The sequence below is a fragment of the Papio anubis genome, chromosome 5 (genome assembly GCF_008728515.1).
Source record: "Papio anubis isolate 15944 chromosome 5, Panubis1.0, whole genome shotgun sequence".
NCBI classification, from domain to species: Eukaryota; Metazoa; Chordata; class Mammalia; order Primates; family Cercopithecidae; genus Papio; species Papio anubis.
In genome coordinates, this window is record NC_044980.1 from 116,163,100 (window position 1) to 116,307,278 (window position 144,179).

The following is a 144,179-nucleotide window of genomic DNA, read 5'->3' on the forward strand; positions in this document are numbered from 1 at the left end:
ATGCTTGATCATCCCAGGTTGACTTCAGGCTGCTGTGCTGTCATTTAGAATTTCAAGCCAGTGGTTCTTAGCCTGCTGGGCTCCACAGGAGTGGGACCTGCTGAGTGAGACCACTTGGCTCCCTGGCTTCAGCCCCCTTTCCAGGGAAGTGAATGGTTCTGTCTCCCTAGGGTTCCAGGCACCGCTAGGATATGAAACAAAACAAAACAAAACAAAACTGCAGCTAGCTCGGGTTCTGCCCAAACAGCCGCCCACTTTTGTGTTTGAAACCCAGGGCCCTGGTGATGTAAACACCCAAGGGAATCTCCTGGTCTGAGGACTGCAAAAATTGTGGGAAATGCGTAGTATCCAGGTCAGGTAGCAGTCCTTCATGGTTTCTCTTGGCTGGGGCAGGGAGGTCCCCCAGTTACTTGCACTTCCCAGGTGAGGTGACACCCCACCCTGCTTCTGCTCATCCTCTATGGGCTGCACCCACTGCCTAACAAGTCTCAATGAGATGAACTGGGTACCTCAGTTGCAAATGCAGAAATCACCTGCCTTCTGCATTGATCTCACTGGGAGCTGCAGACTGGAGCTGTTCTTATTCAGCCATCTACCCAGATCCCCTTGTTGTTTTTAACTACACACCAACCAAGCAATTGTGCAGCAAATATCAGTTAGGTGTCCCCTTATTTAATTCTACCTGTAGTATAACATCCCCCACTTTAGACATCAATCATATGTAGTAGGCTGTCACCTATCCTTCTGACCAACCATATAAATCAGAGTTCTCACAACCCCTCTTTGGGTTGCATTAATCAGATAGGGTGTCTCACAGAATTCAGAGCAACACTTTACTTACATTTACTTATTATTATAAAGTATATTATAAGGAATATAGATGAATACTCAGATGGAAGAGATGCATAGTGTGATGTATGGGAGAAGGGGCATGGAGATTCCATGCCCTCTCCAGGTGCCTCACTCTCCAGGAGCTGGCACATGTTCAGCTGTCTTGAAATTCTCCAAATCTAATCCTTTTGGGTTTTTACAGAAGTTTCATTATGTAGGCATGATTGATTAAATTGTTGACCATTGATTATCAGCCTAACCTTTAGCCCATTTCCCCTCAAAAGAGGATGGGAGGGTGAGGCTGAAAGTCTCAGTTTTCTAATCATGTGTGTTGGCCTATTAGCCATTTGCATATCTTGGCAGAGATGCCTATTCAAGTTCTTTGCCATTATTAAGTCAAGTTGTTTTATTGTCATTTTTTAGTTGTAGGAGTTCTTTATATATTCTAGATATTTACTCCTTATTAGATATATGATTTGCAATTGTTTTCTCCCATTCCATGGGTTAGCTTTTCACTCTTTTGATTATGTCCTTTGCAGAGAAATTTTACATTTTGATATAGTCCAATTTATTTTTTTTCTTTTGTGGTCTGCGGTTTTGGTGTCATATCCAAGAAATTATTGCCAAATCCAATGTCATAAGGATCTCCTCATATGTTGTCTTCTAAGAGTTTTATAATTTTAGGTTTTAATTTAGGTTTTTGATGCAGTTTTAGTTAATTTTTATATGTGATTTAAGGTAAAGGTCAAACTTTTTTCTTATGCATGTGTATATCCAGTTTTCCCAACACCATTTGTCAAAAAGACTGTACTTTCCCCATTGAATGGTCTTGGCACCTTTATAAAAATCATCTAACCATATGTGTGTGGGTTTATTTCTGGGCTCTCAATTCTAGAACATTGGTCCATATATCTGACTTTATGCCAGTACCACACTATTTTGATTATATAGCTTTGTAGTAAGTTTTGAAATCAGGAAATATGCAAACTCCAACTTCACTTTTTTTCTTCAGGATTGTATTTGTTATTCAGAGTCTGCTGATGTTTGAATGGTGGTGTCCTCTCCAAAGTTCATGTTGAAACTGAATCCCCAATGCAACAGTATTAAGAGATGTAGCCTTTGGAAGGTGACAAAGTCATGGGGGCTCTGCCCTCATGAATGGGATCAGTACCCTTATAGAAACGCTTAAGGTTCGAGGAAGTACTCTGTTGTCCATCCTTCCCTTCCACCATATGAAGACACAGTGTTCATCCCCCCTGCTGAAGGATGCAGCAGCAAGGTGCCATCTTGGAGGCAAACAGCAACCCTCACTCGACACCAAACCTGCCAGTGCCTTGACCTTGGACTTCCCAGCCTCCATTACTCTAAGAAATAAGTTTCTATTCTTTATAAATTATTCCAACTTAAACATTCTGATATAACAGCACAAAGGGACTAAGACAGAGTTCCTTAAAATTCCCTATGAATTTTAGGATAGGATTTTCTATTTCTGGAAAAAGATGTTATTGGGATTTTGATAGGGATTGCACTGAATTTGTAGAATGCTCTTGGTAGTATTGACCTCTTAACAATATTAAATCTTTCAATCCATTAACATGAGATGTCTTTCCATTTATTGGTTTCTTCTTTAATTTCTTTCAACATCATTTCGTAGTTTTCAGTGTACTCGTCCTTAGGAATAAACTTAACCAAGGAGGTTAAGGTTAAGTTTATTCCTAAGTACTTTCTTGATGTTATTGTAAATAGAATTGTTTTCTTAATTTCCTTTTGGATCATTCATTGTTATTTTATAGAAACACAACTGACTTTTTTCTTGTCAATTTTGCTTTCCAGAAGTTTGCTGAATTCATTTATTAGTTGAAGTTTTCCCTCCTCTTCAATATTTTGGAGGAGCTTGAGGAGGATTTTTAAAAATTCTTTTTAAAATATTTGGTAGAATTCAGTGAAGCCATCTGGTCCTGCTAAATTAATTTATTGCTTTTCCTGGAAACTTTAGGGTTTTCTGTTTATAAGATTATGTTATCTGTGAACAGAGACAATTTAACTTCTTCTTTTCTAATATAAATGCCTTTTATTTATTTTTCTTGCCCAATTGCACTGACTAGGACTTCCAGAACTATGTTGAATAGAAGTGGTAAGATTGGGCATTTTATGATTAAAACATTCAAACTAGGAATAGAAAAGAAATTAGAAAAACTGAAGTTTTTCTAATTTAAATGTTGTAATCATGAAAGGGTCTTCAATTTTGTCAAATGTTTTTCCTAATCAATTGAGATAATATGAAGATTTTCTTCATTAATGTGATGTATTAAACTAATATTTTTATTTGTTCTGTATGTTGAACCATCTTTGCTTTCCAAGAATTAATCTCCCTTGGTCAGAGTGTATAATTCTTTCAATGTACTATTACGTTCTGTTTGTTAGTATTTTGTTGAAGATTCTCATATCAGTATTCATCGAGGATATTGGTTTGTAGTTTTCTTTTCTTGTACTGTTTTTTCCTGACTTTGTGATTAGGCTAATGTTGCCTCAAAGAATGGAAGTTTTCCAATAGAATGAAAACTGCCTCAAATGAAAGTTTTCCCTCTTCTTTAATATTTTGGAAGAGCTTGAGGAGGATTGGTTTTAATTCTTTAAATACGTCATAGAGTTCACCAGTGAAGCCATCTGGTCCTGGGCTTTTCTTTGTTGCGATATTTTTCACTACTAATTTAATCTTTTTACTAGTTATAGATTTTCTAAAAGATTTTCTATTCTTTTATGATTGTCTTGGTAGGTTGTGCATTTCTAGGAATTTGTCCATTTCATCTAGGTCATCCAATTCGTTAGTTTACAATTGTCTGTGATATTCTTTTATAGTGCTTTATATTTCTGTAAAAATCCGTAGTAATGTCTTCTCTTTAATTTCTGATTTTAGTTATTTAAGTCTCGTTTCTTTTGCTTAGTCAACTAGCTAAATATTTGACAATTTTGTTAATCTTTTCAAAAAATCAACACTTAATTTCACTTATTTTTTCTGTTGTTTTTCTGTTCTTTATTTTGTCTAAGTTCTAATTTCTATTTCTCTTCTTATGCTAGATTTGGGTTTAGAGTGTTCTTTTTTCTAGTTAAGGGGTAAAGTTAGGTTGTCAATTAGAGATTATTCTTTTTCTATTTGAGCACTTTTAACTATATATTTTTCTTTCAGCACAGCTTTCACTGTATCCAATAATTCTGGTATACTGTGTTTTCATTTTCATTTGTGTCAAGGCATTTTGGAATTTCTCTTTTGATTTCTTCTTTGACATATTCATTGTTTCATTTTTACATGCTTGTGGATTTTTCATTTTTCAGTCTGCTATTGATTTCTGATTTCATTTCATTGTTATTGGAAAAAGTACTTCATATGATTTCAACTTTGTAAAAATTATGAACATTTAGTTTGTGGCCTAATGTGTGATCTATCTAAGGCTTAAGTCTAAGACCTGAAACCATAAAAACTCTAGAAGATAACATTGGAAAAACCCTTCTAGAAATTGGCTTAATTTTACCAGTGGTCTATCAGTTTTATTTCCCTTTTTGAAGAACCAGCTTTTTGTATCATTTATCCTTTCCATTTTTTTTTTTTTTGTTGTTGTTGTTGTTGTTTCAATTTCATTTAGTTCTGCTATGGTCTTTGTTATTTTTTTTTTATTCTGCTGGGTTTGGGTTTGGTTCATTCCTGTTTCTCTGGTTCATTGTGGTGTGACCTTAGATTGTAAATTTGTACTCTTTTTTAAAAACTTTATTTATTTGTTATTATACTTTAAGTTCTAAGGTACATGTGCACAATGTGCAGTCTTGTTACATATGTATACATGTGCCACGTTGGTGTGCTACACTCATTAACTCATCATTTACATTAGGTATATCTCCTAATGCTATCCCTCCCCTCTCCCTCCACCCCGCAACAGGCCATGGTGGGTGATGTTCCCCTTCCTGTGTCCAAGTGATCTTATTGTTCAGTCCCCACCTATGAGTGAGAACATGCGGTGTTTGGTTTTCTGTTCTTGCGATAGTTTGCTGAGAATGATGGTTTCCAGCTGCATCCATGTCACTACAAAGGACATGAACTCATACTTTTTTATGGCTGCATAGTAGTCCATGGTGTATATGTGCCACATTTTCTTAATCCAGTCTATCATTGATGGACATTTGGGTTGGTCCCAAGTCTTTGCTATTGTGAATAGTGCTGCAATAAACATACATGTGCATGTGTCTTCATAGCAGCATGATTTATAATCTCCTTTGGGTATATACCCAGTAATAGGATGGCTGGGTCAGATGGTATTTCTAGTTCTAGATCCTTGAGGAATCGCCACACTGTTTTCCACGATGGTTGAACTAGTTTACAGTCCCACCAACAGTGTAAAATTTTTCCTATTTCTCCACATCCTCTCCAAAAACCTGTTTCCTGACTTTTTAATCATCGCCATTCTAACTGGTGTGAGATGGTATCTCATCGTGGTTTTGATTTGCATTTCTCTGATGGCTAGTGATGATGAGTATTTTTTCATGTGTCTGTTGGCTACATAAATGTACTCTTTCAGACTTTTTGATGTAGGCATTTAATGCTATGAAGCTTCGTCTTAGCAATGCTTTTGCTGTATCCCAGAGGCTTTGATAAGTTGTGTCACTGTTATTCAGTTCAAAGAAGTTTTAAATTTTCATCTCGATTTCATTGTTTACCTAAAGATCATTTAAGGGCAGATTATTTAATTTTCATGTATTTGCATAGTTTTGAGGGATCCTTTTGGAGTTAATTTCCAGTTTTATTTCACTGTGGTCTAAGAGGATATTTGATATAATTTTGATTTTTCTCAAATTTATCAAGACTTGTTTTGTGGCCTATCATGTGATCTATCTTGGAGAATGTTCCATGTGCTAATGATTGGAATGTATATTCTGCAGTGGTTAGTAGAATGTTCTGTAAATATCTGTTAAGTCCATTTGTTCTAGCATATAGTTTAAGTCCATTGTTGACTTCCTTCCTTGATGACTTGTCTAGTGCTGTCAGTGGAAAATTGAAATCCTCCACTGTTACTGTGTTGCTGTCTATCTCATTTCTTAGGTCTAGTAGTAGTAGTTTTATGAATTTGGGTGTTAGGTGCATATATATTTAGGATTGTAATATTGTCCTGTTGGACTAATCCTTTTCTAATTATATAATGTTCCTCTTTGTCTTTCTTTTTTTTTCTATTGTTGCTTTAGAGTCTGGGTTGTTGTTGTTGTTGTTGTTGTTTCTTTCTGATATAAGAATAGCTACCCCTGCTTACTTTTAGTTTCCATTTGCATGGAATATTTTTTTCCACTCCTTTACCTTAAATTTATGTGAGTCCTTACGTGTTAGGTGAGTCTCTTGGAGACAGAAGATACTTGGTTGATGGATTTTTATCCATTCTGTCATTCTGTATCTTTTTAAGTGAAGCCTTTAGGCCATTTATATTCAATGTTAGCATCGAGATATGAGGTACTGTTCTATTCATCATGCTAGTTGGTGCCTAAGTACCTTGTTTTTTATTCATTGTGTTATTGTTTCTCAGGCCCTGTGAGATTTATGGTTTAATGATTTTTTGTTTTGGTGTATTTCAAGATTTTGCTTCAAGATTTAGAACTCTTTTTAGTGTTTCTTGTAGTGCAGGCTTGGTGGTGACAAATTGTTTGAACATTTCTTTTTGTCATAAAAAGACTCTCTCTTCTTCATTTATAAAACTTAGTTTTGCTGGATACAAAATTCTTGATTAACAATTATTTTGTTTAAGAAGGCTACAGATAGGACCCCAATCCTTCTTGCTGATAAGGTTTCTGCTGACAAATCTTCTGTAAATCTGATAGGTTGTCCTTTATAGATACCTGATGCTTTTGTCTCACAGCGTTTAAGATTCTTTCCTTCACCTTGATTTTCGATAACATGATGACTATGTGCCTAGGTGATGATCTTATTGAAATGAATTTCACAGGAGTTCTTGGAGCTTCTTGTATTTGGATATCTAGATTTCTAGCAATGCCAGGGAAGTTTTCCTCAATTATTTTGGCAAATAAGTTTTCCTAACTTTTAGATTTCCCTTATTCCTCAGGAACACCAGTTATTCTTAGGTTTGACTATTTAACGTAATCCCAAATTTCTTAGAGACTTTGTTCAATTATTATTTTTTCTTTTTTGTTTTTAATATACTTTAAATTCTGGGGTATATGTGCAGGATGTGCAGATTTGTTACATAGGTATACACGTGCCATGGTGGATTGCTATATCTGTCAACTTGTTGTCTACATTAGTTATTTCTCCTAATGCTATCCCTCCCACCAGTATGTGATGTTCCTTTCCCTGTGTCCATGTGTTCTCATTGTTCAATTCCCACTTGCAAGTGAGAACATGCAGTGTTTGGTTTTCAGTTCTTGTATTAGTTTACTGAGAATGATGGCTTCCAGCTTCATCCATGTCCCTGCAAAAGACATGAACTCATCCTTCTTTATGGCTGCATAGAATTCCATGGTGTATATGTGCCATGTTTTCTTAATCCAGTCTATCATTGATGGGCATTTGGGTTGGCTCCAAGTATTTGCTATTGTGAACAGTGCTGCAATAAACATATTTGTGCTTGTGTATTTATAGTAGAATGATTTATAATCTCCTTTGGGTATATACCCAGTAATGGGATTGCTAGGTGAAATAGTATTTCTAGTTCTAGATCCTTGAGGAATCGCCACACTGTCTTCCACAATGATTAAACTAATTTACACTCCCACCAATGGTGTAAAAGCATTTCTATTTCTCCACATCCTCTCCAGCATCTTTTGTTTCCTGACATTTTAATAATTGCCATTCTAACTGGCATGAGATGATATCTTATTGTGGTTTTGATTTGCATTTCTCTAATGACCAGTGATGATGAGCTTTTTTTCGTGTTTGTGGGCAGCATAAATGTCTTCTTTTCAGAAGTGTCTGTTCATGTTTTTTGCCCACTTTTTGGTGGGGTTGTTTTTTTCTTGTAAATTTGTTTAAGTTCCTTGTAGATTCTGGATATTAGCCCTTTGTCAGATGGATAGATTGCAAAAATATTCTCCCATTCTGTAGGTTGCCTGTTCACTCTGATGATAGTTTTTTTTGCTGTGCAGAAGCTCTTTATTTTAGTAGATCCCATTTGCCAATTTTGGCTTTTGTTGCCATTGCTTTTGGTGTTTTAGTTCTGAAGTCTTTGCCTATGCCTATGTCCTGAATGGTATTGCCTAGGTTTTCTTCTAAGGTTTTTATGGTTTTACGTGTTACGTTTAAGTCTTTAATCCATCTTGAGTTAATTTTTGTATAAGGTGTAAGGAACGAATCCAGTTTCAGCTTTCTGCATATGGCTAGCCAGGTTTCCCAACACCATTTATTAAATAAGGAATCCTTTTCCCATTGCTTGTTTTTGTCAGGTTTGTCAAAGATCAGATGGTTGTAGATGTGTGGTGCTATGTCTGAGGCCTCTGTTCTGTTCCTTTGGTCTATATATCTGTTTTGGTACCAGTACCATGCTGTTTTGGTTAATGCAGCCTTATGGTATAGTTTGAAGTCAAGTAGCGTGATGCCTCCAGCGCTTTCTGTTAAAAAAATTTATTTATTTATTTATTTATTTATTTATTTATTTATTTATTTGCTTAGGAGTGTCTAGGCTATACAGGCTCTTTTTTGGTTTAATATGAAATTTAAAATAGTTTTTTCCAATTCTGTGAAGAAAGTCAATGGTAGCTTGATGGGGACAGCATTGAATCTATAAATTACTTTATAGTAATTTATATTTTTCATGAGATTTATTCTTTCTATCCATGAGCATGGAGTGTTTTCCATTCGTTAGTATCCTCTCTTATTTCCTTGAGCAGTGGTTTGTAGTTCTCCTTGAAGAGGTCCTTCACACCCCTTGTAAGTTGGATTCCTAGGTATTTTATTCATTTTCTAGCAATTGTGAATGGATGTTCACTCATGATTTGGCTCTCTGTTTGTCTGTTATTGGTGTATAGGAATGCTTGTGAATTTTCTACATTGATTTTGTATCCTGAGACTTTGCTGAAGTTGCTTATCAGCTGAAGGAGATTTAGGGCTGAGACAATAGGGTTTTCTAAATATACAATCGTGTCTTCTGCAAACAGAGACAATTTGACTTCTTCTTTTTCTAATCAAATGCCCTTTATTTCTTTCTCTTGCCTGATTGCCCTGGCCACAGCCTCCAATACTATGTTGAATAGGAGTGATGAGAGAGGGCATCCTTGTCTTGTGCTGGTTTTCAAAGGGAATGCTTCCAGTTTTTGCCCATTCAGTATGATATTGGCTGTTGGTTTGTCACAAATAGCTCTTATTATTTTGAGATACATTCCATCAATATCTAGTTTATTGAGAGGTTCTTAGCATGAATGGGGTGTTGAATTTTGTTGAAAGCTTTTTCTGCATATATTGAGATAGTTGTGTGGTTTTTGTCATTGGTTCTGTTTATGTGATTGATTACGTTTATTGATTTGTGTATGTGGAACCAGCCTTCCATCCCAGGGATGAAGCCAACTTGATCGTGGTGGATAAGCTTTTTGATATGCTGCTGGATTCAGTTTGCCAGTATTTTATTGAGGATTTTTGTACTTATATTCACCAGGATTATTGGCCTGAAATTTCTTTTTTTGTTGTATCTCTGCCAGGTTTTAGTATCAGGATGATGTTGGCCTCATAAAATGAGTTAGGGAGGATTCCCTCTTTTTATATTGTTTGGAATAGTTTCAGAAGAAATGGTACCAGCTCTTCTTTGTACCTCCGGTAGAATTTGGCTGTGAATCTGTCTGGTCCTGGACTTTTTTGGTTGGTAAGCTATTAATTACTGCCTCAATTTCAGAACTTATTGGTCCATTCAGGGATCTGACTTCTTCCTGGTTTATTCTTGGCAGGGTGTATGTGTCCAAGAACTTATCCATTTCTTCTGGATTTTCTAGTTTATTTGTGTAGAGGTATTTATAGTATTCTCTGATGGTAGTTTGTATTTCTGTGGAAAGAGTGGTGATATCCCCTTTATCATTTTTTTTGCATGTATTTGATTCATCTCTCTTTTCTTTATTAGTCTGGCTAGTGGTCTATTTTGTTAATCTTTAAAAAAAAAAAAACCCAGCTCCTGGATTTATTGATTTTTTGAATAGTTTGTCATGTGTCTATCTCCTTCAGTTCTGCTCTGATCTTAGTTATTTCTTGTCTTCTGCTAGCTTTTGAATTTGTTTGCTCTTGCTTGTCTAGTTCTTTTAACTGTGATGTTAGGGTGTCAATTTTAGATCTTTCCTGCTTTCTCTTGTGGGCATTTAGTGCTATAAATTTCCCTCTCCACACTGCTTTAAATGTGTCCCAGAGATTCTGGTATATTGTGTTTTTGTTCTCATTGGTTTCAAAGAACATCTTTATTTCTGTCTTCATTTTGTTATTTACCCAGTAGTCATTCAGGAGCAGGTTGTTCAGTTTCCATTTAGTTGTGCAATTTTGAGTGAGTTTCTTAATCCTGAGTTCTAATTTGATTACACTGTGGTCTGAGACACTGTTTGTTATGATTTCTCTTCTTTTGCATTTGCTGAGGAGTGTTTTACTTCCCGTTATGTGGCAATTTTAGAATAAGTGTAATGTGGTGTTGAGAAGAATGTATATTCTGTTGATTTGGTGTGGTGTGGAGAGTTCTGTAGATGCCTATTAGGTCTACTTGGTCCAGAGCTGAGTTCAAGTCCTGGATATCCTTGTTAATTTTCTAATATTGACAGAAATATTGGGGTGTTAAAGTCTCCCACTATTGTGTGGGAGTCTAAGTCTCTTTGTAGGTCTCTAAGAACTTGCTTTATGAATCTGGGTTCTCCTGTAATGGGTGCATATATATTTAGGATAGTTAGCTACTCTTGTTGCATTGATCCCTTTACCATTATGTAATGCTTTTCTTTGTCTCTTTTGATCTTTGTTTGTTTAAAGTCTGTTTTATCAGAGACTAGGATTTCAACCCCTGCTTTGCTTGGTAAATTTTCCTCTACCCCTTTATTTTGAGCCTATGTATGTCTTTGCATGTGAGATGGGTCTCCTGAATACAGCACACCCATGGGTCTTGACTCTTTATCCAATTTGCCAGTCTATGTCTTTTAATTGGAGGCGTTTAGCCCATGTACATTTAAGATTAATATTGTTATGTGTGAATTTGATCCTGTCATTATGATGCTAGCTGGTTATTTTGCTCTTTAGTTGATTCAGTTTTTTCATAGTGTCGATGGTCTTCACAATTTGGTATGTTTTTGCAGTTGTTGGTACCAGTTGTTCCTTTCCATGTTTAGTGCTTCCTTCAGGAGCTCTTGTAAGGCAGGCCAGGTGGTGACAAAATCTCTCAGCATTTGCCTGTCTGTAAAGGATTTTATTTCTCCTTCACTTATGAAGCTTAGTTTGGCTAGATATGAAATTCTGGGTAAATTCTTCCTTTAAGAACGTTGAATATTGGCCCCCACTCTCTTCTGGCTTGCAGGGTTTCTGCAGAGAGATCCATGTTAGTCTAATGGGCTTCCCTTTATGGGTAACCTGACCTTTCTCTCTGGCTGCCCTTAACATTTTTTCCTTCATTTCAGCCTTGGTGCTTCTGAAAATTATGTGTCTTGGGGTTGCTCTTCTCGAGGAGTATTTTTGTGTTGTTCTCTGTGTTTCCTGAATTTGAATGTTGGCCTGTCTTGCTAGGTTGGGGAAGTTCTCCTGGATAACATCCTGAAGAGTGTTTTTCAACTTGGTTCCATTCTCCTCATCACTTTCAGGTATATCAATCAAGCATAGATTTGGTCTTTTCACATAGTCCCATATTTCTTGGAGGCTTTGTTCATTTCTTTTCACTCTTTTTTCTTTACTCTTGACTTCATGCTTTATTTCACTGAGTTGATCTTCAATCTCTGATATCCTTTCTTCCTCTTGATCGATTTGGCTATTGAAACTTGTGTATGCTTCTCGAAGTTCTTGTGCTGTGTTTTTCAGCTCTATCAGGTCATTTATATTCTCCTCTAAACTGGTTTTCTAGTTGGCAATTCATGTAACCTTTTTTCAAGTTTCTTAGCTTCCTTGCTTTGGGGTAGAACATGCTCCTTTAGCTTGGAGGAGTTTGTTATTACCCACCTTCTGAAGCATACTCTGCCACTTCATCAAACTCATTCTCCATCCAGTTTTGTTCCCTTCCTGGCAAGGAGTTGTGATCCTTTGGAGGAGAAGAGACATTCTGGTTTTTGGAATTTTTAGCATTTTTGCACTGGTTTCTCCCCATCTTCACGGATTTATCTCCAAAGATTTATCAAAGACCAAAGTCTTTGATGTTGGCAACCTTCAGATTAGGTTTTGTTGTGAATGTCCTTTTTGTTGATGTTGATGCTATTCCTTTCTGTTTGTTAGGTTTCCTTCTACCAGTCAGGCCCCTCTGATGCATGTCTGTTGGAGTTTGCTAGAGGTCCACTCCAGACCGTTTGCCTGGGTATCACCAGCATAGGCTGCAGAACAGCAAAGATTGCTGCTTGTTCCTTCCTCTTAGAGCTTCAACCCAGAGGGGCACCTGCCAGATGCCAGCCAGAACTCTCCTGTATGAGGTGTTTGTTGATCCCTGCTAGGAGGTGTCTCCCAGTGAAGAGGCATGGGCATCAGGGACCAACTTGAGGAGGCAGTCTGTCCCTTAGGAGAGCCCAAGCACTGTGCTGGAGGCTCTGCTGCTCTCTTCAGAGCTGTCAGGCAGGAACATTTAAGTCTGCTGAAGCTGCGCCCACAGCCACCCCTTCCCCCAGGTGCTCTGTTCCAGGGAGATGGGAGTTTGATCTATAAGCCCCTGACTGGGGCTGCTACCTTTCTTTCAGAGATGCCTTGCCAGAGAGGAGGAATGTAGAGAGGCAGTCTGGCTACAGTGGCTTTGCCAAGCTGCGACGGGCTCCACCCAGTTTGAACTTCCTGGTGGCTTTATTTATGATGTGAGGGGAAAACCACCTATTCAAGCCTCAGCAATGGTGGACGCCCCTTCCCACACCAAGCTGGAGCATGGTCAGGTCATGCTCAACTGCAGACTGCTGTGCTGGCAGCGAGAATTTCAAACCAGTGGATCTTAGCTTGCTGGGTTCTGTGGGGGTGGGATCCACTGAGCTAGACCACTTCGCTTCCTGGCTTCAGCCCGCTTTGCAGGGGTGTGAACTGTTCTGTCTTGCTGGCATTCCAGGCACTACTGGGGTATGAAAAGGAACTCCTGCAGCTAGCTTGGTGTCTGCCCAAATGGCCGCCCAGTTTTGTGCTTGAAACCCTGGGCCCTAGTGGCATAGGCACCAGAGAGAATCTCCTGGTCTGAGGGTTGCAAAGACCATGGAAAAAGCATAGTATCTGGGCTGGAATGCACTGTTCCTCACAGCACGGTCCCTCATGGCTTCCTTTGGCTAGGGGAGGGAGTTCCCCAACCCCTTGCACTTCCTAGGTGAGGCAACGTCCCACCCTGCTTCTGCTCACCCTCTGCGGGCTGCAGTCACTGTCTAACCAGTCCCAATGAGATGAGCCAGGTACCTCAGTTGGAAATGCAGAAATCACCCGCCTTCTGCATTGATCTTGCAGGGAGCTGCAGACTGGAGCTGTCTCTATTTGGCCATCTAGCCAGCCACCCCCTACTCAATATTTTTATAATTTAATATTTTCTGTGGACTAATATATGCTCATTGTTTCTGAATATTTCAAGTAAACTTGTAAAGGTTGATTTTCTGTTCTGTGAATATAGAATGCATATCTACAAATTATACCTTTTAATTATATTTAGTGCCAGGTGTGGTGGCTCACACCTGTAATCCCAGCACTTTGGGAGGCCGAGGTGGGTGGATCACCTGAGGTCAGGAGTTCAAGACCAGCCTGACGAACATGGTGAAACCCCATCTCAACTAAAGAATACAAAAATTAGCCGGGCATGATGGTGGGTGTCCGTAATCCCAGCTACTTGGGAAGCTGAGGCAGGAGAATCATTTGAACCCGGGAGGCGGAGGTTGCAGTGAGCTAAGATCGTGCCATTGCACTCCAGCCTGGGTGATAGAGCAAGACTCCATCTCAAAATAATAATATTAATATTAATATTTAGGTCTTCTATGTTCTTATTTTTTTTCTCCCTTAATGCTGTGAAGAAAAGTCTGCAAACACAGAATCAGAAGCAAGAACATACAGAGAGGGTCCTTTTGGTGTTAATCTCAATGCCATCTCCACCATTCTTCATTACCACCATCGTTTTTACAGGGTAATTATTTTCTATCTGGTGCTTAGCGATTTCAAAATGGATTTCTGTCACTTACAATAAGATCATTGATTATGACAATATTGCAGTTCACTAATATTTTCCCTAGCTTTAGTATTTGCTAGTCTGTATGTTCTCTTTCCTTCAACAATTTATTCTTTTCGTTTTGAATTAAACATAATTTTGCAAAGTGCCTCAAATTCCCTGTGAAAGGAAGCAAGCTATAAACCTGAACATAATATCAAATAACTCCAAATATAGTACTTTTTCCCCTCTGCTGCAGCAGCCCGTCATGGTAGTCTGTGATATACAGAAAAGGTAACTCAGTTTCTGTAGTCTGTGATTTAACATTCAAAGGAGGCTGTGATACATTTTTTGAAGGTTTACTTTTAAAATGGTTAAAATAAGCAGTTTCCAATGGAGCAAATGCTACGCCTCAGTTATCTGGAAAGTCTACTTATGTGGAAAAGTACATGCTGGGCGTGGTGGTGGGAGCCTGTAGTCCCAGCTACTCAGGAGGCTGAGGCAGGAAAGTGGCGTGAACCCGGGAGGCGGAGCTTGCAGTCAGCCTAGATCCCGCCACTGCACTCCAGCCTGGGTGACAGACTGAGACTCCATCTCAATCAATCAATCAGTCAATCAATCAATACAAAAGGACAACCAAGGGTGGATTGGCAGCTGTTATTTTACTACTGGTATTTTAAAAAAATTCAACATCTTTATTTAGGTTTAATTGCCATAAGATAAATATGTGCCAAAAAATAAGTGGCACATATTGAAAGTATACATTTTGAAAATGTTGACATGTATAAATCTGTAAAACTATCGCCTGAATCAAAATAATAAAACTATCCGTTACCCCTAAAGTTTCCTCATACCGCTTTATAATTTCTCCATCCTGTTCATTTCCTTACCCAGCATCCCCACAGGAAACAACCACTGATCTGCTTTCTGTCACTATAGATTAATTTTCACTTTCTAGAACGTTCTATAAATGGAAGTATACATAATGTACTTTTCATTGGGCTTCTTTCATTCTGTGTAATTATCCTGAAATTCCTCTATATTGTTGCATGTTATCCGTAACTCATTTTTATTGAAGAGTAATATTTAATTGTATGGATACGTCATAGTTTACCCATTCATCTGTTGAAGAACATTTCTTTTTTAGCTACAGAGCTTTTATTAACATTCATGTACAATTCTTTGTATGGATGTATGCTTTATTTCCTGAGTAAATACCTGGGAGTCCATGGTCAGTCTATGTAGTCCATTTAATTTTAGCCATTTTAATAGTTGTGTAGCAGTATCTCGTTATGGTTTTAAGTTGCATTTTCCTAATCAGTAAGGATGTTGAGCTTCTTTTCCTGTACTGACTGGCTATCCATATATGTTTTGTAGTGAAGCATTTATTTAAATGATTTATCTTTTTAAAGATTGAGCTATTTTCTTACTGATGCTCAAAAATTCTTTATGTATTCTGGATATAAATCCTGTAATCAGATACATGACTTGCAAATATTTTCTTCTAAGCATGGCTTGTTTTTCATTCTCTAATCAGTGTCTTTGAAGTGCAGAGTTCTTAATTTTGATGAAGTTCTATTTATCAGTTTGTTCCTTTATGGATTGTGCGTTTGGTGTCACATGAAAGAAATCTTTGTCTAACCTAAAGCCACAAAGGCTTTCTCCTGTGCTTTCTTTTGGAAGTTTTATAACTTTAGCTTTTACATTTATACCTATGAACTATTTTGAATTAACTTGTGTCTAGTAGTTGGGATCAAAGTTTAGTTTTTTACTTATGGACATCCAATTTTTCCAGAAGTATTTGTCAAAAAGACCATCTTTTCTCCACTGAATTGCCTTTGCACTTTTGTTGAAAATCAGCTGTCTATGTATGTGTGGTCTTGATTACTGTAGCTTTAAAAATCTTGAAATCAGGTAATATTAGTCTTCCCACTTTCTTTCTGAAAGAAAAAAAAAAATGGGAAGAGTAACACTACCTGACTTCAAGATTTATGAAGATATTCTAGGTGCTTTGTGTTTCAAATGAAATTTTAGAATCAGTTTCTCAATTTTTACGAAAAAGTATGCTGGGATTTTGATAGGGATTACAAAATGACACCTTAACAACACTGACTGTTCTGATCTATAAACACGTCATGTCTCTCTAGTTACTTCAGTTTTCTTTAATTTCTCTCAATAATATTTTATAGTTTTCAGTGCATATGTCTTTCACATTTTTGTTATATTTATTCCTAAATATTGCATATTTTTATAGTATTGGTACTGTGTGTGACTAATATATAGAAATGTGACTGATTTTTGGTTATTATTCATATTGACCTTGTATTCTGCAACCTTGCTAAATGTACTTATTAGTTCTAGAAACTTTGTAGATTCCATTGGATTTTTTTGAGGTAGTCAATCATGTCATCTGTGAACAAGGATAGTTTTGCTCCTACCTTTGCGATCTAGATGACTTTAGTTTCTTTTTTCTTCCTTATTTCAATGGTTATGAACTTCCAACACACTATTGAATAGAGCAGATGTTGTTTCTGTTCCTGATCTTTGAAGGAAAGCATCTCCCTTTCACCATTAAGCGGGACATTAGCTGTAGGTTTTTCATAGATGTCCTTTATCAGGTCAAGACAGTTCCTCTAAGTTTGCTGGGGAGTTTTTTCTTTTCTTTTCTTTGACCATTAATATCACTTGTCTTAGTCTGTTTGGCCTGATATAACAAAATACAAAAGGCCGAGTAGCTTATAAATAACAGAAATTTATTTCTTATAGTTCTAGAGGCTAAGAAATCCAGTATCGGTGTCTGGTGAAGGTCCACTGTCTGATGCATAGATGTCCCTAATAGCTGTGTCCTCATGTGGTAGAAGAATGAAGGCAGCTTTCTGGGTCCTCTTTTATAAGGTCACAAATCCCATTCATGAGGACCTCGCCTTTATTATCTAATCACCTCCCAAAGACCCCACCTTCTAATATCATCACATTGGTAATTAGGTTTCAACAGATGAACTTCGAGGGACACAAGCATTCAGACAACAGCATCACTTGTACCCCAAATGTCAAAAATGTTATGTTCTATAGAGTGCATTGGACCCTATGGATTTTAAGGGTACCTTAGAGTCCATCTGAGTTTGCATATACTCACTCCCTCATCCTTTGCTAGCCAACTTTCTTGGAGCACAGGCCTAGAAATAGATTGGGGTGTTCTAGTCTCCTCAATAGGCTTACCTCTGAAGTTCCCTTATGACTAGCAGCTAATCTAATGTAATTTATAACAAATTGCTTCTCTGGTTCAAATGGGTTTGATAATACTTGTAGTTTCAAATTTAGTATCTCCTCTTACTGAATCTGAAAAAAAAGTTCTTGACATAAAACAATTAACACGTATAATTAGAGCTTTTAGTAATAATGCTGTGATTAGAAACTTTTGTGTACTGTGCATCATAGCAACTGAAGCCATCATTGGGAGAGCAGTGAGTGTAGATAAACGAGAAGAAATCTGTCTGTCTATATATGTTTTATTCTGTCTTTGCTATTGATTACATGAAGGCATTGGAGGCCCCCTGACACTTTCATAATTTCTTAATAACAAAGAAATGTGTAAATCTCCTTCCAAGATACCATAATGGGAAGAACAATAGTAATACTTTATACACAACTATGTAAAGTTTTAGACTAAAAAGCTTCCATATAGTTGCTAAATATATACATTTTAGTTGAATGAATTCCTCAATTTATTTGATCACAGTAAATAGGAGATTATTCTCTTTTATCTAGTAGAAGGGCACACCATTGGGAATTATACTAAATGTGTATATGCACTGAGGGTAGCATTAAAATGCCTACTGCACATATAGAGGAAATTTTAAATTCTGGAGTCATGCCAAAACATACTAGGTTGACAATTGCATCCCTTCATATTTGCACTGCTGGGATCATAGAGATGCTCAGATAGATGTGATAATGACACTGCGGTTCAAGTGACAATATGAGGCAAAAAATAATTGTGGAAGCAGTGGAACCATATGACGATTTTATAGACCTTAGAAAGAAAAAGAAAACATAGACCAAATGAAAATTGGGCCCCAAGCTCTGTCTCTCTTCTCCGTCTCTTTCTCTTTCTGTCTGTCTGTTCCTCTCTCTCTCAGCATATCTCTCTCGCTCTGAGTTTTCTAAATAATCTTTTTAAGACAAATTTGGAGTGTCATTGTTCCTGGCAAATACTTATACATTGATAAGGAGATAGAAGAGAAAAAAAATGAAGATTGGTAATAGAGGAGAAGACAGTAGGCTAAATGTGAACTTGCAAATGCAATTTTTACTGCAAAAGGAAAAAAGTCTGTGGGCTAAATTACTTCTGAAAACTATTCACACGCCTTTTTCCTATTTGATACTTTTATTCTGCTTGTGCAAACTTTACAAATTTCAGTTAGTTACCTAAATAAACTTCTGCCAGAAACCAAGAGAAGACCATTAATCTCATCTGCCAACAATGAAGCTAAATTAGGAACTGAAATCTCCTTCCTCAAGGCAACAATTAAGTGAATACACCAAGCAGACTGCTACACTATCTTCTCTGATCTAAACAGAATAACTAAAGATGTATGCTAATAGTAACATCTCAGATTCTTGATTTGACTTACCATCTGCAGGGCATCACATTTTGCTCACAATATGAACTGAGTTCAAGTAATGCGATAAGTCTTGAGATTCCAAATTTCAAGAAAACAGATTGAAATTTTAGTAACTAAATCCTTCTTTGCAAATTAGTCATAGAAATGAAACTAGTGCTTTAATAATGTTTTTAATCCTGCTCAATCTATTCACTAATATGAGAACTTGCTGAAGAATTGAGCAGTATACTGTAACCTACTAGACATAGACTCTCACTATTGGGTTGACATTCACTAAAATTTACAATTATGTCAAAGTAGGATTTTATAGTAAAGTTTTATTTGCTCTAGCCAAATTTTAATCTAAACTATTGGGGAAAATTCTGCACTCATCCAGTGCATCTGCATGCTTTTGACTAGTTAACATGTTAATCAAGAAAAGAGCTATGCTGTCCAACTATTAAATAAGTTATTTGGAAGAGAAAAGAAATTTGTCGACGAATGTGTGAGTGAAATGTTTCCAAGAAGAAATTATAAATGGACTCTATTTTAGTTCTCTCCTATTACGAATGACAGGTTTAACATTCTTAGAAACCTTAAGAATATAATAACATCTTTAAAAGCCTCTAGGGATCATTGTACATTAATGTATCGGTCAGTAAATTATTTATCTAAAAATTAATCTTCCTAAACAGATTTCCATCCCTCTTCAATTTGAAAGCTAAACTTCTGAGTCTCCACTTCAGCAACTTCATATCTGAAGAGCCTACATCTGTAAAAACATTTCAAATGAAAACACTAAGACAACCCCCAGAAAAGCAAATAAAATGGGAATTAAGTATATAGCAGCCTTTCTACAGTTACATTCCCAACAATAGCAGATTCTAATTTGATGCCAAACAGAGGTTATATAACAAAATCAGTGAGCAATCTAGTTCTTTTAGTTTCAGTAGAACATTTAGGTACTTCGGCAGTTCTGTCTCTATTTCCCCATTTATGCCAATATGGATGGATTACGTGTCTGCAAGACCTGGAAGCAGAGGGCACATTAGCTAGGAAGAAGCATGATCGTACACTAGAGCAAGTGGCAGAAAAAGGGTATGATGAAACGTCTAGGCTCCAAGGGATATGCTGTTAATACAATTGCCAAAACACAAACGTCTAAGACGGATTTAAATTTTCAAGTCATAATTTGAAATTACTCAGCCAGACTTTAACAGGCTTACACAAACCACTTTATTGGTTAATAAGACCACTAACCGACAGTAAGACAACCTACCATCAAAAAAAGACACTAAGCTAGTAGTGTCTTTACTATACTAGTAATATGTTTTGGGTGGTTTTTTTTTTTTTTAATTCTCACTCCAATTTACATCCATGGTCTGGACTATCTCTTAAATTTTAAAAACCAATTTTTTTTTCTAAATTGTCATTAAAGATAACGACATAATTTTATAAAACATGAAGGCATTACAATTCTAAGTTTCGAGGAGTCTCCAACTTATCTTTAGAACTCAGGATTTAAATGTAGCCATTAGTTTTCACTCATTTCAGGTTTTGGTAAAGGTGCTATAAACATTTAAGGAAGTACCTTTGATCCATTTCTACAATCAAAGAATGACAAGATGTTATCTTCAGAAATTACTTGACAAGTGACTCTTGTGCAGAAAACTTTCAGCATGAGAACACTGGGTAAGCAGATTTGAGGCACAGTTTGAAGCAAACTTTTAAATTGTGGTAAAATATATAGAACATAAAATGTACCATCTTAATTATTTTTAAGTGTACTATTCAGTGGAATTATTTGCAATGTGTGCAACTATTTCCATTATCCATAATCCAGAGCTTTTTTACCATCCCAAACAGAAACTCTGATCCTATTGAACAGTAATTCCCACTTCCTCTTTTCCCCTAGTTCCTTTCAGCCCCTGGTAACCACTAGTCTACTTTCTACATCTATGAATTTAAAGCAAACTTTTTTTTTTTTTTTTTTTTTTAAAGCAAAAAAACAATCCAACAAACAGAACTCCTCCACTTCTACAGGGCCTGGGTAGTCAGACCACAAGTTCATAAACCTGTCAGTGAGGCCATGGGGTCCTATTTTCCCCTGCATTTCAGCCGTCAAATTTTTTTACATCTATTTTGACAGGTAGACCATACACAATCTTTTCATTTCTTTATGAATTTAGCGAATATTATCTGAGTGCCTACATATGGCCGGCACTCTTTTAGTTCTGGAAGAAACTAAGACAGACCTAGAATGTGAGGTCGCTGCCCTCGCAGACCTCACATTCTAGTTGACACTGCTTCACTTTATCCCCAAACTCTGAAAAGCACGGAAGAGTGTGCAATTTTGATGAGATACTGATATGTGTCAATAACCCCATTTTCAGCATTAAATTGCTAGAACATTATCCACTTTTCACTATTATATTTGGTCAGTGCTTTAGAGGTGATAGATAGAAGAAAAGTTGAACTCTTTTCCCAATGGATGAATATTATGATGAATATTATGCCCTTATGTTGGTCTTCTGAATCTCTATATCATTTAATTCAACATCTGATAAAACATATAGAAACTAGTGATAGTTTAGGTTTTCTAATATTTTCTATTTTCAATATCCAATTTGGGATTCCATTATATGAAATGCCCAGAATAAGGCAAATCCAAAGGGACCGAAAGATTAGTGGTTGTTAGGGGCTGGGATAGAAGGGAATGAGGAGTGACTGCTAATGGGTACAGGGGTTTCTTTTTGGGGTGATAAAAATGTGTAAGATAGTGGTGACAGTTGTACAACCTTGTGACTGTATCAAACACTGAACTGTATACTTTAAAATGGTGATTTTATGGTGTGTGAATTATATCAATTTTAAAAATGAAAAATTTAGGTATTCAATCAAGTTAGACAAAAAGGTAGTGAGAACACATCTTTTAAGTCCATAAATAGCTACCAGAGGGCCCTTTCTACAAACTGTAAAAAACAGGTCGGTCCATTCTGAAGTGGCTGCAAACAAGCAATATATGCTGGGGCAATCTGTGAACTCAGATTCAGGTTGGGCAGCATCTGGACAGGAAGTAGAGGAGAAAATCATCTGGTCAGACGAAAGACTGTCTCCCCATCAGCAGAGGCCCTAATACGTCCTTAAACCACACTCAAACTCCCACATATGCTTGAAGCAACAGGAATTCAGGTACAGATAGAAATTACTAGGATTTATCTGCAAGGGAACTCCTATGTTTATACAAACATGGTATTAGATATACCTGGTAGACATTACACACCCTCCTATGCAGTACATGCCTGCATTAAACATGGAAACTAGACTTTTTCCATGAAAAAAACACAAAAATTTTAAAGGTAAATCTGATTTCACCTTCAAATATTTGATATTTTCCTGTTATTGGAAACTTATTCACCCACCCATGCCTGCACCCACTCACTGATACATCTACTGTGGTCATACTCATTAACTCCTAGGCAAAATCAGTGTAAAACCATTTGATGCCACTTATAAATGGAATGGTTATTGCTAAAAGGACTACAAAAGAGAGTTAAGATTTTAGACTCCTCTAGTTGTAAGACAAAAAAAATAGTATGTAAACACTTGAGAAAAAAAGACAGTCATTTGAAATAGGAAAACCCGAACACTTTGCCAACTCTGTTTAGAAAAAAAAGAACTCAGGCTGCTCAAGAACTCAGAGATGCACACAATTATGATTTTATTTGTTAAATTACAGTAGCCAAAAGAGCTTTACAGAAGGGAAAATAAAATACACATCCATTTTAGAAAAGCCCTTTTTGTTTCTCTAAATCAGAGGCCCCCTCTAGTGTTTGAAAGCAGTCTCAGGCAACACACAATGCAATTGCAGTAAACAGTCACAGCATTTTACCCCAGACCTTTCAAAACAAAAGGCATGCTTCTGTTCCATTCAAGTGGCACAAAAATCAATGAGAGAAAAATAGCTAATCATAATTAATATTGCAAATTCCTGCTATGATTCACAGATTCATTATCCTCTCATTCAGTAATTTCTTTATTATTTACTGCTGGGTTATTTTTTAGAAGATTAATACTCTGTTAATAAGGAAAAAAATAAAAGCATAGGGACTTTAATTTCCCTAATAAGAAATATATCTCATTTAAAATGACAGAAAATTAATGTTACCATATATCCTACTCTGCTTTGATGGAAGTTATTGGTAACTTCCTAAAGTATATACTTAATTATATTTGGAAATCAGAACTTTTTAAAGTACATATATTTTGAAATTCAACCTAATCTGTGACTTTGCTAAAACTTTTTCGGTACTCTGTAAAAGGAGGTGGGAAGCGTTGCTTTGAGGATAAATGTTGGCTCTGAAGAATATGATATAAAGGAACTCTCAGAGTTTATACAGACATGGCACTGAATAAATTCAATGACTGAATCTCGTGCACTTTGAAAAAGATTGACTGAAATTAGGGGGAGTAAAAAATAGTTGATTTTCACTCTATTTTTTCAGCTAATGTCTTTATGTGTCTGTTTCCATGTTCTATTACAGAGGGTTTAAGCTGACAGCTAGTATTACTGTAACTGGAAAATAAAAACAAATCTCTAATTTTAACAAAATAAAACAATGCAAACTTGAGGAAGAAACCAACAGAGAAAACTATATTAAGCTAATGCTTCATGTTCTTAAAAGTTATAAGTACACTGAGAATTTGAAAATTCAATGGCTCTTGAAACAAATTTAATCTGTATTAACTTTATTTAAACAAATGACCAATTTGTCACCCAACATGTCATATGGCTTCTCTGCACTGATCTTGCTTTGTTTTCAAACTTGTCACTTGCAAATATTATAAGAAAAAAAGGTCATCTAAAATGAGTTAAACTGGTTACAATTGGTCTCAACTTTTAAAAATTTACATTCAAATGGAATAGGACGCAGCATTTTTAAAGTGCAAGATATACTCTTTTGGCTCAACATGAAATATTATAGAACTGGAAATTACCGCAGTCATTTCTCCTACAACTAACTTAGTGAAAAGCTGTTTTGAAAGTTAGCCATCAGATTATAAACTATGAAAAACACTGAAAAGTTATTTAAAATGAGTATATAAAATGCAAATTACAAATAAAACCAGTGTGGGAGAGGTAGCATAAAGTAAATAAGATCAAATAAATACTATACAATAACATACAAAATTTTGCTTATAAAAAATTGAAAATACCATTTTAAAACATCCATTTTCCTCACTTTTGAAGGTTTTACAAAGAAATTAAAATTTAGAGTATAAAGCTCTTCCAAATGTTATTAATTACTGGCATTGCTTTTTGCCAAAATCTCTCTGATCTGTCGGTCGAGTTCACTTATTATTCGATCCTCGTGATTATACACACCCGTTCTCATCAAAGTATCCCTTTCTTCTATTAGGCGAGTCAAATAATCATCCAAGCCTTCTTCCAATACACTGCCATGGGGACCATCCTTTTTTCCACTTGCAATCTCTCTGGAATCCTGGTATTGTTTTTGCTCTTGTTGCCTTAACCTGAGAAGTCAAGAACAAATGCCACTCTAGCAACTGTGTTGGTTTTCTTAACGTCACTATTTAAAAACAAAATGATTCAATGGTAAAATAAGGTTTCAGTAATATTTTCAGGACGAAAACAAAAACAATGTTCCACTTGGCTAGTCAACAGTCTGCACATTTATAAAAGGCAACTTTAAAAACAATACTTGTTTTTCTAATTACAAAATACATGAAAACTAGATATTATGGAGCTATGTAAAGAAGAAAATAAAAATCATCTGTAATGTGATCCCAATTTGAGTAACATTTTTCTGTATTTCTTTTCAAGTTTAAAAAATGCATATATGTACTTAAAATATGTATGTGTTGAAAAACTTAATGATACTACATATGCAATTCTGTATACTACTTTTCTCATTTATATAGTGATTTTTTTATATCATTAAATGTTCTTCTAAATTGTTTTATAATATTCCATCATTTGGGGTATCATCATTTCGTCATCCTTTATTATTGATCTTTAGGTTGCTCGTTTTAAAACCTTTGTTGTTGCTGTTTTGAACATATTTTTAAAAATTCATTCAACAAACATTTATTTGTGCCAAACTAGTTTTGGGGATACAGAAGTGAACCAAGAAAATTCCCTGCTATTATGGAGTTGTATCTCTAATTATTTGTAGAAAGTGAAATTCTATATGTATGTGTGGTTCAAAGGGCATATGCATGTTAAGGTTTTGCATGGATATCTTCAAGTTATGTTTGTTATAATCTCATTTGGGGATGAGAAAAGGAGAGTAGATGCTGACCTGCAATTTGGGTATTTCCAATAGAACACTGTTGATCAAACGGTCTTGAAAATGGAGCAGTAATAATAATACTTAGTATATTTTGTTTGTTTGAGACAAGGTCTTACTCTGTCGCCCAGGCTGGAGTGTAGTGGTGTGATCACAGCTCACTGCAGCCTCGACCTCCTGGGCTCAATGGATCTGCCCACCTCAGCCTCCCGAGTAGCTGGGACTATAGGCCATGCCACCTCGCCCAGCTAATTTGTGTGTGTGTGTGTGTGTGAGATATATATATATAGTTTTGTAGAGATGGCATTTCACTATGTTTTCCAGGCTAGTCTCAAACTCCTGGGCTCAAGTAATCCACCTGCCTCGGCCGCCCAAAGTGCTGGGATTACAGGTGTGAGCCACTGTACCTGGCCTACTTACTAAGTGACAATAACACTAAGTTTGGATATGGAATATGTTTAATGTAGAACGTACAATTAAGATATAATTTTGGCTGGGCACAGTGGCTCATGCCTGTAATCCCAGCACTTTGGGAGGCCGAGGCAAGCGGCTCACCTGAGGTCGGGAGTTCAAGACCAGCCTGACCAACATGGAGAAACTCCATCTCTACTAAAAATACAAAATTAGCCGGGCGTGGTGGTACATGCCTGTAATCCCAGCTACTTGGGAGGCTGAGGCAGGAGAATCACTTGAACCCGGAAGGCCGAGGCTACAGTGAGCCAAGATCGGCCATTGCACTCCAGCCAAGGGCAACAAGAGTAAAACTCTGTCTCAAAAAAAAAAAAAAAAAAAAGATATAATTTTATATTTTTCTATATTAGTGGCTACAAAAGTATTTTAATTTGCAATGATTCTGATATTTTGTCTTGATTGTAAGACAAAGCAGTTGCATCTAAGTTCCTCCCTTTGAGACTGGCTTTTCTGTGGCTTATTTCCGCTGAAGACTAAGTCCATTTCTAAATTTACACACAGGATGAGGGAGAGGGAGAAAGCAGTGAGGAACAAGTCCTGCTCTCACAGACCAGGATGGCCCCAGAGGGTACATGACTGTTGGCAGAACACACTTTCGTTTGTTCAGATGACCCTCTGAAACATGAAACTCCTATAATTCCTTACACAAAAAAGGAAACTACAGTCCAAGAAGGATACCAAATGTCTTTATTCTAAAACCAAAAGCCTAAACAGTGCAGGGCACTGTACTCTGGGACCTGGGTGGGAAATGGAGTGGTTAGTGAGACACTGGTACCAAAGTCTTTCCATGGAATTTGAGTGATTCATGTGGATAAGTAAGGGCAGATTTCTGAATCGTTGTTTCTCCTACGCTAATTCTTATAGCTGTCTTGGAGGATAGGGTCCTCTAGGTAAATTAATGCACACAATGCCAAACTATGTACCAGAAAGTTTAACCATTTCCTTTCTGTGCATCATCTGTCTATGCATATGGGACAAATGCAATTTTTGTACAACTGATAGATCATCTCTACCAAATCTTTGCTAAAATGCAATTATCAGTCATGATCACAATAGAATTTTAGAACCTGATGGCTGAAGAAGCCCATAAAGTTGTTAAAGAAAACTTTTAGAACATTCCTGACAACTGCTATTCTGGACTCTACAAGCACACTCCCTGCCACTAGGAACATATTACTGTGTAGAACTGCTCTAACTTAGAAAGTTCCTTCTTGTATTGAACTCGGTATGCCTCTTTATATTTTCAGTAATTGGCTATGATATTGCCTAAGAGGAGAAGCCCGCTTACTTCTTCTTAATATGGTAGCTCTCCAGATATGTGAAGACAGTTACCTACCACTTTGCCCAAGAGTTCTTCAAGTTCAATATCCCTCACTCTCTTAACCACTTCTTGGATGGCATGATATATTGCCCCTTACTGTCCTGGTCACATTCCACTGGAAGCTCTCTAGGTAGCTGATTTCCCTTAAAGTGTGCTGCACAGTGGTAAGAACACCCCAGAGGTGATTTACCAGTACTGAATAATGAACACTACTTCTATGAATGACCCTAACTGCACTGACTCTTCGGTAGCCAAATCACACCATTATTAGTGGCCACAGAAGTTCTCCTAGGCTTCTACACATCACCTGTTTTATGTCTTATCTATCACTTAAGTGATTTTTCTTATAGCTTATACAGAGGACTCTGCTTTTGTCTCTAATATATTTAAACTTATTGGTTTCAGTTTTCTCAGAATCCTAATTTATTAAGGCATTAGTAAGACTGTGTATGATCTACAGATTTGATAGGCAACATGGATATCTTTAACCCACCAAATCAGTGCTTAGCAAACAGCAGGAGCTAAACATATATTTGCTAAACTGGAACCAAGAAAGTGCTATATATGACAGCAAAATTTTGGAAGGCAAGGATATTATAACTCATTAAGTTGTAATGTCTTGCAAGTCTACAACATGGTAGATACCAAATAAATATTTCCTGAATAAATGAGAATAAAAGTACCACAGATTGAACCCTGTTAAGCATGGTACTTGGAGCTGACCTTTTACAACTGGTATTTCTTCAATTATCTTTTAAATACAGTTATTTAATTCAGCTAGGAACCCACTTAATATAGTGACCACATTTTTCTCCACTTCATACATGGAGATATAAGATACTGTGTTAAATGTAATGTGTATGCTCTGAACTGTGTCCCTGCCAAATTCAGATGTTGAACCCCTAACCTCCAATGTGATGGTATTTGGAGATGGACCTTTGGGAGATAATCAGGTTTAGATGAGGCCATGAGGGTGAACTCTCATCATGGGATTAGTGCTCTCCTAAGAAGAGACACCAGAGAGAGGACACAGCAAGAAGGTGGCCCTCTAAAACCAACCACACTGGCACCATGATCTTTGACTTCTAGCCTCTAGTACTGTGAGAAAATAAACTTCTGTTTACCCAGTCTATGGTATATTTTTTAACCAGTCCAAGTTAACTAAAACTGCACTTTGCTCAAACAAAAATATACTAGACCCTTGATAAACTAAGCCAAAAAGTCTTCCCCCAAAATTACCCTCCAAAAAAAGTAGAATTCATTTTTACGCTGCTTCCTAGTGATTACTTTTCTAACATGAAACACCGTTGAAGTTGTGATTAAGATGAACACAGCACTACAGAGAAGCCCAGTGTAGCATAGTAGTTAAAAATGCAATCTCTGGAATCAGATTTGAACTCTGGCTCCATGATTTACTAGCTACATGACCTTGAATAATGTGTTTAAGCTCTGTCTTTAATCTTCAATCTCTTCATCTTGAAATTGGTGAAAATATCTTCCTCACAAAGTAGCTTTGAAGATTAAAAAAAAAAAAAAGAGCTGGGCAATACAAGACATTTAAAACAGTTCCTGGCACAAAGTAAGGGCTCATTAAGAGCTATTGTTACAGATATTAATAATATGACTAAATTTGAAATTTCTTATAGTTTATGTAAGTCAATACTCAGTTCAATAGTAGCAATAATCCTGAAATCACCACATAAAAATAAATTTTAAAGTAGTAATGCTATAAATGGAAACACAAGAGCTGAATGGACTTGCCACAGCTGTATTCATAGCAAAAAAAAAAAAAAAAGTTTAATAGTCTTTGGCATAGATTTTCTTTTCTTTCTTTTTAAATTTGACACAAGGCCTCACTCTGTCACTCAAGCTGGAGTGCAGTGTGGCGTGACCACAGCTCACTGCAGCCCAGAACTCCTGGGCTCAAACGATCCTCCCACCATCCACTCAAAGTGTTAGGATTACAGGAATGAGCCACAGTACCCAGCTGGCATAGATTTTCTATTGTATATGTCTGCTACATTTTCTATATTTTTATATATGATCTACTTCATCCTTGAAAGACCTGAAGTTGTACCTTCCCTGAACCAAACTTTGGTTTTTGAAAGAAACACTCTTTTAGTTATTATACCTGTTCAATTCATTTCTTATATCCAACAATTCTTGTCGCTCGGTTTTTACTGTATCTTTTTCCTCAGCAGCCAGGTAACGTAGTCTCATCTGTTCCAATTCTTCCTGCTGTTTTTTAAGACGAGCCATTTGACTTTCTTGTTCCCTCTTGAAAGAAACAAAGAAACAAGCCATATCCTTAATATTAGGAACAAATATTTCATATGACTTTGACTTGTGATTATAATCCTATTTGACAACACCCATGATATAGCCACACACTGCCAATTCTTTTTTTTTTTAAGACCAGAATCTCACTGTGTTGCCCAGGCTGGAGTGCACTGGCTAGTCACAGGAGCAATGAAGCACACTAAAGCCACAGACTACTAGGTTCAAGCAATCCTCCTGCTTCGGCCTCTGGGCCCAAGTAGGAGTACCTGGGCCCAAGGTGTGTGCCCACCCTTGCACTGCTAATTTTATGAGTTATATATTATCCAGAAAATACCCAGGTAAGTTTTCTCTAAACACTCTATTACTTCTCTTTTACTAGAAGTCATAATCCTTCAATCAGTGATTGATATTAGCTGACTATCACAGGACAATAGATGTTGAAGGCAAGAAAGAGGCTGCTGTCAATACAATGAACTGCTAAAAGACTAGTGGTAAGAGCAGCATCTGAGAAAATCGTTATACAAAGATGTACCTAGAAAAATTCATTAACTGTCCCTGTACAAATCCCTAATTCCACTCCTCCTTCAGTAAATATGCCTTTCCACTCTGTTCTCCAGACTCATACAAAACCTATGCACATATGTTTTTAAACAAAAATGAAAACAAACAATACATTCTAGTTTGCATTTTGAAAAAAGTTTAACAATTCTTCAAGTCAATAAAGTCTTAAAATAAATGAGTAACATTCCACATAATGCATATTCCATGACTTATTCAACCACTTTCTCAATAACAGACACTTTCGTTACTACAAACACTGCTGTAATAGGACACTCTGTCATCTATCACACAGGTTAGCTCAGGAATCCTTAAGTCATTTTCTTTTGTTTAGGACAAAATCCCAGAGTGGGAAAGCTGGGTCAATAGGTTTCTGTTAACTATTTTTTGAAGTATTTATTGAATTGTAACAAAACAGAAAACTGCCAAATGACAAGATACATTTTGATATATTTTCACAAAGTAGACCACTCACATACTCACCATCCGGAGATCAGACTGCCAGAATCCCAGAAATCTGTGTCTCCTCCCAGTCACTAACCATTCACCCTTTCCCAACGATAAGTACTACCCTAATTTTAACACCACAAATAAGTTTTGAACTTAATACAGAATCTGTACAGTATGTATTTGTGTCAGGGTTCTTTCATTTAACATTGTTTTTGAGACTCATTGTTCTATGTAGTTAATCATTTACATTATTATACAGCATTCCACTGAATGAATATACAATTTATTCATTCACTGCTGAAAGACACTGGGCAGTTTCCAGTTTTGAATTATAAATAATGCTGATGTGAAGATTTTATACATGTCTTTTGGAACACACTTGTATGCATTCCTACTGGATATATACATAGGCTTCAAATTGCGTGGTCAGAGGATGTAAGAATTAGAACAGCCTTAGTAAATACAGGTTTTAGTATCCCTTATCTGAAATGCTTGGGGCCATAAGTGTTTTGATTTTGAAATATTTGCATATACATAACAAGATATCTTGGGGATGGGACTGTCTAAACATGAAATTCATTTATGTTTCACATACACCTTGTATACACAGCCTGAAAGTAATTTTACACAATGTTTTACACAATGTTTTAAATAATTCTGTGTGAACTGTCACATAAGGTCAGGTGTAGAATTTTGCACTTGTGGCATCCTGTCAGGGCTCAAAAAGTTCAGATTTTGAAGCATTTCGGATCAGGGATGTTCAACCTGTATTTCCAAACAGTTTGCAAGGTAGTGGTATCAATTCACGCTTCCACTTGAGCATTCCAGTGCTTTATATTCTTGCCAACGCTTGGTGATGTCATTTTCTTTTTCATTTTAGCCATTTGACAGGTGACGTAGTAGAATCTCATTGTAATTTTATCTTGCACTATTTAAAGACCAGTGAGGTTGAACATATTTTAATAGTTTTATGACATTTAGGTATCTTTGTTTATAAAGTTCCTATTTAAGCTTTTGGTACTTTACCTGGTTGTCCATCTTCTGTTATTGATGCTTATAAATATTGGATAAGTCCTTTGTCAATTTTATAAATTACAACTATTTCCCAGTAGTCTTTGGCCTGTCTTTTCACTCCTTTAATGTTGTTTTTAATAAAGAGAAGTCCTTGATTTTAACATAGTTCAGATTTTTCTGTTTATTCCTTTTTGATTAGTGCTCTTTCCTATTTAAGACATTTTTTGCCTGTCTCAGTCTGTTAGATATTCTTTTATGTTACCCTCCTGAAGTTTCACTTTTTCCCCATACAGAGCTCAAACTGACCTAGCAATATTTGCTGAAAAACACCTCTTCTCTTGTTGCTTGGCAGTTATTATTACCTGTCACATATCACCTCCATCCATGTATGTATGTTTTTGTTTCTGGATGCTCTGATCTATTTATTCTTACATTAACACTACACTGTTTTAATTACTTCAACTCTTGTAACAATGTCTTAATATATGATAGTGTAAGTTCCTCTACCTTTGGCTATTCTTCAAAATGATTTTAGCTATTCTTGGCTCTTACATTTTCATATAAATTTCAATTTCTAAGGCTAAAAAAAAACCTGCTGAGATTTTATTATGATTATATTGAATCCACAGATCAATTTGGCCAAAACCAGTGTCTTTAAAATATTGATTTTTAATCAATGAAATGGTTTACCTAATGATGTAGGTCTTAACTTTTAATAATAGTTTACAGTCCTCTATATGCTAAGACTAACATATATGATTGTACTGCTAGATATTTGATTTTAGATGCTACTGTAAATGATAGAACTTTACAATTTTCATTTCCTAATTACTTTAGTAGACAAATAATATTGATTTTTACATATTGACTTTGTTTCCAGCAAACTTGCTAAACTCACTTATTCCTAATTTTAGATACTACTTAGCTTTCTAAATACATCCGTGTTATCTGCAAATAAGGGTAGTTTTACTTTCTCCCTTCCAAATGACACACTATCTTTTTCTTGCCCTATTACACTGGCTAGAACACCTCTAATACAATGTTGAAAAGAAATGGTGATAGAGGGAATGTTTCTCTCATTTCTGATCTGAGGAAAGTTTCATTATTTTAAGAATGTTTTTTGTAGGCTTTATGTAAAAACTCTACTAGATTAACAAATTTACTGTCTAGTCTTACTTTGTTAAGGAATATGACTTTTTCTGCAGCTGTTGATATTTTTTTCTCCTTTACTCTCTGAATGTGGTAAATAACCAACCTTGCATTTGCTTAATAAATAAGCTTCGCTGTAATGCTTACAAGTTTAATATCTTAAACTTGTTATCTTTAATGTTTTAAAAGACTGGCCAATTAATTTTGTCCTTGTAGGCTTTTAGGATCAAGGTTATGCTAGTCTCGTTTTAAAAAGGTGAGAAGCGTTTTTCACTTCCCATTTTCTAAAATCTTTGTGTAAGATTAGTGTTATTTCTTCCTAAAATGTTCACTAAAATTCAAGTGTGAAGACATATGGGTCTGGAGCCTTCTTTGTGGGCAGGTTTTTTTATTACATATTCAATTTCTCTAATAGCTATAAGACTATTTCTATTTTCTGTGTCTTGGTGTATCCGTTTTGGAAGTTCTTTTTTCAAATTCACATGAAATTGTTCATACTATCCTCTTATCTCTGTAAATGTCTGAGATCTGTAGTCTTGTCTCTTTTTTCGATTCCTGATATGGATAGTTACTGTCTATTCTTTTTGTCCTTGAATACTTGCTAAGGGGGAGTAGAGGGGTCCTTTCAAAGACATGACTTTTGGCTTTATTGATTTTTATTGTACTTTTCCTCTCAGAAATAATTTCTATTCATCTTATTTCCTTGCTTCCACTTTACTTTCTTGTTCTTCTACTGAGTTTTTGAAAGGAATATTTAGAGAGCAGATTTATTCGTCTTATTTGCTAAACATAACTGCGGTTATACATTTCCCTCTAAGCACAGCTTTCACTAAATTCCACACTTTGATGTGTTTTATGTGCACTATTTTTCAGTTCAAAATATTTTCTAATTTTACTGTGGTCTCCAGTTTACCATGGGTTACGAGAAGTACACTACTTAATATTCACTCATTTGGGGACATTTCGTATTATCTTTTTACTTCTAGCTTAATATCACTGTGGTCAGAGAACATATTCTATATTACAATCTTCTGGAATGTGTTGAGAATTGTAATTTAATCCAGCATATAAGCAACTTGGTTAAATGTTCCATGTGCACTAGAAAATAGTGTATATTCTGGACTTTTTGGATGAAGTGTTCAGAATATACCAATGGTTAGTTGTGTTGCCCAAATCTTCTACATTGTTACTTATTTTCGGTCTGTTTGCACCATCAGTTCTCTGGAGAGTTATGGTAAAATCTTCTATCATTATAGATTTACCTATTTCTCTTTTAAGCTCTATTAATTTATCTAATTTGTTGCTGTGTTACCAGGTACAAATGTACAATTGTCATCATCTTCCAAGTGGATTAACCCCCTTTTATAACTATGAAAACTCCCTTTACCTACAGTAAAATGTCTCTCACCCTAAAGTCTGGTTTGCCTAATATGAAGTATTACTATACCAGCTTTCTCTTAGTATTATTGTAGTATATATTTTCCTTCCGTTAGAATTCAACCATCTTATGTTCCTATATTTAAGGTATCTCTTACAAAGCATATTGTTAACTTTTTAAAATTCAGCTTTTAAATATCTGTCTTTAATGGGAGCATCTGGTCCACTTATATTTAAAGCAATTGGTGATATAGATTTAAATCTTTCCATCTTATGATTTTCTATTCATTCCATCTATTTTATGCTCCTTCTCTCTCCCTTTAATGAAATAATTTGTCATTCAATTTTCACCCTCTATCTTGTTACTAAATAATTTTTAACTCTTCTTTTAGAAATATGTATCCCTCACTTAACAGAATCTAATTAGGACTTTTACATCTTCAGATAATTTAACATACTTTAAACATTTCACTCTCTTCATATTTTTGCACTATTTTTGTTATAACTTTTAATTCTATGTATATTTTAAAGTCAACAAATACTCTTATTGTTTTCCTACAACCAATATCCATTTACAGTTAGCCTGATATTTATTTCCATTGTTCTTTACTCTTCTGTATTTCAAAACTTTCATTTGGGATCATTCTTCTTCTTCTGCCTGAAGAACCCAAGTATTTCTTTTGCTTCAGATTTGCCATGACAAATTCTGCCAATTTTTGTTGGTCTACAGTCTTTCCTTTATAAATAATGCTTTTACTGGGTAACAAAATTTTAGTTCAGCAATTGTTTTCTTTGGTACTTTAGGGATGCTATTTTACTGTCTTACAAATTCCTTTACTTTTGTTAAAAAGTCATCTGTCAGTCTTATCATTGCTCCTTTGAAGGCAATGTATCTGTCCACCCCTGCTCCCAACAGCTTTTAAGGTTTTTCTTTGCTTTTTGTCAATTTTGCTGTGATGCATCTAGGTAGGTTTACTTTGTATTTATCCTGCTTGCAGTTCATAGATATTTTTGAATCTATGAACTGATAGCTGTTTTACTTTGGAAAATTCTTAGCCAGTATCTCTTTCTCCAATTACACATAAGACAGTCTCAAAATATACTACTTCTCTAATACATTTCTTCATCATATCACCTATTTTCTACAGTATAATGATGGTAGTATTTCAAACTTCTTGTCTGATATTCCAGAATCTGAATTACACTTGTTGATTAATTTCTACTGAGCACAAGACATAAACAGGCACTCCACAGATGAAGAAATGTAAGCAGCGTGGCAAAACCCTGTCTCCACAAAAATTAAAAAAAAAATAAAAAAAAAAATTACAAAAATTAACCAGGCATGGTGACGTGCACCTGGAGTCCCAGATACTTCGGAGGCTGAGGTGGATGACCTGAGCCTAGGAGGTTGAGGCTGCAGTGAACTGTGAATGCACCACTGCACTCCAATCTGGGTGACAGAGTGAGACCTTGTTTCAAAAACAAACATAGGAAAAGATGCTCAAAGTTAGTTATTAGTAACAACAGGAATGAAAATTTAAGCCCCAATGTGACACTACTTGGGGCCAACCAAACTGAAAAATTTAAGACATCTGACAATAGCCAACTGTTTGCAAAAATGTGAAGGACAGGAACAATTATATGCTACTCTTGGGAATTGCAAATTAGTATAACCACTTTAAAGATAATTACGTAATATTTAATGAAACTGAAGAAATTAATGTCCCCTAGTACCAGAAATGCCACTTTTAGATATAAATACTAGAGAAACTCTTACAGGCACTAACACATTCAGGGTTCTCTTATCCTGGATAAAATTGTGCAATATTTAGAGAGAATGATTATATGTATATAAAGGTTCAAAACACACAAAACTAAGCAATGTTGTTTGCAAATAGTAGACTTTTAATATATCATGTCACAAAATTATGACAAAAAGCAAAGGAATAATATCAAATTCAGGATAGTAATTACCTCTGGAAACAGAACACACAGTTGAGAAAGGGACACAGAGGGCTTCCAAAGCATTCATAATGCTCTGTTTCTTAAACCAGGAGGCAGGTGGAAAGAGAAGAAGAACCTTCTTTGAAATGTGTATTTCATTTTAAAGTTATTTAAAAAGAAAAACGTATCTGGACAAAAATGCACCAAACTCTCTTCTTTGGCTAAGGAGAGGATTACTGGTGATCTGTAGTGTCTAAAGTTACATGGTGCTGCAAATTGAGTAAGTATGACTGCAAGCAGGAAGTAATAAAAGTTGATTATTAGCTTTACTCTGTAAAACTAAGTTTTTGATAAAATTTAACATTTTCTAAAACATAAGAAAATCCTTTAAATGTCTGGAATTTTGAATCAAGAATAGGGCATTAATAATAATCACACACACACACACAAATTAGAGGTTAGTGAAAGAAGTCCTCTCCAGTGCCAGGTGCTCTGGGTTAAAGGCTCCTCAATCAAGTGAGTATAATCTTTATTTTGCCTTGGCTGCCTATAAATCCAGAGAGGAGATGTAAACATACATACACTAGACTAAACAGCGGCTAAAAAGTGGCCACTACTTACTCTCCCACTCACACATACCATGTAAGTCTGTGGGAAAAAACTTACAACTAAACTAAGGAACTCAAGTAAAGTTTTCTGAAAATAACCCAGAGCTGACAAGTCAGTAGGAGGGCCTGGATGGTTTCAAGACACAGTTTTTAACCAAGACTTGGACCTCCAACTGTTTTCTTAAACAAAGATTTACATCCCATCCTTGGCTAAATTACTTATAAATTAATCAAATTAATTACTCAGAGTGGATAAGCAGGAGGCTGGACAAGATAGTGCTGATGTCAGCCAATGAAGTCTGTGTTGTTTTAACTAAATATATCAGCTCAGTTTTAAACAGATCTACTGTGCACAAATATGGTAACAGACCCACAATCCTTCCCAAAATATTACTTCTCTTTCCTGTCCTGGGAACATACATACCTACTTTGAATATATCTGACATAAAAATGTTAAATTGTCTACAACAAACTCATACTTCATAACAATGCTTCATTTATTTTTTTAAAAAGTAGGCTTTATTCTACTTAATGATATTCTAAGGTGTCAAGAAATGTTTTTAAGTAAATATGCAAATAGGTTATTTAGAGCACAAGTAGGAAAGCACACAACTTCACTTGAGTATTTGTAGACCAATGCAATTCAAGTATTTCTTTTGGTTTTAAAATATTTCTATAGTATATCTTGAAGAAGAAAAAAGGAAACTAAATTACCTCTTACAAGTCTAACAAGTAGAACTTTTAACTTTGTCCCATGATATCAAACTTAAGGGTATCACTTCCTTGTTTTCTAAATCAGGACTCATTTTATGTTATGCTTATTTACATTTTACAGCTGTTGCCTTCCCAGTTACCAAAGAACAAAAAAGCCTTCCACTGGGAAACAGGCTTTTACAGTTGCGAATCAAAAGAAAAGATTTTTTTCTAAATAATTAGAAGGTTACAAAATAGTTAGGTTATATTTTTTAATTCACAAATTTACTATTCTGGGTCACCTTCGAGTAATGGAAATCTCTGTTTAAACATTCTTCTGGCAATGGGCACCAAGCATTAGGTCTTATTTCCAAGCTTTACCAGCTGGTTTTTGTCATTAACATTTATTAACAATCTAAGATATGGCTTTCACCATCTAATCCGTACTACACAAATGTTTTGTATGGCTCTCCAGAGGGTTTTGATGTGACAAATTACTGGCAGAGATTACAGCCCCGTGGCTATTCACCAGAGGCAATGTAAAATTAACATGGTACTAATCCAATTTAAACAAGAAGTTGCACCAACAATCTTCTGAACAAAACCAGATAGATGATTCCAAAATTATATTCAAGCACAATAAATGTGTTTTTAATAAAAAATTTAAGGAAAAAAAAAACTGAGTAATTTTCACACACATGAAATGTGCCTATTTGATGAAGTTATTAATTTTAATCTTACTAAAACAGTTAGGGGCAGAGCACAACTCACTATGGTAACCCCAAGGTCTATTACTTTTCTTCTTAAAGTGTTGCATCTCAGTGTGGTCTGCAGAACATCAGTGATTCCTAGTGACCTCAAAATGTGTTTACAGAGGTGCCTCTAAAGCAGAAAGTTTGTGGGATAAGGATTAAATTGGTTTGCAGTGAAAAAGCAATGAGCATCTCTGCACTCAAAGAACTTTTCTTTCATGAAGTATAAGTTTCAGAATTGAACCACTAATTTAAAACTTTTTTTTTTCCTTTTCTTTACAAAAGGTATCTGAATGTGATATCCTCCTTATTTGAATAAAATAGCTAAAATTACTTTGCAATGCTTTTTGGGCAAGAGGGTAGGAAATACACAGGAAGAAGGTTAAATAAAAAATGGATTAAATGGAAAAAAGATCCAGAAGATAACAAAAGTATATGAGGATGCGTGTGTTAGGAAGGAGGAATTCTTACATTGGAGCCTTTCACACTGAATCTTCTTTTAAAGGAGTCTCCTTCAATACCCCAGTGTAAAACTAATCAAAAGCCAGGAATTTGGGGGATTCTATTCAGAACACTGTTTGTTTACTTATATTTTTTGAAACTACCTCAAATGGTGAAAAACTTAAAGAATGTAATCTATAATATACACACATGAACATGACAAAGTAAAAAGTTCTTGCATAGATACTTCTCAATAAAAAAACACGTCAATTATAATGAGATGAAGTTTCAATAATTAATGATTATTCAGTTCTCCACAGAAAATGCCCTAACCAATAGTTAACAGTTTTCTCCCTTTTCAGCTGATTTGGGTAATGTGTAATGACTGTTCACTACTCAGCTTCTTCAATGGAAGCACTATCTTCCACTTCTTCCCCCTCTACTCTCCTTTTAAAAACTTGAAATGATTTCCTATCTAGTAGTGTTATTTGAAGCATTTTCTCTTTGAAATATTTCTCCCTTAGCTTTGAGTGACATATGTGGTGATAGCCCCCAGTGGTCCCCTTGTTTTTCTAATACTTGCTGACTTCATTTACATTTCTTAACACCCCCCTATATTCTAAGTATCAGTCCTCCTAGGTGAACTTTAAGTTCCACATGGGAGCAACTGCTATATCCATAGCATCCCACTGTGCAAGGTGCATAGCAGGCTCTCAATAAGCACTTGCTGAATGAATGAAAGAATGAACTAACTACAGATGTTTCTTCATCTCAATGTACTCACATTCCTTTATACTCAAACTTGGGAAGTTTACCTGCTGACACTCTTGCACATCTGCACATTTAGCCCTTCATACTTTTTCCTTCTGTAGTTTTCTACAGAATGTCTAACTATCACTGCATAACAACATCCCTCAATTATGCACACTTAAGAATTTTGACTCTCAGTCACAGAGCCCTCTAGTATTTGTTCTGTTCATCAATATCCAAAGCTACTGTCCAATTAGGTCCCCACTGACTGAACGCACCACCACCACAGAATGGCTTTATGGCTCATCTCTTTTTAACAAATTACTTAACATTTACTGAGCACATACTATGTATCAAACACTGTATTAAATACACACTTTAAAACCACTCGTTTAATTCTCAGAATAACCTGTGGAAGAAAATTTCTCATTGTTCAAATGAAGAGACTAATCAGAGAAGTTAGAGAGGTAGAACCAAAACTCAACCTAGCTCTCTTGACTCCAGGGTCATGTTCTTAATTACTATTTATGCTGCTTTTGATGGAGTTTGTATCTCATTACCTTTAACAGCCATTCTCATCATATTTCCTTGGCCCCAATTCCACAGGGACTCCTCTCTATTATACTATATGCAACTTAAATATCTTGGCAGCAGGACCATATATTAGCTGCTTCTCTCTCAAAATCACTTTAATTCTCATTACCAGACCGGGTTTCTCTTGTGGTCAATGATGCCATTTTCCTTCTTAGGATATACCAACTCACCTAACTCAGTACTCTCGTCAGAGTGGCTAATTTTCTTCTAGAAATTCTTTCATTCCTTGACTTCAATGGACTAAGACCATAATATCATAAAAGGGAAAGAAGCCTCAGGCTGGATTCCTCAAAAGCTTTCAATGCTAGGTCTATCACTTAGTACCTATGTGATCACATGAAACTTAACTTCTTTAAGTCTCAGTTTCTTCATCTATTAGGCTGGTGCAAAAGTAATTGCAGTTTTTGCCACTTTCACTTTTGCACCTTTACCGTTTTACTTTTGCACCAACCTAATAAAACGGGAATATTACCTGCTATATAGGGATCTTTGTCACGATTAAATGATAAATTCTGAAGGGCTTGGTGCTACACTTGGCACAAAGTAAGCCTTCAATACACGCTAACTGCTCTACCAGTATCATCATAATGATCTTCACATTTTCTCTACTTATTTCCTTCATTAGCTTTCTTTTTTCTTTCTTAAACATAAGAATTCCAAGTTCTAGCTGGCACAACTTTAAACACTACCTCTGCAAAGGATTCCTTTATGTCTATTTTTAAGCCCAATCATTCTTTCTAACTGGTAGCCAAATTTCATTCTGTAAAAATTAAAACATCCAAATTTGCAAATCCTATCTCCTTCCCACCCTCCAAACAGCTTTTTCGTAACCATATTTCCCAAACTGGACCAGACACTGAAGCTTGGGCCCTTGGCATCATCTTTGACAAGAATCTTCTTGTTGCATTGCTACTGCTACTACTTAAGTTCCAGCCCTTATCACCAGAAATGACTTAGAAAACGGGTCCTCCTCTGTTTTATAAGAAGAGCCTATGCTTTCCCACTTTATGCCTCTTTGCTATGATCATTCTATTCAGTATATTCACATTTCCCTCACTACTTTCCTAAATCACAACCAATTCCTCTATTAAAATCTTAAGTATCTATCTCCAGAGGCCTATCACAAATACCTCCTCTCCTATGACACCTTTCCAACTCCTGAGTACTCTATATGGTCTGCGTCAAGGCTCTTACTATTAGGCAGTAAATTTTATATTTATGGTTGTTTCTTCCTTGTTACTAAATTGCAAGCTCCGTGATGGAAAGGCCAATGTCTTGCATAGATTTACACCTGGTATAATATTACTTTATACTTATTATACATGTAAGACACTGCTTTCAATACAGGAGACTCTTAGTACCACACATAATGTCTATCCTTAGTCCTGTCAGTATTAACATAGTCACATGGCACATTATTTTATATCTATATCTACCTGTCTTCATTTGTAATGCTTACAATCCCAACTCCTCTGTCATCTATGTTAGGGTAAACTATCTACCCTAGTTTTTAATTCTCATGTAGACTGGTAGTACTTTATGAAAGGGGTAAGCATTTAGTATAATAGCATAATGATATTTAATAGTATTTGACGCTTATGGAGACACATTAAGAAAACTACAAACTTGAAAGACCCTATGTGTGAAATTTCATTCAGAATAAAACTGACACATTAAGTAAAAGTGAACTTGGAATAAATGAACCATTATTACTCTCTAAAAGATTTAGGTCAGTTAGGGTTAGATTCAAAATAAAAATCTTATTCATAATTTCTTCAAATGATTAAGATCAAATATGTCCAAAATTAAGATTAATTTCTTCTGAAGCACACAGCATTTGTTGATTGGTAGCAGGAAAGAAAAAAAATATAACAATTCAGAAAACTTCTATCAAGGTTTTTAAACTCTTTAAAAATCATGCAAAAATTCCTTGTAATTCCTTTTCTTGACTGAATTACTGTGTCTTAAGAATAACATTTGAAATATATTCTTAAACTTGACAAAATGTTCAAGTTATCCTTAAATTTCGTCCTAAAAGGCACTCCCTGTGGAAAGTTTAATCCTAAGAAAGAAAAGAGTGGTTGTTTTATAAGTGAAAGTAAAATAAATTATTCCCAGTTTCTTCTGGGGAAAGGGATAGCTGGCATTTTTTTTTTAAAGACACAATTGTTTCTAACTATAAAAAAGAAAGATCTTGCCTTTATAACATATTTTTATAAAAACCTCTAATCTCAAAAAATAGCAATATTCAAATGCAGACATCTGAATGTAACAGATATTGCCAAACATGCGAATTTGCAAAGAAACAAGGGAAAAAGATATAAAAAGAATAAGCTATAAACTACATACCTGTTTAAGTCTGGCAAGTTCTTTCAAAGCTCGTCCCCACTGCTGCTTGTAATGCAGTTTAGACTTAGTTGCAGATTCCAACTTTCTTTCAAGTTCAACCTAACAGTGATTAAAATCATATCAAGTGAAACACTATACCACTGTGTACAACCACTGAAAGATAATATATACAAAGAGTCTGGCTTAAGAAAAGAGTTTATACAGTGTAACATACGACATCATCTAAAACTGTTATATAATTTACTATAAATATTATGGCACATGAACATTTTCTTGTTTAAAATATAGTCTTATTTTTATTGCCTAACAGTCTATCCTAAAAAGAACTGAATTAGTCTTAACCTCCAGACAGTTACTATAAATGTATTTAAACATATATATTATATAAAGATCATGGAGTGAGAAATACATTCATTTTTTACAAAAAACAGTTCTAACTGTTAACATTCCAATTTAGCTGGCACTCTAAATCTTAGAAGCCAAATTTTCTTTTTGGAGGCCTATCTTCATATGGAATTTTGTCTTATGAAGACAGCCAGTAGAGATGCTTTTATAACTGTATTTTGGCAAAATTGTGAAACTCTGAAACCAGTGAGATGTTTTATCAGAAAGCAGTCTACTAAGAAAGAGTACAAAGTCAAAAATATTTTAAGAATGTTAACATAAAGCCAAGAGTAAGAAAAATAATGTTCCTTAATAACACACATTCTATTTTCTATTTTTCCTCAAATATATAAAGAAAAACATTAAAGTGATTCAATTAAAAATATGATTATTTATACTTGCAGCAGGCAATCTGTTGTACATGAACTGAAGCCAACTTGGCTATGTTTTGGAATGTACTCAGTGTTTCAAACCAAGTACCAAACAAATTCATGTAGCCAACAGATAGTTTTACTATTAAGTGATAATGTAATAATCTGCTTGAATTAGAGTAAAACACTGTTACTCTGAACCGGTCTAATTTTTATATCAAGTCTAGTTTTTCCCATACATATAGCTTGTAGTATTTTACAGGAAAACAAAAATGAAGATACTATCCAAAAATTCCAACTTCAGAAAACTCATATGAAAATAAAATGAAAGGAAAAGCAGATGGCCAAATTCCCTTCACAAAAGTGCAGAACATTTTCTGCAGTAATATATGACTACATGGAGTCAAGGTCTTTTCTGCTTTACAAATCCCTAGTGCTTGGATTTAAATGTGTTGACATTTCACAACTAGACTCAAGCATCTTAAGTTGAATAATACTGCTGAGATTATTGAAGATGATCTCTTCTACTTACGCCCCAAAGATATATACCTATACTACTTGTTAATTTAACAAGAGACCATACCTCAGAAGAAAAGAAAAAAATATTTTTATACCTGTGGGATAAGAAGATAGTATTCAATTATATAAGCAATCATGTCCATGGGTCTTGGAGAAGGTCTAGTATACTAGACGAGCCCAAGAATGAGAGTTAGGCTAGAGATGAACCTAGAGGGATTATTTATACTCAATGCACCATCAGAAAAGATTGTGGATAGGTTATATCTGTTCTGCCATAATTATTAAAACAATTTGTATTTGCATAGTCGCACTAATTTAAAACACATGTATAGTTATAGATATAATTTCTTTATTCTTAATAAAATCTTGTAGCTAGTAAATCTGAGACACAAACCTCATTCTTCTAATTTATTCCTACACCCAAATCAACGATTCCTAACTTTTTATTTTTTAAGATATAGATGTCTCTGTGATTCTAAAGAAATAGATGGACCCAATTCCCAGAAACAATGTACACAGCTAAAATTTTATAATTTCAAGACATTCAAAGACCTTGAGTTCTTAAGAGCCCTTACTGTAAGTAGATTTAAACTTCTGGAAGCCTTTGTACTTATATTTTTCTTTAGGTTTTCTTGGTCATGACTGAGGTAATAGACCATAAGCCAAGTTATATACTCCTGAAAGAAAAACTCAGCTCAGGACCTACAGTCCATTCAGAGGCTAGTAAAACTCAAAGCATAGATGAAAATTCACTGGTTTCCAATCTCCCTATTTCTACCCTTGATACACCTACAATTCTAGTTCTTTACTAGAAGTATGGCATTGTCTTTGTCTCTTAATCTGCTATTCCCAGGTCAATTCTGTCACAAGGAACTCTACATTTCTCTCTTGAAATCTTTTCAAATTCTATTCCTTTATATTCCTACCACTACTTCCTTAGCCCAGGTTCTTCTCAACTCATCTTGACTATAAGAGGTTCTCTTGTCTCTCCAGCCTCCCCAGCCTCAAATCTATTCTATCTACAAATCTTGTAAAAACTACTATTAAATAAATCTATAGTAGCTACTATTTATCTACAGTATTAAACCTAAACTACCTGACCTAGGATTGAAGGCACTGCAAAATATAGTATCTGTCCTACCTGCTCAACCTGCTTTCCTCAACAGGAAACCGACTCCAACCAGGTTTGTGTCCCCTGTGTCTTCCCCACTCCTTGCCCAAGTTACTTCCTGAGCCTGCCAATTCTTTTTCCTCTGCTTACCTAAATCTTAAGGCTCAGCTCAGATTCTACCTCTACATGAAGCTGTCATAAAACTACTAGATTCCGGACGCCAAATGGTTTCTACCACGTTCCTTGGAGTTTGATTATTCATGGTCATTTACTGCTCTCGGACTAATCTCCCAATTACTTTACGAACTCTAAGTGAAGTCTCAAAAGGAAGTCCCAAAAGGATAATGTAAGTTTTCTCTTCCTATCTTTGATTTTTCTCTTACTTTCCCATTTGCCCCAAGTCAGGGGTGGCATATAGTAGATACTTGCCAAATATTCTTACGTACATAAATTTTAGCTTAATTAAAAATATCTATGTTCTTTTAATATATCTTCAGTCTTTTCAGCCTCTGTAGGCCCTACTAAATTATATGCCTTCCACGTTTCATTTTTAAAGTCCCCATTATTTAAGCTATATATATATTTAAAAATTTCCTAACTGAAAGAAAACCATAAACTAATACTCACTTCTTACACAATACAAGTTGGGTATCCCTAATCTAAAAATCCGAAGTGTTCCAAAATCCAATACTTTTTCAGCACTGACATGACATATAAGAAATGCATCTCAGACTTCAGATTTTCAGATCAGGGATGCTAAACAGGTAAATACAATGCAAACATCCCAAAATTCAAAAAAAATCTAAAACTGGAAACACCTCTGGTCCCAAGCATTTTGGATAAGGGATACGCAACCTATAAAAAGAATCAACAATTCCATTTGCTAAAACTATATGTTTATGGTGCAGCACACCAACATGGCACAAGTATACATATGTAACAAACCTGCACGTTATGCACATGTACCCTACAACTTAAAGTATAATAATAATAAATAAATAAATAAATAAAACTATATGTTTATGTTAACTTATTTTCAGACAATTTCAGTAAAAAATGGGAATATGCATATTACACTGAAAAGAATAGGTAATGAGAAAAGTAAAAAGCTCTCAATCAGACATAACCACAGCTTACAAATTAAATCAGATACTTTTTAACTTGGGTCTTTCTTTTTGTGCAATTATCTCTTTGTCACTATTTTAAGAAATAAGATTCTGCCCTCTTCTGGCTCCAAAAAGATTTACAAGGAATTTTCAGAAGAGCTGAAAAGCCTTGTTTCACTAGGCACTTAAACATGCTGGATGAATGTATTAAGTCTAAAATAGAGGCAAATCAATTATGTACTTTTCTCTCTCAATGCAAGCTCACAGTACTGCTTATACCTTTAATATGTTTAATGATTTTTATCCTTTTGATAAAAGCATAGTTGGAAGAAATTTTAAAAGTCATTTAAAATTTATTTTTATCGTGGATATTACTAGTCAACCAGTCTATATTCAGGGATGAATAAGATAATACCTCTGTTACTATTTTGATTTCTGGTCTTTAAATTTCCCCGGGGTAAAAGAGAAGTACTCTTAGACACCCACGTAATAGATCTTCTGAGAATCAATGTGACATTATCCAATGAGTGCTTTAAATATTTCTGGTAGGTACAACAGAATTCATATTTATAAACACAGAAATACTTTAGAAGTAGGAAATGTCCAGCTGGATTCAAGTTCACTGGCAGAAAAATGAAGAGACTGTCCAAACAGGTAAGAAAAAGAATCAATTAAGACTTGCAATTAAATCAATGTGGGCATAAGAGTACCCCAAGATAGCTTGGCAGTTAACAGGCTACAGAAACATTTACTGAGTTCAGAAACACTAGATGAAAAATGTATTTCAGGGAGATGACTGAGTTTAGTTTTGGACATTCTGGGATATCTTGAAGACTGACCTCCAAGGGTCCAGGAGATGGACACTATTTTCATAATACCAAAAGATTATTTGTCTTTTCCACTTTCATTCTTCTATGAATGTACACTGGAGTTTTCCAGAGGCTACATGATGTATAGTATCACAACAGAGTGAATTCAAAATCAGATATAAGAATTCAGATGTCTATTATCCAGACACTAAAGAGATTTGTAAAATAGTAAAACAATGTTACTCTTCTCAATTTTTTGTTTTAGAAAATACTTTTCATAAAAACGTTATCTAGGTATTTTTTACCATTTCTAATACAGTGATTATCAATAAAGGGACCCTGAGTCCAAAAGTTTGAGAACTACTGTTCTAAGGCATTCAAGAAAAGATGTTGGTTAGGCAGTTGAATATATGGGTCATAAGCCAAAAAGACAGGTTTTGTCCTCTAATACACATTTCCTACACACTAGATGAATATTTTTTTTTCCTTAAAGATCAAATTACTCTCCTACTTAAAACCATTCAATGGTATCTCATTATTTACTTAACTCTTATATTTACAAACACAGGATTTAAGTAAAACAATGTCCTAGGTTCTGTGCTTAGCATTTTACAAATACTGAGTCATTTAAATCTGTCATCGACCTTATTACCTTACTACCTCCATTTAAAAGATATGGAAATAAGTACAGAGAAGTAAACCAAGTGGCAGAGCTAGGATTTGAACCAAGGTGATGTGGCTCATTTTCATACTGTTAAGGACTATTATACTATAACTCTATTAGAATAAAAACCTAAACTCCTTGTCATGGCTTTAATGGCCCATACTTTGAACCTCATCTTGTATATTCTCCTTCCCTGATGCTCTAGGATGGCCTTCGTCCTCAACCTCAAACAATCCAGGCTTAGTCCCACTTCAGTTCCTTTGTAGCTAGCTGTTCCCTGGACACCTTCCATAGCTTTTCATATTGCTAGCTCCTTCTCTTCTCACAGGTCCCAATTAAAATGTCAGTTACCTCCTCAAAAAGGCCTTCCTTAACCACCTTATGTTGGGTAGTATCTATCCTGACAGGCCACCTACATCGCCACATTCAATATGACATCACCTTTTTTATTACTTTTACGTTTGACATAAACAAAAATGATCTCGTTATTTTTTTACTCTCTCCTCTATAATGGATCTCCCTGAGGAATCTGTCTTGTTCAATGCAAGACTAACTATAATCCTAGGAACACAGAAAGTACTCAATAAATAGCTGGTGGAATGATTAGCAGCAACTTAACATCTCAAAACAGTTTTGTACCAAGATGACGACATGCCCTCCATTAATTTTTGCTGAATAAATGAATAAATGAAAATTCTGAGTAGCAAAGATGGTGCTGGTTCATCATCATGATTAACAAAATGTTTACTCAGTGCTATAAGGTACAGTGTGCTGTCCTAAGAACAGGTAATATGAAAATAGCTATAACATGGTTTCTGCCTTGGAAAGTTTAGAATTTAGTTTGGATTATGGTAGTTCTGAAATAAGTATAAAAAGTACACAATAAGTATTAAAAGTTCCTAAAGGAATCTATTCCACAGCCTACTGTCAGATTATAGTATCTCAACATAAGCTTTAAGGATCTGAGTGCTGGATTTATTAAGTAAAAGATTTTGAAGCTATTCCATAGTCTTTCTCTCCCTGCCACACTTTAGCACACACCAGACACTACTTCTCTCAAAGTACTCTTGGCTGTGATTGTTATTCTTTAGTCCATTTTCCCAAACATGGAAGTCTACCTCTCACTCTCCAATGCTTTGTTTTTTTTTTTTTTTTTTTTTGAGATAAGTTCTTGCTGTCGCCCAGGCTGAAGTGCAGTGGTGGGATCATGGCTCACTGTAGTCTCAACCTCTTTGGGCTCAAGTGCTCCTCCCGCCTCAGCCTCCTGAGTAGCTGGGACAACAGGTACATACCACCACATCCAGCTAGTGTGTATGTACATTATATATACACATATATAGGTGTATGTGTGTATATATACACATATATATAATGTACATATAATACACATTTTATATATATATATATATATATATATATATATATATATATTTTTTTTTTTTTCTGTAGAGACAGGGTTTCTCCATGTTGCCCAGGCTGGCCTTGAACTCCTGAGCTCAAGCAATCTGCCCACCGTGCCTTTCAAAGTGCTGGGATTACAGGCATGAGCCACTGCACGCAGCCCCCAGTGTTGCTTTCTGATTACGATTCATCAAAACTCATTTCTATTAACATCCATTACACCAATCTTATAAACTTGGGAGTAACATCTGACTTTTCTTACCAGATAAAATTTGAATTCTTTAACTTAGCATCTAAGACCTTCCCTCATATGGCCAAAAATTACCTTTACTTCCAGCATTCTCTTATTAGCCCTATTTTGTAAACTACTACTACAGGTTCAGCATCTCTAATCCGAAAATCTAAAATGCTCCAACATTTGAAACTTTTTGAATGTCAACATGATGCCTATATTAGTTTGTTTTCACACTGCTGATAAAGACAAACCTGAGACTGGGCAATTTACAAAGGAAATGGGTTTAATGGAGAACTCACAGTTCTACGTGGCTGGGGAAGGCTCACAATCATGGTAGAAGGCAAGGAGGAGCAAGTCACATTTTATGTGGATGGTGGCAAGCAAAGAGAGCTGGTGCAGGCAAACTCCCATTTGTTAAAGCCATAAAATGTTGGGAGACTTATTCACTATCAAGAGAACAGCGCAAGAAAAGACTTGCCCCCATGATTCAATTATCTCCCACCGGGTCCCTCCCACAACATCTGGGAATTATGGGAGATACAAGATGAGATTTGGGTGGGGACACAGAGCCAAACTATAGAAATGCCCAAAGGAAACGCTCACCGGAGCTCTGTTGTCCAGTGAACTACAACGACAGTGAGGAAGAAAGCTGGAGAGAAGGGCTCTCTGATGGGACATGGAACCATAAAAAGATTCTACTACTGCGGGTCAAAATAAAGGAAGGAGAGAGATGGAAAAAACTACTGCAGCATAGATCCAACTTCCACCCACCAGTCTTCTGCTAGTGCCCCCTGGTGGCGAGTCTATGAGGGCAAGGAAACCTTCAACACAAAGCTGAGTAGGAAAAGACAGGGAATGGCTGGCACAATCAAATCCTTAAACTTTGAAGGTAATTTTCCTATGTATTACCTGTGTTATTTTCCTCTGAATGCTATATTTTTTTAACCATGCCTAAAAGTTATCAAATCATAAAATGCAAGAACACATATTGTCAAACTTAGATTGTCTAATGGACATTACACATTTTTAATGCCTAGCACCTGAACATTCTGTTTGTGGAGGAATCTCAATTTAAATGAGAAGAACATGGCTTCCAACAATAGAAAACAAAGTAAGACAACCATCCCTTCTTTCTAGCTGACAGACAGAGTGCAAGTCTGTAGTTCAAATGAATACTCCTATCTAGGACATCGAATCTACAGGGGTGATACATGGAGAGAATACTCACAATGGCTACCACAAAACAGTTCAACAGCATGACACTAGAATCAGAGAGCAGGGAATCCAGTGACATGGCAGTGACAGCACCAACAGAAGCATCCAAAGTAGACTGTTTTCTGACAGGATCTTGGCTATGCCTTCCTTCCCCTATCCTGCCCATATTCTGAAACTAGTTCTTTAGCCTCCTGAAAGCTTTGTAAATTCCTTCCTTACTAGAGTTAGTCAATTCTGAGATGTCTGCAACCAAGGACTCTAATTTGTATAAGCTACAACTGACATAAGCCAAGAAATTCAAGTACTAATAATATCATGTGCCTTTAATTCTCTCATGCGTTATTTGACATCAGAACACTACAGCAAAACATTATTACATTGTATACACATTATTTATTGATTTTATAAATTGATCACTGGGACTAGTTAAACTGTGCAAAATTAACATGTGTACCTTTTCCAAGGTGAGAAGATTTATTTCAGACTGTAGACGGATTTCTGGTTTGTTGTTTTGCTGGTCCTTGAACTGTTGGAACTCCTTTTCCAAAATCTTATACTTATTTTCAGCATCATTAAGCTGTATTTAAAAAAGTTTAGCCATTTCAAAACAATGATATGCAAAGTTTAACAATAAAGAATTCAATTCAACAGGGTCTTTCTTTCTTTTTTTTATTCTAAAGCATGCTCATAGTAGAAAATCTGGAAAACTGCTAAGGTATAATGAGGAAAATAAAGATCCTCAGTCATTAAAAATTCAGTAAATCAACTGATTATACAAAAACTTTTGAAGAGTATGAAATTTCTTATCAAACAGTATCATGAAAATGTTTTTGGTAAAGCTCAAATGTCAAATTTAAAAGTTACCTTCAGAAATACACTTTTTTTACACTTATACTAAGATGTCGCATGTAAGAAAAAATTCAGCAAGAGACCAACAGAAGCAGAGATGGGCAAACACATTTCAACACTAAGGCAACTCTGTCTCTCCTGGATTCCATTAGAGCAGAGTAAGTGCAAGTTCTCTGCCAACCCAGGATTAGGCCCTACAGCTTCAGTGGAAAAGAATCTTAGGAGAAGACTCAGGAATAAAAACAGAGAAAGAGATTTCAGGCTAAAATTACTAGAAATGCTCAGAAAACAAAGAAGGAAAAATAAACCAGAAAAACCATCAGCCCAGTTAAGTAAATCAAGGAGTGACCGGGAGATTTACTAAAAGAATGGAAATTTCTTGAATTTGAAGAGTTGAGGATGAACAATCAGGAATAGTCTAAAGCAAGTGCCCAGTGTCCAAAGCACAGGAGCATAAAGAAGAGATGGTGACAAGTTTCCAGACTTTTACCGGACTACTTTGAGGCCAACAACCCAACCCTGGCCCTCTACTTAAGGAGAAGGCCTACACAGGATTCTGGGATACAGATGGAAGAACGACATCTTTTCAGGTTCTGTCTTTACAAATGTGGTCGTCCTTCCAATTCCTAAGTTCTAACTCCAGGCCTGTGTTTTGAGGAGCTCCTCTGAGCCACATGGAAGATCCTTGGGTACCCCAATGGAGCCCTGGAACATAAGGCCTCCATAGTCAGCTCCATGCTGACTCCTTTTTCCCAGAGACCCTTAGCCCCCAGCAGCAGTGGTCAACCTCTTCTGATTCTGCTCCAGATCTTGAATTTAGAGACAGTGACAACCTGGATCCCAATTCTGTTTGAAAGCAAAAGAATTACATAATCATCAATACTCTGGTGCATGACTCTGCCTGGCCCAATGTAATGAAAATGTGAAAAAAATGAATAATCCTGACCCCCTGCCAAAAAAAGACTGAGCATTACAGATATGCCAGATAAGTATCCATGTAAATAAAAATAAGCTCAATTTTAATGTAGCATTTCTTGTTTCTATAGTTTGGTACCGTATGAATTTTACAAATTCAGATACTATTACAAGTTAAGGTAATTTAAAGATTATTTGGTTCAATTCCTTCATACTAATAGGTTAAAAAAAAAAAAAACCTGAAAGTCAAAGAAGCTAAATCAAGGTAGTGTCAAAGACCTAATGAGCTAAGTCAGTAGCAGGGGCAAAAAGCGACTTCAGACCTCTTCATCCCCTTGAATAATGCTTTCATTAAAGCAGTCAATACTTCCTGAAAAACAAAATGACACGACAGTCAGCCTTGACTGAACATTCAAATTTCTTTTAGAATAGTTTCAAATTTTTTCTAAAAAAAGGTACGAAGATGTTCTTCCTGAGATTTTTTTTTGAAATGCGAACAAAGATTGCTGAAGATGTTTTCCAAAAACATGTACTGCTATGACTATCCATCATTAGATAAACCAATTATCTCTTCCCTAAGGCGTAGGACTTACCTAAATCTGAAATATTAATACTAAGAAAATATGCGGCAAAAATAGAAATCATCAGTAATAATTAGGATTTATCTAGCATCTTTAGGAAATGTGGTGTTCCATACATGAGAATTTTCCATATGACAGAAGTTTACCTATTTTTTAACATCCAAAGTTGAAAAGAAAACCTTTCTAAAGTCTCTCACTTTTCTGTTTTAAACAAAAGCTAAGAAAACATTAAATTTGGTAGTTTCTTCACAATTCCAGAACATTATCATAAACAATTCTTGTTACAATAGGGTTATAAAGCAGTAAGCTATTAAGGCATGTTGGGCTCTTTTTCCTTTGCTAAGTGATCCACAAATATAGTGATTTGAGTTCTGGTGCCTGCTATAATCTATTTGAGTACAGATACTTTATCTTCATCAGCTCTCACTGACAGTGTATTTAACTGTCCCTTCTGCCAGTCTAGTTAGAAATGTGTGTATAATACATGTAACATGGTCAAGGTAAGGGTCCAAAGAGCTTTTCCATACCTAAAATGTGAAATGCATACAGTCATGGACTTAGCAATCTGGGCATCTTGGTAACTCCTCCTGTCCTTCTTACCTCCCCTTTTTTCCCCCAGGTTTTAGAACAGTAGTTCAAGAATAGAAGTGTGCTCCGGGTAATTTTTCCAAAATACCAGTTCTTCCCACCAAAGTTAGTTATTCCTACAAAGAAGTAAACTACACAATATACAACACTATCTGCAAGTCTTTTTTCTTTTTTTTGAGAAAGTGTCTCATTCTGTTGCTCAGGCTGGAGTGCAATGTTGTGATTACGGCTCACTAGAGCCTTGACCTCCTGGGCTCAAGTGATGCTTCCACCTCAGACTCCTGAGTACTGGAACCACAGGTGTGCACCACCATGCCTGGCTAATTTTTATATGTGTTGCAAAGGTGCAGTTTTGCCATGTTGCCCAGGCTGGTCTTGAACTCCTGGGCTCAAGCAATCCTCCCACCTTGGCCTCTGAAAGTGTTGGGATTACAAGTGTGAACCACCGTGCCTTGCTTATACCAGTCTTAGACAAGGTACAAACATGCGTATTTCTCAAGAGCTCTCCTGGTGACTCTAATACGTGTTAAGAGCCTGTGTTCTAGATGGTTGAATCTTCCTGCTAAGTGGAAGAAGACAAGCATTATTGGTGAATCCCACCACAAGTGCTCACTTTTACAACTTTATCTTTTGTATTTTAAACGAGACTACCCTACTTGGTAACAATCAAATTCATATTTTTACAACCACCTAAATAATGGCCCTGTGCTGCTGTGGAAACTGTTCATGAGAAAATTTACTGAGGACTTGGGAGGCATTCATCATACATATCTAATCTACACTGGAATTTTTCAAGAAAGATAAGCTTAATTTTTAACAGCTTGATTCTTTTTTTTTAAGCAAATATTTATTGAGCCCCTATTATGTGTTGACAACTGGCCTGGACTCCTGGGATACAGTTTTCATGGAGCAAACAATCTAATACTGATTAAATTATCATGCTAATGAAAATAAAAACAAACTGATATGACATATCATAAAGAAAAAGAATAGGAGAATAATGTCCTATGAGACCATAAAATGAAAACCTGACCTAGACTTGGGCAGCATGAAATAGGGAAGATTTCTAGGAGTAGGTGATGCTTTAGCTTAAAACCGAAAGAGGAACAGAGTACGCCAGGCCTAGATAATGCAGCAAACATGAAGATCCTGTGGGTGAAGCGAACATGGCATGCCTGAGAACTTGATGGAAGACAAGCATGGCCAGAGAGTATACAGCACAGGCACAAGAGTGTGGGATGAAGTCAGAGAGACAGGCTCTGATCTATGCAGAGGGCTGCAGGACAAGGCAATGATTCTGATCTTTGTCCTATGAGCAACGAGACAATGCTGAAAGGTTTTAAAGAGGAGAGTATCAAGATTCCCAAATTTCAAAAATATCATTCTGGCTACAACATGAGGAGTAGATTAGAGGGGCCCATCACTGAAACAAAGAACATTTACAGGTAGAAGGTCAAGTATGGAGAGAAGGGCCACAATGGGTTTTAAATGCCTTTAAGACATCTGAATAGAGATGCCAAAAAGGCAATCAGATATATGGGTCTAGAGGGCAAAGGTAAGGTCTTGGATATGACCCTGGATGTGAAAGTCCCCAGATGTACAGATTGTCTCTGAAATCATGGGCATGAAATCATGAATAAGATTGTTTTTGCAGAAAGTAAGTCCTGAGCTTGGAGGAAGTCCAACATGTAACGGTTAAAGGAAGACAAGCCTGCAAAAGAGCCTGAGGGTGGCCAGAAAGATAGAAAAAAAAAGAGAGTGGTGATGTGGAAGTTGAGAAAATACAAAAACAAGGACAACAGTGTTGATTATATCAATCAGTTTTACTGAGTATGAGGAGAGGAAATAGGAACATTGACAATTCTCTTATGAAATTTGGATCTTAACTAAATTTGGTCCTTAAATGAATTTGGTTTAGTGCTACATGAAGAATATCTGTTTGCTTAAAGAAGACTTATCAGAAAAAGATTTAAGTTGGAAATGACCTGAAATATGCACAATTTCACACAAAATAGTTAGAAGATCCAACTTAAAGTATATTTGAATCTCAGCGCAATAAATATGATTAATAGTCTAAATTACTGTGAATTTTACTTTTTAGTAGTGAACTATTTCTCTTATTATTAGAATGCAAATAAACTAAGTATAAAAAGATGATAAGTACGTTATCCAACCTGTTGCTGAAGGCGGTGTTTATCCTCTTCAAGCTGTTTGATTTTTAACCTTTCTAGTTCTACTTGGTGAATACAGTCCTCTTTGGCCCTACGGATAGAGTCCTGCAGTTCTTGCAGGTTCCGTTGACGTTCTGATTGCAGTTCCTTTTTTTCTCTTTGAAGCTTAAAACAAAGGCATCTTTAAGAGGTTGGTTTATTACTAGCTGTATTATACTATTCAATATTCCAATATCTTTCTATACACTCAAATGTTCAGGATATTTACAAATTTATTTTCACATCTTTTTCAGTTTTAGACAGTTAATGTTCAACTGTACCATTATAAATTTTCAATCACTGTTTAATACTATTATACACACATATAAAAATCTATAAACAATTTGTATAAATTCACTTCAAAACCCTAACCACTTAACATTTCCATTTGAATAAAACCTTTTTAATTCTGTAAGCAAATATGCCCAAGTTTCTCTTCTTTTAGAAACGTCTGATTCTTGCCTAAACGCACAGAATAGAGCCTTAGTATTAGGAACATATCTACACTATTAAGTTTAAACACTCTGACATACTTTTCTACCTATTCTAATATGTAAGATATGCTGAATAGCAGTTTGAACAGCAGTTTTCTGCATGTCTAAAAGACAATTTTCATGAAATATATAGAGCACAAAGTAATAAACAGTAAGAATTTCATATATAGACTGTGAAATAAAGATATATGATAGATGACATGCTTACTAATAACACCACTTTCCACCTCTTTGTAAATAATTATGTAAGATTCCCATAAATGGAATCCCTCTAGTTCCAGTCTTTGCTGTCTCATTCTTATAAGCAGCCCATCCTGAATCACTTCTCTCTCGGGACTATTTTGCACCTAACTTTCAAAATAGTATTTCTACTTTGCAAGAAATCCCTCTATGCTGGAAAAAAAAATATATATGATAGATGAATGAAATACCTCTGATTCCGCACTAGCAAGCTGCTGCTCTCTCTTCTCCAAGTCAATTAGAGTTTTTTGAAGTTTTCCTTCTAGAATAGTATATTCAGCCACCTAAAATATAGTATTAAAAAAATAAAAAGTTACCTACCTTCTCCCAAACTTAAAACACACACAAATTCAAAAATATGTATAATTTCACTGAAACACAGGACCTGAGAATAGGAAAGTCACAACTTACATCCTCCAATTCAAAGAAAAAATGTGCTTTTATGAATTTGAGACTGGTGATGGCCATATTTCCTCCTTCTTGTCTTTTTTCTTCTCCAAGATAAACACAAATTTTAACTGTTATTCATATATTATGATTTCCACATCCTCTAATATATTAGACTTAATCTAAATTTACAGAGGATGGAAACAAAAGACTGTTAAATTTGAAATGCGTATGTAGTGTAAGCAACTAAATAGCCAAGTGCAGAGTCCAGGGAAGAAGTAACGGGATGGGGGTGTGTGTGTGGTGGGTGTCTTGGTGTATATAATGCCAAGAGAGTGAATGAAATCATCAAAGGAGTGAGCATACCGAGAAAAGAAAAGATGGTATTTGAGGACAGGGCTCTGGGACAAGCCAATAAAGCCAACATGAGGAGAATCTAGCATGAAAATTAGGAAAGAGAGACCAGTGAAGACAGCGGAATACAACAGTAGTAAAGTATAGCCCCCGAAAAAAGTATAGTCAAAAAAGCCAAGTAGAGGAAGTGTTTCAAAGACAGAGATAAACTGAGTAAGGATGAGGAAGGATTGTCTGTTAAGACAAAAACTAACTGTTCTGGTGAGTGAGAAAATGAATTGACTAGGGAAAGCAGTAGGATTGTGAGCAGCCGTGAGGACGTCCTAGCGCTTGAGGTCCTAAACCTCCTTAAAATCATCTCTATAACACCCATCTTTTCTCCATAACCTTTCGCTACTGTAAGTTTTTGGCTTTCGTTTTCTTTAAGACATATTTCTTTCCTGGTCTCCTGGACATTAGTTTCACATTCCTCTATTCTATCCACTATACTTCCATCAGAATTATTGTTACAGAATGAAAACCTAACTATCTTATTTTATATAAAAATCTTCATTTTAAAAAATTCTGATATTTCTACCTTTCTCAACCAGGGTTTATCATCTGAAACACAAAACACAGAAAATGATTTAATTATTTTCTCCATCCTCTCCTAAAATGGTACATAACTACCATTTTAGATACGTAGGATAAAGTTAATTTATTACCAATAATGGATCCCTTAGGGTATTAAGGGCTTCATTCTCTCAGGAAGGCCTGGTTAAAAAAACCCTACAGTATCTAGTCTAAACTCTACATAATGGATTATGAGATCATTTATTCTCCAGGGCATCAACTTCTCTTATTTCTTGAGGCACATTCTTTCCTCCCCTCTTCCAACATCAAACTACTTATAATTTTCTTAATGCAGAGTCTATTTCAAACTTCTTTGCCTTTTGCTATAGGGGCTGTGTCTGGAATACCTTTTGAGTCTACCTGGCAATATCCACTAATCTTCACCAAAGTGAAAGCATGATCTTATCTACAGAACACTTCCTCATTTTCCCTTATGTAGAACTGAGGTCTTCCTTCTATGTGGGTAATGACTATCTTCAGCTATCTGATGGACAGTCACATGTAAGACAGAGTATATCTCAGTTGCTCCAGAGGGCAGAACATGAACGACGTAGAGATTTACTCCTTCAGGTAAATTTTCAAAGTATGAAAGAAGTTATATATCATTTAAAAAAAAAATTAGGTAAATAAAACAAAAATAAACAGAAAAGGCTCACATAAAATTGACATTTAAAAAATACCATAGTGAGAGTCTGAGTATTTAGCTTTAAAATATTTGATCATACTGAAAAGCAACTTTTTTTTTTTTTCTCACTACTGACTTTATTTTGTAGTGGTTGAAAAAATTTAAAAGAAAAACTGATCCCATGCAAGACAGGATACTTTAAGACAAATGAATTAAAGTATTTGGTCCCAAAAATGCACTTAGGTTGAAAGAAAATGGCAAATCTCAATCTCAAATCTACCTTTACCATATGATTAATTTGAGTAAACAGCACAATCACTTATTAGGTAGGCATCACATTGTTTTCTGACTGGAGTTATTAACTAGCCAGGAACTCATCATTCCAGGCTGAAAGAGTAGAAGCTGTATAAATGGAAACCAATTACAAATTTTAGCTGAGAAGATCATTATTACCAAAATGACAATAAACCAAAAATTACTTGGTGAGTTTTCACAGAAAGTTTAATTATGGCACAAATTGAATTTTTGTCACGTTTCTAGTAATTTTATTAACTTTTCAAATATTTTCTGATTTGAATTTTGTAGACCTCAATACTAAAATACTCTTTAACAGCAATGAAGAAAAATGGTTCAAGGATAAACTCATCTTGTCTAAAAGGCTAGGCTAAAATGTTTAAAATTAAAATGATATTTTCCAGCTCCCCCAGATTCAATATCTAATAGGTGACGTCTATAAATATTACTTAATATAAAACTCACTCTTAAATAACAAGATAACTAGTATAATGTTAAAATGTATGTCAGGGCTTCTAATTATTGTAATATTGATTATCTGAACTTTTCTAAAGAATAGAGACTTTGATGTACTCTTATTTTTGTCTTTCAGCTTTTTAAAAAGTTCACTGGTTATTCAAGTTTTTAATAGTGAGAATTAAGTTAGAAAAAGCTGATATGGTTATTTTAAAATCAAAGGCCTGTGTACTTCTGTTTCCACCCATAAAAGACAAATGGCCCTCCTCTACAAACACAAATTAAACAACATTTATGAAACAACTGTTTTCAGCCATTGGGCAACTGGCAGCACAGGACGATGATCCCTAAAAGGTGGGAAATAAATAAGGCAACCCCTACAATATATCTAGCTTACTGCCTGAAGACTGTAGCTCAAGAAAGGGGAACCCAAACAGACACTAGCAATCTTGCTGAGCTGAGAAAATGGAATGGAGACTAGAGAGGCTGAGGCAACTAGAGTTGATGAGAGGATGGGGTTACAGAGAGAAGGAGCACTGGAGACCTGTAGAGCCATCCCCTCAAATCTGAAGCTGAATACTGACTAACCACTAAGAGTATTTCTAAAGCCCTAAAATTATTAATAGAATATTTGAAGAAAGTCTAACTGTTAGGGTTGTTTTATTTAATAACTTGAGTGTAAATGGACAAATATTAAGCTCTTGCTTCAGGAATAAAATCAGATGGTCTCATGTTATCATTTTTAAAAATGTGATTTATTTCATAATTCTTAAAAATAGCTTAAATATTTGAGGCATCTTATTAACTTACAGATTATAATATGTAGTTATATATATATTGAAATGTGCTATCTTTTTGTTTTTTACACATCAGCAGGGTTTTTCTCTATTCATTTTTGTATATTCATATACACACACACTTTTTTTTAAGAGATGGGGGTCTCACTATGTTGTCCAGGCTGGTCTCAACCTCATGGCCTCAAGCAATCCTCCCTCAGCCTCCCAAAGTGCTGGGATTACAGGTGTGAGCCACCATACCTGGCCTATATTTATATATTTTTTGAATAGGTAATACATTTGCATATTCCAAAAGCACAAAATACTTTACAGTGAAATGCCTCCCTTCTATCCAGAGCCACCATCCACTTCTTCCATGCCAACATATCACCACTATAATTAGTTATTCCTTCCAGAGACTGTCTTTAATGCAAATACAAGATACTATCATTAATATTCTTCCTTTTCTTCCTCACTTTTACACAAGTTATTACCTTTTTCTTTACTAGTGATTCTCTTTCTCGGTCCCTTTTCTTCCATTCCTCTGCAAGAGCTTGCATATGAGCCAGTTCTTTCTGCTTCAGCTACAAAAGGAAGAAAAATAAAGTCGCCAGAAAACCCCAAATATGTCAAATAAATGAATCAGTTGTCAAAGAACCGATACTAATCACTAATATGACTTTTTCACGCATTCTTTTTTATTCTTAAAAAAAAAAAAAAAAGATGCCTGAGGCAAATGATATCCATTTGAGTTCACTTCAGGAAAGTATAAAGCTAACAGTGGGTTGTGCTTTCTAACTTGTTTGGAGACCAGTGATGCAAGTTCCAGGAGGGTGTGCCAAATGAGGACATGAAATTTAAAGAGTAACTTCCTAATTTTACCCAATAATCATGAAGAAAGTTTACAGAATTCTGAGTTGCTTCTGCCAAGTTGCCACATTTCAGGTATTTTTGATTCTCAATTTTTTTTTTTTTTTAAGTAAGGCATTGTTGACATTCAAAGAAATTAGATAAAATACCTACAGAACTTAGAGATTAAACCTTGCTATGGAGAAGGAAAAATATACAGAGTAGACAAAACAGAATTTTTAAAGTAACATTTAAAAAGTAACCTGATTTTCAAATATATCTTCTTGCATCTCCTTCCACATTTCTAGTTCAAGTGCTGCTTTGTATTCTAAGGTTTCACGAGGCTCTGTCTGGATCTCTGAAGGACAAGGTGCTGGAGGAAGAGAAGATGGCTTTTGTTGTATGGCAGACACACCCTAAGAGATGAACCAAAAAGTACATTTAAACACTCACACACATATGCACATTAGATTCCTTGTAAAAAATAATTTGACAAGATTAAATTATATTTACCTGAGATGAATCAGAGACAAAAATCTCACGCATTTTTACTAGTCCGTAATCTTCTAGAGTCACTGTGTAAGAAAGATCTGCTATCCTGTTGTTTGATCTACAAATAAAATAAGAAATACCTTAAAATTCACAGAAATACTTTTATATTATTTTTCCTTTTATCTCCACAGTGCTTTAGCAATGCGGAGTAAGCAACATTTTCTGCACCTAACTCTATTGTTTTTGAAACTGCAGCAGCTTCTGTAGGCTTCAACACCTTCTATATATATAAACTGATCATCACAAACACCCTGCTAAATACATGCATAGTTTACTACAAAATGACCCCGTTAAGAGTTGTAAAAGGTATAAAGGTGAAATTTAAAATCTTACTGCCCACAGGTAATTATTGCTCATATGTAGTTTATTTCCTTCCTGTTTTATTTACATATAGATATACATGCACACATCCATGTTGACTTCACATAGTTTTGTCTTGTTTTCCTATTTACATCAGGGGCATTTTCTCACATCATAATATTCATTTAAAAATGTGATTTTTTTTATTGTCTGTAAAATATACAAATGAATTTATGTAGTAAAATATACTTAACAATTCCCCTACTCTTGATTATATTGGTTATTCTGAATTCTTTTTTCTACTTTTCCTGGGATGTACACACTCATAAATATTTTACTAGATATAAGCAATGCCTCTAGGTATAATTGGCACATAAGCAATGCTTCTAGGATAATTATATGTTAGTATTATCATAATGAGCACCTCTTTGCATCATAGAAGTGCATGCAGCATTTGCCATTAGCCAAATGAAAACAAGAGAAAATATTAGAAGAAAATAAAGTATTAGCAATACAAAACCATGATTTTGTCTAAATCATACTCTGGTCAAACAAAACTTGAATGAATGGTTCTCACACAATTAGAAATCTTAATTAACCAACTTTTACATTTTCTTCTTGTAATCTCACAGATTTCAGAAGAAATGAATAAGGTTAATGAAGCATTACTATATCTGACAGAAACTCCTGAGAGTATCTAAGGTTCTCACTTAAGTAAATCTCCTAAAACTTTCTGTCTACAAAGTAGGGCAATAAAAGTAAATATTCATAACAAACAGGCAGCATTAAAATAGCTTTCATTATTAATGATTTTATCTTATGATGACAGAAAAAATGCTAATTTTTAAGAAAGATTCTTCAACAATAGGAGCTGAAACAAAATGGCTACGAATGGTGAGGAGTGAGGAAAGACATTTCAATAATACTTTTAGATCTAAAATTTTACTGAGCCTTATTTCTATCTTTTTTTTAGTCTTTAACAATAAAGGGCATATGATATATAATGTTAAATTAAATTTTAAACTTTTATTGTTAATTTTAAAAAGATAATTCAACAAGTATTTTACTGTATTTAAAATATGTTAACAAAAACCCAAGTTTTTCTTTGTGGCAATGAAGTTGAGGGCAAAAAAACCAATAATTATTTTAAAAACCGCCTCTGAATGCCAAATATCTATAATGTCCTCAGACTTTTGATTTGGGGTAGGAGTAAAATATTTTAAGTGGGAAAAGAGTCTCAGCCATTCCCAATGCAAAATAATATAAAACACATTATAAAGTTTAATCTCAAATTACAAAATAAAAAAAACAGGTCCTGCATTTAAAATTCTAAAGCTAGAGAGAGGAAGGAAAATAATTAGCCATCTGACTATTACAATACCATGGTAGCACAGACTCTTGACTTTTGTGAGGTGAAATGCGTATCAGAAAGCTAAAGGGCAAAGTGGGGTATAGCTGCCACAGGTCAGAGAAGATCAGAAAAAAGAGGTTATGAAAGGGTGAAATGGTAGCTGGCTAATCAAAATCATTCAACGAATTAAAAAGAAAAAGCAAAGACCAATTCTGTGAAATGCATTACCCTTGTGCTGCTATAATAGGCACACTTTCACTGTAAGTTTGACGCCAACACTGTTCACCATTAGAACCTAAAAAACGAGTTTTTTCTGAAGACAAGACATTAGAAAGCTGGATTCTTGCAATTCCCAGAAGTAAATCTTTACTCATTTTATCCTTGTGCCATAGTTCAACCAGTAATGGAATCCTAAGGAAGAGAGAAACATGTGTTCATACCTATCAACTCTGACCTAAAGTCTTTTCTGAACTAAATTCTTTGAATTCCCTTAATGGAGTCAAAGATGTTTTTTGTTACCTGGAATGTCATCTAACACAATTGTTAGACTGAACACTAAATTTCACAGGCAGCAAATATGAAATGATGTTTCCATCAATGATGAGCCTCATATACAATGGTGGTTCCATAAAATTATATCATATTTTTTACTGTATCTTTTCTGTTTAGATGCACAAATACTTACCTTTATCCAACTGCCTACGGTAGTCAGTACAGTCACACGCTGTGCAGGTTCGCAGTCTAGAAGCAATGGGCTATACCATCTAGCTTAGGTGCACAGTAGGTTATACCGTCCAAGTTTGTCTAAGTACATACATTCTACAATGTTCACAACAATAGAATTATCTAATAATGTATTTTTCATAATGTATCCCTATCTTTAAGTAATTCATGACTATACTTTTTTTTTTTTTTTGAGACAGAGTCCTGCTCTGCCACTCAGACTGCTGTGCAGTGGCATAGTCACAACTCACGACAGCCTCAACCTCCTGGGCTCAAGTGATCCTCCCGTTTTAGCCCCCTGAGTAGCTGGGACTGCAGGTGCGTACCACCATGCTGGCTAATTTTTGTATTTTTTGTAGAGACAGGGTTTCGCCATTTTGCCCAGGCTAGTCTCAAATCCCTGGGCTCAAAGCAATCTGCTCACGTTGGCCTCCCAAAGTGTTGGGATTACAGATGTAAGCCACCATGCCAGGCCTACTATTACATTTTTTGTACCATTTTCTATGTAATAAAAACCTTCAAATGCTGCAATTACCACAAATGGTTAGATTTAAGTTACCCTTCATTCTTTTTAAAATAATGTATAAATTTGAATTGTGATACTCTGAGGAAGTAAAGGTGTTTTGCAGATCTCAGATTTTTTCATGAATCCATTTCAGATAGTCAGATTAACATCTCTAGTTATAGGTTCAGAAAATTAGAAAAAACAATTTTTTTTCATTCGGTGAATCAACAAAAATATTTAGTTCTTAGCTTTTTATCTTCCCATATTATATTAGGAAAAGGCAAGACCACTTTTCAAAGGTCCCTCATTACATATAGTTTGTTTTAACAAAGTTAAAATATCTAAATTCAGGTAAATAAGATAGGAAAATCTAAAAAGAACCTTTATAATAAACCATGCAAAACCCTGTAGCAGATGCACAAATTTCATACACATCATTAGCAAATTTGTTTCTTGATCCTCAAATGCATAAACTGCTATGGATTTAAACCTATAGGAATTCCTTTTTAATAAAATACAAATTTTCAAGAATTGACTTAAAATAATTAATATCATACATACACTGTATGCATTACCTTAAGAAAGTGTCTTGCAGCTGATGAGGCATAGTTGCAAAATCAAATGCACAGTAAGATTGCGGAAGAAAAACTTCCATGTTTTTCCGAACTTCTACAGGAGGATTAGTCATAATAGGAGCTGCACTTCCAAAGAATGGATATGAGTACCTAGAATTTAAAAAAAAAAAAAAAAAAAATCTTACGATATGGTATACAGACGAGATTTAGTCTGTTTTTTAGAAAAAAAGTACAATATGAATATTATGAGCAAATGTAACTTTTTAATAGAAACATGGTAGAAATACCAATCTGCCATCTGTGTAAAAAGTTTCTTGAGGGCACACGTCCTACCTTTTTTATCTTTGCACTCCCAGGGACACAGGCAGTTTCTGCCATATATAATATTCAAGAAATGTTTCCTAAATTTATTTGTAAACCTAGTTTATTTTATACAATAGTGTCCTGATTTTTTATGGGATAAAAAGCCCTTAGTCAACTCCAAAAGGATGCATTCAGGGTAATCTGGTAATTATGGTAATCTTGCAAGGATGCAAGCAATTTGAATGTATTATGGATGAATCAGAGAGTGACATAACAACACTGTTTCTCCCTTTCATCACAAACCCACGCTAGATTAAATGGAAGAATGCTTGACTACTGCTGAACTTACTTTGTATTTAAAGCCAAATATAAAGACATTATAATGCTCATTTAAATTTAATCTTGCATCTTGTTATTCATATATGAGAACTAAAATTTAAACACTAATAGTAAAAACTGCTTTCCAACAAGAATTCTATGTATTCACCCAATTCCTATATAATTACATATCCATTTAAATCAAGTTATCTCTGAGAAAGTTAAGTGCCCTAGAGTTTCAACTCCCTATGCTTACCACCACACTACAGGATTTAGTGATTAAAAGAAAAATAAATAAATAAAGGAAGTCATGCAGATGAGAAACTTTTCAAATACCAGTGTTACCTAACAAATTCCATGATACAGTTGCAAACTACAATTCCATACCAATAGAGAGCATTGTATGAAAATTTATCAAACAGAAAAAGTTAAATGGTCAGCATTTTTAAAGTGCCTTAAAATGATTCAAAGATAGAACTATTAGTCTGTATCAAGTGAATTCTATAAAGAGTGTTAAGTGGATTTAACAATTTATTTCCTCAACTTTTGTAAATGCTAATGCTTGTTCCAAAGAAATTTATGAGGAGATGCTAACTACCCCAAACTAAACACATTATTGTATTATATTTAATTTATATCTCAGGCACAAAAGACTATAAAAATGTAACATCATTAAAAACAAATTGTGTAAAACTACTTAACTGACATATATATTATATAAAATTCTTAATATAGAACAATGTAGACACATTCCACTTACAGCTGATTAAGTATGGTGTTTAGATTCATAGCTATGAAGTGTGGGTATTAGGAATATGAGCTCCCATTATAATACAGTTATATAGAAAAATCAGGTAATACACTACCATTATTTTGACCGGTAATACCTTTTTCCAGAAAAAAAGCACTTTTGAAGTTTAAGAGGCACTGTACTTTAAATGGCATATTGTGTATATCAAAATACATATAATAGTTATATTACTTAAATTATTATAAATGCCTACAATTATTATAACAGAATAGATAAGACAGTTACCTCTCCTCTACCAATGCTACCCTTGTTTGAATTCAAAATCATTAGGATATAGCCTTACCCCCTTTTAGTCCACTGATTTAACAAATGTTATAACTTCTTTGGTGACCATTTCTCTTTGCAATTCCCCAAACACAGGAAAGTCCTTTCTCTTCAGAAAATAATACTTTGAAACAAAATCAAATCACACCTTAATATACAGTTGATTGGAAAACCAATCTCCAAGGCATGTATACTCCTTAAGTCTATTGAAAAGCAAAAATGATGTGATGTTGCTGGAACAGCAATCTTCTGTCCTGAAGCTACTTCTGAAGCATTGGATGTAGTCACTGGCTGGGCCAGTGAAGCGGGTACAGAAGAACTGGCTAAAATGAACATAAAATAAAACAAAACAATCACACTTGCTAACAGTTTCTCTTAAATTGTACAGATAGTTTAAGGCTATCATCTCATTTACCTTTAAGCAGGAATTGGGCTATTTTGTCTCATGAACATATGAATTGAGGTATAAGTATCTTAAAAGTAACTCATACAAAATAACCCAGGTTTCAATTTCCATTCTAGAATTGTGTGAAAGAAGAGCTTACTCTCAACACACATAGAAAATGTACAGAACCAACAGAGAAATATGTATGACTGCAGCCTAGCAGGCACTAACTTATTTCCAGGAGGCACATAACTTAACATTTGAAGGGCTGTATATGAGACTTACTGATATAATGACATCACCTTTTTAAAGTAGTTTTGGTTATTGTAGGCATATTTAAAATAACAGAAGGCTAAAACTTAAGAAGACAGATATCTAGTCCAACCCTATTATAGATCAGAGATACTTGGTGAGTGGCCTAAGTCACACAGCTACTCAGTGACAGAGATGTAACTTACAGCAAAGAGATCTAACTCTTAATCCACTACTAGTTATTTACACTACTAACTATAACTGCAATGGAAGGAAATTTTTTATTAAATCAGATAATCATGCATTATCAGACTCTCCCTTAACTTTAGGATCAAAAATGGCTATTATGAGTTTACTATAAGAGGCAGTTAATAACTGTTCTCTCTAAAATTCAACATATTTAAGAATCTAATCATTTAAAAAATCTATTTGCAAAAACTGTATTATTTAATGTCTATTGAATATGATATTTCCAGTGTACAAGTAAAATAAAAAATCCCTTAAATAAATTTAGCGAATTCTATTTTGAAGTTAGATAGATTGCAATGACTTTGCATTGAAATTTTTTATATTTCCACACATTATTGGTGGGTTTTTTTCTTTACTTTTCTTTTTTTTTTTTTGAGACGGAGTTCCACTCTTTTTGCCCAGGCTGGAGTGCAATGGCTCGATCTTGGCTCACCACAACCTCTGCCTCCTGGGTTCAAGCAATTCTCCTGCCTCAGCCTCCCGAGTAGCTGGGATTACAGGCATGAGCCACCATGCCCGGCTAATTTTGCATTTTTAGTAGAGACAGGATTTCTCTATGTTGGTGAGGCTCATCTCAAATGCCCAATCTCAGGTGATCCACCTGCCTCAGCCTCCCAAAGTACTGGGATCACAGGCATGAGCCACCGCGCCCAACCTTATTGGTTCTTAACAACCCCATAATTTTTACTTAAAACTCATTTAAGTTCTCATAGTCAGTTTTTAGATGGCTGCAAAATGCAATACCTCAAAGATCTGTAAACAAACAAACAAAAAAAAAAACCTTACCTTTTGGATTTGGTTTGGTGTCCCTATCATACTGTAAACTTTCCACTTCACTTTCTGTTGCATCATCTTTTGTTGGAGGTGACTGGTTGTGAGATGGAACAGGGGACACTCTTGGTGATTTTGGCTCAGTAAGTGTCTTCTCCTTTATGGGGGTTAAAACTTTCTTCTTTGAATGCTCTGGCTCATGTTCATTCTGGGTCTTTAATTCAATTAAAGACTAAAAACAATTTTTAAATAAAGTATAATTTGCAAAGAACTTTCCTTCATAATTAAGCAAAAAACTTGGCGTTGTTTTTTAAAAATATAAGCTTCCTTTCCCAGTTTGGATATTCCTAGTCTATTTTTCTTCATAATTTGCAAATTTCTTTATAGCATCTAGGACCAGAAAAAGGAAGATGAACAGAGGAAATATGATATCCAGAGCTGAATACCAAAATGCATCCTAATGGGTAAGAAAGGATATTTGAGAAAAGAAGTCAGGCATAGGTGTCCCTGGGAATGGTTATTCCTACCAAGGCAGTACAATGGAGAACTATACTTCTAAAGAGAAAACACAGATGTCTAGTATGACTTTCTTTCTCTCCTTTATTCCACTCCCCAATAAAAATGTATGTATATATATCTTTTAGACACTCATTTCGGTTTTTCTATCTTTAATTCACAACCTGTATAAAGATCAGCTTTTTGAAAGAACAAGATAAAGTTGATTCTGGGAATAGATACAATAAAAAAAAAAATACACGGCCAAATAAACGATCACCTGTATTATGAAAAGTGAGTAAAGAGAGTATGAGGACTACAAAGCACTAAGCAACCAAGGATTTTATTTTGGCTTCGGTTGCATTAACCAAAAAGATACCAGTAATGCAGATTCTCAGAAACTAGGTCTAAAAATGTTCTCTTTCACTGGAGTTCCTTTTCTGCCTTAGTCATTAACTGAGTTGGGGGTCGGGGAGACCATAAGTGGGTTTCCACTACACAAGAAGACTGTCCCAAAGGCTAAGAGGGCTCTGGGTAGGATCACTTATAAACCACAACAGAAGTCACAGCACTTTTCAGAAAGGTCTTTTCAGAAAGGGGGTATCATATAACACAGGCCACTAATTAAGATTAATAAATATATCCTTGTGAAGGTAACTCTTCCGAAACTCAACTTTTGTAAGTAATCATGAGTGGGACTAGTGAAGCCAGGGGAATGAAGGAGGGCCACTACTTGCCTGGGAGTCTATGCCTTCTCTCTGCAGAGCCACAGACACTCCCACAGTTGGGGCTAGCTCCACAGGAATAGGTGCAAGCTTCTGTTTGGCTCTGTTTGGAGGGTCAAGGGTAAAAGCACCTTCGACTGTGACTGGGTGCTGGTTGATTTCTGTACTGCCCTTTTTAAGTAATCCAGTTAAAGGTATTTCTGTACTTCCAAGTGACTGGTCTCCACAGCAGAGATGAATCTAATATGAAAGGGAAAAATCAAAATAGGGCTTTACACTTTCTCCTTTTTCCTAAACATCATAAACTTAATAAGAAGTTGTAAAATGACTCACGGAAAGAAAATATAATGCACCTCATTGACCTGAAGTGACTAAGTAATGAATTCTCACACATAACTGTTAAAACTGGTGATAAAACACAGTTTACTAGAAACTCAATAATAGTTATTACCCTTTTCTTTTGGTATTACATAATCATATGTTATTGCTCCTTTTTCTGCCTCTTTGATGAACTACTTTAATATTTTACTATGAAAAGTGTATAAGAAAATAACTAATGCATGAATTTAAACAAAAAAAATACCTCAACATTTTTCTATTTCCATTTTACCATTAATTTAAACATGGTTTCAAAAACTAAGTCAGTGGATCAATCCTGATTTGGAATTTAAAAACCTCAAATAGTTTTGTTTTTTTCACTCATAAGATATCTTGAGTATTTCTCTTTTCTTGCTTTTCAGACCTCATATTAAAAAGAGTGCTTAACAGTAAGTAAAAGAATATCTCTGGAGTGGAATCACTGATAGCTAATTAAAAGTTCAATATTACCACCTTTTGACAAGTTTAAAAAAAAAAAAAAAAAAAAAGACTGCTCCAGAAAATTATATATAACTTATTTTCCCTTACTATATTGAAGCCTTAGCAAACTTAGTATTTTAATGAATAATCAACAAGCAATCATGCTGTAAAATATATTTAGCTCTAATATCATCAGTGAAAGAGTTAAGAGAGACCTGTAACTTAGTCTCAAAGTTATTATATTAAGGTGTAATATTTTTATGGGCTGGAAAAAAAAGTATTTTTATGATGTAAATGTCCTCCATTAGAAACTAATAAATAAATCAATACTTTTGGTGAGGACTGATACGTCAGATACAGAATAAAATTCAAACTGCTTTTTCCTGCATGTCATCATTTTATATAGTCTTCAGTTTTCTAAATATCTTGGGTTTAGTAGAACCATCTCTAAAATTCAGTTCTACTAAAATTTCCTAATGCTTCTTCTCACCTCCTGTCCGTTACTTTATTTTAAACAAATGAATATCTAACCATATACAACACCACCCTATTTTGGTTTTGATCAAAAGGAAGTGTCATAAAAGACAGAAGAGTAATGTTTACTAGGTAAGGTTAACTTATCTTTTTTTTGAGATAGAGTCTTGCTCTGCTGCCCAGGCTGGAGTACAGTGGTGTGATCATAGCTGACTACAGTCTCCAACTTCTGGGCTCAAGCAATCCTTCCACCTCACCCTCCCAAGTAGCTAAGATTACAGGCACACACCACCACGTCTAAGTAACTTTTTATTTTTTGTAGAGACAGGGTCTTGCTATGTTGCCCAGGCTATTCTTGAACTTCTGGCCTCAAGTGATCCTCCCATCTTAGCCTCTCAAAGTGCTGGAATTCTAGGCGTGAGCTCATGCTCAGCCAATGTTTGCTTTTAAATGGAGTCCAATTCAAAAAGAGTTCATAAAAAATACTCAAATCAAGGGCAGATTTTAGAAAGCTGTCTTACCTCATTGCTTTTAATAGCAATAAGGCATATATATTTTGAAATCAAGAGTGTGATCTGTGTGCCTACACATAATATCTCCACTAACAATAATCAAACCCTGCCCATGCCCACTGCTCTAGGCTCCAGGTATAATTGTTTTTATTGCAAAGGACTGGTAACTGATATACCTCTTTTCTCAATTACGGGGAAAAGAGGTGCTATCTCATAAAATTCTGAAGTAACTGTAATGCCAACAATGTCAGGACACAGGATAGTACCTAAAAAAATTAGAAGATGTGGCAGAAAGATAACCTCTACTACTGAAATAAGATTAAATTTAGGTACTAAATTAACGCTTAAAAGACCACCTCCAGTTAAAAACGATTTGCTGCAGTACTCACCTGTAGTTTAGACTGAAGAGCCAGGTAAACACGAAGAACTTCTACACTGCTACGGATGCGAACTGATGCTCTCTCTGGCTCAAAGTTTGGGTTGATCAAATCATTGAAGGGTTCATTTGTAACATCATTTCCCAGTAAAGAGTAGTAGAAGAAAAACTCAGGCTGTCTTTCTGGAAGTTTCATGGTACATGGAATTAACTAAACATTTCAGGAAAAAGAAAACAGTATTACTTTCTAAACCACTAAACATGCTTAGTGTATCTATTGCATTCCAAAAATATTTGCTAAAATGTTGATTTTTAAATTTTGATGTCTTAACCCTCAAATAAAATTTCTGAATTTCTGCCAAATTGCTACCAAATTACTGTTTTAAAAAAGGGTCATCTTAGAAAAGCAGAGTCTAAAAGACTTTATAGATTTATGTCGTTTTAAAGTTTTCATTGCATTCAACTGGTCCATGAATATGTGAAAGTTCTACTTAGAAGAAAGAGATTAAGTATTTCAAACTGAGCTTTCCTTATTTTCACATATTTTATTTCATCTTATACTTCCTCAGCCATCAGAGGCTCTATGTTATGAATGAGAAAAGGTTTGTAAAAAAATTTAATCCAGGCTATTTAATATATAACATCTTAGTTGAGGTCTCCAATAAAGTTTTTAGCTACTCTGTCAAAATTTAGAGGCCTATGAATTAACACCAAAAAAATACCTTTTGTACTATGAGTGTTACTTTTCAGAGTCACTAGCTTCATGGCCACATATGACCAAGAGATGGGATTCCTGTCCTACAAAATATAAAATATTTTCTAACAGACCTGTAATGTTCACTAGCATATTGTTAAACAATAAGCTATAAACATTCAATATGTTCATCAATAGGGGATGCCTTAAATATAATTATCATACAGCATGGCTGCTAAATAATAACATACTAACTTGAAAGTTATCTAAGACAGTGGTCCCCAACCATTTTGGCACCAGGGACTGGTTTCATGGAAGACAATTTTTCCATAAACAGGAGGGCATAGGGGGAATAGTTACAAGAGGAAACTTCTACCTCAGATCATTAGGCATTAGATTCTCATAAGCAGCACGCAACCTAGATCCCTTGCATGTGTAGTTCACAATAAGGTTCGTGCTCCTATTAAAATCTAATGCCACCACTGATCTGACAGGAGGCAGAGCTCAGGCCGTAATGTTCACTTGCCCACTGCTCACCTCCTGCTATATAGCCCAGTTCCTAACAGGCCACAAACCTGTACCAGTCCACAGCCTGAGGGTTGAGGATCCCTCTCTAAGATATACTGTTGGTTTAAAAAAATTACAGGATAGTTTGTATAGTTTGTGAAAATAAAAGTACTAATCACTTAGATTACAACAGCACAGTACCAGTCACATAATAAACGTAAGCTATTTTAATCCTACTTTAAAATGTATTCATGTTTAAGTGAAGAGATTTTAATCATGGACTTACACACATTGAGAGGAACACCTATGCACTTATAATTGTTACAGTCACAAATTCTGGAGTCAGATCCCAAACCCCAACTCTAGTTCCATCAGTAACTTACTGTGAAATTTTAGAAAAATTACTTAATCACTGTGTGTATCCACTTGTTTTAGGGTTGGAAAGATTAAAAGAGATACATAGTTGCTGCTACAACAACGCCTAGCACACAGTTAGCTGTTGTTACGTGAGAATGGAAAATCCTGGGGAAGAACATACTATCCGTTACAGTGATTATTCTGGAGGAGTTTAGAGAAGATTTTCATTTTATTTTACTTTCTTTCATAATCATAAAGCAACAAAAATACTAAGAAATAAAGACCCTTAAACATTTCACAGTATATTTAATTCTAAATTATTCCCATTATGGGAAGAAATTATTTAAAAATTCTTTATTATTCTATATTTAGAGACTGTATTTTTTTCCTACTCTTAACTTTCAATATTTAAGGAGGAAGCAAGATTGTCACTAGCCAGTGTTTCTGCTCCAAACTCAATCCTCCATTCTATTAAAACTTTATAGTAACATGTGCTAAGTCCCTGACTTGCATCTGAAAAGGTTTGTAAATTTGTTTATTGCTAGATGCTTTCTCACATTGCCTTTGACTAAGTTGAGAGGAAAAAACTAAACAGCTAGTTTCATCCCAAACATAAACAATACAATCATTAAGCAGCAACACCCCACCACCCATACTCTCCTGCTCCCAGTCCCTGGAATCACAAATCTGCTTGAAGGAACTTTTGCCTATTATAGATGATTCATATAAATGGAACCACACAGTATGTGGCCTTTTGTGTCTGGCTTCTTTCACTTAGCATGTTTCCAACATTCCTTTATGTTGTGGCATGTATCAGTACTTCATTCCTTTTTTTTTTTTTTTTTTTTTTAAACTATAAAGATGGAGATCTTGCTATGTTGCCCCGGCTGGTCTTGGACTGCTGGGACTTAAGGGATCCTCTTGCCTCAGGCTCCTGAGGAGCTGAGATTACAGCTGTGTACCACACCACCCACAGGCAGCACTTTGATAGCTAAATTGTATTTAATTGTGTACATATACCAAAGTTTGTTTATCCATTCATCTACTGATGGGCATCTGGGTAGTTTTCACCTTTTGGCTATCGTGTATAGTATTGCTATAAACACTCACATACAAATTTTTATTTGAACACCTGTTTCCAATACTTTTGCGTATATACCTAGGAGTAGTATTGCTGATCATGTCGTAATTCTGTTTAACATTCTGAGGAATCTATCTGGCTTACTTTTTTATAGAGATAGTAAACAGTTTGCCAGACATCAACCTGTGTGTGTTTTTTTTAAAACTAAACTGAAATAGTAATTTGTCCCAGTAATTCACCTGTATTACCAAGAACTGTATTATACTGGTTTTTAAAAGTTATGGACTCAATAGGTCAATTACCCACAGGAAACTTTACCATACAAATGTACTTTCTCACAAACAACATGGTCGGCAACTTACTAATATTACCTCATTCCTCACGCACAACTGAAAAGATGGTAAATATCACCACTGTATAACTATAAAATCAAGCCTCAAAAAGGTTATGTAACTTGCCTACGTTGAAGGAGCTAGAAAATAGAATGAGATTACAACTCAAATCTATTTTATTCCAAACTCATTAAGAGGCAAGAGAGCATTATATGGGACCAAGAGAACATTAAAAATGACCACATGGTCAGAAATACTTGGGCCATTAACTAGCCGTAAGATCTTCCTAAGACTTGGTTTCCTTATCTCTAAAATGAAAATGATCAACTCTAAGATTGTGGTAGGATTAAATGCAAAATATGCAGAGTGGGTGGCACAATGTCTATTATACAAAGCATTACACAGTAAGTAATCAATAAATATGAACAATTATGCCTCCCTAAGGAGGATAAAATTGTTAAAACAGTGATTTAAAATTCAGCTGGGCATGGTGGCTCACGCCTGTAATCCCAGCACTTTTAGGAGGCCAAGGCAGGAAGATGCCCTGAGGTCAGGAGTTTGAGACCAAACTGGCGAACATGGTGAAACCCCATCTCTACCAAAAATATAAAAACTGGCCAGGCGTGATGGCAGGCGCCTGTAATCCCAGCTACTCGGGAGGGTGAGGCAGGAGAATCTCTTGAACTGGGAAAGCAGAGGTTGCAGTGAGCTGAGACTGCACCATTGCACTCCAGCCTGGGCGACAAGAGCAAGACTCCATCTCAAAAAATAAAAATAAAAAATAAAAAGCTTAGAAAAATGGTAACAACACAGTAAAAATACAGTACATTCCTAAGTATCTGACATGTGGACAAGAGTGTTCTGATGTGGTTAATAAATAAAAAGCCAACAGATATCTGTCTTTCCTTGCAACTAGAGTGGCATATTAAACTATAACAAATCCAGAAGCAGAGCTTTAAGAAGAGAAGAAAAATACAGAAACTGATATAAACGCAAAAGTACGTATGTATCAACAAGGAAATTCACAGTACCAAATTAGGAGAGAAAGAGTAAATACTCAAAGAACACCAAGTTCTTTATATAGTGGGCATGAATTCAGTGTGACAAAGTAAACACATTTCCCGATAAAAATCTTTACCTGATGTACCTTGCAAGTAAAATAAAAATGTGGCCACTAATTGCATATTTCATTTGTGAATGTGGATTACATGGATATTCTGTTCCTCTAAGAAAGTAAATAAGGCTGGGCATGGTGGCTCACACCTGTAATCCCAGCATCTTGTGAGGCTGAGGTGAGAGGATCATTTGAGGCCAGGATTTTGAGACCAGCCTCAGCAGCATAGTGAAACCCTGTCTCTACAAAAAACTTAAAAATTAGCTGGGTGTGGTGGCACATGCCTGTAATCCCAGCTACTCAGGAGGCTGAGGCAGAAGGATCAATTGACTGTCAGAGCTTGAGGCTACAGTGAGCTATGATCACGCCAAGGCACTCCAGCCTGGGCAACAAAGAAAGACCTGTCTCTTAGAGGAAAAAAGGGGGAGGGGAATCATCTGATAAAAATTGTACAGTTATAAGCCATATCATCTGTTTTTGTAAGTATTCATTTCAGCTACTATAGAACAACATAATGTCAAGAAAAGTAGACCTGTAAAACCAAGTTGATGGCAGAGGAGGGAAAAAAAGAGGAAGTGGACTTGAGAAAGACAGTGGAATAACAGCTAGTTTTGTGTTGAGCTGCTGTTGGGAGGAAAGCAATCTACCATGAGCCCTGAGCATCCCTACACATTCTTGCAGAGTATGACAAGACTGCAAGGCCCAGACCACTCTTTTACTCAGCACATTTCCCAGGGTTGTTTAAGCAGCTTGAGAGATAAGGTAATGTGTCTTCCTGGACAAAGACCAGGCCTGCTTACTGCTTACAATAAAAGTGGCAGGTTCCCCAAATTCAGTTTCCTCAGCTGTGATAAAACCCACTATGTGCAGAGCAACCACCTGGGCCCCTCTGTGTAGTCCCCATGGGACTTAAGGTAAAGGCAACTGAAGGAAATATACCAATATTCATGTTCTTGCTGTGCTAAGGGTAATAAATTCCTTCGTTTCTGATCGAAGAACCTGTGTCTTCTGCTAGCATCCACAATAGTAACAGCTTAATTTGTTAGTTTATAAACAAGGTAAAATAGAACCCAAAACTGTATATGCATTAAGCATTACTGGCAGAAAGTATTCCTGACATTTTAAGTTTCTCCAAAAAGTAAATTATTCACAAATTTAAAAATCCTTTCATGTCAGTCCTTACAATGCCACACAGCACAATGGAAAACAATGTTAACTGATGGTCACTCTCCTAAATCCTGAAGATTTATTATCTTACAATCAAGATCATCAAAATCTATTCTTTTTTCTAAATTAAAAAGTTTTCTCTCTAGTATGAAAGAAAACATGTTTTGTACTCATTTCTCAAAAGTAAAAGAAAAAAGTCTACTTGCAAGTCTTTTTAATAGCTGAAAGCTAAAATGTTTTACATAATGTTTTCAAATTATTCATAAGTCACCAATCTCACGGAAAGTCTCACCTGTTCCAACTGGGTGGCAAATGCTATGGTCACTGACATAATGAAGGAGTCAGTACAATATTCTGCTGGTCCAATCTGATGGTAGCCTCCCTCTTCATTCAGCACAGCCACAATGTCCCTGGGGTCAAGTCCAGCCAGGATGGCAGGTACTTTACAGAGAAAAACACGATTAAACTACATTGCAGTTTGTTATAAACCATTATAAGACTTTTAAAACTGGTATTTTTTAATTTGCTTGGTAATTTTCATGAATACAGTTAATATCTAGTAAGGTTTCCTTTACTCTCTTACATACTCTCTTACATACTCACCAAAGAAACCTTACTTAACCAGCATATTCTTTCTGTATATAAAATTCTGAAGTAACCCTTTAAAACCTTAAGGTAATAAACCACAAAGAAAAGGCATCTAACATAGGTTTTATAGTGAATCTAAACTGGAAAGTGAATAAACTATATTTGGCTAAGAAGAAAAGGGTAGCTGAACAGGGAATGGGGGAGTAAAAAAAAGTGTTCTAGACAGAAGGGACAGTATGTACAAAAACACAGAAGCAAACAAGAGAAAGTGTGTGTGAGAAAACTGACACAGGCATAGGGTGCCAGATTACAGAGTGAGAACTGACATACAGAGGGAGGTGGGGCTGGATAAGCAGAAGCCATATCATACATTCTTTCTGTATGCTATCCAGATACATTTTTGGATAGTTTTCTAAGAATAAGAGAAAATCATGAAATAAGTTTTGAGAAGAAAACTGACATAATCAAATAGGCTTTAGTATGAGGAGACTGAAGAGGGACAGCGTTTTTCAAATTGATTTAAAAAACAAAAAATATACACAACTAAAATAATTGATAATATCCAATGTTGAGAAGAATGCAGGAAAGTGAGTGCTCTCAATGTTGGCAGGTATACACTAGAATAACTTACTAGAGGGTGATGTATCAGGGCCTATCAAAATTTTACATGTGCATACCCTATAAACAAGCAATCCTTCTTCTAGGAGTTAATCCTAAAGAGTTGTGCTCAAAGTAGCAGTGGCTGAAAACAGTATAATGATTAAGAGCACAGATATCTAAGTCACATAGACCAAGGTTCCAATCTCAGTTCTGTCCTTCACTTGTTGCACAGGGAAACTATACCCATCTCTTTTAGTCTCCATTTTTTTTTCTAGAAAGCTTTTATAGAGTTGTTGAAAGATCAAATTAAATAATGAAAGCAAAGCATTTAGCACAGCCTCTGACCCATTAAGCACTTTAATAAACGTAGCCATTACATAGTAAGGCCGACAGAGCTTAGAAGTTAAAATAACTATGACATGTTCTCACTGACAGTGAAGGGTGTTACAAATAGGGTGAAGGTGAAAACTAGAATAAATCTTGTGGTGTTGGAATGGAATTGAAGGTGTCAATCTGAATTGGTGTCAATCTGAATTGAATTATATATACTGAGGCATCAATCTATATACATATATATAGAAGAGCATCAATTCTGATATTGAATCTGAATTCAATATACATAGAACAGCATCAATTCAGATATCATATATATACATACATATATATATACATATATATGGTGTTTTTTGTTTTTGTTTTTTATTGAGACAGAGTCTCGCTCTGTCACCCAGGCTGAAGTGGATCTTGACTAACTGCAACCTCTGCCCCCCCGGGGTTCAAGCAATTCTGCCGCCTCAGCCTCCTGAGTAGCTGGGATTACAGGCTTGTGCCACCAAGCCAGGCTAATTTTCTGTATTTTTAGTATAAAAGGGGTTTCACCATGTTGGCCAGGCCAGTCTCGAACTCCTGTCCTCAAGTGATCCACCTGCCTCAGCCTCCCAAAGTGCTAGAACAGGCGTGAACCACCGCACCTGGCCCTGTTCAATGTATATTGATAAACATAAGCAAAATGGTGTACATGTGCTATGGTTTCAACGTGTCCCCTCCAAAACTCAGGTGTTGAAACTTAATGGCCAATGTGATGATATTACGAGATAAGGTCTTAAACAGGTGATTAGGCCATGAGAGCTCCTCCCTAATGAATGAGATCAGGCGCTCTTATAAAAGGGCTTGGTGGACAGAGTTCCTCTCTTGCTCTTCAGCCTTCCAATATGTGAGGATGCAGGACAAAGTCCCTCACCAGATGCCAGTGCCTTGATTTTGAACTTCCCAGCCTCCAGCACTGTGAGAAATAAATTTCTGTTCTTTATAAATTACTCAGTCTGTAGTATTCCATCATAGCAGCACAAAACAGGTAAGATCATATGTATATATACAAATGTGTGTATGTATTTATATGTGTGTGTACACATATATACACAAATTCCCTCACTTTGTCTACTGAAAGGGCCTGGGAGCAGTGACACCTCGATATCAGCTAACATACCTAGCACCTAGATCTTGGCTTCTAAAAATCATTCTTTACTAAAAGGAAGCAGGGCTCCTTCGAGAAATGGCTGAATCCAGAGCTGAGACAGGGTAAGCACAAGATGAGCTTGGAACATCTTGCTGTGCCTGAAAATATTTGTTGATAAGTTCAAGGAATCATGGAGACATTCAAAAGCAAACAAAATCAACTTGAAAGGGCTGCCCAAATCCGGGACAAATATTCAAGGGTAGTTAAATATTATAAAACACTAAACAAAAAGAGAAAACTGTAAATTCAGACTGATACAAATAAATGAATTGAAGGTCTAATAAGAAATTGAATATATTCAAAATTTCACAATTCTGCCCCACAAAAGTTATTAATTACAAAGGAAAAAAGAACAAGTTTACAGTTGAGAACACTAACACACAACACTTTAATCAAGTCATCAAAGTTAGCATCAGTAATAGGACAAATCAAAACTGTGCACCACCTGATAAGATGCAATGGGAAGAACGTGGCATCTCTTCGGTGATATTCCTGCCAAAGATGCATAAGCTAAATCTAAAATCAGACAAACTCAAGTCATGAAACAATCTACAAATTAACTGGCCTGCAATTTTCAAAATGTTAAGGTCATGGAAAGATCAAGGAACTATTTCAGAATACACAGATACAACAATTCAATATAAACATCTAATTCTAAACTAAATCCTTTACCTATAACAGAAATTACTGGGAAAAGACAATTGGTAAAACAAAACTCAAATGAAATTAGGTGGTAATAATGTATCAATGTTTCATTAATGTAATAAGGTTATATGTGTTCACATATTGATGTAAATTTCCCAGTTCTGATGGATATACCATGATTATGAAGGAGAATGCTCTAATAAATACTGCAAATATTCAGGTGCATTAGGTAGTAAATTCCCCTCAAATAGTCCAGGGAAAAATATTCTTCTTCATAACATACTTCCAACTTTTGGGGAAGACAGATTATTTCACAACAGAAAACAAATTCTTAAAAATATTTTTTCACTAAGGGAAAAAATAATAAAGGCTCTAGAATCTGACTTCCAAGTTCATATTCTGATTTCACTACTTATGACATACGCCATTTTGGCAAACACATCGCTGAAGTTCAATTTAACCATCTATTGGGTTCATGGTGCCTAGAGGTCATCCAAAAGAAGATATCCAGGAGGCAAGTGCTATTTGGGTCCAAAGGCCTAAGTGGGGGGTCTTTGGCACAGAAGAGTATGATTGATGCCTGGTAAATAAATAAGATTGCATTAGAAGAGTGTATACAGAATGAGAAGAGATTTCTTTAACATATAAAGGTTGGGAAGAGGATGAAAAGGCTAAAAGGAAGTTAAGAAGTACTGGTAAGAGAAGAAACTGAGGAAAAGTTATTGTTAAAATACTGAATTATAATTATCTTCTCAATTCAAAAGGTAATTCTCAACTCAGAATTAAACTTTTAGGACAAGACTATTTATAAATTCACTGAACTAAGAATGTATATGCCAATACAAAGAGTGCTATTAACGTTATTTTCCAGATAAGTCTAGGACATTGCATGCAACATGACTGAAGCACAGAATGCCAATTGTATGATTTCAATTTCACTACTCGTTTCTCTCACTTCCAGAAGACACCTTCTTCCTTCTTCCTCTACAGAAAAAGTTTACACAAGAGATGGAATCACTAGATATTAGAGTAGGAAAGAACTTTAGAGACTATCTCATTCAATTCCATCATTTTACCAAAAAGAAAATAGGGACTGTAAAACACTGAAGAAGAAATAATGCAGTCTGGCACACAGAGCTTAGAAATCTTCACTTAGCCCTAATAGCAAATAAACAGCTGGACGAACTAAAAATTAACAACTCTCCATAGATCTGTCGGAGAAGTGAAGTCTCAAAAAACTGCTGCTCCCCAAAACTAAGGAAACAAACAGGGAGCTACAGAGAATCACAATTTTGGAACAGAAAGAGCCAATGCAGGAAGTAGGAAAACCTGAACTGGGAGGAATTGCTACTAGCTTGGTGTGAAACAGCCTGAGAGATAAAAACTCCAGGGGGACCCAGTCACAAGGGAGCCCCACACTTTTGTGACTTTTACCTCCAGGAGCTCTACCAGGTCCTCACAGTGAATATCAGAGAAAAGTTCCCTCATTCTTCTGGCATAGGGAAGAGAAAAGACAATTCTGCTTTTGTTAACAAGGCCTGCCCTCGGGAGAAACTATTTGCCAGAGCCTAACCTGTTAAGGTTCTATCAGAGCTTAACTGACCTGGGAGAAGACAAATACCCAACTCCAGCTGCCTCTGGTCTTCCATGCAAGGGAAGGGAATACACAACTCCAGCCCCTCCAGACACTCTGCCCCATCTAAGGGGAGAAAAAACTGAGAAGCAATGGTGAAGTTCAGACCCAAGGGGCACAGGCTCAGTAAAAGACTGAGACCTAACCATAAGTCTATAGAATGCTTCTCCTTCCCCACTCCTGACCACTACATTACTAAGGTCTATTTATAGCAGTTCCTTTTGCCCCATACATCTTGTGCGGCTTGCAACAAAAAATTGCAAGGCATACTAAAAGGAAAAAAAAAAAACAGAAAGAAAAAACACAGTTTTGAAGAGACGAAACAAGCTTATGGCAGGAATGTTGGAATCATCAAAACAGAAAAAAATTTTTAAACTATGATTAATATGCCTTATAAGGATTTAATGAAAAAAGTAGACAGCATACAAGAGCAGAGAGATAATGGGAGCAGAAAGATGGTAAAGTGTAAGAAAGAATAAAAAAGAAATGCTAGAGACAAAAAAATACTATAACAGAAATGAATGACTATGAGAATTGGTTCATTAGTAGATGGGACACAGGCTAAGGAAAGAATCTCTTAGCTTGATATGACAATAGGAATTTCCAAAACTGGAACGTCAAGAGAAAAAAGACTGGGGGGGCGGGGGGGGGGAACACAGAACAGAACAGAACATCTCAGAACTGTGAGATAACTAAAAATGGGGTAATAAACACAGACTGGGAATACCAGAAGAAAAAAGAGAGAAAGGAACAGAAGAAATATTTGAAGCAATAATTACTGAGAATTTCCCCCAATTAATGACACACCAAACCACAGATTCAGGAAGCTCAGAGAACACTGAGCAGGATCAATGCCAAAACAAAACTTGCTGCTAGGCATCCCATATAAAAACATCAGAAAATCAAAGCTAAAGAGAAAATATTGAAAGAAGTCAAACAGGAAAAAAAAAATCTTACTTCTAGGAGACCAAAGATAAGAATTACATCCAATTTCTCAGAAGCCATGCAAGCAAGAAGGGTAGAGTGAAGTATTTACAATGTTGAGAGAAAAAAAAAAAAACAACAACACCCTAGAATTCTGTGCCCAGTTAAATTATCCTTCAAAAGTGAAGGAGAAATAAAAACTCTCAAATAAAAATTGAGGGCATTCGTTGCCAGTAGACCTGTGTGCAAGAAATACTAAAAAGCTCTTCACAGACAAGAAAAATGGCATGGGTAAAAAGCTCAGATCTACACAAAGAAATGAACATCATCAGAGAATAAATGAAAATAAAATAAAAACTTTTTTTTATTCTTAATTGATCTAACAGATAAAAGGTTCTTCAATTATATGTGTGTACACGCATGTGCGTGTGTATGCTGATGTGTAACTGAAAGTAATGATACAAGGGACAAGAAGGAGGGATTAGTAATATTTTATTTTAAAATACCTAAAACAACCTGTGAAGCAGAATTGTGTTATTTGAAGCTGGACCTTCAAAGTAAAAGCAGTATACTGTTATTCGAAATTTGTAAATGTATAGTGCAAACTCTAGGGCAACCACTAAAAAAGTAAAAAAAGAACAAAAACAAAAAAGTATAACTGATATGCAAGAAAGAGAAAATAAAATTAAAACCACAAACGTGGGAAAAGAGTAACAGACAAAAACAGGACTAAGGAACAAGAGAAACAAATACAAAACACTAACAAATAAGGTTATTCACACAACATATTAATAATCACCTCGAACATCAATAGTTTAAATGTACCAATTAAAAAACAGATTGTCAGAGTGGATCAAAAAACAAGATCCAACTATATGTTATCTACAAGAAACCCACTTTAAATATAAAAACAAATATAGATTAAAAGCTATACTAATCAAAAGAAAATGGTAGGAGTTATATCAATTTCAGATAGAAGAGACTACAGACCAAAGAAAGTTAACAAGGAAAGAGGAATATTTCATGATCATAAAGGAGTCAATTCTCCAAAGAGACAAAATAATTTTTAATGTGAATGCACCTAACAGAGTATCAAAATACATGCAGCAAAAACTAACAGAACTGCAAGGAGAAACAGCTGAATCCAACTTGGAGACTTTAACACACACTATCAAAAATGGACAGATCCAGCAGGCAGAAAATCATTGACATAGTTGAACTCAACATTATCAATCAACTGGACGCAATGGATATCTATAGACCACTTCAAACAACAGCAGCAGAATACATATTCTTCTCAAGCTTACAGAGAAAGTTCACCAAGACAGAGCAATTCTGGGCCATAAAACACACATGAACAAATTTAAGAATAGTAATCGTGTCTGCTATCAAGGCTACATAAACTAGAAATCAGTAACAGAGATAGCTGGAAAATCCCAAAATACTTGGAGATTAAACATACTTCTAAATAAAACATGGGTTAAAAAAAAAATCTCAAGATAAATTTAAAATATCTTGAACTAAATGAAAATGAAAACACAACAAAAATTGTGAGACACAATTTTTATTTGAGAGTTTTTATTTCTCCTTCACTTTTGAAGGATAATTTCGCTGGGCACGGAAATTGTGACACGCAATGAAAGCAGTGCTTAGAGGAAGATTTACAGCATTAAATGCATACGTTTGTTAGAAGAGAAGATCTAAAATCAAACATCTAAGCTTCCACTTTAGGAAACCAGAAAAAGAAGAGCAAATTAGGTCCAAGTAAGCAGAAGATAATAATAAAAATTAGAGAAAAATCAATGGAACTGAAGACAGGAAATCAATATAGAAAAATTAACAAAATCAAAAGCTGGTTCTCTGAAAAGATAAATAAAATCAATAAGCCTCTAGCCAGGCTCAATAAGAAAAAAAAAAAAAAAAAAAGAAAAGGAAGGATACAAATTACCAATATCAGAAATGAAAGATGGGATCACTACAGCGCCTATGGGTATTAAAATAATAATAAAGGAATACTACGAAGATGTCTAGGCCCACAAATTTGATAATCTAGATGAATTAGACCAATTCCTTGAAAGAAACAATATGCCAAAACTCATACAAGAGTAAATAGACAATCTGAATAGGCCTATATCTATTAAAGAAATTGAGTCAATAATCAGTAACCTTCCCAAACAGAAAGCACCAGGTCTAGAAATCACTGATGAATTCCACCAAACATTTAAGGAAGAAATTATACCAATTCTGTATAATCTCTTTCAGAAGACAGAAACATAGAGAATACTTCCTAACTCATTCTATGAGGCCAGCATCATCCTAATACCAAAATCAAAGACATTACAATAAAGAAAACAAAAAATACAGACCCATATCTCTCATGAACACAAATGCAAAAATCTTCAACAAAATATTAGCCAATCAAATCCATCAGTGTATAAAAAGAATTATAGGCCGGGCATGGTGGCTCACACCTGTAATTCCAGCACTTTGGGAGGCTGGGGTGGGAGGATCACTTGAGCCCAGGAGTTCGAGACCAGTCTTGGCAACATAGGGAGATTCCATCTTTACAAAAGGTTTTTAGAAAGAAAAATATACACCATGATCAAGTGGGATTTATCCCAGGTATGCAAGACTGATTCAACATTCGAAAATCAATTAATGTAATCCATCACATCAACAGCCTAATGAAGAAAAACAAAATCACATAATCTTATCAATAGATGCAGAAAAAGTATTTGACAAAATCCATTATCTATTAATGATAAAAACTCTCAATAAACCAGAATTAGAAGGAAACTTCCTCAATTAATAAAGAATATTTAAAAACCTGCAGCTAACATTATACTTAATGGTGAAAAACCTGAAGCATTCAAGATCAGGTACAAGACAAGGATGTCCCCTCTCACCACACCTTTTCAACATCAAACTTAGAGCCTTACTAATACAAAAGAAAAGGAAAAGTATACAGATTAGGAAAGAAAAAATATAATTGTCTTTGTTCACAGAGGACACGATTACATAAAAAAGTCTGTGGAAAGAATCAACAATGACGACGAAACGAATTTAAATAAAGGCCAGGTGTGGTGGCTTATGCCTGTAATCGCAGGACTTTGGGAGGCTGAGGCAGGCAGATCACCTGAGGTCAGTAGTTTGAGACTGGCCTGGCCAATGTAGTGAAACCCTCTCTCTACTAAAACACAAAAATTAGCTGGGCATGGTGGCATACACCTGTAGTCCCAGCTACCTAGGAAGCTGAGGCAGGAGAATCGCTTGAACCCAGGACACAGGGATACAGTAAGCCAAGATCACACCACTGCACTCCAGCCTGGGTGACAGAGCAAGACCCTGTCTCAAAAAACAAAACAAGCAAAACACACACACACACACACACACACACACACACACACGAGATTATAGCAAGGTTATAAGATACAAATACACAAGTCAACAGTTTTTTTATATGCCAACAATGAACAAATAAAATTTACATGAACACCCCCAAAAATAAAGAACTCAGATATAAATCTAACAAAATATGTAAGATCTGTATGAAGAAAACTATAAAACTTTGATAAAAGAAATCAAAGAACTAAATAAATGGAGTGCATGTTCACAGACAGGAAGACTCAATATTGTCAAGATGTCAGTTCTTCCCAACTTGATCTACAGATTAAACACAATCCCAATAAAAATCCCAGCAAATTATTTTGTAGATACTGACAAACTAATTCTTAAGTTTATATGGAGAAGCAAAAGAATCAGAACAGCCAATTCAATATTGAAGACAAAGAATAGAGTCAGAGGACTGGCACTGACTTCAAGTCCTACTTGAAGCTACAGTAATCAAGACAGTGTTGCATTGACAAACAAATAGACAAACAGATCAATGGAACATAATAAAGAGACCAGAAATAGACTCACATAAGTAAAGTCAACTGATCTTTGACAAAGGAGAAAGACAACGCAATGGAGCAAAGAAAGTATTTTCAACAAATGGTGCTGGAACAACTGGACACATATATGCAAAAAGTGAATCTAGACACAGACCTTACGACCTTTCCAAAAATTAACTCAGAAAGGATTACAGACCTAAATGTGAACTGCAAAACTATAAAAGTCCTAGAAGATAACAAAGGAGAAACCTAGATGGCCTTGGGTGGTAGCAATGATTTTTCAGATACAACTACAAAGGCACAATCCATGAATGCAACATCTCATAAGCTGGACTTCATTAAAATTTAAAACTTCTGCTCTGGGAAAGACAATATCAACAGAATGAGAAGTTAAGCCACATACTGGGAAAACATGTATGTAAAATTCATATCTGATAAAGAACTATTATCCAAAATATACAAAGAACTCTTACAATTCAACAAGAAAATGAACAACCCAATTTAAAAATGGGCCAAAGACCTGAGCAGATACCTCAGAGAAGATATACACATAGTAGGTAAGCATATGCAAACATGCTCAACATCCTATGTCATTGAGGAACTGCAAATTAAAACAACGAGATACTATGATATACCTAGTAGAATGGCCAAAATTCAAAACACTAACACCACTAAATTCTGGTAACAATATGGAGCAACAGAAATTCTCACTCATTGCTGGTGGGAATGCCAAATAGCACAGCCACTTTGGAAAGTAGTGCGGATATTTCTTACAGAACTAAACATACTCTTACCACATGATCCAATGACTGAAATCCTGGAAATTTACCCAAACGAACTGAAAACTTCTGTCCACATAAGAACCTGCACACAGATGTTTACAGCAGTTTACAGTAGCTTTATTTATAATTGCCAAAAGTTAGAAGCGACCAAGACGTCCCTTAGGAGCTGAGTGAAAAAATAAACTGATACATCCAGACAATTGACTATTACTCAGCACTCAAAAGAAATGGGCTATCAAGCCATGCAAAGACATGAAGTAACCTTACATGCACTTACGACTAAGGGAAAGAAACCAATCTGGAAAAGGCTGTATATGAAATTATTCCAACGATATGACATTCGGGAAAAGGCAAAACTATGGAGACAGTAAAAAAGATCAATAGTTGCCAAGGGGGCTGGGAGGAGGGAGGAATGAATAGGAGGAGCACAGATGATTTTTAGGGTAGTGAAACTACTCTGTATGATACTACAATAGTGGATACTACGAGTCATTTACATTTGTCAAAACCCATAGAATGTACAACACAAAGAGAGAAACTCAATGTAAAACTATGGACCCTAGGTGACACTGATATGAATGATGTATGTTCATGCACTGTAGCATCACCACTCTGGTGTGGCATGTTGACAGCAGGCAGGCTGCAAATATGTGGGGACAGGGAGTATATAGAAGAACTCTCATTTCTCTCTGCTTAATTTTACTGTGAAACTAAAACTGCTCTAAAAAATAAAGTGTATTAATTAAAAAAGAAAAAATATAAAGGTTTTGTTAAACTACAGTTGAGTTAATAAACAGGGAACAGCATGACCATTTTGGGCTTTCCTGTACTCATCCTAGGAAGAAAATTGTCCTAAGTAGCAAATTTTTAAAACTATACAACATTGTGCTTTGTTCTATTACATAACAAATAAAGAAAAAAATGTCCTAAGATTTGTAAACAAGAGCTAAGAGCAACAAGTGCTGCATGTGTAACAATGTCACAACACTTGTCTGATGAACAGTTTACACCCTGCATATATCTCCCTATAACACTCCCCCTTCCTAAAGCTCTAGTCCAAAGATGGAACTTCTCAGAGAATGTTTTTAGAGATGATGCACAAACCTTTTCCATCTCGAGGGGGAGCCCCCTTTGCTTTAAAGCTATCCACTGGTGCCTTTGTATCGGTTTCCAAAGCAATACTTATCTGTATCTCAGACTTGAATTTGGTGTATTTATTACTCAGCAACTGGTACCATTTTGGTGCCTAGAGAATAACAAAATAACAAAACACCTACTAGTTAATAAGGGAAAAAAAATATTGGGAAATGCTATATGGTTCTAAATAAATTTCTTGTAGCTTTTCAGTACTTTATCCTCTATAAACAATTTTTTTTCACATTTTTCTCAAAACAAATTAATCCTCCTCAGGAAGCCATCAACTGAATTTTCCTCTGGAAAAACTATGTAGAAGTTTAAATTGTTCTCTTTGCTTGTCTTCTATGCTTCAAGAGGTAAAATATTAAAAGGAAGAAAGCATAATATATTTCTTTCTACCTTTCACCTTATATCCCCAATGTCACTCCATCCCTTAAGCAACACAAAAAACTACCAGTTTTCTAATTCCTTAACCTCTATCTTCTCACATTTTAAAAGTATACCTTTTCTTTCTGCCACAGACCTGCTTCGTTCTGCTTATATCAATAAGCAAAGGAAAATCTTGGATGGATGGCTCATGCCTGTAATCCCAACGCTCTGGAAGGCCGAGGTGGGCACATCACTTGAGTCCAGGAGTTCAAGACCAGCCTGGGCAACATGGCGAAATCCCGTCCGTCTCTACTAAAAATACGAAAAATTAGCCAGGCATGGTGGTGCACACCTGGGAGGCTGAGATGGGAGGATTGCTTGAGCATGATAAATTGAAGCTGCAATGAGCCATGATCGCACCACTGCACTCCAGCCTGAGCAACAGGAGTGAGATCCTGTTGCAAAAAAAATAAATAAATAAGAAAAAGAAAAAAGAAAATCTTATTAGTGTTAATAAAAAGCATTAACAAAATACTAAAGTCAAGGCCTGATGGAAGAGTGGTGGATTATGAACCAGGTACTTGACTGATACTGAAACAAAACCCTTCTTACAGAATAAAGCATCCTAAATTATTTTAATATCCCCAATAGACCAACCTCAGAAATTCTAGTACTCAAGACCGCCTGAAATACATCATGCCTACATATATTATTAGTGCAGGAATCACTGGTCAGTGGGAACACCATCTCAATACTTGGAAACAGCATTTTTTACTCTGATAATTTGTTATATAAAGATATAGTAGATGGTGCTTATATTGTCTTTGTTATATAAAGACATTAATAAATGGTGCCTATACTGCTATTTTACATTCAAGTCATGTTTGATAAGTAAAACAGAATTAAGTAGGCCATAGGTTTAAATAAAAATCAACAACTTAAGTTTTTAAAGATAAAAACGCATAATGCAGTTTATTGATGTATTTCTTATGACAAATATGTTATAATTTTGAATATAAGCCTGAAAGAAAGATTTCCAGCTACTCAGAGAATTGATGACTTTTTCTGTTACATAACTCAGAAAAATAAGTCTGGATTTTTTTCTGTTTATATTTATTTACAGAGAATCAATTTATTTTGAGCTTCAAATATTGTACCATCCAATTTCAAATATTTATGCTGACAAACAGGAGAGAATAAGCAATACAGCATTTGGTTTAAATAACTGAGCCATTTCTCCCTAACTTTGATTACAAATACGTTGACAAACTGTCCTAGAGGGCAAGGGGACAAGGAATGCCAAGAGTATTTAAAGGTGTGACCTCATCCCTCAGATACCCTCCTAAGAGGATTTACCTTCTCTGCAACTAAACTGACTGCAGAAGTGTCTTCTAGACACTTGCACGTTACATGAGAGAAGGTGGTTAAGAGAAACATCAAGAGCCCAATCAAGGCCCAGGGTCTAAAACTAAAGAAGGAAAAACCTTTTCAGGGTAAGATTTAGGGGCAGAGAGGTAATGAGTACCAAGGATGGGAGGAAAACAAGTCCTCTTTTAAAGCATTTTAAAATTGCAGTTTCTTTTAAATTATTCCAACCTTGGGCTAGGCTGACTGATCATACGCAAATATCATTGCTATCAGCAGCAAAAACGTTAGTAAGAGATAAATTTTTCTTCACAGAATACCAATTTAAGATTCAAATCAAGAAAGGAGTTTTAAATAAAAGAGAAGATATTATTTTAATTTTTTAGCTTTTTTTCCCCCTGAAGAAAATTATGACCCAAGACAAGCAGAAACATTGCAAGGAGGTTTCTAAAGGCAGTCACATACGAAAAGGGCAGAAGAGACTCAAAGCCCTAAGCAGCGGTTGGGCGCGGTGGCTCACGCCTGGAATCCCAGCACTTTGGGAGGCCCAGGCAGGCAGATAATGAGGTCAGGAGTTTGAAACCATCTGGCTAACATGGTGAAACCCCATCTCTACTAAAAGTAAAAAAAAAAATTTAAAAAAAATTAGCCGGGCGTGGTGGCAGGCACCTGTAGTCCCAGCAACTCGGGAGGCTAAGGCGGAAGTATGGCGTGAACCCAGGACTCGGAGCTTGCAGTGAGCTGAGATAGCGCCACTACACTCCAGCCTGGGCGACAGAGCAAGACTCCATCTCAAAAAAAAAAAAAAAAAAAAAAAAAGCCCTAAACAGCACCATGTTAAATAATAAAAGTCACTATCACAGGAATCAGGACGATTCTGAGTTCCTTTTCTTGGGAGTAGTGGGGCAGAGAGAGAGGTACTGGTTAAATAACATCAAGTGTGTTTCAATAAGTTCACTTGCTCTGACTGCTATGCAAGGAGCAGGAAGCAGGGAGGCTATTATGATAGCCAAGGTAAGAAACAATAGCAGCTGAGTTTGGAGTGGCAGCAGTGAAAAGAATAGCAGAGAGATCAGGAGGGAAAAAACCAACTGGAATAGGTGGTTATGGGGGAAGGAAAAGGAAAAATGTCAAGGAAGACTTCTGTATTTCTAACTTGTAAAACCGAAAGGGGAGTGGCGACAATTCACTGAAGCAGGAAACATTGGAAGAGGATTAACCACCTTTAAAAGGAAAGCTCAGGGGCTAGGCATGTTAAGCTTCTGATAATAGCAACTTGGATACAAGTGAGTTCAGAGACTTTTTTTGAGAAGGACAGTTCTTGGCCAAGGAAATGATTAAAACGTTGAGATTTTCTAAATCTAATTCATAAACTAAAACATAAGAACTGGCATACTGACTGGGTGCAGTGGCTCACGCCTGTAATCTCAGCACTTTGGGAGGCTGAGGCAGGCAGATCACCTGAGGTGAGGAGTTTGAAACCAGCCTGGCCAACATGGCGCAAAACTCCAACTAAAAAGACAAAAATTAGCCAGGCATGGTGATGAGCGCCTGTAATCCCAGCTACTCAGGAGGCTGAGGCAGGGAGAACTGCTTGAACTTGGAAAGTGGAGGTTGCAGTGAGCCAAGATTGTGCTACTGCACTCCAGCCTGGGTAACAGAGACTCCATCTCAAAAAAAAAAAAAAAAAAAAACTGCCATGTTGGCTTAAGCCTATGATTGATCAGGTCTAGTATTTCACGTCCTTTTCATCAATCTGTTATCTACTGAAAATAATCAACTGTCTAACATAATCATTAGCAAAACATCAAAAGGGCAATACCTGCTTTGTTTCTTGGGCGGTTCTTAAATCCAGAACGATGTAACCTATGGTTTCCTTGGCTGAAGTTATAGGATCCAAGGCAAAACACTGGAGTTTGATAGGAGTACGTTGCAGCCTATAACAAAACATGTGATAAATAAAATGGTTTTTGCTTAATAAACTTTCTGTTAGCCTTGAAAATATTACCTATTATCAAGATACTTATAATTTTGTTGGATAAAACTATATCTATTTTATATTGTCTAAAAAACTCTTCAACAGGCAAGAACTAGGCCAGGTGCAATGGCTCACACCTGTAATCCCAGCACTTTGGGAGGCCGAAGCAGGCAGATTGCAAGGTCAGGAAATCGAGACCATCCTGACCAACATGGTGAAACCCCATCTCTACTAAAATACAAAAAAAAAAAAAAAAAAAAAATTAGCTGGGTGTGGTGCCACGCACCTGTAATCCCAGCTACTCAGGAGGCTGAGGCAGGGGAATCACGTGAACCTGGGAGGCAGAGGTTGCAGTGAGCCCAGATCACACCACTGCACTCCAGCATGGGCGACAGAGCAAGACTCCAAAATTAAAAAAAAATAAAAAAAAATAAAGAGGCAAGAACTATTAATTATATCTACTAACCTCTACACCAACTAAATATTATACAAAACATGTCAACATATTTTACATTCTTTCATCTAAGAAGCCATCACGTAGGTCAATGTTTCTCAAGCTTCTGTAACGTGTAAAACTTTCTGAAAGTAAAAAATTATCATGAATTTTCAGGATCTATTTTATTTTTCTTATACTGCAACATATATAAAATTAGAAATACATGCTTATAGCTCTTTTGTAGCTAAAAAACAAACAGGAATATAAAATAAATTAAAATTTAAATTAATAATTTAAGACAATATTCTGAAAGAATGATATTGGCTTGTTTAGCATGGGCTCTGTTTTAGTTGGGAACTCCTAAACTGGCTCATGCATTAAGCTGAATAGATTTTGCCATTGCTTTTATCTAGTGGAATTATTATAGAACTGCACTTAGCACAAACTCATCACTTATAAATTCAATTTATCTGTATTTTCTCAGCCTACAACAATCAGAGTGGTACTAATCTGGCACTAACAAAATGGAAGCTCTAACAGCTCATAGCAGGACTCCATTACAGACACCACTAAAAGGAAATCCAACATTGATATTCTCTAAAGATGCAATAATTCTTCAAATAAATCCATGGACTACTCTAGCAATAGAGGCAAATTGAGTTTTCCTTGCTTTAACTTTCCATTTTGATTTAATTTAGTACTGAGAACAAGCAAGTATTAAAGTGACAACATGTTTCCCAGAAGAAAATATATTTTTAATCCTTTAATAAATAAGAGTATTGCTTTTATTGTTGTTGCTTGCTTCCAGTCACAGAGTTCACAAAAAATATATACTATAAGTCTATTTTATATACTAATAAAGTGGTTTTGTTTAAAATCAAACATAAATTAATTAGAAAGAAACCTTGATAGAATTACTTTCATAGCTTTTCACTGGATACCCCTCTATATATCCTTGGCAAGCCAGGTAAATATACAATAAGTAAATTAACAGAATTAATGAATTCCAACCATATTTAGTACTGAGTAGGTATCATCAAGGTATTTCTAGAATATCTACTGTCTCACACATAAGGAAAAAAAACCCCAAACAGCTCAGTGTAAGTGTAGTGTAAAAGCTTAGGCTTTGGAGCTGGACTGGCTGGGCTCTACCACTACTAAGCTAACAGACTCAAAGCAAGTTACTAATACTTAACTTATCAGGCCTCAGTTTCCTCATCTATAATACAGCGGAAATAAAAATATCAGCTTCATAGTGTTGTTCTGATGTTTAACTGTTTTTGTTGCAAAGCACTTTAAAAATTTCCTGTCACATTTAAAAAAACACTCAATAACTGTAATTATCACTATAACATAATGAGAGATACAAAATTTATAGGTTGAACATTCCTGATTTGAAATGCTCCAAATTCTAAAACTTTGAGTGCTGACGTAATGCCACAAATGGAAAATTCCACACACAAGCATTTAACACATACTTCATTTTATGAAAAATTTATTTAAAACATTATGTAAAACTACCTTTGACTATGTGTATAATGTAAAACACAAATAAATTTCATGTTTAGACTTGGGTCCCATCCCCGAGGTATTTGATTATGCAGATATTCCAAAAATCTGAAACACTTCTGGTCGCAAGTATTAAATACTCAACCTGCATTTATTTATAACAGCCTGAAAAACAAGAAACCAATGAAGAAGCTACTTTAAAATGAAAATGATAATCACCTGTGCTGATGAAGTGCCTTCCTGTCAATTTCCCAGGCTAACTCAGTAGCAAATTCTGGCTGGTCAGTGTGGTCCACAGGATCAGTAGCCAACTGTTCTCCATCAAACTTTGCTTCCACTACAAGCATATGCTTTGGACGTTTGGGGAAATGGCGACCTGGAGAAACAGAATATACAGATTAATCAAAAGTGTACAAAAATCAAACAGGATCATTTAGCATGTGTTTTTTTGTTTGGTTGGTTTTTTTTGAGATGGAGTCTTACTCTGTTGCCCAGGCTGGAGTGCAGTGGTGCAATCTCAGCTCACTGCCACCTCTGCCTCCCAGGTTCATGCGATTCTCCTACCTCAGCCTCCCGAGTAGCTGGGATTACAGGCGCATGCCACCAAACCCAGCTGATTTTTGTATTTTTAGTAGAGACAGGGTTTTGCCACGTTGGACCTCCTGACTTCAGGTGATCTACCCGCCTCGGCCTCCCAAAGTGCTGGGATTACAGGCATGAGCCACCACGCCCAGCCTAGCATGTGTTTTTTAAAACTAGTATCTGTTAAGTGTGGTTGACATTCCATAAGCTACCTCACTAATGCAGGCTCACATATACACCCACCTTCATAATTCATAAGACACATGAATCAAATAGAAAGCTATAATTTACAAATATGTGCTTCTCAAACATTAGTGTGCACATGAATCACTTAGGGACCCTGTTAAAATGTAGACTCTGACTCAGTAGATTTAGGGTGGGCCTAAGATTCCACATTTCTAACAAGATCCAAGGTGATGTGAATGCTACTGTCCTTGGTTCTCACTTTGAGTAGGAATGATCTCAACAACATCTGGAATTAAAGACTTAATGTGATTACATGAATTTTACATATTACTATAGCAGTACTTAATAGAGAACAGTCATCTGAAGAGCTGGGAAATAAATTAGTTAAAACAAACTTGTCTGCATCTTAATTTTTCCGTTAACTCAGTTAAGAATACTTTCCTGGTGAAATCCTGTCTCTACTAAAAATGAAAAAATTAGCCGGGCGTGGTGGCACGCACCTGTAGTCCCAGCTACTCGGGAGGCTGAGGTAGAATAGCTTGAACCCTGGCGGCAGAGATCACAGTGAGCCGAGATCGTGTCACTGCACTACAGCCTGGGCAACAGAGCAATACTCTGTCTCAAAAAAAAAAAAAAAGCATACTTTCCAAATTAGCTAAAGAAAAATAGCCACATAGATTCCTTCATTCTATTCTCAAGGACAACATTGTATACTATCAAGAAGTATTCAAATATTCTATCTACACATCACTTTTCATTTGTACTGCTAAACCCCATTTCATCAATGTTTACTGAAGACATATTCAGAGTCAGGTATTATATCAGACGGTGGAGTGCAAAATGAGTAAAACAGAGTACTTGCTCTAAAAAACCTGAGGGTCTAGTTAAGAGAAACAACCAAAAAAACTGAAAACAGAAAGCTAAAGAACATCAACGAAGAAACACTAAGAATCTTGCCCTGAGTCAACTAGTCCTCCTGTTTATAAATCTGGTAAGGTGGATCCTAGTGAGAGGAATTTTATCCACTGATTAATAAAGAAATCCCTGCTGCTACTCACTCTGGCGCAAGCTACTTGTGGGGGAAGTGTAGGAATTAAGCTGTTAAAAAGACCTTGACTGCTAACCTTGTGAGTTTAAGCCTGAGGCTCTCACTGAAACTGTATTGGGAGTATTAACACACATCACACAGCTCTCCCAACTAGCATTAACAGAGGCCCCTCTTAGGACCTCATTTCTGCTGCTCCAAAAGATACCCAGCTTCCCCAAATGAAATGTCATATATGTCAAAGAACCTATATTTTCCACATTATTAGAACCAACAGCTTCCAATAAGCTTGAGAACAGAGGATGTGAAGTGGAACAAACAGGTGCCTGCCTCGCAGCAGACAATGATACAGAGAGAATAGAAACCGTCTTCTTCCTCCTTGGAATCTAGTACATAGCCCAAATTTTGTTCATGGTAAAAGCTTAACCATTTTCTTTTGAATAAAGGGCATTTCTAAAAGTGTAGTCAAGAAATTGCAAGTAACTCTTAAGGGCTATAGTCCCGAGTCCTCCACCAAGCCGAAGAGCTGGGAATACATGAGGGGAAATGAGACTGAAAAGGTAGGCAAGAGGTCTACCACAAAGGGCCACGTATGCCATTCTGAGAAATACAGACATAACCCTTTACGACACTGAAGGACTTTAAGAAAATCAGATTTGCATTTCAGAAAGATTATCCCCAGTGAGTAATGGAGGAAGTCTAGATGTTTCTGGAAAGGAAGAAAACATTCAAGAATCAGACTATTGAAAAGATTATTACAATAAGTTAGGTGGATGATGAGCGCCCCTTACCAAGGCACTCACAATGGAAACTCATTCATTCAAAAACTTACATGTAGAATCTATTATCATTCAGAAATAAAATCAATTTTACATGGTGACCATTTGGAAGTTAGAAATGGAGAGTGAATCCAGGCTGAGGATGACTCCTAGATTCTTGGCTTGAGGCAACAGCATGGTTATGATGAATGGAAATACAGTACAAACAAAAGAGAAGAATAGTTTGGAGGAAGGACCACATGCTAGTTTCGGGTATGTTTGTGGTAACAACCTAACTGACATCCTTGACTCCAGGTTCTCTTCCTTGAACACTGCTACTAAACTGAACTCGAGAAAAGTATTCTATTTAGGAATACATGAGGCCAATCTATTTCTTAGAACATTAATTCTAAACTGGCTTTCAAGGCCTATTTGCTCTAGTTGTACAAGCTCATTTCTTACCATGACATTTCTAAATATTCACCCTGGTCATCTTGCTGATCTTTTCAATGTTCCACCCACCATGCTCACCCTGGCACAAGTTACTTGGTTGGGAATCAAGCTGGTCAGAAAGACCTTGACTGCTAACGTTTTTAGTTTAAGCCTGAGGCTCTCACTTGAAACTTTGTATCAGGAATATTAACACACATGGCACCGCTCTCCCAGTTAGCACTAATATGCCTCTCTCAGGACCTTATTTTCTGCTGTTCTAAAACCAGCTTCCCCAAATGAACTGCATGTATGTCCTGGGTTGTCAGATTGGCCTGGGTCGTCCATAGAATTCAACTGTCACATATCTAAAGCTCACTTATTACTTAAAGAACTTCAGCCATCCCGCCCACCCTACCCTCAAACCTATATTTACAATCCACATCACATATTTTAAATATATTATACCCCAACATATTGTGTCCTGTGATCTCCCCACATGGACAGACCTCTACATCCTTGGAGGGAAAGTAGATGTTTGTTTTCTCACAGCATGGTCAGTTTTAAGTCTAAAAAGTGTTGTTAACCAAATTTGAAGGTTATTTCAGTCCTGCGTTTTTAAACAATAAGTAACCTAACAGCTAATAGTGCTCCAAATCTTTATGGCTTCTGGTCAGTCTCTTGTCCCAAAATTCAAAGATTAGGATTACAATGTTTCCTTTGCTCTCGTCCCTCACACAGCGCCAGGCCTTTATAAAATACTCTCCCATGGGGGAAAGAATGCAGCCAGGCCTCTGCTCTGGCTCAAGATGACTCCTTCTTAACATATTATTCGTAAAGTGTCCTCAATTCACCTGTTATCTCCTCTGCTCTCCAGTTTCTTGCAAATCTGTTCTCCAACTACACTGAATGTAAGCAACATTTACTGAATGAATATAATGAAGCAAGGCAAAACGTGTCTTGCTTTTCCATACTTGAAGTGCTCTCTGCTCTTCCCTTTGCCTGGAATGCCCTTCCCTTTTTCACCTGACAAATTCCTAACCATCTGTAGGACCCAAAGAAACGCCACCTCCTCTGGTGAATCTTCCCCAGTTTCCTCAGACAGAGGTGGTCATTCATCAGGGTCTTTCATATCCCGATGAATTATTTGCTGACACACTCTCCAAGCTACATCCTTAGCTTTTTAGAATCAGGACTGTTATTATTACATTCCCAGCACAGTGTCTGACACTCAATGAGTCCCCAATAAACAAATGTCATTCACCCAAAACACACTTTTTAAGAAATGTATAATATACCCTCTTAAGAACTGTAGTCCCCTGAGTCCTCCACCAAGACGTGTAAAGGCAATTGCCTCCGCAACACTCTGGAATTGCAGGAAACCTGTATTCAAGTCAAAGCTCTTACAAGTGCTATTATTGGGAACCGCTGATCAAAACGCGCTTCTCAGGACCACGTTCAGCTCATATATAAAAGCCATCGACGTGCTGCTTTGGATGAAAATCGTTTTCTCTAGATACTCTGGGGCTATGGCTAGTCACGCTAAATATCACTTATTCCTAATAGCGCGCATATCCCTGGAGAGATTTTTAAATCAATTGCCTAACAGACTTCACTACGTACAACTTTGAACAAGTCTGTGGGGACCATAAAAACACAGATGACAGGGTTCTTAAGGTTAACAAGGCCTCGGTCCCACACTAATCTTTTAAAACTCGGGAGGCAGCAGTTGCAAAAGCAAGCCTCAGGCCGCTCACCTTCTAGGATGGACACGACGATGAGCAGTTGGTCGGATTTGGAGACCATGGTTGCGGTGGGCGGTCTGGGGGCGAAGTCGCCTGGGGGGAAGTGAGGTCCAGGTGAGTCGCGGGTAATCCGAGACCCCCGGCGGGACCCCCACTGCCCGCCCCGGGTCCCGGTCCCTGATGCCCGGACCCCGCTCCGCAGCCAGGTCCCACCGCCGTCTGCTGCAGCGCGCCCGGCTCCTCTGCCCCGAGCCGCCAGCCCAGACCCTAACTCTGCCCCGACTCAAGGAAAAAGCCGCTCTGCAGCCCTGCCAGTCTGCAGGCAGAGACGAGCCCGCCGCCCGAGGACCTTTTGCCGCCTGCGTAGCCGCTTTTCAAACGCCCCGGCCGCCGCAGCGGCAGCCGCCGCGCCCAGCTTCCGCCTAGCAACCAGGCCCGCAGGCCCAGTGCCCAGGGGAGGTTGGAGGACAAAGGGTGATAGAGACAGAGCAGTCAAGGCTAGAACGCCCGTCAGCGAGCTTCGCCTCCCGCCCTTTTACGCTCTGTTCCAGAGCCCTAAGGGGGACGCCTTCATTACCTCACAGCGCCCTCTGCTAGCCGGACGGGGAGAGGCGGACGACTTGGTGTGGGACCAGCTGCGCAGGCGCACTACTGCTGTAAACGCTTCCTGAAACTGCGTAGCCTTTAAGGAGCAAGAGTGTAGCGTATTACGTGCTTTGTGCCTCAGCGACAACCTAAGAGTTGTGTTAGTGGGAATTAAAAAAACAAAAAAACCTAGCTTAGTTGAGGTACCCAATGTCAACACTGCTTAAAAAATTAAATCACAGAAAAATAATAACTTAAATCTAAACTCTAAAGTCCCTAAATCGTGCTCACGCGGCACCTCAAATTTCCGACCTTTGAAAACAAGTAGCGTCAATACGGTAATCACAGTACTTGTTGGAGCTGACGTAAACTCCCCGAGAATTTCCTGTCCCTTAGAAATTCCCCCTAAAACAAAAACATTGTCACGTGGGCAATGAAATATAAAGGTATAGGTTCTTCCACCCCCGATCACAAAGTTACTAGGAAAGTCAAAACCAAACATAAACAAGGCATTGAGATGCTGTCTGCCGACCCTTTCCACTTAACGTCTCCCAAATTCAGACTTAAATGGTTCAAGACTTGTAAAGGGAACGGCCTCCTAAATACTACTCAAATAGCATGAAGCATGTATTCAAGTCAAAGGCAAAATTCTTTTGGAGGTTATCTAGCTTGAAACCTAAATAACCAAACTGGTTGGAGCGATCGTGGACACTATTATAAAGTTTGGGAAAGATTCTGCTTCAGAAAACAAAAGTAAATCATAATAGAAAAATAAAGCTGTAGAGATGGCACTAGGTAGTGGACATAAGTCCGGCTTCTCCTATTACTTTCTTGTTTTGTAAATGTAGAAGTTATTTTGAGAGCAAATAATACAACATCACTATTGTTTTCTTCTTCCTCTTCTTCTTCTTTCTTCTTTGCTTTCTGCCCAAAAGAAAAAGAGAAATATGTGGAGACTGGACTAATTACTTCTAAGGCTCTTTCAGGTCTTGTCACAGGCATTCTTAAAATGAAGCACTATTCAATGTAAAATCAAAGTAATGATCTACTTTGTATTCATCATTGAACAATGCATGATTTTGTGGAAGATGTCAAACATACTTTAAAGAAAGCAGAATGATATAATGAACCCCCAGGTACCCAGACCCCAGCTTCGACAATTAACAACTTAAGACCAATCATCTTCATCTGTTATATTATTTTTAAGGAAATTCCCAACATCACATCAATTCATTTTTTTGGATACGTACTTCTAAAAGATGAAGACTTTTTGGCCAGACGTGGTGGTGGCTCACGCCTGTAATCCCAGCACTTTGGGAGGCCGAGGTGGGCGGATCACTTGCATCAGCAGTTCGAGACCAACCTGGCAAACATGGCAGAACTCCATCTCTACTAAAACTACAAAAAGTAGCCAGGCATGGTAGTGCAAGCCAGAAATCCCAGCTACTTGGGAGACTGTCACAGGCATTCTTAAAATGAAATAAAATTATTTTCTTTATTTTCTCAGGAACAAGAAAACTGAGGCACGAAAATTGCTTGAAATCAGGAGGCAGAGGTTGCAGTGAGCCAAGATCATGCCACGGCACTCCAGCCTGGGCAACAGCGAAAGACTCAGTCTGGGGAAAAAAAAAAAAAGATAAACACTTTTAAAAGAATCTTAAAATATTAAATATTTAACCACAATCACATTGTTACACTTAATAATTAACAAAAATTTCTTAATCCCATTAAATATACACTGTTCAAATTTCTCTGATTGTCTAATAATTTTTTTGCAGTTGTTTTTTTCAAATCAGGATCCAAACAAATTCCAAAATACAGTGATTGGTGTGTCTCTTGTCCTTTTTAATGTATATGGTTAGGCTTTGTGCCCTGACCCAAATCTCATCTTGAATTGTAATCCCCACAATCCCCACGTGTCAAGGAAGGAACCAGGTGGAAGTAATTGAATCATGGGGGTGGTTTCCCCCATGCTATTCTCCTGACAGTGAGTGAGTTCTCAGGTGATCTGATGGTTTTATTAAGTGCTCTTCTCCCTTTACTCACTCACTATTCTTCTTGCTGCCTTGTGAGGAAGGTGCCTTGCTTCCCCTTTGCCTTCTGCCATGACTGTAAGTTTCCTGAGGCCTCCTCAGCCATGCTGAACTCTGAGTCAATTAAACCTCTTTCCTTTTGAAATTAGTCTTGGGCAGTTCTTTATAGTAGTATGAAAACAGACTAACGCAGGTACCCAATCCTACTTTTTTTTCTTGAAATTCTTTATTGAAGAAACTGGTTGTGTCTGCAGTTTACCAGTCTAAATTTTGTTGTATAATACCAGTGTTGTGGTTTAACATATCCTCTGTTGAGAGGTCTAATAAATACGTACACATTAACAACACTTAAAGATTAGGAAACAAATTAACAACAAGCAAATGTAATGTTATCAGTGGTGTAAGCCAGTACTCAGCATTATAGACAAAGAGAGGCCCAAGTACCTCTGATGGATAGAATACCCCAGAAGATCAGCGTTTGGGACCTACCTCTGCTATTTGCATGCCAGGTGACCTTAAGCAAATCACTTTACCTCTTTGAGCCTCAGTTTCAGCTATAAAATGACAGTACGCATGGTTCTTTAGTACAGGACTTAACTGTAGTAAATGCCACCTAGTTGTTATTTTTTTATATGAACAATCTCAGACCTTTAAGTAGTAGCTGTGAAAAGAGCCAGGAACTGTCCATCAGCATACCTTGTTGTTTTGCTTTAGGATATCCAGAAGGGCTTCAAACCTAGATTATAAACCATTAGTGTATGCCATAAAATAGTTTTAGGTAATAAAAAATCTGACAATTATTAAAATTAAAGAAACGAACTTTTTCATGTAGTAAATTTCACATGATTCCCTTTATTTGGATTTTCCTCATGAACAACATTATTACTCCTAAAATCACTTCAGCACAGCTACTGAAAAGTCACCAATTTAGTTGGCCTGATGCTGTCTTTAACAGAATGTACAAATCAATGATACAAAATTCCCCATCTAGAAATGGAATTATAATCCTATCATCATCTATATCTGTTATTCTATAATCTAATTTCCTTTCATATGTGATATTAAACAGTAGTGACTTCGGTTCTAGTATAAATCATCACATTTAAGCTTAGATTTATGAGGGAAAATCTTGTTATAAGTTTATAAAGTACCAATTACTGCTTCAAAATATGAAAGTAAATGCTAGTAACATGTAATTTTTATCTATAAGACAATATGAGATTTATTACACTATAAGCTTATAAATTTAAACTGACAGGTTTTTTTATTTTATTTATTTATTTTTTGAGATGGAGTCTTGCTCTGTCACCCAGGCTGGAGTGCAGTGGTACGCTCTTGGCTCACAGCTCACTGCAACCTTCGCCTCCAGGGTTCAAGTGATTCTCCTGCCTCAGCCTCCTGAGTAATTGGGATTACGGGTGCACACCACCACATCTAGCTCATTTTTGTATTTTTAGTAGAGATGGGGTTTCACCGTGTTGTCCAGGCCGGTCTCAAACTCCTGACCTCAGGTGATTCTCCTGCTTTGGCCTCCCCAAGCGTTGGGATTACAGGCATGAGCCACCGCGCGCGGGTGAAACTGACAGGTTTGACTAAAGGCTTGATTCTGAATTCATTAGTTTGTCAACCTAATAACTAATCATATTAGGTGGCTTTCTAGTTCCATAACTTTCTATCAAAAAAAGAACAAAACAAAGCATTTTGACATATTTTAAGCCTTTCTTTGCTGTAGCTATTTTACCTTTTGGGAAAACATTTTACTTTGTAGTAGTTCTCTATATTTTTTCTCTTTAACCACTTCTGTCGACCACCACAGGAGGAATTATGAGCTATATTTCTCTTCCTCAGCCTTTTCCACTGTATACACAAAAATACACATACACTTCGTAAAATTTTAGGCAAGCTCCCAAAGACTAATAAAATTAGCATGTCTATTGAATAATTGCAGTTTGTAAAAGCTTGGTGCCAGACCCAACTTCAAGAGGTGCTTCTAAAATTACTACATTAGAAAGAGGGAATGGGAGTAAAAGTGATAACTAGTCCTCATCGCTTAGTGTCAAGAAGACAGAACCTTTCAATTCAGGATTTACTGTAATTAAACTTGGCAATTAATTTGGGCATCTTTGATCCCTGGAAGTAGGGCCTCTATCATCTATCATAAGAGAGGCAGGATAACCCAGTATCAAAGAGCCATATGTCCCTGAATTTCAAGTAGCATGACTTATTAGCTTTGTGACTTGGCCAAGTCACTTATCTCTGAACCTCAGTTTTTCCATCTGTAAAACAGGGTATTAGTCCTTTCCTCACATGATTTTTGTCAGAATTAAATGGGATTGCTTCTGTGAGGGACCTAGGCCACTATGAAATCTCCAAATGTGGTAGCTAGTTTTATTGTTAGTATGGAGGGATAATTTGTTGTGGGATTATTCTGATATTTGTTCCCTTTCTTTGGTTCTACAAAGTTAACCAGACCCTTTATATTCCCTCACCTTGGCCTATATTTATGTTCTATTGGTGATATCCCCAAAACAGCTCCTCTCTCCCTGGCTGCTTTTAATTTTTGTGGGCACGTAGTAGGTATACATATTTATGGGTTATGTGAGATATTTTGATACAGGTCTGCAATGCATAATATCTCCTTGACTTCTGTGAAAGACCACAGTAGAGCATGCCAAAGTCAAACCATCCTGCAGGTCAGGTGTGATCAAGTAGTGAAGCAGGGTGAGGGCAGAAGTATGGCACACAGCTGTCTCAAGGAGGAGCCCTGCTCTGCTCCAGCTGATCATTGCCATGCAATAAGACAGATTGTAAGTTTCATAAGGAGATAGAATTATAGATTTTTTATGTGAACTCATGCAATTTTTAAATGCCAGTAACGAAATTTAGTTTAAAAACAAAAAGCAGGCCAGGTGCAGTGGCTCACACCTATAATCCCAGCACTTTATGAGGCTGAGGCAAGCAGATCACTTGAGGCCAGGAGTTCAAGACCAGCCTGGCCAACATGGCCAAACCCCATCTCTATGAAAAATACAAAAATTAGCTGGGCATGGTGGCGCACACCTGTAGTCCTAGCTACTCAGGAAGCTGAGGCATGAGAATTGCTTGAATCTGGGAGGCAAGGTTGCAGTGAGCCAAGATTGCATCAGTGCATTTCAGCCTGGGTGATAGAGCAAGGCTCTGTCTCAAAAAAACAAAACAAAACAAAATAAAACAAAAAACACTGCATGAGCCAGACCGAACATTTCTGCCAGCCACAGGTTAGTTACCTACAGCCAAATTCATTGAGATGGTTGTGATAGGTGTCAGGGGAAGAGAAAAGAGAGCAGTAAATAAAAGAGATTACCTACAGCTAGGAAGAAACAGGATGAATGAAAGTATAGTGGAGACCAACATTCCACTCCTTGGCAGAGTCTTGGAGAGGGGACAGACACCGAAAGTGGCCCCGTGGGAACCCTAGGGAAGTGAGACATTAGGTCCTGGTTTATCATCCTTGGCATAGATTCTTATGCCCCTAATTTGACGGACTCAGCAGGTTGGCTTGGATACTAGTCAGCTTATCAGTGACCAGCAAGGCAAGAGCCAGCAAGGCCTCCCCCAATATTTGCTCTGTGTGAGAACTCCAACACCTTTGCCCAACACTATGTATGTGGAGAGGGAAGCCCCAGTGATTACTGAGATTGAATTTCCTGTTGATTGGCAGAAGGAGATTGGGGTTGAATTTGAGTATAAAGAAAAGCAACATTTCTTGCACACTCTCCTGTGTGTTCTAAGCTTCATGGGATAACTTTAGGCTGAGATGAGCGTTGAGCCACTCTGTTGTGGTGTGTGTCACAGTGGCTCTCCCTGAGGCAAGGTATAGAGTGGAGGGTGGGAGAATGCCCCCTACTCTATGGAGGAAAGGCAGAGGTAGGGACATTCTGGAACTGTAGCAAAGGGTTTCAGGCCAACAAAAAATGCTACTCAGATTTGCTTTGGAAAAACTATACCATTGGCAAAATGACCACATTGTAGAGACTGCTGACTTGTGAACAGGTTTCATTTTAGGAGTAGAGATTGGAACAGATGGTAGATGCTGGAACCCCTCTCTGTAACACTGTGACATTGAGAAACACTACATGACATTGTGGGACTTTGATTCACTTATTGTGTAATGTTTGATGTGTGTGGATTTTTTTTTTCATCCAAAAATCTTTCTTTTGACACACTGGAGCCAATAGCAGAGGAAGAGCTGGTGCCGGCCTACTCAGCTCTCTGGTGAAGAAATTCCCCAGGCTCTGGGTCAGTGTTTTGGCCCATAAAAGTCTGATCTCAGTAAATGGCAACACAGAATCTTCTGTACTACAAGCTATCTCTGGCAGAAGGGTTCTATTTAATGCTAACATTACAAGTACACCTGAAGGTTATAAGACTATCCCCTACTTCTCTGTGTTTCAAGGAACAAAATAGATAAATAAATAAATTATAACAACAGTCAATAATAACCCCCTTCCCCTTTGAATTCAGAGGAAGTTTCTAAACATACAATCTGGGTTCAGAGACGAGAAAAGCCTCCATCATACATTAAGCAACTGCACAAGAAGCTTCCGCAGCCAGCAGCTAGTAAGCTGAGTCACCCATTTCACTAGGGGTATAACAAAGCTCTATCCCTTGACTATTGCATCAGCCACAAAACTGTTCTTCCTGAATTATGGTATGTGTTTCTGCTGCCAACATAATGCTTTGTATTTGCATAAATGTGTACGTTTCTAAGCATCTAGCAAGTGTAACAGTTAACAGGAAGTTGAATGGTGACTTTTATTTATTGCCTTAGTGTTACCACCTATGACCCAAAAGATGACACAGAGGTGGTGTTTCCCCCTTCTCTAAAGAACACCCAAGGAAACTGAGGCACAGATACCACTCCCAGTCTTCGTAAGAGGAGATGACATTGACTTTGCTACCTTCAGCCATCAGTTTAGCACCACCTAACTTTATATTCCTAGATGATGGGCAGAGGAGTATTGAGTGATAAGCCTGAGGCCCTTTCTATTTAGAAGGTGGGAGCACTTCCCTTTCTCACCCCCAAGCCAGGTAGAAGAGGGCAGGTAAAGGGAACCTCTCACAGAGATGGGTGAACCTGCTGATCAGCAGTTCACCATGAATGCTTGAGTAGAAAGAAAAGAGAGAAAGACTGTGTGTGTGTGTGTGTGTGTGTGTGTGTGTGTGTGTGTGTGTGAGAGAGAGAGAGAGAGAGAGAGAGAGAGAGAGAGAGATGATTAATTGATTAGCAGCCTGTGTCCAAATTTGTCGTGGCAAAAATGTGTGAGATTCCTGTGGGTGAAAAGAATATGATGGCAGGTCACTTTCAGTTATTTTGGTGTCCAAGTTGACAGGCCACCCAGTGAGAAGACTGAAGCAGCATAACGTTACCTGGTATAGAATCCAAAATAAGAACTGATTTGGTTTCAGAAGAGTTGAGCAGATGTCAGAAGTCACTGCATTATGCAGGTCTCCAAGAACAGAATATATGGCACTGGGACCCCCCACTCCATCACTCTGCAACATCAACCCAAGAAATAACACTTGTGTCCCAGGAGAGACTCTACATTTATCTGGGATCCACTTAGCATCAGCGACAGATGGATCCTGAACAGAAAAAGAGCAAGAGACAAGTGAGGAACACAGCCACATCACTAAGGTAAGGATATTTGTAGTCTGTCTCTGATCCCCAGGAAAAGGCTCCCAAAAAAAGGAGTGAAAAAAATTGATTCCACTCCCTCCCCAATCCAAGTCCCTCAGACAGCAACTTTGCTGAAATTGGAGGGGTAGGAGGAGATGAGACTTCAAATAGATATGAGATTAAATTTTAAATTAGATCAAAATGGAATGAACTGACATTTTAATAGCTGGAAGTGATCAGAAAGCTTATGGGATCTGACAAAGTTGTGAATAAGGGATGGGAAAAAGACTCAGTGGAACATAGCTGAAAGCAGTATTTGGAGAAAACATGAACTATTTCATATTTGTACTTGACCCTAGTTCAGATTGTTGAATAAACCAATCATACATATTGCCACTTTTGATCTCCTAAGCAACACTGTGGAGGGAAAAGCAGGAGTTTTACCATGTTTTAACAGATGAGAAAATCTGAAGTTTGATAACCTGAGCAATTTGATAACAATCAGAGCTCAGGTCTTCTGAGTGCTTATGTTAAGCTACCCAAGTTATTCTCAAAGTACCCTGAGAACATGGAGCTGTGCCAGGAAACTGGAGTAGAAACAGTATATGATGTTGTAGAGCAACAATGTTCGTCAATGGTAAGAAATTAAAACATTGTATTTATAATAAAAAAATAGAAACTATGCGGAAACAATAAACATTTGCATGTTTTATTTATTATTATTTTTGGAGATAGGGTCTTACTCTGTCAGCCAGACTAGAGTTCAGTGGCATGATCATGGCTCACTGCAGCCTCACTCTCCAGAGCTCAGATGATTCTCTCACCTCAGCCTCCTGAGTAGCTGGGACTACAGGCAGGCACTACCACGACCAGCTAATTTTTTAATTTTTTGTAGAGACGGTGTTTGCCCAGGCTGGTCTCAAACTTCTGGGCTCAAGCAATCCGCCCGCCTTGGCTTCCCAAAGTGTTGGGATTACAGACATGGGCCATCACACATGGCCTTGCATGATTTTTAAATATAAAATATACCTCAAAGTAATTTGTTTTGGATTATATCTTCAGCCTGTAACCTACAGAAACCATGTCTATGTTAACCCTCTTCTGCACTTAAGAAGTAACTTGGGGAACCTTTGAGAAGCTCATCACCTACATTCTTGAGCCATACTCACATTGAAAGCTGTTTGGAATAGTGAAAGGGAAACATTTCCTAATGTTTAAGAGAAAGTAACGTGCTACTTCCACATTATGCTCCATATGGTAGAAGAAGATTAAAGTTATTATTCCAATTACATGTTAAAATCGTTGTTAACATCAATATAGTGAATGAAATTCTTAGGAAGTTTCACTTGGATATTCTAGTTACTCCAGATACATTTGGTTGAATGTTTAACTGAGAAGTACCCTTATAATTGCTGAGTGTGAAAACAGAATGTTAGTGTACTCTATAAATGGATACGAATGTGAAGTACGTTTGCTAATTATAAAATTGAATAATATCCCAGATTAGTGAAATCAGAGATACAAAATAGTGATTTCTTTAAAAAAAAGTTTCTGGCTAAGAATCTGTAATGTCAACATTTACAGGCTTAACATTAAGAAAAATATAATCTTCCAAAAGTTGACAAATGTAAATTATAGTAACTTATAAAATGTGTCTTTTTTATTACCATATTCCTAGTGCCTAGAAGTGTCTTGAATAAATTTATAGTAAAGACTCAATAAATTCCTATTTAATAAATAAATGAAGCTAAATTTATAACAATGTTAGATCTTTACACCAGTGATAGAGTAATAGAGACATACATAATTCTTATATGTGTAGAAGACAATAATGAATACATAATTAAGTGCAGATAAAGAAAAATGTGGCTGTGAGGGATTGTCTTACTCAAATTGCATTTGAGAAAATTGCCAGCCATTCTTTGATGCATTAAGAAAAACATTATGATGCATTTATTTGATTTCAGAAGCTTTTTGATAACATGAAAGGAAATTATTTATTGCACAGGAGGAGAAGAGAAAGATTTACAGTAATGCTTTGGGAAAAGGCTCAAATATTAAGGTGACTGTAAACAGATGATTTTGGAGGGATATAAGGGATAAGGGTAAATAGTTTAACATTGGAAAATATGTCTAATCTGTAAGTGTTAAGAGGAGAAAGAAGAAAAATTGAACAAAAGAAAGAAAAGGGAGGGATATAATATTAAGTTTATATGTTATGTTAGTATTTTCATTGGCAGTACCACAAGAAGCCTGACAACCAGAGGATATTTCATTAGGGAGTAAGAGGGGGACAAGAGAAAGAAAGAGAGAAGGAAGGAATGAAGGAAGGGAAGGGAAGGGAAGGGAAGGGAAGGGAAGGGAATGGAAGGGAAGGGAAGGGGAAGGGAGGGCAAGGGAGGGGAAAGGAGGGGAAAGGGAGAGGGAGAGGGAGAGGGAGAGAGGGAAGGAAGCGGGAGGGGAGGGGGGTTAAAAATCTAGACATCTGAAGAACTTAAACCAATACCCACTGATACAATGAGTGGTATTTTCTGAATGTTTTTTGAAAACATATGTATTTGTCAGCCACTTCTACTACTTCTTATTTATATAACATTTACAAAGGATCAAGATATAGACTATTATAGTTTTGTTCACCATCCAGGCAGCATTTATTAACCAACTGGGTTCGGTTATCTCTATCAAGGAATATGAACACACAAAAATGATGTCTATTCAGCAGGGTGAAGTTAAAAAGATATTTTATTAGCCGGGCATGGTGACTCATGCCTGTAAACCCAGCACTTTGGGAGGCCAAGATAGGCAGATCACAAGGTCAGGAGTTTGAGACCAGTCTGACCAACATGGTGAAACCTCTGCTAAAAATACAAAAATTAGCTGGGCCTGGTGGCCGGTGACTGTAGTCCCAGCTGCTCGGGAGGCTGAGGCAGGAGAATCGCTTGAACCTGGGGACAGAGGTTGCAGTGAACCCAGGTTGCACCACTGCACTCCAGCCTGGGGTGACAGACCAAGACATCCTCTAAAAAAAATTTATGTGTTTGTTATTATTTCTTTGTTGTGAATTTTAAGAGTTTTGATATAGTGCATGCTAAATCCTTGTTTAAATTAGTAGATCCTTTCCTTACTCCTTATATGAAAATTAATTCAAGATGGATTAGAGACTTAAATGTTAGACCTAATACCATAAAAATCCTAGAGGAAAACCTAGGTAGTACCATTCAGGACATAGGCATGGGCAAAGACTTCATGTCTAAAACACCAAAAGCAACGGCAGCAAAAGCTAAAATTGACAAATGGGATCTAATTAAACTAAAGAGCTTCTGCACAGCAAAAGAAACTACCATCAGAGTGAACAGGCAACCTACAGAATGGGAGAAAATTTTTGCAATCTACTCATCTGACAAAGGGCTAATATCCAGAACCTACAAAGAACTCCAACAAATTTACAAGAAAAAAACAAACAACCCCATCAAAAAGTGGGCAAAGGATATGAACAGACATTTCTCAAAAGAGGACATTCATACAGCCAACAGACATATGAAAAAATGCTCATCATCACTGGCCATCAGAGAAATGCAAATCAAAACCACAATGAGATACCATCTCACACCAGTTAGAATGGCGATCATTAAAAAGTCAGGAAACAACAGGTGCTGGAGAGGATGTGGAGAAATAGGAACACTTTTACACTGTTGGTGGGATTGTAAACTAGTTCAACCATTATGGAAAACAGTATGGCGATTCCTCAAGGATCTAGAACTAGATGTACCATATGACCCAGCCATCCCATTACTGAGGATATACCCAAAGGATTATAAATTATGCTGCTATAAAGACACATGCACACGTATGTTTATTGCAGCACTATTCACAATAGCAAAGACTTGGAATCAACCCAAATGTCCATCAGTGACAGATTGGATTAAGAAAATGTGGCACATATACACCATGGAATACTATGCAGCCATAAAAAAGGATGAGTTTGCGTCCTTTGTAGGGACATGGATGCAGCTGGAAACCATCATTCTTAGCAAACTATCACAAGAACAGAAAACCAAACACCGCATGTTCTCACTCATAGGTGGGAACTGAACAACGAGATCACTTGGACTCAGGAAGGGGAACATCACACACCGGGGCCTATCAGGGGGAGGGGGGAGGGGGGAGGGATTGCATTGGGAGTTATACCTGATGTAAATGACGAGTTGATGGGTGCAGCAGACTAACATGGCACAAGTATACATATGTAACAAACCTGCATGTTATGCACATGTTCCCTACAACTTAAAGTATAATAATAATAAATAAATTTAAAAAAATAAATAAATAAATAAATAAATAAATAAATTAGTGTCATTATATTGCTAGCACAAGTGCCAATGAAGTACAATCTATTAAGTTACCTGAGATAGGTATCTTGTTTGTTCACCTGTTCACCTCTCTATCCCCAGGGCCTAGAATAGTGCTTGGTATAGAATAAGCGCTCAACATGATACATAATAGATTTTAGTCAGTAGATGGACTGACTGTTAAATCTAATCCGACATGATATATTCAAGTAATATCCTCTTTTATAAAGTAAATGAATCAAAATATTAAATACTTTCTTGGAATATTCACTTCTTCACAATAAAATGTTATAATATTTTATTGTATTTGGCTAGTAGCTTTCTCATTTGTCAAACTTCTAAACTTCAATTTTTTTATGTGGAAATCAGAGGTTTTCAAGGACTTTCTCCTATTTCCCAACTGGACCAAAGTAGAAACATCAGGCACTATAAGATTCCCAGGAGTTTCTTCAAATTTCAAATACCCCAATCCACATTGTTATCTATCTTGAAAAATTTACCTTTGAATGTACACAGGGGAATTGAATAAATTTATCACATATCTATTTTCAGTAGAGTTTGCTGGTGATTTCTTTTTTCTTTTTTCTTTTTTTCTTTTTTTTTAATTAAAGTAACCTTCTAAGTTTTAGGAAAACTGAGCAGACATTCCAGGGCTTGAGTTTGCTTCCACTTAAAAAGCATTAAATGGTATAACAAATGGAGCTCAATAGATCCAATTGTCATCCCATGCAAACAGTCAACTTACCGCTTCTAAGAGTAGAGCTTAGAGTGCACTCATCTTACACGTGTGGTCATGTTTCCTTTCTTGTTCTTTCCCCTAAAGTGTTTCTGCCTAGCTCAATTTACCTTTTCTCCTTGCCCAACCTGGTTTTCATGAGTATGGGTCCCTAATGTTATCATTTTGATATAAAGAGATGGAACTTCCTAGCAGTTTTTCTTATTCATTAACTTCAAATCTATTTAAATCAAACACACTTTAACTTGATATCCAGTAATGAGAGAAAAATTATTCAGTACATTCTTCATCTCCCCACCCCCCTCAAATAGGTCGACCATGGCTTTATTCAAAGTTGATAATGTATCCATCTATGGCATTTATTTCAATCAAAACTTCACTCATTAAGATATTTTGTTAACAAGCCCTCTTCCCCTAAACAAAGTCTCCTTGGATTCAAATGTTTTAGATTTTTAGAAGTAGAACCTACAAATCATCTCATTAGTTGTCTAATTAGTTGGTAGTTCAGATACTGCCCTCTCTCCTAAAATCTCAAACATGAACTCCACACCCAAAATAATAGAGTCAATTTAATGCATTTTTCCTTAATTTAAGAGCTTTCTTTTTTGGTGAAGCCATCTTTTTTCCTACTTTCTTGTGTCAGCAAAATGGAAATCAATTTAAATCTCGATGATCAATATTCAGCCAGCTTGAATACTTTATTTCCACTGTGGCCATATGCTATTATAACATGTAGAAATGTATGAATCTAGCAAATTAAATGTAAGTAAATAATGGAAGATGGATGGCAATATGCCTGTGGATCTGTAGTCTGCAAAATAAATACTGCTGAATTTAATGAAGAGAAATTGGAAACCCCCAAATAAGCATGTTTGAAGGGCAGATGATTTTTCTATCAAAATGTAATACAGGTGTGCCACAATTATTTTGGCACCTAACTAATCTTCAAAAACATGTACTTTCAATGCAGTTACATTTCTCCTAGAAAATCATCATGTGATTATCTTGCATCTGTTTTTCATCACCTCCTCTCCTCCCCATACCCTAAAGGTAACTGACTTTCTAGACATACAAATTACAAAACAGAACATAACATAATTTTACTAAAGAGGGAAAAAAGAACTCACCTTAAATTTTGTAGTGTTAATGTTGCTGTTTTAAAATATTTCAATAAATTTAAAGGACTGAATGAGCGATCTGAAAAGACACCATTTTAAAAAACATAAGGATTATTTTTCCAGTGTTACTATAGAGTTATTGAACTCTCCCTTTAATGTAATTCTTCATCTTGATGATGTGATACATAAATTATTCACAAAAAATGTATTTTAATCATTGCTTATCAGCATTGATATTTTAAGATAAGATCCCAAGGACTATACAGGTAAAACATAGTTTAAGCATAAATCCTATTATTGAAATTTGCTGAAAATCATTGACATTTTGTGATTGCTAAAAGCCCTCACCTCTTATAACCTAACCATGTTATGATGCTGTATTTAATGGAAACTTTTAGAATTAATATTTAAGATGCTATTTTAGGTAATTAACTTCAATCAATAGTTAGAGAGACTAAAGCCACTTCTTTTTTCTTATTCATTCCAACCTATGAAGTGAAACTCAATTCACACAAAAACCATGGTGTGGTAAGTTAAATGATACATATATATTTCGAAGAATTCTTCAATATTATATATGCTGTATCAGTATTAGTGTGCTTTCAGCTGCCAGACATGGAAAACTTTACCCCAACTGGCTTATAGAATAAGAAAATGTATGCCTTTGATATTTTAGAAGTAAGAAGGGTTTTAGGATTAGTGCAGATTTTTCATTTGTGCTGTCTTCTCTAAGTTGTTTCATTCTCAGGTCAGCTTCCCTCCCTGAAGCCAGGCTGTAACAGTCCTGGGCATTGCAACAGCATGCCAGACTGCCAGAGAAAGAGGGGATGTCTCTTCTAGGAGTTTTCTCCTAAAAGAAAGAACATTTCTTTCCAAGCAGCTGGAGTCTCACTGGCTCACATTGGCCCTCAGGCTCATTTCTGAACTAGTCCTGTGGCTAGGGGAATGCCACAGCTGACTTGCTCAGGCCCAATTTTTAACCCAGTCATTGTTGCAAGAAGTTGAGATTGCCTTTAAACCAACCAGGCCCAGGAAACGAGTGTTAACTGCCATACCGAGAATGGTGGCTCAGGGTGGAGCTGGAAGTTCCATTGCTCTAAGGAGTGTCCCTTAGTGGACAACTCAAGAGTCACTAAAACCAGTATTTCTGCTTTTATGGTACAGCAACATTTCCAAGACTTTAGATCCCTTGTAGACTACCTTCATGATTTTTCTGTATCTGCCTACCACCTGTGCTATCATTAATATTTTTCATGGAAATGATTCACTTCTTAAAATATAAATATGTGTTAAATAAAATCATATTATTTTAATTTTAAGAAACAGTATCACTTACCACAAAGATATGCAAGGCAACCTCATTAATTCAATGAAAACAATCAGAAAACAATTTTAAAAAGTATTTAGTTAAGGCTAGTTGCTGTTGCTTGCCAAAGGCTCTTGAGCCTGAGGCTTGATTTCTGTTTGTTTAGGAAAAGAAAAGAAAAAAAAAAAAAGGTTAGGAAGTAGGTAGGAGGAATTAGCAACTGTTAAAAGCATTAACAAACTGGTACTGTTCAAGGACTTCCTCAAAAGAACTGCAAGCACATTGAGTCACTTTCTCTATATGATTCGATATTATTTTTACAACCTCACTTCCTTTCCAGCGTGCACACCTCTCTAGCAAACACTTGCTGGAGGAAGCTGCCCTGTGTAAAGCGTTAGGGAGCAGACTTGGATGTTGCCCTAGGCCAGCCTTGGAAACTGTTCAGGAATTGAGGAGTTACCATGAACCCCTACACTCTACAACTGAATGACATGTTGATCAGGGAATGCTATCCCATCTGATGAACTCTCCTGATACAGGCTGGCTTGTGTCCCTCCAGAATTCATCTGTTGAAGTCGTAACCCCCAGAAACTCAGAATGTGACTGTGTTTGAAGATAGGGCCTTTGATGAAGTAATTAAGTTAAAATAGGTGGGCCTATTTTATAGGGTCGGCCCTATGACTGGCGTCCTTGTAAATAAAGAGTAGGACACAGAGGAGAGACATGTGAAGATGCAGGAGATGACAACCATCTGCAAGCCAAGAGGCCTCAGGAGAAACCAGCCTTGCTGACACCTTGATCTTAGCCCTCGTCTCCAGAATTGTGAGAAAATGCATTTCTGTTGTTTAAGTCACCCATTGTATGGTACTTTCTTATGGCAGCCCTGGAAAACCAATACATTTCTCAAGTGGAACAACATTCAGAAGGCACAGATTTTGTATAAGTGCTTTGACTTGCTTCCTGAAGTATTACAGAGGCACTAAAGCCTAGAGCACATGTGGAGACCATTTGGATTTGTTTCTTTGCTGCTTTGGGGATTTTTAAGATTCCTGATGGAAATCATATGTGGGGAGACAGCCAGTGAGTACATGTGCATTGTTTAATGACAGGATACATCTGAGAAGTGCATCGTTAGGCAAGTTCATCATTGTGCAAACATCAGAGAGTGCACTTACACAAACCTAAATGGTACAGACTACTACACACCCAGGCTATATGGTACAGTCTATTGCTCCTAGCCTATACACCTATGCAGCATGTACTGTACTGAATGCTGTAGGCAATTGTAACATAATAGTAAATATATGTGTATATAAACATATCTAAACATAGAAAAAGGTGCAGTAAAAATATGGTATAAAAGAGAAAATTGGCATACCTATTTAGGGCACTTACCATGAATGGAATTTGCAGGACTTGAAGTTGCTCTGGGTGAGTCAGTGAGTGGTGAGTGAATGTGAAGGCCTAGGACATTACTGGACACTACTCTCAGTTTTGTAAATGCTGTATACTTAGGCTACACTGTTTATTTAAAAATTTCTTTCTTCAATAATAAAGTAGCCTTAGCTTACTGTGGTTTTTTTTTACTTTATAAAGTTTTTTTAGCTTTTGACTCTTTGTAATAGTTAGCTTAAAATGCAAATATATTGTACAGGCTGTACGAAAAGTTTTCTTTCTTTATATTTTTATTCCATAAACATTTTTCTATTTAAATTTTTTTCAATTTTAAAACTTTTAAAAAAAACTGAAACATAAACACACACATTAGTCTAGGCCTACACACGGTCAGGATCATCAATATCACTATCTTCCACCTCCACATCTTGTCTCACTGGAAGGTCTTCAGGGGCAATTACACACACGGAGCTGTCCTCTCCTATGATAACATGCCTCCTTCTGAAATACCTCCTAAATGACCTGCCTGGGGCTGCTTTACAGTCAACTTCTTTTTTTTTTTTTTTTGTAATAAGTAGAGGGAGTAAACACTAAAATAACAATAAAAAGTATAGCATAGTAAATATACAACCCAGTAACATATTTATTATCAAGAATTATGAACTGTACATGATTGCATGTATTATACTTTTATAAGACTGGCAGCACAATAGGTTTGCTTGCATCAGTATCACCACAAACACTTGAGTAATGTGTTGCACTATGATGTTACTATAGCTACAACATCACTAGGCAGTAGGAATTTTTCAGCTCCATTATGATCTTATGGGGTCACTGTCATACATGCAGTCCATCATTGACTGAAATGTCATTATGTGGTACATGACTGTGCAAGGAACTTGTTCAAGTCAAGCAATTAAAGGCAATCCTGTGTATATTTAAATAATCATGTACATACTTCAATGGTGGAAACAGCCCTGCACTTAAATGGAGCTATGAATCTGATTGACAACGTCCTCAGAGGTGTAGCTCTTGCCAGAATATGCAATTGGACCTTATTCCAAAATGATGCCTCCATAAAACCATAAAATTCGTCATAAATAAGATAATAATCAGTTAGTCTACATCAACTGAAAGCCATCTCTACCAAGGTACAAACTAAACACGCATGGCCTTACATGCCAGGCGGGCCTGAGACCCATTTTGAGGGGAGTAGTTCGACTCCTGAGGGAGGCAGCAAATTTCTGTGATGGAACTGGAATCATCCCTTCTGACATAACTCCCTGTAGCTTCTCTTATGGGTTAGAGGAACAATTCAGCTGATAGATTTGTCAATAACACAAATCAAATGCTTTCCTGTATTCTGTTACTTTAACCTCCTTGAGAACTGAGACAGTGCAGGATGAAGAACATCAAAGAGATGCTGTTGCAGGAATTAGATGACACAGTGATGTCAGGAAGAACCATCTGACTCAGTGCCACCCCAAGCCTAGGAACTGTATGCCTGTGCTGTAGCCATACACACAAATCTGTAATTATTTTCGTCATTTGTCTTATTTTTTGCTGTCTGTCTCTCCTACTAGGCTACACTGAGGTCAGAAAATATGCAGCTATGTTTTCCTCAGCATCCAGCAGGGTACCTGACACATTGTGCATGCTCCATACATATTTCTGAAGCAATGGTACGGGAGCTAAGGGCATAGACTATAAAGCTAGAGCAGCTAGATTTCAATCTCAGCTGTAAAGCCAGAGCAGCTAGATTTGAATCACTACCTCCGTGACCCTGGGCAAATTATTTAATCTTTTCCTAGGCCTCAGGTTTCTCATTTGTAAAATGGCTTCAGTAATATCGACTTCATAATGTTGTTTTAAGGATTCAGTGAACTAACATAGTGCCTGGTAAATATTATCATCATTTTAATGATTGGTTCCAAGATACAGAAAAATTGAATACGTTTAGTTGGCAGAGGATGGACTATTCAGGCAAAAGTAGATCATGCAAATCATTGGTTTTCTTACTACCTTTTTTTTCTGTGTGCTATGTAGATTCCTATTTAAAAAAATATGACCACCAAAACGTGTTTGAAATACTCGTATTATACTATAGTAGTTATAAAATTCACAGCCTATTTTTTAAATTTTAGAACTTCAGTGTTCAAATCTGGTCAATCTATTTTATGTATAATTAACTCACAGTTTATTATGTAGGCCAATCCAGGCATTTGTTGTAAATAGTTATTATAGCATTCAAAATATTTTTAAAAATTAAGACTACTATGCATTTAACAGCATTCCACATCTTAATCCATTAGTAAAGGCCTATCTAGGATAGTAGTATCAACATAAGTTACTATGAAAACTTCAAATTGTTAACTGATTTGTACAAGCATCCAAGTAAACCACTTAAAAAAAAATGTATGTAGTAAATATCTTTTAATCACCTGCTGTCTGGAAGCAATGTGTGTGTGTGTGTGTGTGTGTGTGTGTCTGTGTGTGTGTTTCAGAGACATAGATGCTACACTCTTGGCTCCTCTGAATATAAAGGGTTATAGTTAAAGAGGGAGGCAAACAAAATTTAAAATTCCAGTTTAGCTTTAGAGATATATGCAATGACAGCCTTTTATGGGAGAACAAATAGCTGATAGTCAAATTTCTGTTTTTATTGTTATTTTTGCAGGAAAAATAAAAGTTTTTAATAATTTAGTCTTACCTAAGAGTGAAACAGTTATAAAATGCTGTATTTCTATTCTTGATTATTTATCATGTTTGGGACAAAAAGTTATTTTCAACCATGATAGGGAATGCATGTACACACATATACGTATGCAATATACATACAGAATATATAATGGCCTCTGTTTAGTGTAGGTTCAATATAATGTCCTATGTTTAGTGGAAGTTCACTGCACTCTATGAAAACTTAGAAATGTCTTTATTTTCAAAGAAACTCCTGTCAGATTTTTAAAATTTATTTTTATTATCTATCTATCTATCTATCTATCTATCTATCTATCTATCTATCTATCTATGTAGAGGTAGAGAGAGAGAGAGAGAGAGAGAGAGAGAGAGAGAGACAGGGACAGGGTCTAACTTTGTTGCCCAGGCTGGAGTGCAGTGGTGTGATCTCAGCTTGACCTCGACCTCCTGGGTTTAAGCCATCCTCCCACCTCAGCCTCCAGAGTAGCTGGGACACAGGCGCACGCCACCATGCCTGGGTAAATTTTTTTTGTATTTTTAGTAGAGACTGGGTTTCACCATGTTGGCCAAGCTGGCTTCTAACTGCAGAGCTCAAAGGATTTGCCTGCTGGGCCTCCCACAGTGCTGGGATTAGAGGCGTGAGCCATCGCCTCAGAATTTATTTTTTGTTTTACAGGCAGGGTCTCTCTCTGTCACCCAGGCTGGATGCAGTGGCAATCATAGCTCTCAGTCAGCTGGAACTCCTGGGCTCAAGCGATTCTACCACCTCAGCCTCCTGAGTAGCTAGAATTACAGATGTGTACCACCATGCCCTGCTAATATTTAAATTTATTTATTTATTTTATTATTATTATTATTATTATTAGTATTATTATTATTATTATTTATAGAGATGGGTCTTACTATGTTTCCCAGGCTGGTCTCCAACACGTGGCCTTAAGTATCTTCCCACCTCAGTCCCTCAATGTACTGGGATTACAGGCCTCAGCTACCTAGCCTGGCCTTAGAATTATCTAATAGAGAGTAATATTGTTTCAAGGCACTAACTTTTATTATGAGCACATTTTATTACACGGTTTTCATTACTTTTAGCTCATTTACTTGAAGCCTTGCAAAGCAATCTGTAAACAAATATTAATTGTATATGCTGTAAGGGAATAAAAAAAGATGATGAGATAAAGTCACTGCCCAAAAGGAGTTTACAGTCTAATTAGGAAATAAAACATCCACCTGAACCAAGCAGTAACTGTATGGACAAGACAGAATTTTATACACATTTTTAAAATCACATTTTATTCTGACTTATACAAAGGTTTGGCATCCTCTACCCTTTCTCTAAGAGACAGTTAAAGTTAGAGGAAGAAGAAATTCACACGTGTATTTTTCATCTTGCATTACTCATGGCTTGATCTGGGTGAATGACTGTATGTTTTACAAGAGCAGATTGTGTCACAGACATATACATTAAGTAAAAAGATTATTCTTTCTGCTAGAAGGGAGTGAGAGGAGAGCTAGATTAAATAAGATGGTTCTTCTCTTCTTGAATTGTGTTCTTTTTTACAGGTAATAAAGATTTAAAAATACTGTGTTAGGTCTGTTTATTGATGATCAGGAACTTAAGCCTAAGTTTCCGCTTATTCTTTTTATATAAAATCTGTATGTATTGTATTATGTCTCTGATGACTTGAAAAATTAACAAAAAATTCCATATTTTGAAAATCAATATAAAAAACCCAAAAAATCTATACCATGGCAATAAACCTATATATGCTATACTTCTGATCTAGTTTTTTAGTCTTCTCTGCAGAATAGGGAGGATGGCACCTACCTATTTTCTCTGCTCAGAGAGAATATGGAGAGTTTTTTTCTCTACCTGTTCATCACATTCTTTAGAGCCCCTGGAATAGTGCAAAACCTGGAGACTGAGTTGAATAGGTGAGTGAATTTACCATGTTCCTCAGGAAACAATGGAAAAGCATTAATTTACAGTGGCTTGCTATCCCCACTATTATGTGGAATACCTTAAGTATAACTGGGGACACAGGTGGCTACATAATTTTCACAAAGGGAGCACACTGTTATGCTATTTTACTTCTTGAGTTCCTTTCATTTTCCATAAATGATACAGAAAGTCAACATAATATACTAGTAGACTGCTGAAGAAGAATTTACAAGGACTATAAGCTGAAAGCAGTGTACATGCATAAATAAATCAGTTTTGCACTCTTTAGTTTGCCTTGATTTTCATTGCCACTAAATAACCAAATTTATTAGATAATGACTATTAGAAATTATCTTCAAATATATATATATATATATATATATATACACACACACTTTTTTTAAAGACAGGGTCTTGCTTGTTTTGTTGCCCAGGCTAGAGTGCAATGGCACAGCCACGTCTCACTGCAGCCTCAACCTCCTGGGCTCAAGAGATCTTAAAGTGTTGGGATTACAGGCGTGAACCACCACACCTGACCAAACATGTTTTACTTTTGTGGTTAGAATAAAAGGCAGTTGATCTCCCTTTATTTTTTAGGTAAAATATTTTATTAATGACAATTGTAGTTTTTTTAAAAAACTGGAAAACACCTCAGTTCCCTTATACTTTGTAGAGGAACATGTGTATTATAATTATACAGGTTTTTTTTTTTAGTAAACCAGTGTGAGTCTTTTGTGTCTAAAGCTTTGTCTGACTAAGGGTAACCAGTAAAACAGGTGTGCTAGGAGGAGAAAACCATCTGTTTCTCTTTGTAGAGATCTTTTTAAAGGGGCGGAAATTGATTTTAAAAGTCTATCTCCATTTACTGGAAAGCTAAAAGAAAATGAATACTTTTCCTACAATCCAGCGTTACCTTCTGTTGTTATTTTCAGTGAACATCTCTTTAGAAAACTACCAACAACTATTTACCAAAGTTTTAGAAATACAAGTTTGATTCAGGCTTGAGTCTCAAAGTTTACTCGCCAAAAGGGTATTAATTAGTAGCTGAGGTTAAGGTGGAAACAGCCATAAACATTAAGTTCTTTTCAGAAATCCCTGCTTACTATGATTAAAGCTTTGTTTTGTGCTGGAAAGATTTGTGTCTCTCTTTAGTCTGGAATGGAGAAAATCTCTGCCTATCCTACCTGCTATATTTCCTTCTGCATAAAGTGAGAATCATGTTGGAGTACTTAATAAAGAAGTTGGTAAGACCTCACAAAAGTGCTATTTTCGATCTTTAAAAGGGCCACAGTTGAACACCTGTGAAAAGAAGGGAAAAGAAAAAAGGGGAGGGGGCACAGAGTAGCAATACTGATGTCCTTCAATAGGTAAATGGATAAACTAACTGTGGTACATTCATACAAAGATAAAAGGAGATGAGCTACAAAATCATGAAAAGAGATGGGGGAAATTTAACTGCAGATTGCTTAAATGCATGTTTTAAATACACATCTGAAAAAGCTACGTACTATGTGCTTCCAACTACACGAAAAGGCAAAACTATGAAGACAGTAAAAAACCAAAAAAACAAACAACAAACAGCTGTTGCCAAGGGTTTGAGGCAGGAGTGAGTAAGGGAGGAAGGAAGGAATAGGTGGAGTACAGGGGATTTTTAGGGCAATATACTGATCTCTATGATGCTGTAATGGTGGATACATGTCATTATACATTTGTCAAGCCCATAGACTATACAACACAAAAAGGTGAACTCAGCCATAAACTGTGGACTTTAGTTAATAATAATGTATCAATACTGGGACTGGGTCATTAAATGTACCACACTAATGCCAGATGTTAATGACAGAAGAAACTGTAGAGGGTAGGGAGAGGGAGTGAGGACAGGGAGTATATGGGAATTCTGTACTTTCCACTCATATTTTCTGTAAACCTAAAACTGCTCTAAGACAAAGTTTATTAATTAAAAACAAACAAATGAAAAGGCCATGAATGGCTACTATGTGAACACCTGATCATCAGAGAGCTCTGATGGTGTCTGTAGCCTTGCTCTAACAGGCACTGCCAGACCTGGGCTGGGGCTTTGTGTCCTTCCTTATACAGCAATATACAGTACACATGAGTCGCACAGTCAGGAAAAAATTACATCAGGTATTTTACTGTGTGTATGAAAGCTATTATATTAATTTTTACTATATTAGAATGTTTTGGTCTCAAACCATATATGATGGAAAATTTTCACACAGAGTTCCTTTAAAAATGTCCCAAATTGGCATAGTTTTTGGATGTCTAATTCCATTTGACACCTGCTCCTTTGAGGGCAAGAACACAAAAATCATCCAACCTTTAATTTGGTCAATTTTATCCTTTGAAGCACAATCCTGTTGAAAATCTGTAAAACTTACACCTATACTTTTGTGAATTAAACTCTGATATTTATTAATTATAAAACTTTTTATGAATATAATTACATATTCTGCATTTTTTTTTATTTGGGGGAATATCAATTTGTTTTTGGTTTGTCCTACAGTGCCCAAGTAGACATCGGATCTTTAGAACTGATATGTTTCTCACTTTCCCTCTCATTGATACGATGAAAAAAAGCATAAGAGAGATTTCAGTATAGCACAGATTGCTTAGGTAAACATCTTTGTTTTCTCATTTATGTGCCATGAGGCTACCTTAATTCTTTCTATATGAAAGTAAATTCCCTTAATAATAAAAATATATTTTAAAGGGTTTTTGATTTTTTATTTTGAAATAATTATAGACTCACAACAAATTATAAAAATAGTACAGGCAAGGCACGGTGGTTCACACCTGTAATACCGGCATTTTGGGAGGCAGAGTGGGTAGATCACTTCAGCCCAGAAGTTCAAGACCAGGCTGTGAAACATGGCGAGACCCCACATCTACCAAAAAAAAAAAAAAAAAAAAAAAGCCTCTTATGGTGGCATGTGCCTGTAGTCCTACTTACTTGGGAGACTGGGGTGGGAGGATTGCTTGAGGCCTGGAGGTTGAGGCTGCAGTGAACCAAGATTGTGCCACTGCACTCCAGCCTGGACAACAGAGTAAGACCCTGTCTCTAAATAAATAAATAATAAAAATAGTACAAAGAGGTACTATGCATTTTCCATCCAGCTTCTCCCAATGATAGCAAAGATTAACATGATTAACAGATTTTTTTATACACAACAAAATATTTCCAGTCCATGACCATATTGTTTTTAATTAAGCAGATTACATATTTTTCAATAATTTCAACAGCCCTCTAGATGAATTCACTTTATTCATCTAGCGAGATTTAACTAATATGGTGTCTCTTTAGTATGCCTCAGAATCAGCTGCAGGCACATCAAACCAGAGGTTACTGGGTTCCTCTTCTAGAATTTCAGATTCAGTAGGTTTAGGGTAGAGAACCAGAAGCTGCAGTTCTAATAGGTTCCCAGGTAATGCTAATGATAGTGGACTGGGAACCACACCTTGAAAACAAAAGAATGAAAACCACATAACCTATGGCTAATTTCATGTTTTTAGAATGTACACTTAAGAAAGTCAGAATGAATTTGAAAGTGAAAACACAACTAGTGAAACTAGACATTTTATTATCTCTAAATGAGTAACAGAAAAGGTTTGGGAACAACTGAGTCTGGCCAAAGTACAAAGGTTGTATCTTCAGTGAAATTAAATTACTAGAAAGAAACTGTGACAATGAAAGCTAAAACTTAATCAATGGAATTGTTTGCTGTCTGAAGAAAATAGGTATTTATAGGGAGGAAATGATCTGTATGGATTTTGGAAAAGAACATCTTCCAAAGTAAAATTTGTGGTTATTCAGCATTATTCAGAAGAGGGGGCACACTGATGAAGTGAATATGAATAATCAACCTGGAATGTAACCTGAAGTGGTCATACATGTACCAGACTTGGTGAGACTTATCACTGAGAGCATTCTCTCTTTAATTTAGTTACACTGGATTTGCATGTAAGAGTTGGCACTTACCTGTTCTTTTTCTGGCAAACTTCTGATCCACTTGGAAATTATACAATTTTTTCTTGAGACCAGGGTCTTGCTCTGATGTCCAGGTTGAAGTGCAGTGGCATGATCATGGCTCACTGCAGCCTCGACCATGGAGGCTCAAGTGATCCTCCCACCTCAGCCTCCCACGGAGCTACCACTACAGGCATGCACCACCATGCCTGGCTAATGTTTATTTATTTTTTTGTAGAGGCAGGGATTTGCCATGTTGCCCAGGCTTGTCTCAAACTCTTGGGCTCAAGCAAACTGCCTGCCTTGGCCTCCCAGAATGCTGGGAGTACAGGCATGAGTCACCGCACCTGGCCGGAGATGATATTTTTTGATGCGAATGAACGCAGAGGCATTATGAACTATATATCGATCTCATATGAGTTTTGTTAGTCCCCAGGCTGTAACAACTCTAAGGACCCAGACAATACAGAATTTCTAGATATGCAAGTACTGGTACTTCTAAAAACTTATTGGGGTGATCAGACAGATAGTATTCATATCTCTGTATCTACTCTCCATATGACAGTAAAACTACTGTTTGTATATCCTGAAAAATTATAGATTTTAAACACATGAAATTTTTCTATTTACTAGAACTCCAGAGAAGAGACCATGATGTTAATTACAAATGTCAGTGTTATCAAGAACTGTGAAGGTTCTCAGATTTTTACCTTGCTTGCTGGCTTACAAGTTATGCTGCCACAGTTTCATGGATGCTGAAAAAAAGACAAGATTCCTGGATCAGAGATGAAAGATAGCAGTAGCCAGTGTCAGAATTTTTGTGCTGGTTCTCGGAGCCCCAACTCTTACAGGACAGCACAAAGGGGGCCGATGACAGCTGTAATGCACTGTTGGTTGTGTTACAGGAAAGGAACCTGAACTTCGCCAGAATCTTTTATAAGGGCAGTGAGCATGCCTGCCCTTTGCTTTGGAATGAGATATTCTCTTTGTTATACTGAATATTAGGCATGCCTGTCCATTGCCCCAGAGGCTGATACTGTCTGTATCTTCCAAGGCTGTAAGCAAATCTTTGTTCAGAAGCACAACACTTTTTTCATTTGCCAAGTCCATACAAACACCCTTGAGATTGTCCGCAAAAAAGGGCAGTCACAATGTGTGCATAAATGTGAAAGACCCATGGAGAATTGTCTCCCAACCAGTATATATTGCAACAGTTCTCAGTCCTGAAAACACTGACTAGTGGATTAATGATTTTCTTCTAGAAATCTTATCCTTCCATGATCCAATTCATATAAATTAGAGCTAGCTAAATCTATTACCTAGGCTAGTCTACTTTGAGGTAAAGGCGGATTTGTGGTGATATATAATGGCATATATACATTTGTTTTCAATTCATGCCCTTTCAAATACTCCTTTTTCCCCTTAATATTTCTAATTATTTCCATCAATGCAAGTTTTCATAATGATTATTTGGTTTCTATTTTTCTCTCCTTTAGACCTGTTAAAAGTGTTCTGATTGTGATTTTATCTCTGTAAAATAACTTGCTGCTTTTGAGTCACTTCTGAGTCTTGAAAATTTTGAAAGGTTAGTAAAATGTTATGCTGTTTCATTATTACTGTGGTAGCTACAGTTTTCTTCTCCCTTCTGCTTTTTGTGCCTTTGTTTGTCATGCTACAAAATACTTTTGATCCTTTCCTGATAACTTGTACCAGACATAATGTCTCCTATCAGAGATCTATGTCTGCAGCAGAAAAGAAAATATCTATTGTGTATTTATGCTAATTGGAACATACTGTCTTGTTCTCTCTTCTTCAGTGAAATGAAAAAAACAATAATTTTGTCTTATTTAATTTTTTTAGAAAGAAATTTTGCATTTTACACAGAATAAGAAAATTGTTGTCTTTTTAAAATACAGCAGATAACTTTGAAAAAATTCCCTGTCACATGTGGTTAAGCTCTAAGGGAAAAATTTTGACAAACATTTCTAATTTTTGCAACTGTAATTATCTATGGCAGATTTATTTGATGTGGATATTAGATTTGTAGGGAATGGAACACCCTTGAAGTCTGCTATCCTTTTATTATAAGCAAGCTGCTCATTGTAAGAATAAAAACAGTTTTAGCCACTTTAAAAGCTCATTATTTAGAGGGGCAGGCTTTGGCTGGATAACTAGAACAAATTCTGGCTCATGGCCAGCTTTGTTTCCTTCCATACAAACATTCAGTGATTAACTAGACTCACAGAACCATAGTGTGGAAGATGTAGTAGGAATCATTTAATTCCATTGGTTTTCAACCTCTTATACAGTATAAATCCAGCAAGCTCCTGGGTCTCACCATAACAGAAAAAAACAGTAAACAACAACAAAATATAAACACATTTTCTGAGTTTTGTGCTTCCTTTCATTATAATAATGGCTTAAAATTTGTTCAAAAGACTCAGGCATGCCATCTATGCTACATATATATATTTGTGGTAAATTAGCAGTGGTTGAGATCCACTGCAAGTTTCAAGATTAGAAAACAGGCTTGATCAGCTGAGGTCGCACAGCTGTTTGGTGGCAGAGTCAGGATTAGGGCCCTACATCTCTTCATTCTCAGACATGTTTTTCAATATCTTGCCTCCTGGGGCACTGAACAGATGCTCAGTTGCCCCTGGAGTGATCTAAACCCTGCTTCTCTTTATGTCTGTATTCTGGGTGGGACTTTATTTGATAAATGAGTTAGCCACAGGCATAAATTAGGCAGTTTTCACTAATGTCCAGAGGTCATTAGGGTACCACTGGTAAAATAGGTTTTATCTTAACTAAAAGGGCATCCTAGTAGCCTGAAAGAATTTATGTACCTCCAAACACATTAAACCAGAACTGAAGACATTTAGTATAGTCATTTAACAAATAATCCAAAACTTCTATTCTCTCAAAAATTATTTAACTATCTACATTTTTCACTTGATGAAAATTTTATCACATTTTCTTCACATATGTGCCTTGGTGACTATTTATGAATCACTGATTGGTTGCATATTCACTTATCTGGGTCACATACTTTTATTGAGTGACAGAAGCTTGGGAATAAAGATGAATCCAATACTCCCTGAATACAAGGCACTCAAAATCTAGGAAAGAATAAAAAATATACAAATGAAAAGTCATTCAACTTGAATAAGACTGCAGAGTACAAATTGTAGTATAATATACTTACTTTCAAAAATATATTATAAAATCACTGCTTTTGTAATTAATAAAGAATATCCTATTATATTAAGATAATCATAACTACTAATGGAAAAGCCATAGCACACAAATATATAGTTTAAAGAATAATTGCTTACTAATTTAAAATAATCTATATAGTTTTCTAAAAGCTTACATATATATCATCTTATTTAATCTTGAAAACAATTCTGGGAAGTAAGTAGGATATACAGTGCTATCATCATTTTATAAGTGAAACTCAGAAATTTGGCACTTAATATACGGTAACCAGGATGTATGTCCCTCCTGATCTCTGCCCTTCGTTAGGTACCTGTGAGCTGGGGCCCAAACCTAATACAGCTTTTAATCCCAGACAGTATTTTGGGGCCCTGATCCTTTCCTCCTTTGCTTATCACAGGAAGCCAGAAAGAAATGTAAATTTACTCTTGCCTCCAGGTTCCTTCAGCCTGCAGTAAAAACTTAAACAGAATGCAACCCAGATGAAAAGGTTGAAGGAAAGGGTCTCAAACCCTGACAGGCTGAATTCTCGAAGACCATAACTAAAAAAAAAAAAAAAAAAAAATCAAGAATGCTCATATTAGATGCAAACACCATCTTTAATCTATAATGCTTCTGCTTTCACAACATAGAATGATTAAAAGAGAGGAAGGCTCCCCTCCGTGCCCTATTCCCCTATTCTACTTACTTTCTATGCTTTTCTAACTAGCTTATTACTATGAACACTGCACGTTTCTGGTGATGTTTTTGGAGCTCTTTCCTTTGTTGTCATATACTAGACTCAGAGCCTCTCATTAAGGAAATTAATGTAAGTATAGTAAAAGGTGTGGCCAAAAGAGTCGAAATTGAACTAGGTTTTGCTCACTCCATGTCCATTCCATATGCCAAGCTTCCTCAACTAATCTCTTTGTATTTTTTACCTTCACTAATTTGACTGCTATTCATGAGTATGTAGATACAGTTATCACATTAATAAATAAGTAATTCTAAAGTGCCATTTTTCTTGCAAATCCAATGATACTTAGACAACTTTTGGCTGGGCATTGTGGCTCATGCCTGTAATCCCAACACTTTGGTAGGCCAAGGCATGCAGATCACTTGAGGTCAGGAGTTAAAACCAGCCTGGCCAACATGGAGAAACCCCATCTCTACTAAAAACATAAAAAAAAATTAGCCAGGCGTGGTGGCGGGCTCCTGTATTACCAGCTACTTGGGAGGCTGAGGCAAGAGAATCGCTTGAACCTGGAAGATAGAGGTTGCAGTGAGCCGAGATGGCACCACTGCACTCCAACCTAGGAAACAGAGTGAGACTCTGTCTTGGAAAAAAAAAAAAGAAAAGAAAAAAAGAAAGAAAACTTTCAATGCTAATTAATTTATTGTAATATAAACAGTCTCTAGTTTTTATTTAGATTTATAAGGGTTAGATGATATTCCTGAAAGAAAATAGAAAGTCACATAGGTAACCTGATTGATCTCAGACCAGTGTGTTTAATACTGCAAGGCAGTATAGTAAAGGGGTAAAGAGAGAAGTCTGGGGTCAGATTGTCTGGGTGGGTCTGATTTGGGGCTCTACATTTATTACTGTGTCACCTTAGGTAAGTCATTTAACTTTTCTGTGTCTCAGTTTTATCATGTACAAAAAAAACCTTGAGATGATAATAGTGTCCAACTTATAAAGGCGATGATTTAGGACTTGTAAGATGCTCAAAAGAAATGTTGTCTGTGGTCATTATTGCACATAGGCTAATATTGAGGGAAGAACACTGGTTCATTCCCCTGCCTATGATTTCAGGAATTCTGTCCCACTTAAAGTCTTACCAATTTATTTTTGGATTTCCCACTTATGGTTTTCATGGACTCATAAAAACTCAGATTCTGCCTAAGCTACCCGAGGGTATGTTTTGCCTCCCCTGCTGCTGGTCCTGTGACAAGGCTAATGTCTAGCCACACCACGGTGCCTCCCCTAGATGCTCCCAACATTGGATTTCCAGGAGTCTTATTGTGCCAAAGCCAAGGTCTTTTCCACTCAGAAGGGAAGGGAATACTTAGCCTCCTGCCTCTTGATGTCACAGTCTACTCCCTTGAGTGCTTTAAGGAATTTGCTTCGATGCTTCATGCCTACTACGTCTTTCTCTTTAAACTTCACACTTGGGGCCCTGGCTATGAAACAGGCATACCTGAGGCACAAAACCTCCTTACCTTTCCCTGTTTTTCAAAGAGAAACTCTCCAGCAAATGGCAAAAGTCCTGCCTAAAATTTCCTCAGACATGTTTGAATGGGCTTAAATCTTACTTTAGGCTCAGTCCAGGACTCTGATTCCCCCTACCTGGTTACATAAAGATGCTAATAAAATCCTGAAACCTCCTTTGAGCAATGGGCAGAGAGAATCTCCTCTTAGTTTTCCCTTTGGGCAACTGTACATTCCTGTACTATATTCAGTAAACATATTTCCTAAACAAAGTAAAGCTTTCTATATGCTTTTGTGATTTTAACACATCACTAATTGAGCACAGTAAAAGTCTGAAATGCATGCAATGCTAGTAAGATAGTCCCATGGGTATCTATTTCCTTAAACAGCTTTCCATCAAAAGCACTAAATGTCCCCGTAATATCAACTATTGATAAAGTTCTCAATTCAATGTTATGTCAGTTGAGGCAATCCACTGATTTATATTTCCTAGAAGGCTTTTTCTTTGAGAGTTAGAATGGCAGACAGGAAAGGAAATTAATCTACTTGAAACTCTAAGGGAAAAATGTAGGTTTTCAAGTAGTGAGGAATGGCAAACTATTTTTTTTTTCTGCAGGAGGTTTCTGATGAGTCACGTTTATATGCACAAGTATGTATACCCACTGTTACTACAGGCATAGTAGAGATACAGTTGGCTGCAGACTGTATACAATAATCTGAAGGCTACCTGTAAACCTTCTCTTCACCTCCCATTAATCTGCCACACACTGATGATTAGGAATCCCTGGTCCACTAATAATCTTTTCTACTATGAATATATAGCTGAACAATTTGTGATTACAGTTGCTAATATATCCTGAAGTACATCTAACCTCCAGTTGATGTCCCATCTGCTGGCGTTTCCAGTTTTGTGAGCTTTATTTCTGAATCAACTTTAATAGAAAATGGTAATGTCCTGAAGCCCTAGTAGTCACTTGGTTCTGGAACCCTATTTATCTCTGCATTTTAATAATGGGGATTTTTATTTAATGACAATGAGCAGGGAATGTTCACAGAATGCATTATGTAGGGATTCCCTAATATCAGCATTGTAGCAGCATCTAACCATATGCCATTCGAGTATATTGTAAGAAAAAGGGATGGCTTAGCCCAGTGTGGAACAATTAGAAATGAGCCAACTTGCCTGAAACAAAGGCTAAGGATAGAGGTTAAGAGTAGAGACATCTGCTTACCATCAAGGGTAGACTCTACAAATAGCAGTAGCAACCCAAAACCAGAAAGTGATATACATATATAAATGGAAAGGACTACTGTTCACATACAAACTTTCCAAAAACACCACGACTGCCCCATCATCATTATCACTAATATTCCTTTGCAAATATTTATATTTAATATGCATTGAAAAATCAGGTTGCTTGTTTTAACATAAAACCAGAGTGTGTGATATAGAATGGTATATATCATTTTCAAATTTTAAAGGGAAAAAGAAAGCTCATAAAGGAATTACCCCAGTTATTCAGAGAGTTCAAATGTTTCCGTTTTAGTTATCCGTCCTCTCTGTTACAGCTCACAGGGAAGCTTCAAGTAGTTAGGAACTAGAGTGTATAAACCAACATTCACTGAGTCTTCTGAAAACACCCTAACTTGCAGTTTCATAATTTTAAGAGGGAGCACCCTGGAATGCCATACTGTGCTTGAACATATGCAAAGAAAGATAATTATTATCATCTTTCAGTCTTGTGCAGCTAGAAATGGAGACACTGCAAACTTCATTATGAGGCCACCAGGGTGTCCATCACTGTCAAATTCCTACTGGCATTTCAATCAAAGAGGAAGGATCGGGAGAGGGAAAGGGAAGTGAAAGGAGGACAAATATTAGTTCTAGAAAGTAAGCTCAGATATTTGTACTTAATATTTTCTACATTTTGATTATTTGGAAAGTGCGATGGGAGAGAATGATGTCCAACTTTGCTTGTCATTTATCTCAGCTTATCCTTTGTTCCCAATCACAGACTCAACTGGAAGCACCATGCAAATTACCCCATGATGTAAGAATGCACTTAAGCCAATGGGTTATTTTGTATTTGAAGATATCCCACCAAATGAATAACTTATTATATTAAGTTTTTTCCCTTAAAGGTGTACTAGATTTTCACCTAACAATCTACATACACTTATTCAGTTCCTGCCTGTGACCAAAGGCCAGTTGTTTTATCAGGTGATTACCTAGGGCATGGAGTACAATGTATGATAACATGGACAGATATTCTCCATAAAGTAAGAGGAAAATCATATGGAGAGTGAATCTTTGACCTGAGACTCATAAATACAAAGCACTTGCCAACTGAACTAGTTGGCTAAAGAGAAAGAAAGCATTTCCAATTAGGAAATAAACCTGGTTTCCCGATACTGTCTATCAAATATTAAGAGAGTCTCAGCACTTTTGTACCAGGTCAAATAATTCTATACTTTTATTCTTTACCCAAAAAGCTCTCATTTCCAGAGACTAAACAACCAAGCACATCTGTGAATCTTGATTAAATCCTTATTTTAAAAATTATAAAGACATTTTTGGGATGATTGGAGAAATTTGAAAATGATTATATTAGGTAAATTAGTGTTATATTTCAGAATTACTGTTATATGTGCAAATTACTGTTATATTTCTTAGGGACCATAATGCTATTACAATTTTATATGAAAAAATCCCATCTTCTAAGAAATTACAGCTAAAATATTTAGAAGTGAAGTGTGATGTCTGTAACTTTCAAATGATACATATACACACACACAAAGGAAATATTGCAAATTATTAACAAGGTGGTGGGTTATTTATTTTACTATTTTTTCAACTTTTCTATATGTTTTAAAATTTATATAATAAACATTTTGGAACAGTAATTTCACTTTCTTAAAGTTAGGACAGCTCAATGAAAACAAAAAACAAAAAACAAAAAAACCACCACTCCAGACATTGCCAATGTTAATGGAGATGAGAACTCCTCTCCAAAGTTAGGTTGCAAAGAAAAATTAATTTGGTTGAATTTGTTTTATTTCTTAATTAATTTGACACATATTTGTTGAATATTTATGCTGTGCTACATACATGGGGGTAAAATAATAATCTGAAATTCCTCTAAGAATTTGTAATTCAATAATGAATACTAATTATTGTGAATTCTGCCTCCAACCTCTTTCTATCCCCCTTAACTCTGTGTAACCATCATCTAAGGACTACTACAACTAGTGCTTAAAATCTTTATCATAGCCTACCTGGATCACTGTAATTGCTCTAGACCTGATCATGCCATTTCCCTGCTTAAACTCGGTACTGCCTTGTCACTGGCCTCAAACTTCTATTAGGTCTCAATTTACCTCTCCAGATTTATCTATCATCACTCATACCTCAAAATCTACCATCACTTTAGATTAAATTGTTTTCCGTTTTCCATATTGCCATACTCCCTCTTACTTTTAGGGTTTGCACATGACACTCCCTCTGCTTGAATCATATTCTCCACCCCACTCCTCCTCTATCTTTGTCTGTTTATTTCTTACAAGCTGTTCAGGTCTCATATTATACGTCACTGCAGGAAGCTTTCCTTGACCTTTGAAGTCATTGCCTTGACGATAGCACCTCCCACTTTCCCTGGCATTCCCCTATCACACCACATTGTAATTGCCAGTTTAATAGCCTAGTCAGTGTTTAAAAATTAGCATGCTGCACTTCTCACTATGAACTCTGGCATAATTGTTAAGATACAGTTAACAACATTGACTGGAAACTTTAAATGGATATTAGAAGAGTGTAAAGTTCTTTGTATATGGGTAAACTTCAAGTAATGGTTATGTCAGAGCCAAAGAAAACTTCCCCTTCATCCTCTGAAGGTTTGCTGAAAATCACTGACAAGAGGCAGGTTACTAAGAGGAAAGGCATACAAATTTATTTGATCATAGTTTTACTTGACATGGGAGCCTTCAGAATGAAAACTCAAAGATAGAGGGGAAATTGCCCATTTTTATGCTTGGGTTCAAGAAAGTATGGAAGCTGTATAAAAATATGATTGGACAAAAGGGTAAGATCTAATGTTAATAGGCTGAGGGGGAAAACCCAGCATGGCCTGTCTGTCTAGATTCTTTTTGGCCTCTCTGATCATGCATTCCTTCCTTCTGAGTGAGGGGTGAGACCCTCTCAGGAATGGGAGTCTTATGACCTATACTCAAACAAAGTAGGTCAGATAATTTCCCTATGACCAGTCTCTTTCTTTTTTTTTTTTTTTTTTTTTTTTTTTTTTTTTTTTTTGAGACAGAGTCTCACTCTGTCATCTGTCACCCAGGCTGGACTGCAGTGGTGCGGTCTTAGCTCACTGCAACCTCCACCTCCTGGGTTCAAGCGATTTTCTTGCCTCGGCCTCCTGAGTAGCTGGTGTTACAGATGTGCACCACTATGCCCAGCTAATTTTTGTATTTTTAATAGAGACAGGGTTTCACCATGTTGGCCAGGCTGGTCTCGAACTCCTGGTATGGCCAGTTTTTACACAAAAGTAGGGCGAGAAAGTTAGAATAATATTTTTAGATTTTATGGCTGGCTCTGAGGAAAGGGATTCTGGTTTCTATGACTCAGCTCAGGGAGGAGGGATCCTAATTTGTTTGGCTAGTCTTGGGGGAAAATGAGAGTGAGAGACAGGAGGGCAGGTCAGAGAAAAACTTTGCTTCTGCGGCCTTCCTTTTGGGGTATTATTTTCTGAGTCCAATGATTATTATTAAATGTTGCCACTGGCAAATTATCTAGTTAAGAAGTTCCAACAGAGACTATATGGCAATATATTACCTACCTTTTGGTTTGGAATTGTAATATTTTTAGAAACATGTAGGAAGTCAAAATTCAACTCCCTTATATCTATGTGTGCCTTTTATTATAAAGGCACCTGGTACCATGACTTTTAAAGGCACACACACTCACATGCACACAATTAAAATGAAAGGGAAGAGGTGAAAAACTCATAACTTAGCAATATGCTTATCAACCCCCTGGTTATTTGTTGAATTGTTCACTAGATAGCTTTTCCTCAGTACTCTGGTAATAGAAATAATGCTAATTATAGGATACTTCATTTTTACTGTATATCCCACTACAGAACACTCTCCTCTACCTTTTTCTTCTCTTTCCTTTCTTTCTCTTTTCCCTTCTGTCATGGATTATTAATGATGGTTGGCAGTGATTTATTGGCTGTCTTGCACAGTGTTTCTTAAGTGTATCATTGACATTAGCTAATTGCCAATGCTGCAACCCCACCATAATCTCTGTCACACTGTTTTCCATTTAAACACTTGCTATTTTGCCCAAACTTCCTTCATCACTGATCTTCTAAAGACCAAATACAATGCTATCTACTATTCTCTATTTATAGTAGTGGATTGATTCTGTATAAAGTCTGAAGTTTGACTTCAGGGAAGCTCAAATATATTATAAATTGTTGTGCCTGTATCATTACATATTACCTTTAAAGTTTAAAAAATCAACTAGCTCACATAATATACCAATTACCAGGCTGAAGTGATAATTCACTCTCACTTGAAAAATGAGAAGTCACCCTGATTTATAGTTTGTACCATACATTTATAGTGTATGTAATACAAAAGCATGTCTGCCCAGACATTCTATCTTGTGACACTTCCAAATATCTACAGTAAATAATGTTCATAATGAAGAGCCTACCAGGTTTTGAATATTAAATTGTGGTCCAGGTAGTTTTAGTATTGAATGCATTTAATTGTTAAGCCCTTTAGAAATGTAATGTGTGTGTTGTATAGGTGTTCTAGGCGAGTATCTATTTTTAACTGTTAATTGTCAGTAGTCACTTTTAACACTGTGTCCTCTATGCACAAAACTGTTATATGCTCTAGGCATCTGCCTATTTCTCATGGAGATGGTTTTTTTTTAGTATGTGAATAAGTGAGTCATTTCAGAATCCTGAAAAAACATATAATACACAGTTATAAAAGTTATTTCTCTCTAATTATCACCAGGGAGAATCTGATATTGAAACACTAACTACCCTTTAGATCTGTAATTTAATGGAAACAAATGTGAGCATTACTTGCAGTAGCTTTAAACAGAATTCCTAGCCCACTTATATGCTCTGGTGGTCAATCTCAGTCTCTGCTTTCTTCCTGTGGAGGAACTGAAATTCAAACTGTTCATTATCCTGTAGAAGTATAGCATGGAACTTGGCCTTGAATCTTTGAGTTTCTTAATCTGTGCTTATTTTGTAAACCCCCCAAAAATATATTTTTATTATTATTAACACAGCTATCACCACTCATGCTGTACTTTAGATCTCCAAAAGTTGTTCATCTTATAGCTGAAAGTTTATACCCTTTGACCAACATCTTCTCATTTTCTCCACTCCCCAGCCCCTGGCAACTACTATTCTATTTTCTGCTTATATATGAGTTCAATTTTTTTTTTTTTTTTTTTTTTTTAGACACAGTCTCGCTCTGTTGCCCGGGCCGGAGTGCAATGGCCCCATCTTAGCTCACTGCAACCTCTGCCTCCCAGGTTGTAAGTGATTCTTCTGCCTCAGCCTCCTGAGTAGCTGGGATTACAGGCATCTGCCACCATGCTCAGCTAATTTTTGTGGTGTTTTGTTTGTTTGTTTTGTTTTGTTTTGTTTTTTTGTAGAGATGGTTCACCATGTTGGTTAGGCAGGTCTCGAACTCCTGACGTCAGGTGATCATCTACCCACCTCAGCCTCCCAAAGTGCTGGGATTACAGGCATTAGCCACTGTGCCCAGCTGAGTTCAACTTTTTTAGATTCCACATATAAGTGAGATCTTACAGAATTTGTCTGTGTCTGGCTTATTTCACTTAGCATAATGCTCTGCAGGTTTATCTATGTTGTCGCAAATGCCAGGATTTCCTTCTTTTTTTGCTGAATAATATTCTAATGTATATATGTCCCACAATTTCTTTATTCATTCATCTGTTGATTGTTGATTGTTGTTTTAGGTTGTTTCCATGTCTTGGCTGTTACGAATAATGCTTCAATGAACATAGGGGTGCAGATATTTCTTTAAGATATTGATTTCATTTTCTTCGGATATATATCTAGAAACAGAATTGATAGATTATATCTTAGTTCTATTTTTAATTATTTGAGGAAACTTCATATTGTTTTCCATAATGACTGTACCAATTTTTATTCCACCAACAATGTATAATGTTCCCTTTTCTCCATACCCCCACTGACACTTGTTATATCTTTTATTTTTCATAGTAGTCATCCTAACAGGTGTGAGGTCATACCTCATTGTGATTTTGATATGCATTTCTCTGATGATCAGTGATTTTGAGCATTTTTTCACAGATCTGCTGGGCATTCGTCTATCTTCTTTTGAAAGATGTCTATCCAAGTCCTTTGCCCCTTCTGAAATTGGGTTACTTGAGTTTTTTCTATTGAGTTGTGTGAGTTCAGGAACTTTGATATTTTGGATATTAATCCCTTATTAGTTACATGGTTTGCAAATATTTTCTCCCATTCCACAGGTTGCCTTTTCATTATGTTGATTGTTTCATTTGCCACGCAGAAGTTTTTTTGTTTGTTGTAGTCTCAATTGTTTGTTTTTGCTTTTGTTGCCTGTGCTTTTGGTGTCATATCCAAGACCAATGTCAAGTAGCTTTTCTCCTACCTTTTCTTCTAAGAGTTTTATGGTTTCAGACCTTATATTTAAGTCTTTAATCCATTTCAAGTTAATTTTTGTATATGTTGTAAAATAAGGGTCCAATTTCATTTTTTTGTATGTGGATACACATTTTCCCTAACACCATTTGTTGAAGAGACCGTCCTTTCCCCATTGTGTATTCTGGGTGTCCTTGTAAAACACTGGTTGACCTTACAAGTGTGGGTTTATTTCTGGTCTCTTTATTCCTTTCCATTGGTCTACATGTCTGTTTTTATGCTATATAAATGTATTCTTTAATCCGAATGCTACCAGGATGTCCAGGATTGAACAAAAGTCAGCAATTCTCACTGACTAATCCAAGAAAACGTTGTCTTTAGTTTAGGGTTTAATGTTTTAAAATAAACTTTAGAAAGCTAAAGTTGTTGATCAGAATTGCAAGAGATGAAGCAGCACTTAAAATGCTTTGTTTGACTTTCTTTTTCACTCAATGAACATTATGTCTTTTCTGGTAACCATAGTGTGATGGTTAATTTTGTGTGTCAACTTGACTGGTTTAAGGATACCCAGATAGCAAGTAAAACATTATTTCTGTATGTGTCTGTGAGGGATTTCTGGAAGAGATTAGCCCATATAGAACAAAAAAAGATAGAAGAAGGATGGAGTCACTCTTTCTTCTAAAACTGGGACATCCATCTTCTTCCCTTGAACATCAGAACTCCAGGTTCTCAGGCCTTCAGACTTGGAATATGACACTACCAGCTTTCCTGGTTCTCCAGTTTGCAGATGGCAGATCATGTGACTTTTTGACCTCCAAAATCACGTGAGCCAAATCCCATGATAAATCCCCTTTTATACATATCTTCTATACATATATCCTATTCATTCTCTTTCTCTGGAAAATCTTGACTAATGCAAAAACTTTTGCTCAAAACAGAAAGTTTGAAAAATAAAATGAAATAAAAAATACAGAATCACTTGTAATTTTTCTTGATTTCCAGAAATAACCTGTTAATATGTTTTATTGTGTCTAGTCTCTTATTATACATCCCCATAGCACTAGATATTTCCCGCATTGGAATACTCATCATGCTTGTAATATTAGTTTAATGTTTTCTTTTCCCAAGATATCACAGTCTTTGTGAAGCAGGCCTTTCCCTGCCTCATGCAGTACCATATCCGGAGTGCCTAAAGTAGTGTCTGGCACATAGCAGCAGACATTCAACAAATATTGGCCATAAACAGATAGCTGTTTTCTATGCATTTATATATATTGTATACACATGCTTTTTGCTTCCAAATAGTTTATACAGCACATGTAGAATGCATTTTCAAATAAAAATCCTTTTATGCACAATTTAAAATATTATCTCTGGTCAAACAATCATTGACACCTTATTTCCCTTCTACTTTGAAAATATACGCCTAATAAATCTTTAAGTAGGTATTTCATAACATATTACATATTCCAAGCCAGATCACACTTACACAGTAAAAAATCAATAGAGCCAAGCATGGATATTCAGCAGAAAACATTTATTTAAATATTGAGAATGCTATAGTAGTGTTTCCAAAGTTGTGGAAGAATACCATATCTTTTTAATTTTTGACAATTTCTCATGAGGAAAGCAGTTGAATTGCAATGCTCCCATGAGACTAACCTGATGTTTTTATAAGGAAGTGGGGAACTAGGATACAAATCACTGACCTATCCGAAGGCGATGGAGTCTCCTTAAGAAATTTTAAAACCAATGTATGATTATAATGAGAACCAGTATTTTAAAGTGGAAAAGAATGATAGGACCTCTTATCCCATGACTGATTACTATATATTTCTCAGAAAATCTGAAAGAAGGGGAAAATTAAAATATTAAATTTGATGCATCATATCCACTCTACAACTTCCCATGTGATTACCAAGAACTCATTCATCACTAAATATAATCATCGTCTCTTTTAAACTCTCCATTGACATATTTTTTTTCAATTATAAAATATGCAAGGCACTATTCTAAGCACATTACAATTGGTATCACCGTCTTTACTTTCAACACTTTGTATTGGTTTTCCTCTTACGTCTCTGGCCATATTTTCCTGTCTTTTTAATGGGCTTAGTTTCCTTTTCTTCTTCTGTAAATATTGGTGATCTTCTTCCATTTTCTCATGCTGTGAGCTCTCCTTAAGCAGTCTCATGTACATAATTTAAACTATAGCAAAGTCTAGAACTATATTTCCTTTTTTTTTTTTTGCTATGTATAATAGTCTAGTTTTTCTAGAAGATTTTTTTATAGTTTAAGTTCTAGGGTACATGTGCACAACATGCAGGTTTGTTACATATGTATACATGTGCCATGTTGGTGTGCTGCACCCATTAACTTGTCATTTACATTAGGTATATCTCCTAATGCTATCCCTCCACCCTCCCTCCACCCCACTACAAGCCCCAGTGTGTGATGTTCCCCATCCTGTGTCCAAGTGTTCTCATTGTTCAATTCCCACCTATGAGTGAGAACATGCGGTGTTTGGTTTTCTGTCCTTGTGATAGTTTGCTCAGAATGATGGCTTCTAGTTTCATCCAAGTCCCCGCAAAGGACATGAACTCATCCTTTTTTATGGCTGCATAGTATTCCATGTATATGTGCCACATTTTCTTAATCCAGTCTATCATTGATGGACATTTGGGTTAGTAGAACCATATTTCTAATATCCTGGTCATGTCCTCTTCCATTCTCTGAAGTTTTTGGCACTCTTCCTCTGTATCTTAAGCTAGGCTTTCATCCTAGGTGACACAATATCCTGGGTGGTCTATGTGACACCTGTGTCACACATCTCCCACAATGACCTCCATCATCCCACCTCAGCCACCCACTCCCATAGTCATTCTTTGGAACTTACAATCAACTTCAAAGGAATTAATTTAAGATTCTGTGCTGTGAACAAAGCTTCCTGTTTTTTTTTCCATTTTCTCCTTGAAATATACTCTCACCATTTTTAAACCTCATTAGATTTCTAGCCCATCGATCCTTTGTTCTCTTGACAACCCTTTGATTCACTTCCTTTCTTATATACCATAGATACAATAATCCAACACTTAAATGTTCTTTTGCCAGTATCCTAAAATTATTTTCAAAAGTGTCATTCTGTCTTACCTTCTGGAATGTTACTATCCCTAAATGAGTCTAAGTCTGCCTTTACCAAACCCACTCAGGCTCTGATATTCTGCTGAAGAAAATCCTATGCCAGGTAGGTTAATATTGCCATTTATTAATGACTATTAACCTTAACCTCACATGGCTTAAAGAGATATTATATTACTTGCCCAACTCTCCAATTGTTCACCATGATTATTCCAAAATATTTCACATTATCCTCAATATCTGCTACCCTTTCTTCCACCTCCCAGAATCTTAATCACTTCCAGAGGACTTTCTCATCTCCTACTTTACTGAGAAGAGAGTAACTACAAAATGCAGTTTCTTGAACTTGTCACCTTTTAAAAAATTGGAATACAGTTTATTTAACTTTGAAAACATTTCAGAATTTGAAACATTAAAAAAAAAAAAAACCCAGAACATTTCAAATCTTGTTTAAGTACAGAAGGCTATTGAACTTTCATTGACATAGTGGCTCTTTGCTCTGCTGACAGTGAAGAGTTCTACAGTTTGTTTAAAAACAATTTTAAAACAACTGCATTTAACTAAAAAAAAAATCTAACACTTCTCATGCCACCTGACCCCCCTTATTCCAAGCAGCACAATGCTATGTTACTACATAAAAAAAAAAGACGGCCTTAAATAAATGGAAGCCCATCACAGTGGAAACAGGTCCAGCCTCACAGTGCACCCTCTGAGCTATGGCCCCTACAAAATACATCTTTCCCTATAGCCTCAATACCAAGCATCAAGAGTTTGTGTTGGTTGTTTTGCTCTTTTTACAAACTATAAATATGAACAGTTAATAACTCAGGATTTCTAGCCAATAACCATACAGTTAACACCACCTTACAAATTTTAAAAAGTCAGAAACATCTTTAAATGCCTTGTCACACCAACAACAAAGTACACAGTGAACAGATCACAAGAGTGCTTTTTCATTTTTAAAGTGTTTGGAAATATATACAACTTTGATACCATTTCAGGGTGTTCCAGACACCCATGGCCACCTCACGTAAACCACTGACAACTTCTAGAGCACTTTGAGAGACTACAATATGATCATCATCAGATTTTGTAATTAAAACTAATGAGGCCAGTAGACACTTCACAATAAGAAACATATCAATTACAATGCTCCCCTACTCTAAGACATTCACAAGGAGATAGATAAATGGTTTTAAAGTCATCCTCCTTCACCGCCTCCTCCTCTTCATTCTCCTTATCTTCTTCGTCTTCTGCTTCCACCTTTGTCCAGGCAACTTTAATTTTAGTAGGATGCTTTGTGACATCAAACTTTCCTTTATACTTACAGTCAGTAACATCCTTCTCATACTTCTCCGTCAAACTGCTCTTCACTGTCACTTAAGTTATTCCTCATCTCACCCAGCCTCTTTTTTTTTTTTTTTTTTTTGCTACTTCTCCAATAGAGACACAAAGGTTTGTGGATTTAATCTTGGGACAGAATTCTGAACAGAATGGGAAATACCAGATGGTGGTCTTTAAGGGGCATAAAGGTCCTTCTTCTTGCCTCTCTTAGCTGGTCTGTAATCCTTCATTTCCCAATCATAGCATACTTTATTTGCCTTTGCAATTTCATCAAATTTAGACTTCTCTTTACCAGACATTCTCTTCCACCTCTCAGACTACTTCTTGGAAAAATCTGCAAAATCAAAAAGGTCCTCTGGATTTTTCTTCTTACATTCTTCTCTTCACTTCTGTGCAAAGAAGGCATAAGCAGACATCTTGCCTTTTAATTTGTTACAATCACCTTTAGTCATCCTGACTGTATTTTTGTTAGTCTGGGCAATGCAGGGTACCTCAACTTGTCATCTTAAGACCTACAAATTTACATTTGTACCCACTCTTTCCTCCTTTTATCTTAAATCCACTACTATTCACTCAACAAACATTTACTGAGTGCCTACTATGTGCCAGGAACTTTGCTAGGTGCTAGGAACACAAATATTAAGCTAACTAGTCTCTTACCTCATGGAGCTTGTAGTTTGGTGGGAAAGAGATCCCTTAAATAACTACATTAATTACATTTGTGATAAGTGCCATGATGAAAACAAGGTGCTATAAGATCATATAACAGGAAGATATGGCCTATACTTAAAATAAAGACTTTAGATAAGTAAGATAAGCAGGAGTTTTTCAGGAAAAGAGGTATATAGGTGGAAGAAATTTCAGCCAAGAGCATGGGGTATTAGTCTATTCTCACATTGCTATAAAGAACTACCTGAGACTGAATAATTTATAATGAAAAGAGGTTTAATTGGCTTATGATTCTACAGGCTGTACCGGAAGCATGACTGGGGAGGCCTCAGGAAACTTACAATCATGATGGAAGGGCAAAGGGGAAGCAAGCACGTCTTCACATGGTGGCAGGAGAGACAGAGAACAAGGCGGAAAGTACTACACACTTTTAAACCATCAGATCTCATGTGAATTCACTCACTATCACAAAAACAGCAAAGAGAAAATCTGCTCCCATGATCACCTTCCGCCAGGTCCCTCCCCCAATATGGGGAATTACAATTCAACACGAGATTTCGGTGTGAACACAGAGCCAAACCATATCACATGGATAAGAGCATGTCTTTCCAAGGAAATGAGAAATGACTGAAGTGTCTGGAGTATAGAAAAACCAGTATAAGATGAGGTTGAGGGCAGACTGGTCCTTGTTAATCATGTTAGGAATTCTGGTCATTTTTGAAACAGAAAGACATTATAAGAAGGGCATTATGTAATTGGGAGACATCAATCTATATATATATCAACATAGAAAGATGTTCACAATGCAGGCAAATGATAACAAGTTACTGAATTATATGTATAGTATGTATGATTGCATATGTGAAAAAACTGTTTTCTTACACATAGTAAAAGTCTGAAGAGAGACACAACCAGACAGCAGATAAAAAATAATTGGAAGAATGTGTAATCAAATGTTAAATGTGATTGAGAGTAGAATTGTGGATGCTGTCTAGTTTTGTTTTTCTTATTTATGTTTTCTAGGTATTTTCTAATTATTTGGTAATTGACATATATAATATAAAGAAAAAAATGTTTTTAAGTTAAAAATCCAAAGGTAGATAATCTGAGAGAAGGTATACCAATGTTCCCTCTCATCTGCTTATATAACAGGCTATCCATAATAAAAGGAAAAATAAATTAAAATTTTGGAGATAGGAATAAATGAAAAGCTCTTCTATGCTTAGGATAACACAGGCTTTTTGTTTTTTTTTCCCTTAATATGATACTATGCTAAAAGAATCTCTAGGGACATGGAAGTGTTAACGCACTTCTCTAAGTACTCACCAAAAAGTAAGGGGCAGCAAGTTAAAATGGCCCTTCAAAATTGGATGGATGCCTGAGCAAAATCCAATTAGCGGCAGCCTCCTCCAGAGTTGAGACTAAGAACTCATTTCCATTAGAGTGGGTCCTTGGTCCAAATCAGATAATTATTTTAGGAACTCAGGTCTCTCCATGACAGATCCAGCTTAGTTTAGGACCCTTGGGACCCCAGTACCTAATGTACCATTGGGAGTGACTTTTAAGTACAAGACTCACTGAAATGAATGAATTAATGAAAACATAATAATAATATGGTTAGAAGGGCAGTCTGAGCATCAGAAATTTTGAGAAGCTGAACACAATAATAAAACAGTAATGATAATAGTGATTGTAAGTGATAAAAGTAAAATAGTTGCTATCAGGTAAGGCAAATACCCAGCTCCTAGAGTCTACACTAAAATTGACAAAAAAGAATGTTATCAGAAAAAATGCTGTCTTCATTTTGGCTGCTATAATTAATGCCGTATACAGAGTACCTTAAACAACAGATATTTCTCATTGTTCTGAGGCTGGATGTCTGAGATTAGGGTGCCCGCTGGTTCTTGGAGAGGGGTTCCTATCTACCTGATTATGTCCTCACATAGTCTCCCTTGGTGCGCATACACCCAGAGAGAGATATCTCACATCTCTTCCTCTTTTTCTAAGAGTATTAGTCTTATCATGGGGTCTCCACCCTCATGGCCTCACCTAAACCTAATTACCTCCCAAAGGCCCCACCTCCCAATACCATTACACTGGGGACTCTGATTTCAAGATAGGAATTTGGTGGGGGGGCACAAACATGCAGTCACTAGGAAATGCCAACATAATTTACAGAGGCAGAATGTCTCCTT

General features: G+C 36.3%; 1 protein-coding gene across 6 annotated transcripts; it reads right to left on the reverse strand.

Moving 5' to 3' along the window:
* Nucleotides 1-22,418: 22,418 nt before the first annotated feature.
* On the reverse strand, nucleotides 22,419-98,412 carry CEP120 (centrosomal protein 120). Of its 6 annotated transcripts, none has more exons than XM_009208983.4 (21): nucleotides 98,289-98,412; nucleotides 97,952-98,032; nucleotides 93,414-93,570; nucleotides 91,094-91,208; nucleotides 87,505-87,646; nucleotides 76,112-76,260; nucleotides 70,581-70,778; nucleotides 68,420-68,647; nucleotides 67,203-67,419; nucleotides 65,679-65,853; nucleotides 63,835-63,984; nucleotides 62,260-62,442; nucleotides 60,342-60,438; nucleotides 60,092-60,244; nucleotides 59,474-59,563; nucleotides 55,667-55,759; nucleotides 54,706-54,867; nucleotides 50,053-50,175; nucleotides 41,784-41,882; nucleotides 28,956-29,101; nucleotides 22,419-24,256 (listed from the first exon to the last, which is right to left on the reverse strand). In XM_009208983.4, the coding sequence occupies exons 2-21, from the start codon at nucleotides 97,998-98,000 to the stop codon at nucleotides 24,022-24,024; spliced, it is 2,961 nt and encodes a 986-aa protein (XP_009207247.1). In that variant the 5' UTR covers nucleotides 98,001-98,032; nucleotides 98,289-98,412; the 3' UTR covers nucleotides 22,419-24,021. The 6 variants fall into 6 exon arrangements, with proteins under 6 accessions (XP_009207247.1, XP_009207248.1, XP_021795320.1 ...); XM_009208984.4 differs by lacking the exon at nucleotides 98,289-98,412 and adding an exon at nucleotides 98,130-98,282; XM_021939628.2 differs by lacking the exon at nucleotides 62,260-62,442 and having other exon boundaries at nucleotides 97,952-98,354.
* Between the last annotated feature and the right edge of the window lie 45,767 nt (nucleotides 98,413-144,179).

Excerpts from the sequence above, each read along its gene's own strand:
- CEP120 (XM_009208983.4), bottom strand. The coding sequence starts at position 98,000 with ATGGTCTCCAAATCCGACCAACTGCTCATCGTCGTGTCCATCCTAGAA. Across the intron at positions 65,854-67,202 it reads CACCAAACCAAATCCAAAAG|CCAGTTCTTCTGTACCCGCT; the intron begins GTAAGGTTTTTT and ends TGTTCATTTTAG. Across the intron at positions 60,245-60,341 it reads TTGTCTCTGATTCATCTCAG|GGTGTGTCTGCCATACAACA; the intron begins GTAAATATAATT and ends TTCATCTCTTAG.